Below are 142,377 nucleotides of genomic sequence, written 5' to 3'. Positions count from 1 at the left end.
TACTTTCTGTTTAAAAAGAGTGTTGAGAATGGGCACTCATATTGTTGGTAGAGGTGAGATTTGGTATGAACTTTTTGGAGGATAGTTGGGCAGTATCTATAAAACATTTTAACATTCACATTTTGACCCAACAATTCCGCATCTGGAAATTTATCCTAAAAATGCAAGATGTTATATGTTTAAAGGTTCATGCTGACCATATTTACATTTGTGTAAATGGCATAGCTGTATGTGAGTTTGTAATAAAATGTTTTCAATAACAAGGTAAGTATTTTTATCTAGGTATCTGTGAAATGTTGAGTAAACAATTTAGAGTGGAACTCAATTAAAATAGTACAATTTCATTTACATAAAGTTGTGTGTGAGGAGGGTTGAAGTTGTGTGTGTGTAAGAACACAAGGAGTTGTCTGGAAGACTGTTGCCAAAATCTTAACAGTGATTACCCTTGTATAATAGAATTCACTTACATTTTACTTTTACTTTTTTTTTTTTCTGCAACAGAGACAGAGAGAGGGACAGATAGGGACAGACAGGAAGGGAGAGAGAAGAGAAGCATCAAGTCTTTGTTGTGGCACCTTAGTTGTTCATTGATTGTGTTCTCATATGTGCCTTGACTGGGGGGCTGCAACAGAGCAAGTGAACCCTTGCTCAAGCCAGAGACTTTGGGCTCAGGCCAGCAACCATGGGGTCATGTCTATGATCCCACGCTCAAGCCAGCGACCCCGCACTCAAGCTGGATGAGCCCACACTCAAGCCGGCAACCTCGGGGTTTCAAACCTGGGTCCTCTGCGTCCCAGTCTGACTCTCTATTCACTGCACCACCACCTGGTCAGGCTTACTTTTTTTTTTTTTATACTTCTCTTATGGTTTAAATTTTTAGCAATGAACTCATAATATTTTTATATTTATTATAAAATAATTTCATTTGAAGAAAGAAAGCAATCAGAAGGTCTTGTTTCCCCAAGTGGTGGAGTTCAGTGATGGGAATGAGGTGGCTGATCCTACCAGGAGGTCCTGCTAGCAGGCTGGGACATTGGTGGGGACACAGACAGCTGGGGTTGGGTCTACTAGCCCATTGTGAAGTTGTCAGGAAGTGAGTCCCGGGCTGTCAGGGAGGCAAAGGCTGATTTAACGGGGCGCACTGAGCGTGCCCTGGGCCCCGACCTCTGAAGAGCCCTGCAAAACCCCAACTTTACACTTTTTTCTAGTGTAGGGGGCCCAATATTTTCTTTTGCTCCCGGGGCCTCAAACAGCAGGGAGGGAAGGTCTTGCTCGGCTGATGCCCTCAATTTGAAGCCGATGAGATGGCTGCTCAGAGAGGGAAAGAAACACAGTGAACCAGTGCTTGAATCCAGCACGGAACGAAGGCCTTCAGACCCAAGGCCAGGGCTCTTTCCTCACTGTTCTCTTTTTATAAGGAGGAGGATCTGAAGGTCAGAAGACCGCTTTAAATAGCGCGTTTCCACAGATACGGTGCTGCCACCAATCTGCTGAGAACAATCCTGCCCAACTCAGTTTCCTCATCTCTGAGCCAGGTAGTCATGGCTCCCTGAGAAATCTTTGTACTGGCTGGCCTGTCACTGATGCTGACCAGGAACCTGAGGGGTACAGGAATGGGTGGTGTCCGTCTCTCTGTCCCGATGGCCTCCCGTCAACCCTCCTCACCACTCTCTCTGCTGCCAGGACTGCCTCAGTAATCCATTCTGTACACCCCCCTCACCAGGTGCTTTTAGACAGCTCTCCAACTGTGCCATCTCTGCTTGGAAAAGCTTTCTGTGGTTTCCCATTGCCCTCATCAAGGCCTTCAGTGATGTGGCTCCAACTTTCATTTTGCAGCCTCCTGCCCACCCCGTTGCTGCCACCACTGAGGTCACATCCTAGGTGCTGATCCTACCATGTCTTTTTACCTCCCTGGGCAATTTGCTCATGCAACCCCTTCTATTTGTTATACTACTCCTGGCTTCTCTAGATGGGCACTCATTCTTTAAAGCCACCTTAAATAAATAAATGCCCCCTCCTCCAGGAAGCCTTCCTTGACTCCCATAGGAATTTTTAAGGGGATGCATTAAACTATTTCTACCTGCTTTACAGTGGCTTCAATTGCTATATGCTTTTTTTCTTTTGCTTTATTTTTCTTATTTCAGATCGGGGTTTTTTTGTTGTTTTGTTTTGTTTTTAAGTGAGAGGAGGGAGATAGTGAGACAGACTCCCGAATGCGCCCGGACCAGGATCCACCCTGCAACCCCAGTCTGGGGCCCACGCTCGAGTACCAAGCTATCCTCGGCATCCAGGACGGACACTCGGACCAATTGAGTCACTCACTATGGGAAGGGAAGATAGAGAAAAGGGGGAGAGAGAGGGGAAGAGAAGCAGATGGTCGCTTCTCATGTGTGCTCTGACCAGGGATTGAACCTAGGATGTCCACACACTTGGCCAATGCTCTATTCACTGAGTCAGTTGGCCAGGGCTACATCTTTTTTTAAATTGATTTTTTAAAAATTGTTTTCTGGCCAGCCCTGGCCAGTTGGCTCAGTGGTAGAACGTCGGCCTGGCGTGCAGAAGTCCCAGGTTCGATTCCCGGCCAGGGCACACAGGAGAAGCGCCCATCTGCTTCTCCACCCCTCCCCCTCTCCTTCCTCTCTGTCTCTCTCTTCCCCTCCCACAGCCAAGGCTCCATTGGAGCAAAGATGGCCCGGGCGCTGGGGATGGCTCCATGGCCTCTGCCTCAGGCGCTAGAATGGCTCTGGTTGCAACAGAGCAATGCCCCAGATGGGCAGATCATCGCCCCCTGGTGGGCATGCCAGGTGGATCCTGGTCAGGCGCATGCGGGAGTCTGTCTGACTGCCTCCCCGTTTCCAGCTTCAGAAAAATACCAAAAAAAAAAATTGTTTTCTGGCCCTGGCCAGTTGGCTCAGCGGTAGAGCATCGGCCCAATGTGTGGAAGTCCCGGGTTCGATTCCTGGCCAGGGCACACAGGAGAAGCGCCCATCTGCTTCTCCACCCCTCCCCCTCTCCTTCCTCTCTATCTCTCTCTTCCCCTCCCTCAACCAAGGCTCCATTGAAGTAAAGTTAGCCCGGATGCTGAGGACAGCTGCATGGCCTCTGCCTCAGGTGCTAGATAATGGCTCCAATTGCAGCAGAGCAACGCCCCAGATGGACAGAGCATCGCCCCCTGATGGGCATGCTGGGTGGATCCCAGTTGGGCGCACGCCGGGGTCTGTCTCTCTGCCTTCTCGCTTCTCACTTCAGAAAAATACAAAAAAAAGAAAGAAAGAATAGTTTTCCTTTGTTCCTTCAGCTAGTGAGAAAGTTAAGTGTATATAACACACACTTAAAATCTAGAGTTGAGTAAAACCCTCACCTTCTTTCTGCCAATCAGTACAAAATCAGATGTTTTCAATCCATCTTGTAATTATTATCATTATCACTGCGAGTAACCACCACTTATTTAGATTCACCAACACATTTGCCGGTTTCTTTGTTCACCATTACCTCTTGCTTCTCACTCCTTCTGGGAGTTTTTATTAAGAGCTTTACTAAGGTGTAATTGGCATACAGAAACTGCACATATTGAAAGTGAACAATTTTGATAAGTTTTGACACATGAATACACCTATGAAATCATCACCACAATCAAGATAATGAACCTCACCCCCAGGAGTTTTCCTGTGATTCTGTAATTTCTTCCCCCTTCCCTCCCTCCCTCCACTCCTCTCCCCACCCCACCCCCTGGCAACCATCAATCGGCTGTCACTATAAATTAGTTTTCATTTTCTTGAATGTTATATGAATGAAATTGTGTGATATGTGCTCTTTTTTAGTCTGTCTTCATTTACTCACTGAGCAAAGTTATTTTGAGATTCAGCTATGTTGTTTCACATATAAATAATTTATTCATTCCTTTATTGCTGAGTGGTAATCCATTGTTGGATATGGCACATTAGATTTATCCATTTACCTGTTGATTTGGGGCATTTGGGTTATATCCAGTTCGGGCTATTGTGAATAGAGCAGCAATGAACATTTGAGTACGAATCTTGGTCTGACAAATGCTTTCATTTCTGTTGGGTACCTAGGAGTGGAATAGCCAGGTTACATGGTAAGTGTAGGTTTAACTTTTGAAGAAACTGCTGAACTGTTTTCCAACATGATACATTTGACATTTCCACCAGCAATGTAAGAAGCTTTAGTTGTACTACATCCTCACCAGCACTCGACAAGGTCTTAGACGCTGTGACAGGCACATAGTCATATCTTATTGTAGTTTTGGGGTTTTTTTCCCATTGAGTTGAGAGAGAGAGGGAGGAATGATGGGGAGAAGGAAGAGAGAGAAAGAGAGAGAGAGAGAGAGAGAGAGAGAGAGAGAGAAGGATCAACTCATTCCACTTAGTTCCATTTAGTTGTGCATTCATTGGTTGCTTCTTTTATGTTCCTTGACCAGGAATCGAACCTGCAATCTTGGTGCGCTAGGATGACTCTCTATCCACTGAACAACCTGGCCAGGGCCTCACTGTAGTTTTAATTTGCATTTTAGTGATGACTAATGATATCGAACATCTTTTTTGTATGTTTAGTTGCCGTTTGCGTATAGTCTTCAGTGAAGTGGCCATGCAGATAGATCTTTTGCCCATTTGGGAGAAAGTTATATCTTATTATCACATTCAGAGTTCCTTTTATTCTGGATACAAGTCTTTTATCAGATATGTAATTTGAAAATATTCTCTCCCAGTCTGTGGCTTTTCTTTTCATTTTTGTAATAGTACCTTTCAAATAATAGGTTTTTCTTAATTTTGATAAAATTCAGTTTACTGATTTTTTTGTGTGTGTTGTGTCCAATTTTTTAATTTCACTGTTGCATCCAAGAAATCTTTGCCTGACCGAGGCCCACAAAGAATTTCTTCTATGTTCTCTTCTAGAAGTTTATAGTTTTAGATGGTACATTCAAGCCTGTGATTCATTTTGAGTCTTATATTTGTTTGTTTTGCCCTACAGGTATCGAGTTGTTCCCATACTATTTCTTGTAAAGATTACGCTGTCTCAACTGAATTGCCTTCACATTTTTGTCAAAAATCAATTGACTATATAAGTGTGGGTGTCTATTCTACTCCATTGACCTATTTTTCTATCTTGAAATCAATACTATCCTGTCTTTTTATAAAATTTATTCTTCAATTATAGTTGGCATGCAATGTTCTATTAATTTCAGGTATACAACATAAGGATTAGACATTTGTACCTTACTCGATTAGTCTAGTACCCATCTGGCATCATACATAGTTAATACAATATTATTGACTATATTCCCTGTGCTGTACTTTACATTCCCATGACTATTTTTATAACAGGCAATTTGTATTTTTTACTTCCTTTCTCCTTTTTCACCCCTCCCCCAACTCCCTTCCATCTGGCAACCATCAATTTGTTCTCTGCATGAGTTTGTTTCTGTTTTGTTTTGTCTGTTCCTTTATTTTGTTTTTTAGATTCTACATATAAGTGAAATTATACGGATGTGAGGGTGATCTGGCTGCGACATCTGTCACCCCATTGGTCACCAGGGTTGATTCGGCTGATCTGGCTGGCTAGGCGGGTGTCCCTTTCCTCCCTCACCGCTCTATGTGCGTCCCTCCCGAAGCTGCGCGCTTGGTAGAAGAGGACGACCTTCCCCGCTAGAGGAGAGGACCGTTCTTTGGTCAAGGGTGTACGAGTAGTTGCGCTCCCCTGCTAGAACCTCCAAACAAGTCTCAAGCACCCCTTTATGATTATGAAATAATTCACTTTATTCCAAGTAATATGCCTTGCTCTGAAATTTACTTTCTTTTGATTGGCTGTAACATGGTACAGGCATATCTCAGGGCTATTGTGGGTTCAGTCTCAGACTACTTCAATAAACTGAATATTGCAATAAAGTGAGTCACGTGAAGTTTTTAGTTCCCCAGTTCATGTGAAAGTATGTTTATACTCTACGGTAGTCTATTAAGTGTGTAACACCATTATGTATTTTAAAATGTATATACTTTTATCTAAAATATTTTATTGCTAAAAAAATACTAACCATCATCTGAGCCTTCAGTGAGTCATAATCTTTTTCCTGGAGGAGGGTCTTGCCTCAGTGTTGACGGCAGCTGACCAATCAGGGTGGTGGTTGCTGAAGGTCGAGATAGCTATGGCAATTTCTTAAAATAAGACAATAAAAATGGCTGTATGAACGTGACTCTTTCTTTTGTGAACAATTTCTCTGTTGCATGCAATGCTGTCTGATAGCATTTTACCCACAGTAGAACTTTGTTCCAAATTGGAAATCTCAAATTCTCTCCAACAAAGCCTACTGCTGCTTTGTCAACTCAGTTTATGTAATATTCTAAATTCTCTGCTGTCATTTCATCAATTTTCATAGCATCTTCACCAAGAGTAGACACAGGAGACTTCGAAGTGAGCAAATGGCAGTGCTTGACTTGCTCAACGCAGGTGGCCACAAACTTTCAATTTGTCAAAACAAATGCAATATCTGTGAAGCACAATAAAATGAGGTGTGCCTGTATATCCTTTTCCATTCTTTTGCTTTCAATCTATATGTGTCTTAACATTTAAAGTGAGTTTCTTATAGGTAACATGTAGCTGTGCTTCGCTTTTTTATTCAATGTGGAGATCTCTGCTTTTTTATTGAGTTAGGCCTTTTTATATTTATTGTGACTATTAATATGACTGGGTTTAAATTTGGCTATTTGGTTTATATTTATCCCACTTTCTATAACAATTTATTGTGTTCTTTTAGTAGTTGCTGTAGCATTCATAGTCCATATCTTTAACTTACTACCCTCCATCTTCAAGTGATAGTACACCATTTCACACAGAGTATGATTTCACTTAGCGTCCTCTGGCCCTTGTGCTATTGTTGTCATACATTTTGCTTTTATTTATGTTATAATCTCATATAGATAATGCATGTTTTCAAACTTTTTTTTTTCAAATTTTCTTCTGTCCCTCTCTCTCTCTCCTTCAGGGACTTCAAACACACATATATTAGGCTGCTTGAGATTATCCCATGGCTCACTGATGCTCTTATTTGTTTCATTCACTTTTCTTTCTTTGTTTTATTTTGGATGGTTTCTATTGCTATGTCTTCAAGTTCACCAACCTTTTCTCCTGAAATGTCAAAACTGCCATTAATCCCATCCAGTATATTTTTCACCTCAAACATTGTAACTTTCATCTATAGAAGGTTTTGTTTTTCGCAGAAATAGAGGAACAAATAGGGACAGACAGACAGGGAGGGAGAGAGATAAGAAGCATCAGTTCTTCATTGCGGCACCTTAGTTGTTCATTGACTGCTTTCTCATATGTGCCTTGATGGGGGTTGGGGGTGGGGGTGGGGTGGGGGGGGCACTACAGCAGAGGGAGTGACCCCTTGCTCAAGCCAGTGAACTTGGGCTCAAGCCAGTGACCTCTGGGCTGGGCCAAGCCAGCAACCATGGGGTCATTCTATGATCTCACACTCAAGCCAGTGACCCCTCGTTCAAGCTGGCAACCTTCAGCTTTCGAACCTGTGTTCTCCACATCACAGTCTGATGTTCTATCCACTGCGCCACCACCTGGTCAGGCTCATCTATGGAAGTTTGATTTGGGTCTTTGTAAATGTCTTCCATGATTCAACATGTTTAATCTTTCTTTCAGCTTCTTGAATGTATGAAATTTAGTTATAATAGGTATTTTAATATCTTTTTCTCATAATTCCATTATGTATCATTTACAGATAAGTTTTGATTGCTTAATTTTTCTCTTCCTTATAAGTAGTATTTGCCTGCTTCTTTACATGCCTGGTAATTTTTAATTGGATAGGCATTGTGAACTTTACCTTGTTGGTTGCTGGATGATTTTTGTATCCCTATAAATATTCTTTAGCTTGGCTCTGGATATAGTTAAGTTACTTGAAAATTATTTGATGCTTTTAGGTCTTGCTTTCAAACTTTTTTGGCAGGATCAGAATAGAATTTAGTCTAAAGATAATTTTCCCTATTACAGAGACACAACCCTTTTGAATACTCACTGCCCCAAGAAGTATGATATTTTCTATTTTAGCTGGTGGGAATGGCACTATTCCTGGCTCTGAGAATTTTTCCCCTTAATCATTTTGGGAGTTTCTTTGCCCAGCCTTGGATCATGACCTCACGTGCACACATTGATTAGCACTCAGTACTGTGTAGCTCTCCCTCGCTGGTACTCTGTCCTGCTAACTCCAGCTTCTCTGGTCTTCTTGGACTCCTATCTGTTTCCTTATCTCAGGAAGACCTCTAGTGTCTTCCTGGGTTGTCCTTGCCTTCCCTGTGGCCTGGAAACTTTCTCTAGGAGGTAAGCTGGGGTTCACCTTGTTTGTTTTCCATCACTCAGAGTTCACTGCCCTTTGTTGCTTGATGTCCAGTGCCTTAGGAACCACTGTTTTATATATTTTGTCCCATTTTTAGTTGTCCCAGGTGGAAAGATAAATCTTGTTCTTGTTGTTTCATCTTGTTTGGGCCTTTCTTTCTAAGTTTAGTTTTTTCCTTACTGAAGTTCATCCTTCATAAATTCTTTGAGCAAAAATCTGAGATAAGATTGCCTTATCCTATGTTTACCCTTAAATGCTGGTTAGCTCAGTGTAGGATTCTAATTGTTTTTCCTCATCACTCTGAAGCTATTATTCCATGGGCATCTGTTGTTGCAGCTGAGAAATTGGCTCCAGGCAAAATGTCATTCACTGTGGATAATCTGTTTCCTCTCTGGTAGCTTTTCAAAATTTTTTATTTATCTTTATTGTTTTTAAATTTCTCTACAACATGTGTAGGAATGGAAAATTTTTATCCTACTCAGAACTGAGTGTGCTTTTTCATTTTAGGGGCTTACTTTTCTTCATGTATAGAAAATTCTCCACCATTATTTCTTTAAATGCTACTTCTTCCCTATTTTCTCCTTCTGGAACCAGTATTAGATAACTGTTAGAACTTCTCATTTTCTTCTCTTAATTTTAAATTTATATTTCATATTTTCCATTCCTGTATAATAATGCCTAGTATTTACACAGCTCTTACTATATGTTGTAAAAACTATAATTCATTGATAAGAACTATTAACTCATTTGATCCTAACAGCAACATCACAAGGTAGGTACTAGTATATCTGTTTTATAGATGGGAAAACTGAGGCACAAGGAAGTTTAAAAACATGTTCAAGGTCCTATAACTAACAAGAAACAGAGCTGAAATTTTATCCAGGGGTTTGGCTGCAGAGCCTGTGCATTCCAGTGATATTCTGTACTTCCGTCATAATTTCATCATTTTGTGCTCCTTCATGCATTGCATTCTGGGTGGTCTCTTTAGATCAATTTGACTTTACTAATTCTCTCTCCTGCCTGGGTCTAGTCTACTTTTCAAAACATCTACTGAGTTTTTAATAGATTATTTCTACTCGTTCTATTTGGCTCTTTCTTCCTAAGTGCTTCTCCTTGCCCCTTACGCCTTTTATTCCTAATTTTAACTCCTTTAAAATAGTTACAGTAAAATCTTTGATATTGTTCTGTTATCCTAATTTTTGGCGTATGTGCCATTCAGATCTCCCTTTAATAATGATAATGATGATGATAATAATAATAAGTTGCCATTCAGCCACCAGAAGTGCAGTTAGCTGCCGACCCCTGGCTGTGAGTGCCTTTGGGATCTGCTTCAGCTTTGAATTGAGGCCGTGCTCTTCCTGGTCAGTCCCTAAGCAATGACAGATCACAAATGGGTCTAGAGTCTTGCAATTTCTGCTCAACATGGGACTCCTCTAACGCACAGTATTTGCTGTAATTCCCCTCTGGGTTAGTCAAGACTTTGTCCCATCTGCATCACACCCAAGGCTCCCCACCATCTCACTTCCTCTGCTTTATCTTTCCCGGGCATCGCCCTCAGTCACCCCCTGTACTCCTACCCCATCCCCCACGTACCTTCTGGAGGACCCAACTAACCCAGCATTTGAAGTAACCAAGTTGTTTCTGACTCTATCTCTTAGAAGCCTTTCTTTTCCCATACTTTGTAATGTTTTTATTAGAGGGAGTTATTTTCTACAGAAGTCCTATGTGCCCTAGAGTCTAGACTGTGGAGGAGTGCCACAGGCAGTTTCACAAAAAGCTCTATGACTTTAATCAGTTCCATGACAAATTTTATTTCAATCTCTTGGCTAAGGTTTCCCCCAACCACACCATTAACACTGTACTGTTCATGCAAACTTAATCCTCACAGCCACACCAATGCAGGCTTTGATCACTGTTACTCCTGGAGGACTCTTTTCTACCTACAGCTTCTGAGCTCAGCTATGTATTAAAAATACATTTGCGCCTGACCTCTGGTGGCGCAGTGGATAAAGCATCGACCTGGAACACTCAGGTTGCCAGTTTGATACCCTGGGCTTGCCTGGTCAAGGCACATATGGGAGTTGATGCTTCCTGCTCCTCTCCCTTCTTTCTCTTTCTCTCTCTCTCCCTCGCTCTCCCCTCTTTAAAATGAGTAAATAAGATCTTTTAAAAAAATACATCTGTTATATTTTACCCATCATTTCTATTTGTTTGGAGTAGGGGAGGAAGGGTGTGCCTGCCCTCACTGTAGTGCCCCATACTTACTGAAAGAAAACCCAGGAATCTACATTAAATATATATATATATATATATATATTGTCAACTGCATCTTTATACATTTGGTTTCCTTGGTCGTTCTATTATTTTGAACTTTTCCTTTAAAAATAATTCTAGAGTTTCAGGAAGTTGCAATTTCCCCCAGTGAGAAATCTGCATTTTAAGCAGGAAATCAGGTGACTCCCGATACAGACGAGGTTTGTTACCGATGCTGTCAGTTCCCCACCCGTGTCCCTTGGACCTCTTCTGCCAACTGCTAGCCCCCGCCCCTCACCAGTGAGTCTCAGTTATATAAACACCCAGCTTCCTCACCCTTCACGTGCATTATTTCTGAGACACGTGTTGTGTACCCATTCTTAGAGTTTCCCTTCTGGAGTAAGCTGTGTTGGCTTAGTAGTGTGCTCTTCTTGGCTGCCTTTCTTTCCTTCCTTCCACTTCTCTGCCAGTATAGCTGACACTTCCCAAATAAGCTAATTCAACACAAGCCCTTGTCTCAGAGTCTACTTCTAGTCTCCTAAACTAAAGAAGCTTGTACCAGAAATGGTGTCAGAAGAACAGACCATTAGGACAGAATTCTAGGATTGGATCACTTGCTAGTCAATGACATCAAGATCCCATTGCTGGTAGCCCTTGATATAGACCTCTGGATTTTACATCCTGGCAAGAGCCATTGGAGTTTAGATGGTTCTTTGAAACTTGAAGAAAAACTGATTGTCAGGGTTCAATCAGGAGACAGAAACCATAGCATGAATTTAAATAGAATCTGATATAATGTATTCTTAATTGATATAACATTATTAACTAAGTCATTGAAAAGGTATAAAAAGAGCCCTAAGTTTTCACACAGGTAGCAGTTACAGGAGTAGATGCTATGTCCACGGCTGGTGAAATAAGGCAAGAATGTGGAATGACTAAAATCAAGAAGCTGAGAGGAGGGATTCTGAGAAACTGACTCAGACTTCTGAGGAAGGGCACCAAAGTGTTAGAAACTGGTGCTATGGAGTGTTGGAAAACTGCAAACCAGGTTCAGCTGCTGCTACGGGTAAAGAAGCTTTGCTAGCGTCATACTGGCAAGAACAGGAAGCCCGCCGGAACAGGAAGCTGACAGGAAGTCAATAGGAAGAAGCAAGTCCTTTCTGCCTGCTTCAGCCTGTCAGCTCCCTCCTGCACTTCTTATTGGTGGGGCAAAACAGGGAACAACTGGCAATGATAAAAGGTGAGTTTTCTGAGTCCTGGCTCTAGCATTAAACAGCAGGATATAGGCCCTGGTCGGTTGGCTCAGCGGTAGAGCATCGGCCTGGCGTGCGGGGGACCCAGGTTCGATTCCCGGCCAGGGCACATAGGAGAGGCACCCATTTGCTTCTCCACCCCCACCCCCTCCTTCCTCTCTGTCTCTCTCTTCCCCTCCCGCAGCCGAGGCTCCATTGGAGCAAAGATGGCCCGGGCGCTGGGGATGGCTCCTTGGCCTCTGCCCCAGGCGCTAGAGTGGCTCTGGTCGCGGCAGAGCGACGCCCCGGAGGGGCAGAGCATTGCCCCCTGGTGGGCAGAGCATCGCCCCTGGTGGGCGTGCCGGGTGGATCCCAGTCGGGCGCATGCGGGAGTCTGACTGTCTCGCCCCGTTTCCAGCTTCAGAAAAATACAAAAAAAATAAAAAATAAAAAAAATAAATAAACAGCAGGATATAGATCGGTGGCTTTGGCACTAAGTGGCAATAACCTAACAATGAATAGAAAGAACAGCCACAATGAACATGTAGAAATGCAAAAATGGCCAGCACTGCAGGAAGCAACCAAAAGGTGCAGAGAGGTGGGCCCCATAGAAGAAATTATTACCCCAAACCAGAGAACCCTTCAGCTGTGCATGTTCCCAGGATGCTCCCTTCACTGAGCAATGAGAAATGAGCTTGTGGAGGGACCCTGGCATCATGGAGCAGCTCAGTAGTAGCTGTCCTCCCTTTCCTCCTCCTCCTCCTCCTCCCCTCCCCTCCTCCTCCTCCTCCTCCTCCTTCTTTTTCTTCTCCTTCTCCTCCTCCTCCTCCTCCTCCTCCTCCTCCTCCTCCTCCTTCTTCTTCTTCTTCTTCTTCTTCTTCTTCTTCTTCTTCTTCTTCCTCTTCTTCTTCCTTCTTCTTCTTTCTCCCTCCTCCTCCTCCTCTTCTTCCTCCTCCTCCTCCTCCTTCTACTCCTCCTTCTTCCTTCTCCTTCTTCTTCCTCCTTCCTTCTCCTCCTCCTTCTCCTCTTCCTTCTCCTCCTCCTCCTCTTCCCCCTCTCCTCCTCCTCCTCCTCCTTCTTCTTCTTCTCCTTCTTCTTCTTCTTCTCTTCTTCTTCTTCTCTTCTTCTTCTTCTTCTTCTTCTTCTTCTTCCTCCTCCTCCTCCTCCTCCTCTTCTTCTTCCTTCTCCTTCTTCTTTCTCCCTCCTCCTCCTCCTCCTCTTCTTCCTCCTCCTCCTCCTTCTACTCCTTCTTCTTCTTCCTTTTCCTTCTTCTTCCTCCTTCCTTCTCCTCCTCCTCCTCCTCTTCCTTCTCCTCCTCCTCCTCTTCTTCTTCCTTTTCTTCTTCTTTTTCTTCTTCTCCTCCTCCTCCTCCTCCTCCTCTTCCTCCTATAGCAAGAGAAAAAACTAAGGGGCAGGGTTTATTTAACCATTTATAAAATTTTAAAGATCTATTTGGCTTTATCAAGCTAGTCATTGAGTCAGGCTGCATTCCGTCTAGCAACTAGAAGGGAGCTCCCCTTTTTAAACCACTTTTATTAATTGTTCTGACTATAAATTTTAGTGAAACTATTCCTTAAACCTTTATCTTTTCATGGAGATGTAATGGATATCTTAGGGTTTCCTTCTCCATTGTCCTAGGCCATTCCCAACTCCGACCCTTCACCTCTCTTCCTTAGCCCCAAGACAAACACCAGCACTCACCACTCTAATGGCGAGTGACTATTATGAGTGACCATGAATAACAAGAATGCAATAAATAAATTCTCATCCTAGATTCCTATTATGATACCAGGACTCTCCCTGCTTAGAGGAGTCAGGCTTATAGTTGAGCATACACTTTATAGAGGACCCTACAGGATAGTCTTTATTGTCAAAGTGAAGCATAAATCAGAAAAAAAAAATCTTTGAGTGAGTTATGAGATACTTGCCTCCATATTATTTATTTACTTTTTTGGGTTTTATCCCCAATTTTATTGAGCTATAATTGACATACAGCGCTGTATATGTTTCAGGTGTACAGCATAGTGACTTGACCTATATATATGGGGAAATGACTGCCTCAGTAGGTTCAGTGGCTGTCCTTTCTAAGTTAAGTAGATGCTTGGGGAGGTTACTATGGGACCGGACTCCCTAGTGTTTGTTAATAGTGACAATAGACTTCCAGAACAGCAGAGGCCAGGTGGCAGCACTTCACCATCAGAGGAAGGTGGATGGAAAGTCAACCAAAAGGCCCTTACCCCACAGGGACCTGAGAGATAGCTAATAGACCTGGGAGTTCCTAAAGGAAAAATCGATGGGCAACCAACAAGGGTATTACTGACCAATACAATCAAAACAAATGAAGAGTATGTGATCTGAAGGCTGGTATAAGCGGTCACAATGGAAAAAATCACTCTCCCTCACCTATATTTTTATGCTTAAGCTAGTCCTTAGACCCAGAGCCCCTTGTTTAAAGGAAAAACTGGGTTCCTTTGAGAAAGGACTGTGCAACGCCAGCCAGTAGATTTCCCTACTCTTTCCCCAAAGTAACCGTACACAGGGAGTGAAGAATATCCACATGTCTCCATGGTTTTTGGATTCAGGATCTGGGCTGACAGTAACATTAAGGGATCCAAAATGCCACTGTGATCCCTCCTGTGTAAGTAGGGACATATTGAGGCAAGATGGCAGAGTCTTGACCAAAGCCTATCTCACAGGGGATCCATTGGGTCTCCAGACCCTCCTGTGGTCATTTCCCTATCCCTAAGTACTTAATTGGGATAAATATACTTAGCAGCCTCACATTGGTTTCTTACTCTATACAGAAAGATCATAATGGTAGGAAGGCCACATGGAAGCATCTGAAGTTGTGCACGCACATACCCTAAGATAGTAAACTCAGAATAATACTGTACTCTGTGGTAAAAGGCAGAGGTTATCACTGCCCTTAAAGACTCAAGGAATGCAGGAATGGTAGTTCCTATCGTATTCTCATTTAATTCACCAGACTGGCCACTGCAAAACAAAACAAAAAAATCTCTGTAGGTGATGAGGTAGCACCATAAACTTCACCAAGCAGTAGTCTCAGTTGCAGTTTCTGTGCCAGATGTGTGTCTTTACTAAAACAGACTGAGGAGCCTGTGCAACTTGGTATGTAGCAATTGTTCTGGCAAATGCATTTCCCATACCCGCACACCCCCAGTCATGTTCAGAAAGAAGATCAGAAGCAATTTGCATTCACCTGGAACAAATAATATTTGTTCATGGTCGTGCCCCAGGGCTATGTTAACTTTCTTACTCTGTCACAATACAGTACCTGCCATAGAACCCCAAACTGGTTTTGAAGAATGCTCTCTTGATGAGATCATGCCAACCAGACCTGGGGAAGAGGAAGTGGCAAGTACACTGGATTCCCATTAAGACATATGTACAAGATGGTGGGAGATAAAAAGATTCAGGAATTTGACACAACTGTAAAAGAGTTAAATACGTGACCTAAGACATACAGAGACATCCCCTCCAAAGTAATGAGCCTTGTGCCTTGTGTCTCTTACGCTAACAAAGAGGCACTCAAAAAACCTCTGGATTTTGGAGACAGCATACATCTCATGTGCAGTTACTACACAATGCAATTATCAGATGCCCTGGTAACAGAACTATGGACACCCGTGGAACCTTTGGCAAGCCCTAGCAGGAGTGTTTCGGTGCAGACCTCTAGGATTCTGTAGCCAGGGCATGCTTTCTCCAGCAGGAGAGCATTCAGTAGTTGAAAACCAACAGCTGATGAATTACTGGGTTCTAACAGAGACTGAGCAATTAACCGCAGGAAATCAACTAACCATGTGACCAGAGTTTCCCATTGTAAGTTGTGTACTATCAGTTCCACCAACTCATGAAGTCAGACAGGTGCAACCGCAAGCCATCGGGGGATGAAAATGAAACATTTAAGATCAGACCTGAGCAGAACCAGAGGTCACAAGTAAATTACACAAGCAGGCGTAGCCCCATGTTATCACCGCTATTTGCACTGGTGCCTCTCCCTCAGCTCACACCTATGAACTCATGGGGGATTCCTTATGAACAGGTGCCAAAGAGGAAAGGCTTGAACCTGATTTGTGGACAGTTTGGCACAAGATGAGGGTCCTTCATGATAGTGGAATGGGGAAATTCTCCCAGGAGGCAGAACTTTAAGCAGTGCATTGAGTCCTAAACTTGGTTCAAAAGTGGAAGTGGCTAAGGAAAGGTGCCTGGACAGTGGTGAATGGTTGGGCTGGTTAATCAGGAACTTGCTAAGAGCAAGACTGAAAAATCAGAGTTAAGGAAGTCTGGAGAAAAAGCTTGTAGATCGACTTATGAGAAAAGATATAAAATGTATGCATCTCTGCCTCATCTCAATGTCTACCATTGCAAAGGTCCCCATTGGAAAGGAGGCACTGAACAACCAGGTAGATGGGATGATTCATTCATTTGAAATGAGCCATCCTCTCACCTCAGCCACCTCAGAGCATGCACAATGGGCCAGTGAAACGAGCAGCCTTGGTAGCACGCATGAAAGACATGCTTGACCTAACAGCAGGGCTCCCTCTCACCCAAGATGATCCAGGTATCATGACTACTAAGAGTTCAGTCTGTCAGAGCAGAACTGATGCTGAGCCCTTGATATGGTACCATCCCTCAAGGAGAGCACCCAGCCACATGGTGACAGGCCAATTTCAATGAACTCAACCATCATAGAGGATCCATGATTCCTCCACGACTTCATGGGATTGATACAGGATTGTCTTCTCAGCTACAGTGTCTCAGCTAGCATTGGTCTCTGAGGGCTTCCAGAGTATCTAATTCATCATCATGGGATTCTCCCATAGCATGACCATGGTGGAAGTTGGTACATAACCATATTATTCATTGGTCCCACTATACACCATATCAACCAAAAGCTGAGAAAATGTTGTAATAATCACTTGGTGGTATAACTAAGGCATCAGCTTAAAGATAAGGTTGGGGTGTTGTCCTTAAGATATATTTATATACCTTAAGCAAATAGTCATTACATATGAACTGTACCCATAATCAGTAAAATACACAGGTCTGGGAACCAGGGAAATGCTTCCTCTCGCTTTTATTCCCAAAGACTCACTGGTAAATTTGCTCTTTATCCCTAAAGCCTTAGGCTCTGCTGGACTAGAGATTCTCATTCCCAGAGGGTAGGGGGGAAAATTTCTACCAAAGGACACACTAATAATTTTACTAAAATTGAAATTATATCTTCCCCCTGGCAATTTTGAGCTCTTTGTGCCAGTAGACCAGGAGGCAAGGAAAGGAGTTACTGAACCGGCAAGGGTGAGTGACAGCCATTGGCCCAGGTGAGGGGATTTAGAATGGGTGGTAGAGAAGAAAGAGGATGAGCATCAGTCTCAGGACCAGCAGTGGCATGTGAAGCTTGCTCCACTTCCCCTCTTCTTCCTCTTCCTTTTAAAATAAACTATGACTGGCCACTACCTTGAGGAAGCAGTGGCAAGATACGGAACTTAACGGTGGTGTGCAAGTTGATCTGAGCGGTTGTAAGGGGTGGACTGTAACAGACACTGTCATTGCCCTGCCCTTATTCTTTAAACCTGTCAGTGTGATCTCAATACTTCCAAATGTCAGCATCTGCATTGTGGTTGAGGGAGCTTCCCCAGAACTGCAGAAACATGACTGCACACATCACAGGGTCGCCAGTGCTGGGGAACAGCCTCAGCACTCAGAGATGGGTACGGATACCCAGCTCCCTTGCCCCTTGGGTAGGATCATTCTCAGGCATGTGTTTTTGCACTATTTCCTAGAGTTTCCTTGCAGGAGAAATTTTCAGGTGCCCTCCATGCTAGCCCCCTTAATAGTGCAGGCTTATGGGTCTGCCTCCTCTTCCCTGTGCTGTTTCCCACCTTCCCTAGTAGAGTTTCTTACATTTCCCAAATAAACTGTTTTCACTCCAGTCCTTCTCTCAAGGTCAGCCCTTGGAAGAACCTACGCTAAGACACATGTGGTTCAAGGACGATGCTTTGAGAAGCAATGATTTAGAGAATGAACTCATCTCTATTTTTAGAAAATCTTTCCCTCTCCCCCTTCCTCTCTCTCTCCCTTTTTCTTCCTTCCCCTCCTCCTCTTTTGTGTGTGTGTGTGTGTGCGCGCGCATGTGAGCATGTATAATATGTAAGAAAAGGTGGATAAGGATATAAACCAAGTATTAACAATAGTTCTCGCTAGGTGGTGGAATCATGAATATTTCAAATTTCCTTTTAATGTTTCTCTGTATTTTGTTTTTGTTCAGCAGCAACTGTGTATTAGCAGCTATCTTTAATTGGCAATTAGGAGATTATTAGCGAGTGCAGTGGGGTGGTGGGGAGCAGAGCCAGCAGGCGGTGGGTGATGAAAGGCAGGGGAGGGTGTGCGGAGGACTCTTTCAAGAGGCCAGGCTAGACAGACGCCCGAGAAATCAGGTGGTGGCTCAAGGTGGGGGAACTGGTGGGAGTGCTGTCTTCAGAGAAACCTGAGCATGTTTATAGGCCCAGGGAGAGTAAGCAGTGCTGAGAACGGGGACACAAATACAGAGCCGAGAGAGAGGTAATTGAAGGAGTCGGTCTGGAGGAGGCCTGAGGGGATTAGACCAGGGCCCAGGTGGGGGTTTTGAACAGAAGGCACACTTCATCTTCAGCTGAGAGGAGACGGGGTGAGAATGAATGAATAAAGTTATAAATGCGTTGACTTCATCCATTTGTTTATTTTACACTGCCTCGTTCCACAGAGGACTTGAGGCGGGTCTGTGGATAAGTTGATAGGTTGAAGGGGACTGGAACTTGAGAAGTCCCCCCAGAGGGGCTCTGCTTTCTCCAGGAGCAGGAGGCAAAGTCCTCCCTCCACTGAGAAAGGAGAAGGGTGTGTCTATGGTGTGTGAGGACACAGGCAAAGGTCTGCAATGGTGGGGAAGGGACTGAGAGAGGGGCCCAGCTGGACTGTTGATAAAGAGCATCGGATGGAGCTGGGGGCCCAGGCATGGCCCTCACACAACTGTGGAATCTACTCCAGCAGCTCGGGGTGGAAAAGCTTGCTCTGGCTTGCAAGTCACATTCCCCCGCTGAGCTACAGTGTCCTCACCTGCAGACTGGAAGAAAAACGTCAACTCTGGAGGGCTGTTGTGAAGATAAAATAAAAGAATGGAAGGAAGCACCTAGCACAGTGCCTGGCCCACAGGAGTGGCTCAATATTCATTTTCTTGCCCTCAGCCAGCTTCACCTGGATGGAAAGGGGTATAGGTGTTGATGCCTTGTATTGGTGAATGCTGTTAGACACAACGGTTTTAAATGCAGTCGACCCTCATTATTCACAGTAACTCTGGTCTATAAAGTTGTCCCAAAGACTGAAATAGCAAATACTGAATCATTGCCCCTTCAGGAAATACTGGGTCAGGTTCCTTTGAGCCTCTAGCATGTTTTTACCGATCGATCAATACACAACATTGTTTTATGTGTGTCTCTGTTTAAAAACATTTAATATATACTGTTGATTCATTAACGTAGAATTCATGGCCAACAGCACTATAATTCATGCCTGAATGAAGCTTATCTAACATACATATCTTCTCCCTGAAGCACATCACAGCCTTCTTGCACTTAGAAACACTAGACAGCTCTTCAGCACTACAGTTGGGGCCATTTTTCGTAGCAAAATCGCCAAGAAAAAAAGCACAAAAATGAGAAAACATAACACTGAATAGACCACAAAAAGGATACTTGTTCACAGCCTAAGAGCTAAGACAAGTTTGACCTCGGCTGGGGAATTTTTTCTTTTTAGAGAGAAAGACAGAGAGACAGAAACATTGATCTGTTCCTGTATGTGCCACAACCTCTGCACTTCAAGACGATGCTCCAACCAACTGAGCAATCCGGCTAGGGCTTGTATTGGTACTTTGTATTAGTACCAATAATGTTTTATTTATTGGTCAATTTTTAGAGAGAGAGGAGTGGGAAGGGAAGCATTCATTTGTTGTTCCACTTAGTTGTGCATTCATTGGTTGCCTCCCATGTGTACCATGTTGGGGAGCAAACCCACAACCTTGTCATTTTGGTACAACGCTCTAACCCAGTGGTCCCCAACCCCCGGGCCGCAGACCAGTATCGGTCCGTGGGCCATTTGGTACCAGTCCACAGAGAAAGAATAAATAACTTATATTATTTCCGTTTTATTTATATTTAAGTCTGAACGATGTTTTATTTTTAAAAAATGACCAGATTCTGGCCCTGGCCGGTTGGCTCAGTGGTAGAGCATCGGCCTGGCATGCAGGAGTCCTGGGTTCGATTCCTGGCCAGGGCACACAGGAGAAGCGCCCATCTGCTTCTCCACCCCTTCCCCTCTCCTTCCTCTCTGTCTCTCTCTTCCCCTCCCGCAGCCAAGGCTCCATTGGAGCAAAGTTTGCCCAGGCGCTGAGGATGGCTCTGTGGCCTCTGCCTCAGGCGCTAGAATGGCTCTGCCCCAGATGGGCAGAGCATCGCCCCTTGGTGGACATGCCGGGTGGATCCCGGTCGGGCGCATGCGGGAGTCTGTCTGACTGCCTCCCCGTTTCCAACTTAAGAAAAATACAAAAAATAAATAAATAAAATAAAAATGACCAGATTCCCTCTGTTACATCCGTCTAAGACTCACTCTTGACGCTTGTCTCGGTCACATGATACATTTATCCATCCCACCCTAAAGGCTGATCCATGAAAATATTTTCTGACATTAAACCAGTCCGTGGCCCCAAAAAGGTTGGGGACCACTGCTCTAACCGACTAAGCTAATTGGCCAGGGCAAGTAAAATTTAAAATAGGGGAATTTGCACAGGACCAGGCAGTGCTGCAGTGGATAGAACGTCGGACAGGGATGTAGAGGACCCAGGTTTGAGACCCTGAGGTCGCCAGCTTGAGCGCAGGCTCATCTGGTTTGAGCAAGGCTCACCAGCTTGAGCCCAAGGTCACTGGCTCATGCAAGGGGTCACTCAGTCTGCTATAGCCCCCCGGTCAAGCCTTTAGCCTTTTCAATTGATTGATGAGAAATCAATCAATAAACAACTAGGGAACCACAATGAAGAATTGATATTTCTCATCTCTCTCCTTTCTTGTCTGTCTGTCCCTCTCTCTGACTCTCTGTCCCTGCCACAAAAAAAAAAAAAAAAAGTTTAAAAAAAAAACGTAGGGGAATTTGCAAGTATGAAACCCATGAATAATAAGAATCCACTGTGTATGTTTTTCTGATTATAAAATGACATAATAAACATATATACAATATAAATATTGAAGTCCCCCTCATAATCCTAGCCTATAGATAAACGCATTTAAAATGGCTAGAGTTGGCCCTGGCTGGTTTGCTCAGTACTAGAGCGTCGGCCTGGCATGCAGGAGTCCTGGGTTCGATTCCTGGCCAGGGCACACAGGAGAAGCTCCCATCTGCTTCTCCACCCCTCCCCCTCTCCTTCCTCTCTGTCTCTCTCTTCCCCTCCCCCAGCCGAGGCTCCATTGAAGCAAAGTTGGCCCAGTTGCTGAGGATGGCTCTGTGGCCTCTGCCTCAGGCGCTAGAATGGCTCTGGTCGCAACAGAGCAATGCCCCAGATGGGCAGAACATCGCCCCCTGGTGGGCATGCCGGGTGGATCCCGGTCGGGCGCATGCGGGAGTCTGTCTGACTGCCTCCCCGTTTCCAACTTCAGAAAGATACAAATAATAATAATAATAATAAATAAAATAAAATTGCTAGAGTTCTACAGATTTTTGCTACATACATAGTACACATGTGTATGACTGTGTATTCATGTCTGTGTGTTTGTGTGTGTTTAGGTCTTATTTTTTTCACTCAACAGTATCTCTTGGATATTTTTAATTCATTTTTTTAGATAAGGGAAAGAGAGAGAGAGAGAGAGATAGAGAAAGGGGAAGGAAGAAGAAGCATCAATTCGCATATATGCTTTTTGACTGGGCAAGCCCAGGGTTTTGAACCAGTGACTTCAGCATTCCAGGTTGACACTTTATCCGCTAGGCTACCACAGGTCAGGCTTGGATTGTTTTTCAAAAAAAATTCCTGATGTTATTTTGTTCCTAGTGTGAATGGAAGTAAGTAGGTAGCATCTACTACAGTCAGGATCTCTAAGTTTTAGATCCCTCAACCGCACCAGGTTGGGGAAACGGAGATCCAGAAAGAGCAATGACTTGACAAACTTAAATATAACCAACAGTTTGAGGGTTGTGCTATGCATCTTAACTATGTTGAAAACAAAATACAACTAAGTTTATTTGAACATCTAATTGGTTTTATTAAATGATTCATAAATTGGGCAGCATTCTATCTAGCAATTAGAAAGGGACTTCGAGGAATTGTACAAAATGGAAGAATTTTATAGGAAGAAGGAACGGAAAATGGGAATTTCTTTCTATTAGTGAAAGAAAAAAAATTATTTGGGGTCTGGATATTGTTTCTTTGAGGGAAGAGAAGAGAAACAGTTTTTATTATATCGATTGTTATTATATTGATTGCCTCTTCTTCCTATGGGGGTCCAGAGGGCGATGTGACAGATTACCTTACTGGTGCTTGACCAGCACACAGCTATTTAACTTGCTGAACCAATGAGATGGGTCATCTCACTTTACCCAAAAGTCTAGGCTCTGCATCAGATCACCAGACTGATTAATTCTGTTTCTGGGAGAGGTTGAAACTACAGTTAGATCAGGTGTTAAATCAGGTGTTTGGTATGGGATTTTAGCACGAGTGACGACACTTTGGGCGTGTGTGTGTGTGTGTATGTGTGTGTGTGTGTGTGTTTCTTTAACAATTGAGATGGCATAAGGTCAGCAGAAGAACAGCTCAAAGGGTGAAAAGGCTAAATGCTGGAAAGGTATTGTAAGAAGTAAAAAAGGCTATGACTTTCAGCCAGAGGAAACCATATTCATACACCTTGGAAGAGATTGAAGCTAGATATTAAGAGGAATTTAGCTACTGAAAGACTTTAGACAACAGCATTAGATAGTACCAGAGTCTCTTCTCAAAACAGATATAGACTAGCACAGGGATTGCTAAACTGCTGCAACCAAGACCCCAAATACAATGGTTTATAGAAAATGGAAGTTTATTTCTCACACTCAAATCCACATTGGTGGGTGGCTCCACTCCATACAGTCATTCAGGAATCCAGGTTTCTTCCATATCTTTGCTCTGTCAGCCCCCAGGAAGCATTATTGAAACTGGGCCTTTAGCATATCTGTGTTTCAACTTAAGAGAAGAGGAAATTGAACATGGAAGAGCAAAACCCCAATGCCTTAAGGACTATTTATTCACATCCCATTGTAAAGGACTTAGGAAACCACACTCACCTGCAACAGCAGCTGAAAAGTGGGGTCTCTAGCTGACCAGCCATTTTTCCAGCTACTGTCTTGCTATAGAAGAGGAGGATGGTTTACACATTGAATAAATAAAGCCTTTTCTATTTCACTTCAAGTAATTAAATAATTTAGACCCTGCACTCCTTATAAAAACTGGGGTTACATATCAGTGTATCACTTGGGATTCTGTTGGTTGCCAAGTGACAGCACACAGCTATTTAACTTGCTGAACCAACGAGATGGGTCATCTCACTTTACCCAAAAGTCTAGGCTCTGCATCAGATCACCAGCTCCTCTTCCCAAGGACTCTCTTGGACTCAGTCACGTGTTGGCTGCATCCTCAGACTGGGAACAAGATGGCTGCTGCAATTCCAAGCCTCACCTTCAACTACATCCATACCCAGTGAAGGGAATAGACTTTTTTTTTTTTTTTCCTGAAGCTGGAAACGGGGAGAGACAGTCCGACAGACCCCGGCATGCGCCCGACGGGGATCCACCCGGCATGCCCACCAGGGGGCGATGCTCTGCCCCTCCGGGGCGTCGCAACCAGAGCCACTCCAGCACCTGGGGCAGAGGCCAGGGAGCCATCCCCAGCGCCCGGGCCATCTTTGCTCCAATGGAGCCTCGGCTGCGGGAGGGGAAGAGAGAGACAGAGAGGAAGGAGGGGGGGAGGGGTGGAGAAGCAGATGGGCGCTTCTCCTGTGTGCCCTGGCCAGGAATCGAACCCCAGACTTCTGCACGCCAGGCCGACGCTCTACCACTGAGCCAACCAGCCAGGGCCGGGAATAGACTAATTTTTTAAAACGAAGAGACCCTTTTCAGAAGCTCCCTCCTCACCATAGGCTTCCCCTCTGGTTTTTTAGCCCAGACCTTCCCCATGTGTCCAAGCCCAAATCATCACCAGCAGGAAGCACATAAGCACCACAGTGGACTTGGACCAAATGGGACTCATTCCCGGAATGGGCTGGGGTCAGCCTTCCCTTGGTCACAGGGGAAGGGAACCACCTGAACAAAGTCAGACCTCTGACCGCAAGGAAAAGTTGAAGAATCGCTGCTGCATCGGCCACCACTTGTTTCCGGCAATGATGGAGACAAGGGGCCAGGTGATGGTGTGATGGAGGCCACACAAAGAGCAGAGGAGTAAACTTCAGGCTGTTTCTTAAACTGTATTACAATAATGTTTAATTTCGGCCCTGGCCGGTTGGCTCAGTGGTGGAGCGTCGGCCTGGCATGCAGAAGTCCCGAGTTCAATTCCCGGCCAGGGCACACAGGAGAAGCGCCCATTTGCTTCTCCACCCCTCCCCCTCTCCTTCCTCTCTGTCTCTCTCTTTCCCTCCTGCAGCCAAGGCTCCGTTGGAGCAAAGATGGCCCGGGCGCTGGGGGTGGCTCCTTGGCCTCTGCCCCAGGCGCTAGAGTGGCTCTGGTCACAACAGAGCGACGCCCCGGAGGGGCAGAGCATCGCCCCCTGGTGGGCAGAGCGTCGCCCCCTGGTGGGCGTGCCGGGTGGATCCCGGTCGGGCGCATGCAAGAGTCTGTCTGTCTCTCCCCGTTTCCAGCTTCAGAAAAATACAAAAAAAAAAAAAAAGTTTAATTTCAGCGAAGACATCGCTGGAGGAGTCAGAAGCTGGGGAACCACCCTCAATGCCTCCTTCTCTCTCACCCCCATATCCAATCTATTACAGTGTCTATATTTTCAGTACCCTAGCTTTCCCTCCTCACCCACTGCTATGGCCCCACTTCAGGTCTCATGTCCTGCAGGCACAATGACGACAGTGCCTAGGCTCTGGTGCCTAGGCTCTCTTCCTGCCGTTGAAGTCTTTGCTGCTGTTATTCAGCTACACATCTTTACTGTGTATGGAGCACTGCATACATGCAGACACATCAGACAGGGTGCCTGCCTTCACCTAGCTGATGGTATAATAAGCATCTCCTTAACTTCCTGAAACCCACATAAGATCAGGTCATTCCCCTGCATGAAAGCTACATGTTATCAGGAAATCCTTGACCATGACCCTCAACACCCTCCACCTCACCCAAGCCACTTGCCCACCCCACGCCCAATAGTACAGAACTACTTGCACTTCCCCAAATGTGCTCTCCCCTTTCACGCCTCTACGCTTTTGCACGTGCTATCCCTTCTGCCTAGAATCCTCTCTCCATCTGGCACACAAGACAAGGTCTCCTATTACTTTCTCCCGCTCCCCTGCTCCACCCCCACCCCTGACACACTTATACAAATATGGCACTCCAGAAATGTTTGCTGAATGGAGGCAACTCCTTGGGTCACATATTAGCCAGGACCTGGGCTTTCCAAACCTCTCCCCCAAGCACTTCTTAAGAAAGGGAAAAGGAAATGGGACCTCAGGGCTTAGGAATGTAAGGGTCTTGAACTTGCTCTAAGCAAGCAGGGTATTTCTCCAGTTTTATCCTTATATGTAATGCAAAAGTTGTATTCTTTGCAGATTACACACATATCCTTTTTTGTTTTAATACAAAATTTTATTTTCCCCAAATCTTCAAATTGATGATCCAAGAAGATACTCCTCCTTTACTCGTTAGGCTCTCAAATTAACTGCCTCCCGCCGCAGGGTCCCTAAGCAAGAACTGGACGTTGTTCCAAGTGCAAACCTAGAAGGAACAGCTGGGTTTCGCTCCCCTGGGAGCTGGAGAATGGTGGGGGCGCGGAGGGGGTCCTCCGGCTGGAAGCTGGGCCCCGCCCCTTCTCTCCACCGCCCGCCGCGAGGGCGGAGTCTCTTGGATCCCGCCCGCGGAGGCGGGGAGGGAGCCTAAGCTGCCGGCTGCTCGGGTCGGCTGGTTCCGGGTTGAGAAGCTGCGCTGGGACCAAAGCAGTGGCCGCTGAACCCGCGGGGGTAAGGATACGCGCCGACCGGGTCTTGGCGCCGGGATCCGGCAGCTAAGTGTGCTCGCCCCCTCCTTTCCTCTGCCAGACACAGCCGCGGTGCAGCTCCGCTTGGCTTCTCCCTCCCCCAGAATTCCCTATCCCCAGTTTCTTCCCCTCCCCCCATTGCACCCATCCTAGGATTGCAACGCCCCCCGCCCCCAGGCTTCCGTTCCCCTCCTGGGTCCCTTCTTCCAGCACCCTTTCCTTCGGACTGTCCCTTCCCCTAAGACCTTTTTGTCAGCAGTCCCTTCCCTCGGACACCCACGGCCCCCTCCCTCCAGCACCCATCGCTCCAGGTCACGCATTGCCTGGGGACCACCTTCCTAAGCTCGCATCTTGGATAGTCTCCACTCCGCACCGCTTCCTCGCGTTACCCGCCTCCCAGACAGCCCTTTTTCCTTCTCCTGTAGCGCCTTCTCCTTCCTCTCCCGGCCTGCTCCCCGCACCCACCCCCTCTGTGCTGCCCCCGACATCGCCGCGCTCTCTCAGCCACCCCCCCCCCTGCATCTCAGGCCCCCGTCTCCGCCGCCCCCAGCGCCATGGCGTGCAGCCTCAAGGACGAGCTGCTCTGCTCCATCTGTCTGAGCATCTACCAGGACCCGGTGAGCCTGGGCTGCGAGCACTACTTCTGCCGCCGCTGCATCACCGAGCACTGGGTGCGGCAGGAAGCGCAGGGCGCCCGCGACTGCCCCGAGTGCCGGAGAACGTTCGCCGAGCCCGCGTTCGCACCCAGTCTCAAGCTGGCCAACATCGTGGAGCGCTACAGCGCCTTCCCGCTGGACGCCATCCTCAATGCTCGCCGTGCCGCGCGACCCTGCCAGGCGCACGACAAGGTCAAGCTCTTCTGCCTCACCGACCGCGCACTGCTCTGCTTCTTCTGCGACGAACCCGCGCTGCACGAGCAGCACCAAGTTACCGGCATCGACGATGCCTTCGAGGAGTTGCAGGTGAGCAACCCCGCGGACCTGGGTTGGGGGGCGGGGCCGCAGGGGGCGGGGTCAGGGCTGGACCGCGGGCGGGGCTCAGGCAGAATTGTCACGGGGCGGGATCGCTGGCAGGGTCATGGCCCTATCAGAATTAGTACGGGGCGGGGCCGGGGCAGGGCTGCGCTGAGGGGCGGGGTGTTGGGGCGGGGGCTTGGGCAGGATCTGAGATTGACTTGAAGTTGGGCTAGGTTTATGGTTGGGGAAGAGGTCACTAACGAAGTGGGGCGGAGAGGGAAGACAAATTAGATCAGAACTGGACCAGGTGCATGCTGGCACAGGGTTGGGGATGGGCTGAATAAGAGCTGGGCAAGGGTAAAGCCATTGTCAAATGTCATAGGGGCTGGACCTGGAGACCCTGCCCACGTAATAATGGTTCAGGACGGAATTGGCGACCAACACAGATTGGGATGGGAAGATAGAACCGCCTCCCAGAATGGGTCAGGACTATATGGAGTAGCTGAGCAGCAGGTGTGGGGACCCGATGGGGCAGGGCTCAGGCAGGTGTGCATCAGAACCAGGGGGGCAGTACCCGAACTGGGCAGGTCAGGGTTAAATCTGACAGAGAGTCTAAGTTAGGGCCAGCAAATTGCTGAGAGGGTGGGTTTAGGTGCCAAGGTCTAGGCCGAAGTTTGTTAGGGGTTACAGCTGAGATCCAGTCCAGATACTATAAAAACCATTTGGGGTTTAAACCACAGTAGAACCCTGGTTGGGGAGGAGGGGTGGACTTGAGGACTCAAGAGTTGGAGACTGAAGCCCTGAAGTGAGGTGATTTTAGAAGGCAGGGTGTGGACCTGTAGAAGTCTCCAGGGGCTTTTGATGACCTCCTTGGCTCTGTCACCCACATTAGAACCTTTGAGTACTACATAAATGAAACAGTACGTGCATGGTAACTTGAGCATAGTCAGCCTAGGACTGTAAATGGTCACCCTTAAGCCTTCCCATCTTCACTAATCAATTCCTACTGAATTCTCAAAACCCTGCTCTAACCTTCTCTGTGTAAGCCTTACCCAAGCCCCACTGGCCAAAAAGAAAAAAAAAATAGCATTAGAGCTGTATTTCCCCTACTGTTCTCTGTTAATAAGTATGATACTTTTTAAAAAAATAGTGTCCCAGATCAGATACCTGGAAAATATAGTATATTCTCTATGCACAGCTCTTGGACGATTCTCAGTGTATATTTGCATATTAAAGGCTCGGAGAAATCTTATAGCAAAGAAACTCATTTTATTGTATTTAATAAAATGATACCCAAGCTTATTGGAGCCTGGAATCCTTTTCTCAAGCTAAACCATTTAAATCCAGCAGCCCCACGTCTCTGCCCTTGGCATACCACTCTAGCACACAGTTCCCCGTGGGCAGGGACGGACAGTCTCTTATTCATCATATGTATAATCGCAAAGCCTGGCACAAAACCTGGCCAACAGTGCATATCAGTAAAACCTGAATGAACGAATGACCAACCTTGACCAGAGGTAGCCCAGACTCCGGAGCCTTCGGAAGCAGAAGGTTTTTGACTCAAATGTTTGGACTAACTTGGGAGACAGTAAGCTCCATTAGCCCTCAAGATGCTTATGCAGGAGATAAATAACTCCTCTGTCCCATGTTGTAGAGGGTTTCTCCCCCTGATACGTGAGTCCCTGCGAGTCGGCCTGCTCCTAGCAGATGCACATGGAAATGAGTGTTGGCCCCAGGAGAAACAGCCCCATGTTCACCATTATCCCCTCCTATGGCTGACTCCCTTTCAGTCTGGTTCTTTGAGAATGGAGAGCAAGGGCTGGGGGCTCTGGATGCTTGTTCAAGGCTAGTATTGGCCCTCCACCTCCAGAGTCCTTTGTCCCAGGCACTGGTGTCCCCATCTCCCCATCTGTGAAGTCACTTAAACTGGGAAGAGGAAAATAACTTTGACAGGATTGGGCAAAGTTTGTAAGAGTTTGAAGGGACTCTGTCTAAAATTATCTGTCCAACCTTTTCATTATATACATGTGGAGGCTGAGGCCCAGACAGGTGATGTGACTTACTCAAAGCCACACTGCCAGACAATGAGCAATGGGCTAGAAAGCACAGCCTGACTGGGCCCGATCCCCCCACCACTCGCCCTCCTCTCCCTGTCTGGCCTGCTAGCTGAAGAGGCCTCTGCCCTCCAGACCTTGCTTTCCCTTTCAGTAAATCAGAAAATCAAAGTTTTTTGTAGTCCATTCTGTGCCCTGGGGAATACAGGAGAAATTGAACATATATTTTCTCCAAACATTACTGAAACACTTTTCATTTTTGGGGTCAGACACACTTGTGTTCCAAACCTTTCTTCAGCACTATCTGGGTCACTCACCCAAGTGACCTCATGTAAGCCTTGATGCTCCCATCTGTAAACTGGGGTCAGAATGATTCTTTCCTACCAGGGTTTTTATGAGGCTGACTGGAGATGAACCTGCTATTAGAGATGCCTGGCATATGGTAGGGGCTAGGTCAGCACGTACTCCCATATTCTTTCTCTATCGACCTGTGAGAACTTGTATGCCCAGCTGGGGAAATGCCCAGACTTGCCTCTCTTGCCTGAGGAGGACTGGCTGTGGCACCTCCTTGGGCTTGGCAAGAAGGTGGCAGAGAAACATGCCTCCCCACTGGAGAGGGAAGATCCAGGGTGAGGTTCAGGCCACTCCCAAAGCCTACCTGTATCTCTTTCCTGATGGGGAAGCAAGGCTCATTAGCTACTTATGCACTGGAAATTGAGACTGAGCCTGTCCCTCACACCCCCTTCTCTCTCAGCTGCGGGCTCCGGGAGCCTGAGATTGGGCCCCTCTCCTGAAGAGAACAGCCTCAGAGCTGGCAGGGCCTTGGGAGATTGTCTGCTGCAACCTTCACTTGACAGGTGAATGGTGGAAGGGAGGGGGACCTTGCTCAAGGCCTGAGGGCCTGCGGAGGCTGGGCCTGGGCTCAGCAGAAGACCCCCTACACCCCTCCTCGCAGTTGGTATGGGGCTTTTACATTTATTATAAATCCTGAAGGCAGCAGAGCAGAAAGGTTAAGAGTTCTGGCTTTGTTTTCAGGCAGCTCCAACCCTGGCGGTACCTTTTTCTCGCTGTGTGACCATAGGAAAGTTACTTATCATCTCTGAGCCTCACATTCCTCATTGACAGCATGGAGTAATGGGGTTGAATTAAATTAGATGACATTTGCAAGAACTTAATACTGCCCTTGGCACATAATAAGCACTCAATAAATAGTAACGGCTCCAGGATATTACATCATACTCTGCACTATTGACATTTCGGACCAGATCAATCTTTGTTGGGCAAGGCACTCCATCCATTGAATGCTTTGCAACATCCCCGGCCTCTCTCTACCCTCTAGATCAGGGGTCCCCAAACTACAGCCCACGGGCCGCATGCGGCCCCGTGAGGCCATTTATCTGGCCCCGCCGCACTTCCAGAAGGGGTACCTCTTTCATTGGTGGTCAGTGAGAGAAGCACATTGACCATCTCATTAGCCAAAAGCAGGCCCATAGTTCCCATTGAAATACTGGTCAGTTTGTTGATTTAAATTTACTTGTTCTTTATTTTAAATATTATATTTGTTCCCATTTTGTTTTTTTACTTTAAAATAAGATATGTGCAGTGTGCATAGGGATTTGTTCATAGTTGTTGTTTTTTTATAGTCCGGCCCTCCAATGGTCTGAGGGACAGTGAACTGGCCCCCTGTGTAAAAAGTTTGGGGACCCCTGCTCTAGATGCCAGTAGCGCGTGCACACACACACACACACACACACACACACACACACAAGCTATGACAACCAAAACTGGCTCCAGACTTTATCACATGCCCCCTGGGCTCAAAATCACCCCTGGTTGAAAACCCAGGCCTGAAGAGGTCCAGCTCAGCTTTCCAGGATCAGCTCAGATATCACCTACTCCATGGACTTTCCCTGACCTGCCGAGGAGAATTGCTTTGTAGTCGTCAGATTCCAGCACTGGGGTCAGATCCTGGCATCCTCACTGAGAAGCTGTGTGTCCTTGGTCAGGTCACGTCCCTTCTCTAGGCTCCCACCTGCTGATCTATAACATGGGTGAGCGATGGTGCAAAGGTGAGGGAGGCCGCCCCAGCAGTGCCTGACGCTGTGCCCAGCACAGAGCAGCGCGTGACAATTTTCAAATATCTGATTTTTTTTTCTGATTCTAGAATTAGCATAATTAACAGAGCTGTATAATGTCAAAGTTAAAGTCTTGCAAGAGTTCTATCCTGTAGAAAAACCTGGTTAGAAGTGCTTTCTAGTCCTACAGAATTTTTGTTATGTAAAATAGCATGTGAGTGTGTATGCTTGCACATGCGCATGCACACGCCTTCCCTTTTCTTCACCGCTGAGCACTAGACCACAGAGCAAAGGGGAGGGAGGGAGCCCCATCTCAGCAGGGTTCAGGACTTCCCCGCCAATACTCATTGAGCCCTAGCCTAATGCCTGGGGCTATACTAAGTGCTTTTTTCTGGTATTATCTCATTTAATCTTCATAACACCCTGTTCAGTGGGTCCTGTAATTTGCTCGTTTCACAGATAAGGAAGGAAATAGAGGCTCAGGAATGCAGTGACTTGTTCCATTACCCAGCTAGTAAAAAAAGGCGGGAGCAGGATTTGAAGCCAGTCTGACTGGGCCACTCACAGCCTCCAAGCTGCCTCTGACACCTCCCCACCCCCATTCTGCCTGTCTTTGTATTTCAAGTATTCAGCACAGGGTCAGGCTAAGGACACTGCCTGTCCCAGCTGATGCAGCGAGGGCAGGTGTCTGGATGTCATCTTGGTCAGGCATGGTATCCGGCTCTCGGACCATCTCAGCTTCCTAACCTCCAGATCACGGATCGGATTCAGTCCCCTCCACCCCCTCCAGGCCTCATGTGACCATGGGAGCCTTTCCCAAGGCGTCCCTCATGCACTGAGAGACAGTGTATCAGCCTTGGATGGGAGCCTTGAAAAACTGGGTGTGGTGACCCAGACATACAAGGCTGCCACACAGGGAAAGAGCAGGGTGAGGGGACTGGGTTCGAATCCTGCCTCCACCTGAATGGAAGGTTCTGCCTCCTCTGCACCCTTTCCCAACCTGGGAAATGGAAGTGGGAACAAGACTTACACTTCATGTGAAAGAGGGAGAGACAGTTGCTGCCTATCCAAAGAAATAACAGATACAAAAGACGGGGAGGCAGCCCCTGCTGCTACCTTTCCCAGGCAGGATTTATGTGCAAACAGCAGCCTCCGTGGGGGCGAGGCTGGCAGTAAGGCAATGCCAGGGCTAGCTCTTGGCATCTCCACTTCTTTCTTCACAGGTGTCTTTAGGCAGACAGGAAGGTCCTGTTCATCCAGGACACCTTGGCTAAGCACCGGCTACAGTATAGAAACTTAGAGCTGAAGCTTATTTTATAGAGAGAAAAAGATCTGGTAGGGAGTAACACCAACAGAAATAATAACTCTAAAAAAAAAAAATTACTGGCCAACATTTATTGAGCACTTGCTGTGTGCCAGGTGCTGTTATGGGCATTGAATTCTCACAATAGCCCTTTTGCCTTTCCCTGTTCCCGGAATGGGACTAGGATCAGCACTGTTGCACAGACGAAGACACTGAAGCTGAGAGGTCCATAACTTGCCCAAGATCAGCCTGCAAGTGGGAGGCAGAGCTGGGATTCAGACTAGGGTCTGTCTGGCTCAGAATTCAGCCTCCTCACAATGTTCTAACTCCCTCGGGGAACATCCAAATGGGGAAAGAGCTCAGAAGCCATCCAGTTCCACCCTCTCCCCACTTCTCAGATGGGGAAGTGGACCTGAGCTTAGAGCAAACTTTGGCTCTCTGGACTCTCATCCAGTGGTGGTTTCGTAGCCTCATTTACCTTTGGGACCCTGCGTGGACACTGTGACTGTGGGTGGGTATGGAGGATTTGGAGGTGGGTTCCATGTTAGATTCAGAGATTCGTTCAGTAATTTCTTCAGTTGACACTCCTGCTGTAGATACTGAGGCCAAGGCCTGTGTGGGGCCCAGGAGATAATGAATAAGCCCTGGCCTTGCCATGGTTCTCTGTCCTCTCTCTCAATGAATTTTCACAGTAACCCCACGAATTGGGCCTCATCACTCCATTTTTTGAAGGAGGATACTGAGGCTCAGAAACTATGCCTAAGCACAACCACTGAGTGTCACTGAAACTGGAACCTGGACTCAGGTTGTTGAGTCTGACCAGGAACGGGCATGGAGATGAGCATATGACCAGGTGGTTTGTTGTGGCTGGAGGGGAGGGTACATGGGGGGAGGCAAGAATGGGAAAGTGAGGCTTGACCAGCTCAAGAAGGATCTTGAATACACCATCCCCCAGCCCAAGGAGCTTGCACTTGACCCTGGAGATGCTGGGGAGCCAGGGATGGGTGTGAGAGATGAGTGTGGCCTGGTCCGATCTGCTCAGGATGGACTGTTGGGAGAGCCTGGAGGCTGGGGGAGCAGCCAGGACGTGCGGCCAGAGACGGCAAAGCTGAGCGGACAGGGAGGCGTGGGCTCAACGCCAGAGAAGATGTACAAGAGTTCAGGTCTGTCGGGAGGAGCAGGAGCACCAGGAATTTTGGGCGTCAATGAGGGATTGGGAGGAAAGGAAAAAGAAGCAAGTTCAGTTTGCCTTGTTAAGATTTCCAGCACCCTTGGGTCAGAGGAGGGAAGAGAGAACAGTACCAGGGCACGGAGAAAGAGAGAGAGAGCCTTGGATGTGAGGGCTATCTGGCTGCGACATCTGTCACCCCCATTGATCGCCAGGGTTGAGAGAGAGAGCCTTGAGCACCTACCATGTGCCAGCACCACACTGGGCCCTTTCATGGGTACCATCTCATTCAATCCTTATCACAACCCCTTGAGTGACTCTTACGCCTCTTTGACAGAAATGGGCCCTGGGGAAGGGAAGAAGTGCAGCTGAGATTTGAACCCAGACTTTTTGGACGCCAGAGTTTATGTTATCTCCACTGGGCTGCACTGATCAGCAAGGGGCTGAGAAGGGCCCCTGCAGTTAAAATGGCTTCCTGTGACAGCTTTGTCCTCTGGTCTGGGAGAGGGGTGGCCTCTCAGGAGGGATGGTCGACCTTGAGGACATGTGCGCCCTGGCTCTGAGCCCTCCCCACAGCTGCTGGCCCAGTCCTGGCCTCTCCAAACCTGTGGGAGCTCCAGAGCCCCTCAGCTAGCTACGTATCTGCATAATCGAGTGCTCCAGTCTGTACCAGCCTGACTCTGCCCCCTCTCCAGAGGCTCTGCCTGCTGGGAGTTATCCTCCTGTCCCCTCCTACCCTGCCCCAGCTCTTGGTGGGCCCCTGCAGAGTTCAGTTCCCCAGGCTGACCTTCAGGGCCTTCTCCACCTCCCACCCTCACTCAAGCTTGTAGCTCCTCCCCCTACCACATGCTTGACTCCCACCATCCCCTACTGCCCCCACTTCCTGCACACATCAGGTGTGCCCCTGCCTGACTAGTTCTGACTGCTGGAAATGCTCGGACCCGCCCTGGAGACTTGAAGGAACCCTGCCCATCTGTCTTCTGTCTGATCCTTCTGTCAGAAATAAACTCTCTCCTGGAAGCTCCCCAGGTCTGAGTTCCTATTTCAGATATAATTGTGATTATTATGACGATAATGACAGCAGCTAAGAGTGACAGAGCATATCCTGGGCATCATGTCAGCTCATGAATTAAGTCATCTAATTCTCACAATACCACGGAGCCTGCGCTGTTATTAGCTGCACTTTACAGATTGGGAAACTGAGGTGGAGGAAGGGTGTCACAAACACAGTCGGGTGGTGGGAGCCGGCTGGATCGGTTCCTAGGCAGTCCCTCCATGTTCTCTTCTCCCCTGTAGTCTTCAATTAGCAATAATTGCACCTTGGATAAACCTCATTGGCTATGATACTGCTACTGCACAAAGCTCCCCTGTAGTCTTCATATTCACGTTTCTGCCTCCCCAACTAAATGCAGACTCATCAAGGGCAAGGACTGTGTCTGTAGCCCCCAGAGTGGCTGGCCCAAGGCCTGACTGTGGCTGACCAGACATGAGATAGCTGTATTGAACGGACTGGGAGACAGAACAGCCGAGGGTTTCCAGCATGGATTTGAAGTCACTCGGAGCCCCTTACTAGCTGTGTAACCTTAGGCCAGCTGCCTGACCTCTCTGAGCCTCCATTTCCCCCTGTGAGATGGAGGCGATAAGGCACTAGCCTCGTGAGCTTGTTGTGAGAATTAGGTGACATGATGCCTGTGAAATTCAAGCCCAAATCACGCCACCTCCCGCCTTTCTGGCCCGGAGCTCTGGCATTGCCAATGCCCTTCCTCCCAGTTAGCTCTGTCACTTAGGATTTTATCAATAGCTTCATGTTTCCTGTCTGACCTCTGCCAGGAGTAAACTATCTGGTTGGTTGGTTCTCCTATGTCAATCCGTGTGGCTGTGGGCCCCTCAGTTCCTTCTCTTGGACCTTAATATCCTGTTCTCAAAACCCAGGGGGTTGGACCAAATGGTCTCTGGGTCCCTTTCCTGCTCTGGCTGCCTACGGAGGCGGGGGGTGGGGGACCTGGACCCAGCAAGGGGTGAGGATGTGAAGTGACTCAGAAGCCTCATGTGGGACATGGTGACGACTCCATCTCCTGAGCACTCAGTATATGCCGAGCTCTGCCCTATGAGGCTTCTTACTATTATCTCATTTCACCTTCCCAACCCTAGAAGGTATAATTATCCCCATTTCACAGATGAAAAACTGGGTCACAGAGAAGTTAGGGTACATTCCCAAGGTCACACAGCTAGTGTGTGGCAGAGCCAGCCCAGCCTCCTAACCAGGTCGATCCAAGGCCTGGAAGGAGATGTGAGAAGGTAGGGGATGGGGGCAGAGCTCAGGCTGCCTCCTAGCCCTGCCCTGTGAGTTCCAGTGTTTGGTTTTTCTAAGTTAGCTGTTTCCTCAGGCTCTGTAGGCCTGTGGGGATGCTGCCTGCTTGGGGCCCTCTCCCCCCACTACACTCTTTCAGAGGGGAGCTTGGACCTGCCCAGCGCCTTCCCTGAACAGATTTATACCAAGTCACTCTGTGCCTGGCCCTGTCCTAGGTACTGAGAGTGTGAAAATCTATCAGACACAGCCCCTACCCTCAAGAGCCCACAGCCTTAGGGAGGAGATGGACAGGTAATTTTGCAGTTAATATGCTGTGTGTGCCATAATGTGCACCTGAAGGGCACTGCTCATACAGGAGTGTCTGAAAGCAGTATGGACAGTCGAGACGGATTCTCAGTGGAGGTGGCATTTAATCTTAAGAGATGAGTATGAGTTTAACAAGTGGAGAAAAATGTGGATGGGCATTCCAGGCAGAGGAAATAGCAGGTGCAAAGGCCGGCAGGACAGCATGCAAGGTGTTTAGTGCAGCTAGAGCAGCACGGTGCAATAACACTTTCTAGAATAATGGAAGTTTTGTGCATCTGTGCTGTCTGATACAATAGCCACTAGTCACATGTGGCTATTAAGCACTTGAAATGTGTACCCCAGTGCAACTGGGTAACAGAATTTTCTATTTTATTTCATTTTTATTTTATTTTAATTTAAATAACCATATGTGGCTAGTGACTTCCATATTGCACAGTGCACATCTAGACCAAGAAAGAAGGCTGAAAAAGACATTTTGGGCTGTTACTGATGGACCTTGAATGCTTTGTTCAGATATTTTGTGCCATTCTTCCCAGACAACGCTGGAATATTGCAGAGGATGTGGGGGGAGAAACCTGGACACATCCATCCTTTGCAACAATCACTCCAGCTGCTCTGTGGGGCACTTGGAGGGGGCAGGGAGGAGCCTAGGGCTACAGAAAAGAAGTGAAAAAACAAATGGTGGGGGGCTGGGCGAGGGGGTGATGGCAGCAGGTATAGAGAGGAGAGAACAAATTCCAAGGCAAACTTGACTGGATTGGTGGGTGAACAGTATCAAGGATGACGCCCAGATTTCTGGCTTCACTGGCTGTAGAGGGTGGGGTGCCCTTCACTGAGATGGGTACATGGGAGGAGGAGCAGGTTGGGGGTCCCCTAATACTTCCAGCATTCACTGCGATGGTAATGTCGGTGTTCCTGTCTTCCCCTCAACTCATCTGCGCCCCTCCCTTGGCATCATGTGTTGAAGCTTGTCTCTCATCCCTCTCCCTATTGCTGACGCAGCACCATGTGGGCCCAAGAAGGTCTCTCAGCATGTGTTTGTGGAATAGACAAATGAGCGTTCCATTGCTCCCAGAAAGGGACGGGCCTGCTGTCCTTGTTCCCAGCACTGAGAGCAGGAAGGAATTTGTCCAAGTCCTTTGGCATCCTGAGTAACGTTGGGAACACAGCCTCCAGGGCAGTTTTCTCAGAGAGTGAAGAGCAGTCTGGGTGGTTGGGTTATTTGTGGACCCATGAGGACCACCATGGGGAAGGATTGTAGCGCCCGGCCCACCTCCTCAGACATCTGTGTCTCTGCCAGACTGAGTCCTCCGCCGGACAGGCCCAGGGTGGTTAGGGAAGGCCTGAGGAGCGGTTACTCTGCACTCAGGTGAACGAGCTCCATCTGCTTCAACGACTCCGATGCACAGGAATCCATTAGGAATGACCCTCATCTGTTAGTAACACAGACCTGACTAAAGGAGCTGAAATTAGAGGAAGGTCTATTTCTCTTCCATGTGAAAAACGAATCTATAGGAAAGGACCCGAGTAGTGTTGTGCCCGAGTTAGCTTGCTCCGGGTGCTGAGAGCTAGCTGACTGTGTAAACCTCTTCACAGCTCTGTGTCCTGTGACCTTACATTGATAGCTTGAAACCAACTTTGGTGGAAGGGTTTACATCACAGAAATGGGCAAGCTCTGTAAATTGGGGTATTTTTTTTTTTCCAGAGGGAGCTGAAGGAGCAACTTCAGACCCTTCAGGACAGCGAGAGGGAGCACACGGAGGCGCTGCAGCTGCTCAAGCGACAGCTGGCGGAGACCAAGGTGAGCCTGGCCTGAGCACGGAGTGGGCGGGGCCATCAGGGAAGGATCAGGACAGATATTCGGACCTGCCTTGGGGGCGGGGCTTCGAGGGACCACACTCCACGTGGAGGGGCGGGGCTATGGCGGTGGAGCCGAGGATGAGGCTTCCGCTAAGGTATATCGGATGGAACTCACTCAAGGCTTTGGTTAGTGCCTACGTTACGGATGGGTGCCATTCTCTTCTTCCCTTCTTGCTGTGGGTGGAAGTTGAGGTAGGACCAGGGACCCTCGGGGAAAACCCTGGCTCCCTGCACGGTCTCTTTTCCTTTGGCATTACACATGTCCCTTGCCTAAGGAGCCTGCCTTGAGCATCTTCCCTGGAAGCTCTCCTGTTGATTTGTGGGCCACCCCTGGTATCATCTCCCCTCTTAAGTTAAGACCTTGGGATTATGGACTCTGAAAAATAGAGTCAAACCCTGCAGTCTCAGGCTACAGTGGTTTAAAGAGAAACGCCTTTTTTTCTGACCTGAGAGGAGGGCTATGAATTCTGAGGGAGCCACCAACTCACTGTATCTTTTTGGGTCCCGGAGTTGCTATTGTGCTGTGGGGACTATCAGGCTCCTTCCAGCCCTGAAGTTCTGGATCCTAGCACACCTCTAAGGAGCTCCCTCTAATTTCCCCTCACAGATGGCTCATTAACTGGGCAAGGCTTGCTTTGATTTCTGCCTAGTCTTTCTGGGACCAAGAACTGGGGACCCAGCTGCTAAGCTGTCGGGTGAGATCAGTCTGGCTCGACTCTGTTAGCAGGGTTGCCGCTGCCCCAGCAGCTGGAGCAGAGCCTTAGGAATGCTGGGAGGTCACACTGGAGGCCCAGAGAGGCCATTGGAGATGGAGATGTGTGCCCCAGTTTGACACCCTGCTGTGGGGTCTCAAACATTTCTTCAGAGAACATTCCAGAGGGCCTCTGGATAGGAACCTCTACGGCAACAGTTGAGAAACAGTTACAGAACTCTAGCTTGTTTGCTTCTCAGAGCCTCAGTTTCCCCATCTGCCTGGTGATTCAACAGGAATCACCATTATCTTGAATCTCATTATCTCTCAGATAATGAGAAGCAAATGAAGCCTCTGGGGGGGGGGGTATTCTGGTGTGTTTCTTCTCCCCAGCATTCTCTTCTTTTCTCCACTCCCCCCCCCATTGTTTTTCTCCACTGACCTCTTCCTCCCCTTGATTTCCTGTCCATCTGTCTACCTCTGGGGGGTCCTGTGGGGCCACCTTCCCCTCCAGTTCCCCAGCCCTGCTTCCTGTCTGGACTGGGGTGTTTATACAAGAAATGCCTATGGATGCTTTAGAGGTCATATTTCACCTGGTGCCTGACTAGGCTTTCCTGTGGCGCCTGCTCCTCCAATGGCCCAGCCTGAGGGCCTGTCTGACCTCTCTCCCCAGGCCCAGTGTTTTCCTTGGTTGGCCCTGACCGAGTGATGCATTCTTGGCAGGGTCTTTCTCTGAAATGGCCCCAGTTCCCAGTGTGTTCCCAGGGATGTGGCGGGCTGGGGTGGGGGCTGCTTCCCAGCCACAGCGCCAAAGGGACGGGGTGAGGCAGGGGTGGCTTTGCTGTAGAAAGAACAAAAAGTAACCGGGACATACCCATTAAGCTAAACCTTTCTCTGCTAGAAATTGGTTCCCATTCATTGCCTTGCTGAGCCCCACAGAATGTCAGTCACCTCTGTGACAGCAGGACTCCCCTGACCTAGCACAGGGCCTCCCATACAGTAAATAGTTGTAGAACAAAGGAGTGGGGAGGGGAGGACACCTTTTGAAGTAGGAACTGTTGTTATCTTAATTTTATCAGCAAGGAAACTGAGACACAGAGAGGTTGACCACTGACCTAAAGCCCCAGAGGTAGTAAGTGGACAACTGGGAGCTTAATGATCAATTCTGTGTAAGCTTAGTGCATATTCCAGCCTCATGCTGGGATGTCCTCAGCAAGGTCTCTGGCTTTGTGGTCAGCAAGCCAGGTAGCTCAGGAAACACACTTGGGTCTCCTGGGGTGGCTGGCACTCAAAAGTTCCACTTCTGAGTGGCCCTCTCCTCGCCTCTCCCACTTTTCCTCCTTATCCTCTTGTCCTGGGGACACTGGGTTCCCATCCTAGAAATAACGTGGCATCTGCACCCTCCTTCGCAGAGCAGTCTTGAGCAAGACCCTTCCCTCCTTTACCTCTCAGGCCGGTCCTGACTGCCGCCAGCCTTATGCCAGGCCTCGGCTTGTGGGGGCACAGCTAAAGCAGACATCATTCCCATGGATGGAAGGGGTTGATTTACTAGGTGGGAGCCACATAAAATGTGGGGCAGGTTATTAAAAAGTATTTACAAAATGTTCTGTGAACATTTAACTAACTGCCTGAAAATGTTAGGGAAGGTGTCACAAAGGAGATAGCGTTTGACTGAGTATTGTAGGATAAGCCGGAGTTTGTCAGTCGTATAAATGATTTGTTGGCGTGTCTGTTCTAGGCAGGTAGAATCGCAATGCGATGGCACTAGAGAGGTAAGTAAGCTGGGACGAATTGAGAACTCTGAATGCCAAGCTAAGGGATTTAGCATTTCACTAGTCATCAAGGAGCCAAGAAAGGTTCCTAAATGCAGGATTGGCTGTGACCCAGTGTACGCATTAGAAGGGTCACTCTGGCAGTGAGTGTGTTGGCCAAGACACAGAATTGACTTTGGACCGATGAGTAGGAGGGCATATGGGTCCCAGGGGTGTGTGTGGAGGAGGCAGGTGGAAAGATGAATCGTGGTATCAGGAGATCTGCAAGGCCATCGACAAGGATGTGGGAGCCATCTTCAAAGCGCGGAGAGCCCGAGACGAGGGAGGACGTGTAGGATGAGGATGGGAGGAACTGGCGTGCCAAGCCCTGAGGAACATGAGTGGCAGAGATGGAGAAGCCACAGAGGTGGGAGGCAAATCAGAACTTTCAATTAATAAGGGGTGGCCAGTGGGCCAAACACTGCGGAAGAATGGTCGAGGAGGAGCTAGAACAGGTGGCTATGAGATTTGGGGACCTTTGGAGGACAGCGGCAGATGGTGCAAGAAGGGCAGGCCCCATCTTCTCCATCTGCGGCCTGCCACTGCAGAAGCCTCTGCCCTCCCTGGGTGAGGGAGGCCACAGGCAGCCTGGCTGTTCGTCCCCATACTCCCCTCTACCCCTTTGTCTGCCTGGCGCTCTGGGTGGGCATGCGCAGGGAGGCTGGCCCTCTGCCAGCAGTTCTTCCTGCCGGCGGTCGCAGCTGAGACGGGGTTGGGGGGGGGGACGACTGGCCCTAATTGAGCCTTTGTCGAGCCTCCCACAGAGCCGTGGGCACTGCACACAGCAGGGTCCCTGACTCTGTGAACTCCCAGCCAGATCCCACGAAGTAAAATTGCAGAGGCAGGCCCCACACACTGCTGCAGCCTGGCCGCACTCTGTGCCCTGTGTGTGTCATCCTGACTCGTGCTGTTCCCTCTTCCTGTCCCCCTCACCCACAGCTGACCTTCTGCTCATCTTTCAGGCTACAGCTCAGACGCCGTCTCTCAGTGAAGACTTCTAAGATATGTCTGTTAGAACCGATGCCTTTTTAATAACCGGCCCTTTGTCTGCACCTTGAACAATGCCATGCATTTTGTGAACATTCCCTCATTTAATCTTCTACCATAACCCTGCAGTGCAGTTCTGTTACCTTTTTCACAGATAAGACAACTAAGAGTCACAGATACTAGGTAACTGAGGTTGCCATACTAAACACTGAAAGCGGGATCCTTCCTCAGATTGCCAGGCACAAAATCCTTGCCCTTCACCACTCAGCCGCCTCCTGGGCCTGGCATGCCCGTAGGGGCAGAGAGGACCAGAAAAGTTTGTATTTGCCTCCTGGTAATGGCCTTAAGCTCCAGCTCTCGTTCCTTGGCCACAGGGTCTTAGGGGTGGCAGGACAGGGTGAGTGACCACCAAGGTTTGCCCAGCACGTAGTTTACCAAGTTTCTGATATCTGCCATCTCCTTGTCCTTTAGCTTGAGCCCATGAGTGATTTTTTTCAAAAACAAAGACTTCATTGTATCCCAGATTGAACTCAACATCTCCCTGCCCCCCACCCTACCCCCAGCTTCCTTCCTGCCCTGTCCCTCAGCTTCCCATCCCCCTGACCCCTAAGCCAGGCCATCATCCTCACACCTTTCTCACCTGCAGCCAGCGAGTCAATCGCCAAGGCCGAAGATGTCTCTGATACCCTAAATGTCTTTCAAGCCATGTCCCTTTGCTGATCCTTTAGTTCATGCCTCATTGTCTCACCTGGCCCGTCTCATCAGTTTCCTGACAGGGCACACAGAACCATTTGCTGTGCTGGCCATGCCAGTGATTTCATACCACCATGCTTTTGCATTTGCCACACCCCCCACCAAGCATGCCCTTTTGCGTCCTGTCCTCTCTCCGTGCCAAGGCTCCCAGTTTCCTCCTATCACCCAGAGATGCCCCATCTGCTCTCCCTAACGTAACTGTCCCCACAGTCTTCCACCAAAAGCCTACGCACCACCATCGGCGAGGCCTTTGAGCGGCTGCACCGGCTGCTGCGTGAGCGGCAGAAGGCCATGCTGGAGGAACTGGAGGCCGACACGGCGCGCACACTGACCGACATCGAGCAGAAGGTCCAGCGCTACAGCCAGCAGCTGCGCAAGGTGCAGGAGGGGGCCCAGATCCTGCAGGAGCGGCTGGCCGAAACCGACCGCCACACCTTCCTGGCTGGGGTGGCCTCACTGTCAGAGAGGTGAGTGCCAGGGGACCTGGTAAGTAAAGGTCCCCCTGTCAGGGACCTTCCCCAGATGGGCAACCCTTCTCTCTAGCCCATGCAGAGTAGTGGGAATAGAGGCAAACTGGGTGGTTAGGAGAGAATTCATTCATTTGCATCTTTATTCATTCATTCTATCAAATGTATAGGATATTTGTTGTGTGCCAGAGCCTGTGCTAAAGGCTTTATGTATTTATATGTACATAATATAGTATATATTACTTGTGTTATAATATGTATGTTATATAATCCAGATTTATATATTGTTTATAATAATATGGATATTATTTATAACAAGTAGCCCCTTTGAAGGTAGTTACCACTGTCATCCCCATTTCACGCATGTAGAAACTGAGGCACAGAGGAGCTAGATCAGTGGGCTAGGGCTCCTCATCATATATGGGGAGCCCGATTCAACCCTAGGTCTCTCTGATCCCATAGCTATTTTACTAATAGTAACACATAATTATCGGTTTGTTGATGATCAATACCGATAGCTAACATCACGTATTTGGTGTTGGCCATGAGCCAAGCACTGCTCTAAGCATTTTATATATGTTATGCCATATAATCCTTACAACCTAGAAAGTGGAGGTATTATAGTACCCATTTTAAAGATGAGTAAACTGAGGCTGATGGCTAGAGAGGTCGAAAGTGGTACAAGCAGGCACCTGAATCTGGGTCCAGAGACTTCACACACATGATTTCACCCTGTGTCAGTTACCCTGAAGGTGGCTGAAGGGCCCCAGTGTTGGGATAGGAATCCAACCCCCAATGCAACCTATTCTCATGCTCTTCTTCCAGGCTCAAAGGGAAAATCCATGAGACCAATCTGACATATGAAGACTTTCCGACCTCCAAATACACAGGCCCTCTGCAGTACACCATCTGGAAGTCCCTGTTCCAGGACATCCACCCAGGTAAGGCCCTGCCTGCCTCTCAATAAGGGAGCCCGGGAAGAGGCAAGGATTGTCATGGGCTGACACTAGCTAGGGCACATCCCAGCCCCACCCCCTTCGTTAAACACACAAGGGGGCAGGGCAGAGGGATGAAAAGGGTGTATATATACTGTACTCACAGAATGAATGAGTGCACGGCCCAGGGCCTCAGTCTCTTTATCTGGAGAATGGGTACACTAACAGAACCTACCTCCTGGGGTTATGCGAGGATTCACTGAGCTAAGTGGTTGTGTAGGTGCCTAGCACGGGCTCTGGAGAACAGGAGGTGTTTGGCAAGATAGGGGACCCAGTTAGAAGACCACACTTAGGGAGTAAAGACCTGAAGGAAAGTGAGCTATGTACTCATCCAAGGAAAGAGTGTTCCTGGCAATAGGAATAACAAGTGCAAAGGCCCTGAGGCAGAAGCAGGCATGGCATGTTCAAAGAACGGTAAAGAGGCTAGTCTAGCTGAAATGGAATACATGAGAGAGGAAGTTGATGTGAGGAGGTCAGGGATGGATCAGTGGCCAGTGGCCTGACCATGAGGGCCTGCAGGGCAGTGGGAGCCATTAGAGGGTTTAGGGTGGGGAAGTGATATGGCCTGGCTAGTTTTTAAAGGATCCCTCTGTCTGCAAGGTGGAGAATAGACTGAAGGGGGTAAGGGGTGGAGAATGGAAGGTGGTTTGGAGACTGCTACAGTGAACCAGATGAGAGCTGTTGGCAGCTTGGACAGGGTGGTGACAGTGGTGATAGTGAGGAGTGATCAGATTTAGGATACACTTTGAAGGGAGAGCCAACCGGATTTGCTAATGGATTGGATCCCACATGTGAGAGAAAGAAGACAAAGAAGCCTGCGACGATGTTGGCAGAGGTGACTGAAAGGCTGGAGTTGTGAGCATGAGGTTTGTGATGCCAGTTTGATGCGTCAGCACTGATGTGGAGAAGGCAGTTGGAATGACAAGTCTGTGGTACAGGAGAAAGGTCAGGCTGGCATCATCAGCATGTGGACAGTATTGAATGAGCCTGGAGGAGATCACCTAGGAAGCGAGAGTAGATAGAAGAGAGAGAGAGGCCATTCTGTCACATTTGGAGCTCTGGGGCACTCAGGGACAGGTAGGGGACCCAGCTAAGGAGACCAAGAAGGAGCCACCAGAGAGGTGGGAGGGAACCATGGTGTGCCCTGGAGGCCAAGCAGAGAAAGTTATTCCAGGAGGAGTGGCCAGTGGTGGCAAAGGCTGCGACGCCACGTCTTGGAGAACCTTAAACTGACTGTTCTCCAAGTCTAATAACATGGAGGTCCTTGGTGACTTTAAGAAGAGCTATTTTGGCCCTGGCCAGTTGGCTCAGCAGTAGAGCGTCAGCCTGGCGTGCGGAGGACCTGGGTTCGATTCCCGGCCAGGGCGCGAGGGAGAGGCGCCCATTTGCTTCTCCACCCCTTCGCCACACCTTCCTGTCTCTCTCTTCCCCTCCCGCAGCCGGGGCTCCATTGGAGCGGGGATGGCCCGGGCGCTGGGGATGGCTCTGTGGCCTCTGCCTCGGGCGCTGGAGTGGCTCTGGTCGCAACATGGCGACGCCCAGGATGGGCAGAGCGTTGCCCCCTGGTGGGCAGAGCGTCGCCCCCTGGTGGGCAGAGCGTCGCCCCCTGGTGGGCGTGCCGGGTGGATCCCGGTCGGGCGCATGTGGGAGTCTGTCTGGCTGTCTCTCCCTGTTTCCAGCATCAGAAAAATGCAAAGAAAAAAAAAAAAAAAAAAAGAAGAGCTATTTTGGTGGAGCAGGAGGGGCAAAGTCCTGACTGGAGATTGTCCAAGAGAGAATAGGGGTAGAGGACGTACAGACAGTGTGTAAAGACAATGCTTTCAAGGAGTTTTATTTAAGGGGAGGAGAGAGAGTGTGGCAGCAGCTGTTTAAGACAGAAGAAATAACAGCATATGTGTGGGATGGTGGGCAGGACCCAGGAGAAGGCAGAATTGAAGATGAAGGAGAGAGGGAGTTGCTGAGAGAGAGTGACAGTCAAGGAGCGGATCTGCTGGGAGCCCGGGGAAGGTAGAATAGCGGGCAGCAAGCAGACGGGCAGTGGGGGCTCATGGGAATTCTCTGCCGATGACTTCACCTTCCCAGCAGGGTAGAAAGCAAGGTCATCATTGGAGATGAGGATGGGAAAGAGGAGGTAATGGGAGGTTTGCCAAGAGAGGAAAAGGTCTGAAAAGTTTTCTAGCAGAGTTAGTAGATCCTGGGGCTGGGAGATCAATGCCTTCCCAAAATCACACAACCACAAGGGCAGCAGATTCCAGCCTTTTGACAGCATGGAATCTTGTGTGTTTTTGAGTCAGGCAGAATATCCTTTAGAGGCAAGGCATGGATTTAGAGGGGAATTCTCCCCAAGAAGAAGGCATTACTATCCTCATTTTTCAAATGAGGCACAGAGCTATTAAGTTCTTGTCCGTGGTCACAACCTATAAATGGTACAGTCAGAATTTAAATCCAGATCTGTCAAACCCCAGAGCCTATGTTCTTACCCACCAAGCTAATCAGCCATTCTCTGGCCTCATAACAACCAAGGAAGGCTGCTGGGGAGACTGAGGCTCAGAGAGGCTCACTGATTTCCTAAGGTCACACAGCAGTCAGAGCTCTGTCCACCTGTCTAGATTTATTCTTTTGATCTATAAACACTGAAAGTCCTTTGAGGCACTTTCAAGGGTCAGGGGAGACAAATGGGCAAATAGACTAATAGTCCAGCAAGACAAGGACTGTGTATGACAAGAAACTTACACAGTGCTGCGGGAGCCCAGAGGCGGCAACAGGATGGTCTGGATGGAGCAGGGGAGCAGCCAGGGGATGTTGAATGTCACTAAACAGATAATGATCACTGAACGCTGAGGGCTTTCCCACTAAAGGAAGGGTGGGGCCTGGAGGTGTCTCCAGACAACCCCTGGTGTCGAACTGCGTAGGCCAGGGGTCCCCAAACTTTTTACACAGGGGGCCAGTTCACTGTCCCTCAGACCATTGGAGGGCCGGACTATAAAAAAAACTATGAACAAATCCCTATGCACACTGCACATATCTTATTTTAAAGTAAAAAAAACAAAACGGGAACAAATACAATATTTAAAATAAAGAACAAGTAAATTTAAATCAACAAACTTACCAGTATTTCAATGGGAACTATGCTCCTCTCACTGACCACCAATGAAAGAGGTGCCCCTTCCAGAAGTGCGGCAGGGGCCGGATAAATGGCCTCAGGGGGCCGCATGTGGCCCGCGGGCCGTAGTTTGGGGACCCCTGGCGTAGGCGAAGGTGGACGCGTAGGCGAAGGTGGATCACGTAAGCGAAGGTGGACTGCATAGGCGAATGCAAGGGAAGTGCAAGGCATGAATGATTCCAGGATGTTCACAATTGCGCCTTCCGGTTAGGGATGGAGAGGAACTGAGACCAATCACTGAGCACACAAACGCCAGACAGAGATGGGGCTCCCTGTAGTTGATGAAGGTCTCACTGGATACATCATTACTGATTTCACAGAAGTGAGGGGACACCTCCTGGTGCTCTGTGCCCTCGTTCACAAAGGGGTCAGTCTTGGGGGGATTCTGGGTTGTCTGCCTGGAGCTGGGGTCTCTGTGTGCTCCTACCCTCGGAGGGCCCTCCACAGTGGGACCCAGCAGAGAGAGGGCCACTCGTGGGTGAAGCAGCATAACGCAAGGAGAGAAGAAACACGTCCCAGGGTCCTGTTCCCTCCCCAGCCACTGCCCCGGGGAAGCCCCTCAGGCGGATGGCCTCAGAGCTCTATTTGTCTCAGCTGCCACCTGTTGCATCCCTGTCACGGCTCACAGATGCAGTCTGGGCATCTCAGCCTGACCAGCAAGGCTCTATGAGCCATATTCTCCCTCCTCGATACTTTTACACATACCGTTCCCTTTGTATGGAACCCTCTACACACATCTGCCTTTGATGGCCAGCTCCTCCCTCCTTCACATCTTAGTTTATAAGCACCTCCTCTGTGAGGCCTTTCTGAATTTTTTCAGGTAGCCCTGGGCTTTCCTGGTCTCACTATTTCATCAACATCTGTGTGGCTGTCCCTTTCACTAGACTGTGAGCTCGAAGGGGTCAGGATCTAATTCATCACTACATATTTCCAGCAGCAAGCACAGTAAATGCCTATTGATGAATGAATTAAAAAAAAAATGAATCCTAGTCTTAGTTCTGCAATTAGAGTAGAACCTAGCATAAATATTTGTTGACTAAAGGAACTTGCCACACATTCTTGTCCAAGCTACTTCCTTTGAGCCTGCTTCTTCCTCTGTGAAATAGGGATGCTAGTCTTCCCTCTCGCCTTCCTCACGAGAGAGCACATACATACGGGATCTCGCTGCTTGCACCCCGAACAGGATTTCTCAACCTCAGCACTATTGACGTTTCGGGCAGGATAGTTCCTTGTTTCAAGGGGCTTTCCTGTGCATGGTAGGATGTTCAGCAGCATTCCTGGTCTATATCCAACTATGTAGATGCCATACCATCCCCTGCCCCAGTTGTGGCAACCACAGATGTCTCCAGATTGCCCAAGGTCCCCTGCGAGACAGATCGCCCCAGTTGAGAACCACCGCCCCAGGGACAGCTGCCCGAGGAAGGGGGGCTGAGGGAGCAGAGTAATGTGTGCCCGCGCATCCTGCCAAGGACAGAGGCCCCTGGGGAGTCAGAGAACAGTGACCTGGTTAGCCAGACCCCTTCCTTTGTCTGTAGGACCTGTGAAGTCATTCTGGATGCCCTGCCAGCACCAAGGCCCTTTATATCCAGATGGGAGGGGCAGGCGCCCCTAGGGACCTGGCCGTAGATTCTACCAGGTTTCTGCTCCCCCCTCCCCCCCCCCCTACAGCTCAGGTTTCCTATTGGCTCACCTGAGAGCTCCATCTAGCACCTGTCACTCCCCCCCCCACCCCTTACCCCCTGCTCTGGAACCTCCACTCTCTACTACCACACACCACCGTGTGCCACCCCTCAGCGGACATAGAAACCCTCCTCCCACAGCCTGGCCTGACTGTCCCAGCTCCCAGGCATCAACTTCTTCCCCAGCCATTGTCCCAAGGACACCAGACACCACTCCCCTTTTTCCTACCCCTCCCTCTCCTGGCCTGTGCTCTGCTCCACCTGCTTCTCTGAATCCAGCCATTTTGGAGTCCAGCATGGTCACTGTGTCCCTAGCTGGGCGCCATCCCAGCCTGTTTCATCTGTAAATCAGAGATTGGGAAAGTGTGACTTATCACCCAGGGTGGGTGTGAGAGTTAAATAAAATCAATTCTTTCTTTTTTTTAATTTAAAAAAAAATTTTTTTTTTTAAGATTTTATTTATTCATTATAGAGAGGAGAGAGAGAGAGAGAGAGAAGGGGGAGGAGCAGGAAGCATCAACTCCCATATGTGCCTTGACCAGGCAAGCCCAGGGTTTTGAACCGGCAACCTCAGCATTTCCAGGTTGACGCTTTATCTACTGCGCCACCACAGGTCAGGCCTAAAATCAATTCTTTGTGATTAATAACCTGGAACTTAGTAAGCACTTGATCCCTGCTTACCATTATTTCCATGACTGTCCACTGGTTCCTCGTTCTTGCTGCGCAAGCTTTCCAGGGTCATAAGGGCAAGAACCTTGACCCATGTTCCAATGCTGCTTCCACCCCGGGGCCAACCTGAGCAAGTCACTGAGCTTAGAGATGTCTCCTTGGAGCTTCAGGCTCCTTTTTTGAAAAATGGGTACAGAATTTATGTTCCTGGGGATGCTGTGGTATTCCCATCAGCTAGTGAATGTGAAACTGGTTTTCGAATGGCAGCCCTGTGCAGCTGAGGGCCTGAGCGGTGGGCGGCCTGAGGGGCCGGATTCTTTAAAGGCCTGGCCGTGGGAAGGAGCGGACAGTGCCTCCTGCCCTGTCAGGCCTGCGCGGGCTCAAGCACACTGGCCTTGAGCACCGGAGGCCCCAGCCACTCACCACCGAGTGCAGGGTCTCTCTGCTGCTCGGACTGCTGGAGTGTGGGGTTAATGCCAGCCCAGAGGAGTTTCCTGGGCCTCCACAGTCCATGCTCCTTCCCGAATGCCTTTTGACCTCAAGGTCTCAGAGAAGCTTAGATGGACCAAGAACCCACCTGGAGGTCAGGCGAGTTGCCTGCTTTTTGTTTTTATAAAACAGTGTCTTGGGACCTAGGAAGGAGCTCTGACCCCAGGGACTGGACTTTTTTAGAGAAAGGAGAGCGAGAGAAAGAAGGGGAAGAGCGGGAAGCATCAATTCATGGTATAGTTGCTTCTCATATGTGCCTTGAACAGGCAAGCCCGGGGTTTCAAACCGGTACCTCAGCATTCCAAGTCGACACTTACCTACTGTGCCACCACAGGTCAGGCACCGGGGACTGGATTTGTTTTCCTGGGTCTGCCACCTCTTCTGAGCATAGAGGATGGGTGAAAGAATTGCCTGACTTACAAAAGGGAGAAAAAGTATTGCCATATCCTCTTCTGCATCTCTCTAATCTTTTTTTATTCAGTGAAAGAAGGGGAGGCAGATACAGACTCCCAATGCACTCCGATCGGGATCCACCAGAAAGCCCACTGGGGGGCGATGCTCTGCCCATCTGGGGCCCTTGCTCCGTTGTTCACCATCCGAGCTCTTCTTGCCTGAGGTGGAGGCCATGGAGCCATCCTCAGCACCTGGGGCCAACTCACTCCAACCAAACCATGGCTGTAGCAGGGGAAGAGACAGAGAGGAGGCGGGAGGGGTGTAGAAGCAGATGGGCACTTCTCCTGTGTGCCCTGGCCAGGAATCAAACCCAGGACATCCACACACTGGGCCAGCGCTCTACCACTGAGCCAACAGGCCAGAGCTATGTCTCTCTAATCTAAAGGCTGTTAACTCCTGCCACCCCTATTCTCAGGGACGGTGAGAGGGAGACCCAGAAGACAGGACTCTCTGCTTATGATGAGGTGGGAGGCCCTAGAGGTGGCCCTCAGCCTACCGTTTGGGATGTAAAAGTCTGTTAAGAGTCAGGCCAACCCTCTACCTAAGAAGAACCTGTCTTAGCCCCGCCCCTGAGATGGTGGGTCCTACCCTACCCCTAGTCCCACCTCCACTGCCTATGAGTGGTGGGTGGTGGGCCCTGCCCTCATCCGATCCATGGGCTTTTATGCCCTGGACCTGGCACCCAGTGCAGGATTTTCTCCTTCCCGTAGGCTCACCTCTGTTGGACCAATCTCAGAACCAGTGACAGCCCATTTGGCTGCCTCCTTGAGCAGCCTCCTCATTCGGGGACTGAGCCCTCCTGCCTGTGTCCTAGTCTCTCCACTGGTCCTTCTATCCTGAGCCACAATTTCTGCCTGTTGCTGGTCTCCTCAAATCATCTCGGGCACCTCAGATTTAAGGTCCAGTGTCCTGAGGGGCACTCAGAACCACCCTGCCCACACCTCGGCATTGTGCCTGCTCTGACTGTATGCTGTAGACACACCTGAGTATGGCCCATATTCACAGCCTGTAGGAGTGGCCCCATCTGTGTTCGGTGTGATTCTTCTCTCCCTGCCCGTCCCACACACCCCTCTCCACCTCTTCTTACCTGCTGACCCCACTGGGCATTCCTACCTTCCATGTGGCAGGAGCCTCTGGTTCTGACCAGCTGCACTGTGACCAGTCAGATGACAGGGTAGCACGTTTGGACTCCACTTCAGTGTCTTCCTTCTCGTGGCTTCCCCCCATCACTGTCCCCGGACAGAGAATTGTTCCCATCGACCTCCCCCACCCCCCCAAGACACAGGGCTAATTGCTTCCGGCAGCCCTCTGAGTGCTAAGACTGGGAAAGAAAAGCATAAAATGCAAAAACTAAATTTCCTCCTGACAGCTCATGGAAGGAGCCTGGTGTGTCCAGAGGTCAGGGGATGTGTGGGCAGAAGCACAGTTCAGGGGCTGTCTGTTGCTCCCTGTCAGGGACAGTCCCCATCATGGAGACTTTTTACTTCTGTGTGTGTACACAGCCAACAGAGGTGATCTAGGGGTAGTGCTCCCGCCAAGTGTAACCATGTCCCTGCTTCACTGATAAGGAAAGTGCCAGAAAACCGAATGAAGTCCTTCCTTTGCTCCAAGGAAGTGGTGACAGGATTCCCGCTTCCCAGCTTTCCTCCTCTTTGTCTTGCTCTGTCCTGGGAATGGTCAACCACGCTACGGAAGGTTGCTTCCAGGACCCCTCTTCTTTCAATGGGGCCTCAGCCCCCTCAGGGGAGAAAGTAAACAGACAAGAGTTCATGAGACTTCGAGAGCCTGGCCTGCTAAGCCAGCGTGGCCGGCCCAGAGCAGGCGACCCGGCCTGTGCTGCCTGCCTGCGAGTAACACAAGCCGGTCAGTGTCACTCGGCGAGCCTCTCCAGAACTCTCCCCGCATGCACTGGGCACGCAAAGGTGAGGATAGCAGGCAGTACACAGTCTTTGCCCTCCTGGGGAGATGTGGGCACAGAAGGTGGTGCCCTCTATGGGAGAGGGCACGAACAAAGGTAAAGAATCTCAGAGGAGAGAGTGAGCATACGTGCTGGGTAACCAGGAAGGCGTCCCACAGGCTTGGCCTTGGAACTGAGCCTCTGGGAGTGACTACAACAAGCAGAGGGGAGGTGGCAGAGGGAACAGTCTGAGCGCAGGCCTGGGGCCTGAGTGGGGCGGGGAACAGGAACTGAGGGGGAGATGGAAGAGAGGGCTGTGGCTGGAGCGCTCATGGCCGGATTCGCCCTGGCACCGCCAGTGTTTGCCGAGTCGCCTGGGACGAGTCATGGCTCCTCTCTGGATTTCAGTTTCCCCGTCTGCTAAATGGGAGCAATAGCCTAGAATCAGTGGTTTTCAGCTTTTTCAGACTCATCCACTTATCATAACAAATAATTTGTAATGTCTCAAAGATAGAATGACCTTTTAATGTCAAATATTTATATAATATATATGTATACACATAGATATATATTCTGACTAGAAGATAAAGGAAAAGCAGAAGGAAATTATTTATAATAAAATACTGTGTGTGTCACTGTGTAGACGCTCAGTCACACCCACACGGGAAACAAACTGAGGTGGGGGGGGGGGTAGAACACCATTCTGCCTCAGAGGAGCCCGGAGCAGCGAGCTTATATCAGTCAGCGGCATTGTTCTTTTTTTTTACAGAGACAGAGAGGGATAGATAGGGACAGACAGGAACAGAGAAAGATGAGAAGCATCAATCATCAGTTTTTCGCTGCAACACCTTAATTGTTCATTGATTGCTTTCTCATATGTGCCTTGACCATGGGGCTACAGCTGACCGAGTAACCCCTTGCTCGAGCCAGCGACCTTGGGTCCAAGCTGGTGAGCTTTTTTGCTCAAACCAGATAAGCCCGCGCTCAAGCTGGTGACCTTGGGGTCTTGAACCTGGGACCTCCGCATCCCAGTCTGATGCTCTATCCACTGCGCCACCACTTGGTCAGGCAACGGCATTGTTCTTAGAAGTGAAGTTTCCAAAAATGGGAACAATGCTCAGTGAAGTTCCAAACAAAGCAAATTTAGTCTTTCCTCAGTTTACATGAAAGTTGCATTTCAAAATACCCAGTGTTTGTTAAAACAGTATGCAAGGTGTTATCTGGTGGAACATTTGAAAATTATTGGTGGGGTGGCCTGGGACTGCCCTGTGCCTCTGATTCAGGACATTTTTTTTTATTTTTTATTATTGATATGTAGTTGTTTATTGCCATTTTATTCTTTTTTTTAATAAATAAATTTTTATTAATTTTAATGGGGTGACATTAATAAATCAGGGTACATATATTCAAAGAAAACATGTCCAGGTTATCTTGTCATTCAATTATGTTGCATACCCATCACCCAAAGTCAGATTGTCCTCTGTCACCTTCTATCTAGTTTTCTTTTTTTTTTTTTTTTTTTTTTTTTTTTTTTTTTTTTTGTATTTTTCTGAAGCTGGAAACGGGGAGAGACAGTCAGACAGACTCCCACATGCGCCCGACCAGGATCCACCTGGCACGCCCACCAGGGACAACGCTCTGCCCACCAGGGGGCAATGTTCTGCCCCTCTGGGGCGTCGCTCTGCCGCGACCAGAGCCACTCTAGCGCCTGGGGCAGAGGCCAAGGAGCCATCCCCAGCGCCCGGGCCATCCTTGCTCCAATGGAGCCTCGGCTGCGGGAGGGGAAGAGAGAGACAGAGAGGAAGGAGGGGGTGGAGAAGCAAATGGGCGCTTCTCCTATGTGCCCTGGCCGGGAATCGAACCCGGGTCCCCCACACGCCAGGCCGACGCTCTACCGCTGAGCCAACTGGCCAGGGCATATCTAGTTTTCTTTGTGCCCCTCTCCCTCTCCCTCCTTCCCTCCCCCTGCCCCCTGTTTTTATGTCCCACCAATGTGTGGAATCCTGCAGTTCTTGTTTTTTTCTGATTTACTTATTTCACTCTGTATAATGTTATCAAGATCCCACCATTTTGTTGTAAGTGATCCGATGTCATTATTTCTTATGGCTGAATAGTATACCATGGTGTATATGTACCACATCTTCTTTTTCCAGTCTTCTATTTTTAAAGCCTTTAAGCAAACTCTTGGCCAATACAGCAAGAATCCATAAAAGAGTAGTGTCCTTAACAAGTTCACCAAGTCCAAGTTGGCCCCAACACCATCCAAGTCCCTGATAAATGCAACCCAACCCCAGTTCAGTCCGTTAGGAGCTGTCCCAAGGAGCAGGAGTCCAGGAAAAGTCCACATCCAGGAAAGATCCTCATGGCACTGGAATTGTCACAGTTCTATACTTTGCGGCTCACGTCTGGGTCCCAGTGACCGCTGCTTCTAGCTGGTAATGATTCAGGTAGACTGGAAAAGCCATCTGCAGCATGTGTGGAGATGGAGCTTCTGTTCTCCTCTGCCTGGAGAGATAAGACCAGGTTGCTTTTGCCTGGAGCTCTGCGACTATGGCTAGGTAAAGAGAACCTTGGGATACACTAACCTGGGTGGCAAAGGTAGATTCATAATAGAAGTTGGCAAAAGGGGGAAAGAGAGCTCTGAATTAGGAGTAGGTCCCAACCTGAAATATGAGTGGGACATTGAGGTAGGAGGAATAAAGGAAACACTATATATTAAACAAAGCAGCAGAAAATAGGACTATCAACACCCACAACAGAGATCTTCGAGGGAAGAATAAAAAACCTGACTATTCAGGCAAGACATAGTTAAGTGGCCCTTGTGCAAATGAGATCAGTTTACCTGCTTCTTGGAAGAAATACCCTAGGCTCATCCACAGTGTCATAGATGGGGCCGACGGCCCTGGGCACCTTCAGCCTTCAGTGGCAAACCCCAGCATTCTGGGCAAGGTTAGGTCATAGGTGGCTGGAGCAGAGCTGGGAGAGACTGAACCCTCCCTTAGAGGAGCGAGGGGGAAGCCTACCTTCCAGTGTTCCTATTTCCTCACAGCAGAGGCATGTAAGTCTGAAAGGCTTTAGCTCAATGACCTTCCTTTCTACTATTGAAGCAGGACCCAGATGGCATCCTATGAGACCCCTTTGGGGCGTTGGAGCCTTTAAGGGCGTATCCTAAAAGCTGGTAGTTCCCCTGATCTCTGTTGGGCTTTTTCAGCCTCTTGGTATCTTAAAAGCTATGCTCAGAAGATCTCGCTGAGGGGTTTGAGGATCCCCATCCGCCTATATAAATCTTTTCCATATATCTGGAGCTATTTGGAAAAAGACAAAACAGTGTTATTAGCTGGATCAAATAAAGAAGGTAGTAGTTTTCAGGAGAAAAAGATTTGTTCATCAGCATTCAAAAGAAATTTAAATTTTTTTAAAGTAAAAAGCATGATATGGTAGACCCGTAGGAGTTCCAGAATATGACTCCCCCCTTTTAAATTTTTTTAATTGACCTTAAAATATTTGCTGGGTACACTTTAATAATACCTTGACTTTAAAGATTGTAAGAAATACACATAATTTGAAAGGTTTGACAAAATACAGTAAATGCTTTTGCTCCATATGCAGGAGCATTGTCAGTTTAACCAGTTTAGGAAATCCAGTAATAGAACAATGCATACAGACAATGAGCTATAACATGCTTAGCAGCCTCTCCTGTTCTGACAGAGGTTACTATAAATCCAGAATATGTATCCACTGTAACGTGGACATAGGACTGTTTGCCAAATGAAGGTATATGAGTAACATCCATTTGCCAAAGTTGTCCTGGTAGGGGTCCTTGAGGGTTAACTCCAAATGAAGGGGCAGATTGTAGTATAGGACCCCTTGGACAGGATTTCCCAATCTGTCTTGCTGCTTCCCGAGAAAGTTGAAACTGTTTACACAGGGCTGCAGCGTTCTGGTGATGAATAGTATGAGACTGAATTGCTCTATCTGTCATGGTTGCTCCAAATAATTTTCTTTTGGGTAGCTTGATCAACAAGGGCATTCCTAGGCCCTGGCCAATTGGCTCAGTGGTAGAGCGTTGGCCTGGCGTGCAGGAGTCCCGGGTTTGATTCCCGGCCAGGGCACACAGGAGAAGCGCCCATCTGCTTCTCCACCCCTCCCCTTCTCCTTCCTCTTTGTCTCTCTCTTCCCCTCCCGCAGCCAAGGCTCCATTGGAGCAAAGTTGGCCCGGGCGCTGAGGATGGCTCTGTGGCCTCTGCCTCAGGCACTAGAATGGCTCTGGTTGCAACAGAGCAACACCCCAGATGGGCAGAGCATCCCACTCTGGTAGGCATGCCTGGTGGATCCCAGTCAGGCGTATGCGGGAGTCTGTCTGACTGCCTCCCCATTTCCAACTTCAGAAAAATACAAAAAAAAAGAGAGAGAGAGAGAAAGAAAAAAGGGGCATTCCCTTGTGCTAAAGCTCCAGGGAGCATGGAGTGAGCTCGAGTATGTCCTATAAAACATGGAGCTCTATGTTGACATACAAGTCTTTGAAGAAGGAGGAACTGCTGAAATAGTTCATCAGCATTTGTCCTTAAGACAGCAGTCTTTATAGTGGAAACACCATAAGTAAATATTTGCTGTCTGTATATAGATTAAAGGGGGAATATGGCAAATGCTGAAAAGCCATGATAATGGCATATAATTCTAGACTTTGAGCTGATTTTAAGTTGACAGTTTCAGTATAAAGTTGTCCATTGATTTGCAAGAGCGATTTGCCATTTAGTGGAAGTTTCCCAGAGCCATTGTTGTTGATCCTTTGAAAAAAGGAACAACAATAATTTTGAGGCTCAAAACCTATAAGCTGTAAGGGTCGCCTATGCCCCTTGATAATCCAGGAGGCAACAAGATCAAAATATGGAAGTGTATTCCATGGGCTATTAGATGGTTCAGTGTGCCCAAGCTGTAGCTGCTCTTGTACCAATTGAGCAGCTGCCCTAAGTTTCTCCTGAGAAAGAGGCTATTGGTCTACCCATAGAGGATTATCTGATTTCCAAGTAATTGGGTCTGCACAATGCATTATTGAGGTACCAGGAGCTACCAAGGCCCCTATGCTAAATTTTGATATCCTAATCCACACCTTTTGGTATTGGGTGCCACTTCTATGGGGGTGAGAATTCCTCGCTGTTCTTTCCCTAGTCCCTTGGTGGGCAAAAATCCCCGATCAAGCATCTGAGTACTGACTAAACCATTAGGACTGACAAGCAATGCTCCCATATTTTTCAAAACATCTCTACCTCACAAATTAACTGGCCATCCAGGGAGCACATAAGACTTAAAAAATCCAGAATAACCTTCTTAATCTTCCCAATGTAGAAAACTAGAACTTTGTTGAGGGGATTTACTCTGCCCTATACCTTGTAATTCTGTGGCTGCTGCATGAGTGGGCCAGGAAGGAGGCCAATGTAGCTTAGCAATAACAGGTACATCAGCTCCAGTATCTAAAAGTTCTTTAAATTTATGCCCATGTATTGTTAGTTCCATTTCAGGGCGTTCCTGACCTATTTTTTTAAAATCCAATTGGCAAAATCAGAGGAGCCAAATCACCAATTTGCTTGGGGCCCCTTTTGCAGGATGTGGCCTGAGAAGCAGAATTAGCATCCTTATACTATTCTTCTAACTGCCTGAATTAGCCGTGAGTCTCGTTCAGGACATTTAACATCCCTGTATCCCATCGCTGAAATAATCCAAACACGCCCCACAAATTTCCAAATTATCCATTAGGGGAATTATCCAGCCTTTGGATAAACTGGAAGCTCCCTCCCAGCTCTGAACTTCTCTAATCCTGGGCCTCCTTCTGGTTTATTCAGCCAGTTTTGTGGAGTGCCCACCATATGCCCTGCCCCAGGGGTCAGCAGTACACAAGCAGCCATAGCTCCTGCTCCCTGAGCCAAGTAGAAATGTGAAAGGACCTAGCCTTCACCCTTCCTTTTTTTAGAAAAGGAAGCTGAGGCCCAGAAAGGCTTGTATTCAGTATCACACAGCCTCCTGGGGACCACCCAGAACCCGACCCTCAGGTGGACCCACAGAGTGGGTCCACAGTCTTCTCTCTTGTCTCCCTCCTCTATCCCCTGCAGTGCCAGCTGCCCTGACCCTAGACCCGGGCACTGCCCACCAGCGCCTGATTCTGTCCGACGACTGCACCATCGTGGCCTATGGTAACCTGCACCCACAGCCGCTGCAGGACTCGCCGAAGCGCTTCGACGTGGAGGTGTCGGTGCTGGGCTCCGAGGCCTTCAGCAGCGGCGTCCACTACTGGGAAGTGGTGGTGGCGGAGAAGACCCAGTGGGTGATCGGGCTGGCACACGAGGCCGCGAGCCGCAAGGGCAGCATCCAGATCCAGCCCAGCCGTGGCTTCTATTGCATCGTCATGCACGATGGCAACCAGTACAGTGCCTGCACAGAGCCCTGGACGCGGCTCAACGTCCGAGACAAGCTTGACAAGGTGGGCGTCTTCCTGGACTACGACCAAGGCCTGCTCATCTTCTATAACGCTGACGACATGTCCTGGCTCTACACCTTCCGCGAGAAGTTTCCTGGCAAGCTCTGCTCCTACTTCAGCCCCGGGCAGAGCCATGCCAACGGCAAGAATGTGCAGCCCTTGCGGATTAACACCGTCCGTATCTAATGCAGCAGTAGAAAGCCACAGGCACCGGGGGCTGTGACCTCCAGCAAGAGCCTGCCCAGGAGCCGGGGGTTAGGCCCGGCCCAGCTCGGCCAGCCTGCTCTCGGGCCAGTTGTTTACCCTTTGGCCTCCTTTCCTTGTCTGTAAATGGAGGTTGTGCTCCGTGATTCCTAAACCCTCTTTCAGCATTGATGTTCTGTAGCTCTGACCTTGATGGGGATGCATCTTTGGTCCAAGAATGTGACACGGCTTCTCCTCAGGGCAGCCCCTGCCCAGCCCTCACCCCATCCTCTCAGGGGCAGGGGACTGTCTTCCTGCGGCGCCCTCCTGCCCATGTGCCCTAACCTCAGGATATGTCAGAGTGTTGTTGCCAGCAGTTGGCAGCTCGAAAGATACCCAGAATCCTCTTAGGCTCCCAGGCCTACAACTATCCCTGACCAAGCCTGTGACGGACAGTTTTACCCTGGGCCCCAGCCCATAGTGGACACAGGCAGTAGCTGGACATAGTGTGGCTGGAGAACCACCTCCCCTTCCACCTCCAGACCAAGAGCCTTATGGCTCCTGCTTTTTCCACTTCTCTGCAGGTAGAGACAGTGCTGTGGCCTGTGGGAGGCACCCAGTGGTTGAGCCCATTCCTGGGCTCATGTTAAAGTCACTGTGCCACCACCTTCCTGCCTGCATGTCTAAAGGCAAGATGATGGCACCCCGAGGCTGATGCAGAACAATGAGTGATGAGGATCTGGCCAGACCTCTGTGAGAGGCTAGACTGTGGGGGAGGCTGCGGGGAGCAGTTGTTTTCATCAAGACCTGAGTACCGGAATGGGCTGTTGGCTGGGACCTCTCATCAGGCTTGGCATCCATCTCCGTGAAGATCCCGTTGTGGGAAACAAGAGCTGCTTTAGCTAGTCTAATTAGACAGGATTTATTACTGGGTCCCTGATGGCTTTGCAGAATCATTGGAAGGCCGGGAGGAGCAGACTCTTTGCTGAATTTCCAGGAACAGCTCCCAGCTGCCAGATTCATCACGTCTCCCCTGACTGGGAATACTGCTCCCCTGTGCAGGAAGCCACTGCTTCAGGAAGCTGCTGACTGCAGAATTGTGCCCCCTCTGCTACTCTTTGTGCCAGCAAATAGGTGTCCTGAGGACTCTCTCACTCAATTCAGTTCCCAAACCCAGGTTTCCATGAGGGATTCTGTTTGGGAACTGTGAATCATATCTAGAACCCTGGCTGCAAGGGAGTCTGGGAAATGTAGTTTTCTTCTTTCCAGCCCCAGCCACACAAAAAGGCCCACTAGAAGGAAGTTAAAATGGATGTTGAACAAGCCCATCCTTGGTTTTTGTCAGTGGAGTCTACCCCCAGACCTTGGCTTGGAAGCAGCAGAGCCTCTAGGTTTCCTGCTCCGTGACTCTGTCCCTGCCCAGGGGCAGGAGCCCAGAGGGTGGGCCTGAGGGCTGACAGATCTCTCCAGTCTTGGCTTTTCCTTCTAGTCCTGGGGCCCAGATTCTGAACTCGGAGCCTCTGACCACACTCATCCCAAAGGAGCCAGACTTGGGGGGCTCTCACCTCACAACTGCTGCCCACAGGGGCCTCCCTGGGCAGGAGGAATCCTCAGTCTCACCCCACCCTTCATCTACCAGAATCTGGGCCACTCCCAGCGGTATTTTTATTTTAATTGTTGCCCATTTTGTGAGTTATGAATTTGTATTAAATTAAAGTTACAGGATATCAGCCGTCAGTTTCATTCATTCTGACAAGTCAAAAGGCCTACCTATTGTCTCAGGCAGGCTGCATACATTAGCATGGCTAATCCCTAAAGCACCCTCCAAGGGTCCCCAAACTTTTTACACAGGGGGCCAGTTCACTGTCCCTCAGACCATTGGAGGGCCGCCACATACAGTGCTCCTCTCACTGACCACCAATGAAAGAGGTGCCCCTTCCAGAAGTGTGGTGGGGGCCTGATAAATGGCGTCGGGGCCACATGCCACCCGTAGGCCATAGTTTGGGGACGCCTGGTAAATAGTATTATGCCCATTTTACAGAAGTGGAAAAATGAGATTGAGAAAGAGGACATGATTGGCCTACAGTTCCATGTCCCACACGGGTAAGAAAGTGACGGAACATGGATGAGAACTGAGTTCTGAAGCCACTGCTCACATCTCACTGGCCAGGGAAGTCTGCAGTCTTTGCCTGGGAAAAGGTTGATGGTAGCCTTAGGAGCAGAGTGGAGCTCAAGAGACAGTGGAAAGAACCTGGTCTCCGGAACCCCACAGACCTAGGCTTGAATCCAGGCTCTATCACTGTGACTTTAGAGAAACGATTTAACCTCTCTGGGCCTCAGTTTTCCCATGTGGAAAATCAGGATAATAACCCAATCTCACATGATTTATAAGAAAAGCTGCAAAGTACAATGCACTTAGGGAGGGCCTGTCTCTCATTCCAGCTGCCTCCCAGTGCCAGTGCCTGGAGCTGTGAGTTTTCTGAACCTGACCCTAAGGAGTCTAGTTTCCTGTTTGTGCCTTACATAGGGTGTGGGACCACCTAGGCCAGGAAGGTCCCCAGGTCTGCTGTGTAGAAGTAGATCCACTCTACCTCTGACAGATGGGGCAGCAGCCCGGCCAGGAGTCTGGCAGAGCCCCGCATGTGGACACAGGCTGTGCACACTGTCAGTGGGAGGGCCGCTGGGCCCTGCACTTGTGCAGTGCAAGCCTGGGAAATGGGAGTCCTGGGCCTGTTCTTTGTTGTGGGCCTGAAGATCCTTTTCTCTGTCATCTCACCAGCACCAGCAGAGTGAGGGAGATTAGACTGGATGCCCAGCGAGGCACCAGGTAGCTCTTCACTGGTACCAGGAGGTGGAGAGGGAAGAAGGGGAACCACCATAGTCATTGACTTGTTTGGGATTCTAGAAAGAGCTGCATGAACAAGGATTTGGAGGGGCTGTTGGCAGGGCACAAAGATTGAGGGGCTGATTCTGAGATTAGTTTCCCCAACCTCCCCCCACCCCGCCGCCCCACCACAGGATCTCAGATCCCTGTGACTCACCCAAAGCCACACCCCTCCATCCTTGCTCAGTGTATCTGTTCAGTGGGGGAGAAGCATCCCCTCCATGGTCCTTCCTCCCACTCAGCCTCTGCACCAGGTCCAAGAAATGCTAGTCAGTTCCCAGTCTTTGCTCCCAGTTTCCCAGTGTCTGGGAGGAACTAGAGGGGCTGTATGTGCACACCCAACGAGGGGCTTCTGGAAATCAGGGCACCTCCAAGAGGTCTGAAGTAATCAGAGAATTCTTGAATGAAGGCATCTGGGGTTGTCAAGCTGAACCCCACGTTTAACACAGGTAAGCGAAGAGAAGACGCAAAGGTAGCCCAGCCTTGGGGAGGAAGGAGCCAGCAAAGATCTTACCCAGTGCAATGAATAGAACGACAGTAACCCCATTCAGATCCCTGTCTGTGGTCAGCAGGCAGAGTGCTGGTACTTTTTAAGACGAGCCCATGAAGTTAGTATCATCATCTCAGTGTCTGAGTGGAGAAACATTACTTCCCAGGGGACCCACAGCACAGCTGGAAGTCAGACGCAAGCTCCCTCAAAGCTAAAGCCAAACTCTTCACTGGACCTCCCTGGACATGCGCCTCAACTTCAGGAACAACATCAGTGACAGACAGCAGCCCCCATACTGTGATCACCCTAGGATTCAAAGCGGGAGCTTAACCCAGGCTCCACACCACTGTGGAATTGTGAAATTGTGAGTCAAGTTTCAACTGTGAGCCAAGCCTCATGTGTCTCCTGGGGTTGGGAGTGGAATCGTGAAGTCACTTTGTGAATCTGGGTCTCTCTCCCTGGGCCTCAGTTTCCCCATCTCTATTGGAGAATAGCTAGGGATCTAGCTAATGGATAGCCAGGGTCCTGGCTCTGATGGCTTGAGATTCTGTAAGTCTAATGTTAATCTCAGGGCTTGGCCTGCTCGGCACTTAAAAGGCCATTAACTCTGGATCCTTCTCTCTGGGGTGACGCAGGAAAAGAAAACAACAGAGATAAGGTCTCTTGGCAGCACAGGGTTTGGCTCAGGGGCTCTGGGGACCAGCCTTCCCTCCTGCCAGAGAGGCCATGCCGGGAGGCGGACTGCTCACACCTGGGCAGCGTTCCCAGCTTCCTTCCCTCCTGTCTGGGTCCAGGTTCTCTTCACTATCCCCGAACTACCAAGAGATAGTTGCAAAGGACCACGTCCCAAGTTTAAATGCAGGGGTCTGGGGGAGAAAGTGGGGGGGACGCAGAGTGGGGTGGGTGCTGGCCAAGGTGCTGAATCCTCCTTGGCCACCAGGGCGTGGTTATGCTCCTTACTCTGGGACACCCATGATTTTCCCCAGCTACCGGGGAATTCTAAACCACATAAGGGAAGAGAAAGTGATAGGAAGCAGAGCAGAAACAGTGGGGGTGGGGGAGGGGGTGTAGTCAGGAGGCTCAACCTCCAACATAATAGCAGGAGAGGGGGAAATACTTTTATTTTGATATGTGTTCATTTTCCTTTGTTTTTCCTTTTACCTGGATGAAATTTTGTGAGTTTTTTACCCTAGATACAGAACAGTCTTTTATCTTCTTTTGAAATGTTGGCAGCTCTTATATTTCTTGCTATTACAAAATGCTCCCCACTCACCCTAGGAATTAGACGAAGTAGAGGAAGAGTTGACACAGGGGCTTCCTACTCTGGTGACAAGGGAGGACCTTTCACAAAGCCCAGGTCCTGATGAACTCCCCCAAACTGTGGGCCTGGATGTGATCAATTCCAGATGCTTGAGGAGCCTGGTGGACCTTCCAGCCCAATGCTGAGACCCAGAGAGGAATGGTTCCTAGCTCAAGCGCAAGGCAAAACCAAAGCTCAAACCCAGCTTTCCTGGTTCCCAGTTAGCACCCAGCTGAGAGAGCCCCACCCAGGCAAGGAAACGGAGCACAGGGGCTCAGCTGGCAGTGGGCAGGGGCAGGGCTGAGGAGGCAGGTGCTCAGAGAAGGATACCCCATGTCTAAGAAGGTCAGCAGGGCATGAGAGGTACCCTCAGAATCAGGGCCTGCAGCTCGAAGGTCACAGAGTGGGAAGTTCTCTCCAGAATGGAGACAGCCCAGCTGAGCATGCCAGCCAGTGTCACAGACTCCAGGATGGCTGCTGAGAGACCACTAATCTCACCTCTGTCATTTTACAGGTAAGAAAACTGAGACCCAAATGGGAAGACACCAGCCTGTGGGGCCCAGCCCAGGTCTCTTGACTCCCAGCAATCTAATCCACTCTTTTCAGGTCACCTTTCATCTTCCTCCTGGGGATTCCAGGGCCTCCTCCCACCCCCTGGGAACTAGAAGCCTGAGCAGGGGAGAAAGGGCATGGCCAGGGCCCCCATAGCCCCAGGCACCTAGAGCTGGGGACCTTCTTCCATCCTCCTCCCTGACGGCAGAGTTGGCATCCCCTCCTCCCGGACAGAGCCAGTTGGGGCCTGCCCACACCTGGTTCCTCCCTTACAGGCAACAGAGTCCAGAGCCACACCAGTTGCAGCAGGGACAAAGCCACCAGGGCAGCAGCTGGTAGATGAGGGCATCAAGGGGGCCCCCTGATTCCAGGGCCCTAGAGTCAACCCTGGGGCTTTGAGTGGTCTGGGGCTTTTGTAATCTTTTTTTTTTTTTTTCTTCAAAGAAGGGGCTTTTTTTGCCCCTCGCTCCCTGGGCCTCCTTCCTCTGCACCGTGCAAACCTCAGACTGAAGCCCCTCTCTGACCAAATGGCCAGGTTACAAACAGGAACAGGGATGTGGGCCCAGTGGCTCTGTCTGCCCTGGGAGGACTGGAGGAGCCCCAGGAGGCCCCAGAAAACCAGAGACTGGCTGAAGGTGTGTGTGTCTCACAGGACAGGGCTGTGGGGTCTAGGCCTGGGTGAACCTTGCTAAACCTGGGTGGGTGGGGGTGGGTTCCAGCTCCACCCCTGACTCTCCAGTGACCCTGGATGGCTCCCTATGGGTATCCAGTCCACATTGGTTCACCAAAAGGGATGGGTGATCCTGGGCCACGGGGCCACCGCCATTTCTAAGGTTCTAGCTTGAGGCAGCCTTGTAGAAAAGTTTGCCCAACAGTGCCCATCCCCATCCCCATCCCCCTCTGTCACACTCCTGAGATGCCCTCCTCCGTCTGCTCTCTTCCTCCCCCAAACTTACCCTCCTGTGTTCCTCAGGGCTCAGCTTATGTTTAAGATGCTGCCCCGACCTATGAACACTTACAATAGAAACCATTCCAAAAGGGCAGCATGTGGTGGGAATTCAGGCACCGCACAGCAGGTAGGGGAAGATTACAGGGGTTTAGGAAGGGAGAGGGGACTTCTCGTGACTCCTCACTGGCAGTACTACCGCAGCTGTTACAGTGCGGCACAGATCCAACTAGAAATGAGGGTGGCTCCCTGTCCGTTGCCTAGCCAGGTCCCACTCTGGGCCCAGCCTCAGCGCTCACTCCCCTCACCAGCACCCCAGCGCAGGCCAGTGGCCGCTCACACAGCCTTTCTGTTTCCAGGGGCTTCCTGCGGAGGCAGAAAAGACTGCATATCAGGCTAGGATCAGAGCACTCAAGAATATTAGGATCCCAAACGGAGAGAGTTGAGCATATTCTGGTTCTTAATGCGCCTCCTTTTGTAATACTCGCCGCCCCCTGCCTAGAATGCCCTTGCCTTCTTTTTCTTCCTGTCAAAACCGTACTCCTCGTTCACATTTCACTCAAGGCCACGCTGTCCCAGTCCTTTCAGACCAGCAGAGCTCAACGCTCTGGGTCCCTGCGGGGCACGGGAGCTCCCACTACACCAGACTAGGAGCGTCTTGAGGCGGGGATCATGCCACTGGCTCTGCCTGCTGGGTGCAGAAAGGGCCTCAGAAAAGTATTTACCAGCTAGCTGGTGTCAAATCTGGAATCATGAAACCACCCCATCACCAAGTTGGGCAGGATCTCAGAGACCAGAGACAACCCCTCCCTGGAGACACTGGGATGCATGCAGAGCCCCCAGTTGGGCCCACTGACCACCCAGCCGCATTCTGCACAGCAAGAACCAGGGAGTTGGCAAAGACTAGGACAGTCATTTGACTGTTTGCCTTTCTAAATTATAAAATAACATACGCTCATTATTTTTAATTTTATTTTATTTATTCATTTTAGAAAGGAGAGAGAGAGAGAAGAGAGAGAGAGACAGAGAGAGAGAAGGGGGGAGGAGCAGGAAGCATCAACTCCCATATGTGCCTTGACCAGGCAAGCCCAGGGTTTCGAACCGGCGACCTCAGCATTTCCAGGTCGATGTTTTATCCACTGCGCCACCACAGGTCAGGCATATTTTTAAAATACAAATAAATGTGAGACGATCAAGCTGAGAGCCCCCTCATCTGGCTCCCAGAAGTCAACAGCTGTTAACAGTTTGGTCCTTCCGGGCATGTTTGCTTATGCACAAACATAAACAAAATTTTCTTTTCCAAAACAGAAAACAAAAATGTGATCATTTTCTGTCTTTCTATGCGTTCTGTGGGATAAATGCCTACATATGGAATTGTTGGTCAAAAGTCTTGTTCACTTAAAATGTGTTGCTTTCCTAAGTAAATTTCTTTTTCCATAACATGCTCTTTGGAGAAAATTTGGAAAATCCAGTCAAGACACACAAAGTATAAATTATCCATCAGCTGCTGTTCAGAGATAACTGCTGCTAGCAATTTGGTGGGAAGGTTTATAGCCTTTTTCTCCGTGTATGTTTATTTACAAAAACCAAAACAGGCTCTGCTCTTGTTCCATAGCCTGCTTTTAGTTACCACTGTTGTTTGGCCACTTAATAACACATTGTGGCCTGACCTGTGGTGGCACAGTGGATAAAGCGTCGACCTGGAAATGCTGAGGTCGCTGGTTCGAAACCCTGGGCTTGCCTGGTCAAGGTACATATGGGAGTTGATGCTTCCAGCTCCTCCCCCCTGTCTCTCTCTCCTCTCTAAAATGAATAAATAAAAATAAAAATTAAATTAAAAAAAATAACACATCGTAAGCACTTTTCCCTGTTGTTAAATGTCTTCTACAGCATCAGGTTAGTAGGAGGGATGTTTGACCTCAGGTCCCCCCCCACCAGAAGCCTGCTTGTCCTGACCCCCATTCGGAGTAGAGAGCCTAATGCAGCTGTTGGTTGGAGTCCGTTGCTCCAGGATGTGACCTCACTCTGCCCCTCCCTTTCAGAAAGGAACGCCCAGGAAGAACTTGAGCTGAGGTCTCCCACCCCCCACTGATGGGCATGCAGCCCCCCTGCAACTTCTCCACTGCTGCCCACCCGTGCAGTAAGTAGATGCCCGGCCCTTTCTTCTGCTACTTTCCTGACCCCGGGGCTCCTCTGACCCTGCTGCCATCCCCTGACCCCGAATGGGAAAGGTGTGGGCAGCCCAGGTGGCCTGGACTGTGGGCAGGGGAGGGCTTAATGACTCAAGTCGGGGGGGCACGGAGAGTGCCACTGCTCTGGTACCTCAGCCAGCTTTCCCTCCTACTGGTGGCTCTGAGGAAGGCCCTGGGGCAGGCAGGAACCAGGGGTGCAGGAGGGGCTGAGCAACTTGAAAGTTTTTTGGCTCCCAAAGCAAATACTCAACTCTAAGCCAGTGCTCTGCCCCAGGAATTTACTAGTCAAATAGTGTAGAATAGTGTAATCTTAGACATGACCCTTCTCCACTCTGCGGGGAGAGGGTCTCAGTACCACGTGGTTCCGAATGCACCTTCCCGGCTCTGGAGTTCTAGAGCCCAACTTGAACCCGTGTTTTCAAATGCTCTCTTTTCTCTCAAAGTCCCTGTGCACTTTATGATTTGTTGAAATCAATTGTGCACCAGGCCTTGTTTGAGCCATTATTATCATAATAATTTTTTTTTCTTTACAGGGACAGAGAGTCAGAGAGAAGGATAGATAGGGACAGACAGACAGGAACGGAGAGAGATGAGAAGCATCAATCATCAGTTTTTCGTTGTGACACCTTAGTTGTTCATTGACTGCTTTCTCATATGTGCCTTGACCGCAGGCCTTCAGCAGACCGAGTAACTCCTTGCTTGAGCCAGCGACCTTTGAGTCTAAGCTGGTGAGCATTTTTTATTTTGCTCAAGCCAGATGAGCCCGCGCTCAAGCTGGTGACCTCGGGGTCTCGAACCTGGGTCCTTGGAATCCCAGTCCAATGCTCTATCCACTGCACCACCGCCTGGTCAGGCCATAATTATTATTTTTTTTTTTTCATTTTTTTTTTCTGAAGCTGGAAACGGGGAGAGACAGTCAGACAGACTCCCGCATGCGCCCGACCGGGATCCACCCGGCACGCCCACCAAGGGCTACGCTCTGCCCACCAGGGGGCGATAATCTGCCCATCCTGGGGGTCGCCATGTTGCGACCAGAGCCACTCTAGCGCCTGAGGCAGAGGCCACAGAGCCATCCCCAGCGCCCGGGCCATCTTTGCTCCAATGGAGCCTTGGCTGCGGGAGGGGAAGAGAGAGACAGAGAGGAAAGCGCGGCGGAGGGGTGGAGAAGCAAATGGGCGCTTCTCCTGTGTGCCCTGGCCAGGAATCGAACCCGGGTCCTCCGCACGCTAGGCCGACGCTCTACCGCTGAGCCAACCGGCCAGGGCCAGGCCATAATTATTATTATTAGCTATCACCTCATTTAATCCTCACACCAAGTCTGAGAGGAGGTACCACTTTTATCCCCGTTTTCCAAACGAGAACACTAAGTCTGGAGAGTTAAGATGATTTTTCCCATTAAGTGGCAGAGCTCAGATCTGAATGCAGGGCTGTGTTTTCCAAACCCATGCTCCTTATCTGCCCACCCATTCCACTCTGTGATGTGTGCAGGGGACATTCTTCCCTGGCTACAGGTGAAGAAACTGAGGTCAGAGAAGGGAGACGAATTCTTCAAGATCACAAAGCACATTCATGGCAGAGCGGCTCTGGCTGGTTTTCAAAGACGGAAGCTGGTGAACCAGAAACAGCCCTTGAGCTGCGTTCATGAGCCAGAACTGAACAGGGGTGGGCCGGCCAAGTGGCGAAGGCCGTCTTTGTTCAACGCAGCTTGGGTCTACCCTCCCCCAGCTCAGTCCAGAGAAGTGTTGACTTTGGGCAAGTCCCAAAAGAAGAAAAGGTGACATTACCTATAAGGTGAGGGAGGGCTAAGCCAAAGGAACCTCCCTCCTTCTCCACTCTCCTCTAAGACAGCCCCACTGTGCTCTCCACTCCCTCCCTCTCTCTTTTAATACTTACCCAATAAATCACTTACTCAGATAAGCAAAGACAGATGCACCCCAGCTCTCCATCAAGGAGCTGACAGTACCCTGGCAGTCACAGCACACGTGCTGCGGGCTAGGCTGGGACAAGACGTAGCTCACAGGGACTCAGAAAAGAGGGGCAAGCTGGAAGAGGTACTGGTGAAGATGAGACCTGCACGGTAAGAGTTGGGCAAAGTGTTTCAGGAAGAGGGAACAGCATGTGCAAGAGAGTGAGGTCTGGGGGTGGGGGAGACTGTGGTGAAGCAGGAGAGGAGGGCAGGACCAGGTCATGCCACGCTGTGGGCCCTCTGAGGTCAATGGGGAGCCACAGCAGGTTTTAAGCAGGGAATGGGGTATGGTCATGTGTGTATGGGGGCAGGGCAAAGCTGGAGGCAAGGAGTCCAGAGAAAAGGCTGGAGGCTGGGAGGGCTGAGGCATGGGTGGAGTCAAAGATGGAAATGGTGAGGGAAGGCAGAGCAAGGAGCCAGTGAGTCCTCCCAGGAGCACTGGGAACTGTTTCAGAGCTGATGACTCGGCCTCACTGGCCTTCTTCAGAGAGGACAGGCAAGATGAAAGATCTGTGGAACAAACCCAGAGCCCTACACTGTTCCCAGCAGCAGCGGAACCCTTAGAGTGCAATTTCTGCAGTCTCCCACGGCAGCCCTGGGCAAACGTGTCTGGTGTCAGGGAGCCCAGCCTGGCCCTCTACTGAACGATAATGACTAGGAGTTCTTCCTTTACGTGGGGCCCCTTCTGTCCCCACTGGTCCTAGCCCTGTCCTTGGGGCTCCCATACAAGACTGGCCTCCTTTCCATTGGACACTCCCTTACAGGTCCTTCTGTTTATTCCTTTACCAAGGACACCTTCCCATTCTTCAGCTGAATAAACCGAGGCAGTAGTATGGGATTCCATGCTACCTCAACTCTTTGGACGTGGGAAAAGCAGAGTTAGCTTAGGTCTAGATCTTGGCCTTGCCATTACCAGCCAGATAATCTTAAGCAAGACACTTTACCTCACTAGCCCCAGCTTTCCCACCTGGAAAACAGGAATAATAACATTTAACCTGGCAGAGTTGCTGTATGGACCAAATGTGTCAAACTAATTGTAATACCTAATGACAGCTAGAACTTACTGAGGGGCTGTCATGTGCCAGGTGCTGTCTTACTGGGCTGGGCCACAGTGTTCAGGACATGCTTGCTGGGAAGCACGTGAATAGCATGAAGCCTGGAAGCATGCAGAACTGTGTTCAAATCCTGTCTATGCCCCTTACATTTTTTGTGTGACAGACAGAGTCAGTCGGAGGGACAGATAGAGACAGACAGCCAGGAAGGGAGAGAGATGAGAAGCATCAATTCTTTGTGGTGGCATCTTAGTTGTTCATTGATTGCTTTCTCATATGTGCCTTGACTGTAGGGCTACAGCAGACTGAGTAACCCCTTGCTTGAGCCAGCGACCTTGGGTCCAAGCTGGTGAGCTTTGCTCAAACCAGATGAGCCTGCGCTCAAGCTGGCGACCTCAGGGTCTTGAACCTGAGTCTTCTGCATCCCAGTCCGACACTCTATCCACTGCGCTACCGCCTGGTCAGGCTATGCCCCTTACCTTTTAACCTCAGACAAACCCGCCTCTGTACCTCAGCTTCTCCATCTGATGAATGATAATAGCAGAGACAGCTTGCCAGGTCAGATAAGACAAGGCCAGGAAAGCACCTGGCGTTACTCATATCACTTCTCCCCCATGGACCAAGCACCTTCTAAGTGCCAAACACCAGAAGGAAAGAACTGTTGGCCACTGGCCCAGGATCACTCAGTCTTTACCTCCAAGCATATTCTTGCCTTGCAGCACGCCCCCTCCAGACCTGGGAGCTCAGTGTCCTGTGAGCCATGGCTGCTGCAGACAAGGACGTAGCCTGCCCCAGGGGAGTACTGTAGTCCTCAGTCCCTTCCCTGATGCCTCCATCCTTTTGCCAGACATGGGTGGCTCACAAACTCCGGGGATTATCATCCCAGCCCTGCTCTCCTCATCCGCTCTGCTGCTTGTCTGCTGCATCTATGGAAGACATGCCACCACTGGTCTCGGGTCACCAGCCCCAGCCCACCAGCCCAGTGAGGGGTCCAGGTAAGCCACTCAAGGACCACAGGACAGAGAGTTCCATTTCTGTTTCACTCTTCGTGTCCTTGTGCACCACACTTGGGAAAAGCCCTATTGCATCTGTACTGCCCAAAGGTGGGATATGTAACCCCTAAGTCAAGAGGAGAAACTCTCCTTACTATCTTGAGGCAACAAAGGATGATGTGCTGAGCTGGCAGAGCCTCACAGAGGCCACCACCACATGTGTGACCCCAGAACCCCTGTACCCTTGTCCAGGTTCTGCTGGATCTCAATTTACCAACCCTTTGGGTCGAGGAAACCCATTCTGCAACCCTGTCACCGTGGCCCTGAGTGACTGTGGACTAAGGCTGTCCTTGGCCCCACACAGCCCCCCCGCCTTCCTGGGGCCACCACATGCAGCCTGGTGGGGTCTCCACAGGGAACCTTACTGAGGAGGAAGACATCCTCCTGCAGGAACTGGATGAGAGCAGTCCTGGTCTCACTGTAGTTGAGACGTAGCTGATCACATTACCCAGAACTTGCAGCCCTTAGAAGTTTCCACTTCTCATATCTTAAAACACTCACATTACCTATGTATTCCTGAGGGCACAGAGTTTCAGCTTAGTATAAGTTCTTGTGGGAACATAACCCTTAATCGCCTGACAGGCAAAGCCTGGCTGGCGGGGAAACTGCTGAGGCCCTGGACCCTGCCCAGCCTGCAGCTTCCCTTCTCCCTACCTGCTGCCCAAGCTCTAGGATTCAGAAGGGCACCTAAGTGAGACAGGGTGTGTCACACAGCTATTATAAAAGTCCAGGATTCTCACCACTGCCCTAAGCTCTCAGGTCACCCATTCTGTCTGCCAGTCACAGGTTCACAGCTTCTTCTGCTCATCCGATGACACCCAAGTGTGTATCATGTGCCAGGCATGCCAAGTGCAGGGTTTATAACAAATGAGATCCAGACTAGTAATCTAGTGGTTGGAACAGAACCACAAGAGCATGAGAAGTACTTAGATGGAGTAGAGAGTCTGTGAAGCACAGAGAAGAGACCATTAAACAGCCAGGAAAGAAGGGTTAAAGAAAGCTTCCAAGGAGTGGGATCTAAACTGAGACCTGAAGGATCACTACGAGCTTGCTGGAAGGAAGGTGAGAGAAATAGTCCGTCCAGTCAGAGAGAACAGAAAATACAGTTTAGGGGCTGGCAAGCTCAGGTCCACTTCCTGGTTTTATAAATAAAGTTTTATTGAAACATAAGTGTGTCAATACCTAAACCAGAACATTCACTTATATATTGTCTCTGGCAGCTTTTTCTCTACACAGCAGAGTGAAATAGTTTTGACAGAAATGCGACGGTTTACAAAGCATAAAGTATTTCCTGTCTTGCCCTTGATAGAAAAAGTTAGAGGTTAGAGAGCCTGTGCTGCCTTTTAGGATCACTGTGGCTGGAGAAACAGCGGGAAATGTACAGTAGGCAGCTCACAATGAGCTCTTCTGCCCATAGCCATAGTGGACTGATCCAGGAGTAGACACACCTCATTTAAACTGACCTGATCAGATTCTCTCTTCCTAGAAATTTGAAATATGGAACATAAGACCCAGAAATGGAGCTGAGTCACCTTAGCATCTGTGAACCTCTGTTGTTGAGGCCCCACACTGGTTAATCAACAATTCCTTTGATTCAGAAGGCCCCTGCAATCAATCCCCCAAACTTTTTTTTTTTTTTTTGTATTTTTCTGAAGTTAGAAATGGGGAGGCAGTCAGACAGACTCCCACATGCGCCCGACCGGGATCCACCCGGCACGCCCACCAGGGGGCGATGCTCTGCCCATCTGGGGTGTTGCTCTGTTGCAACCAGAGTCATTCTAGCGCCTGAGGCAGAGGCCACAGAGCCATCCTCAGCGCCCGGGCCAACTTTGCTCCAATGGAGCCTTGGCTGCGGGAGGGGAAGAGAGAGACAAAGAGGATGGAGAGGGGGAGGGTGGAGAGTCAGATGGGCACTTCTCCTGTGTGCCCTGGCCGGGAATCAAACCCGGGACCACTGCATGCTAGGCCGACGCTCTACCACTGAGCCAACCGGCTGGGACCAATCCCCCAAACTTTTAATTCTCATTTTCCTTCAAAGCCAGTTTCTGTTACTTTTAATGGGGGGGGGGGGCTTTAAGGGAATGGAGATGAAGCTGGCAGAGTAAACAGGTTTAGTCAGCATGGTCTAACTTAAGTATAATATGAGCCAGCTATAACTTTATATTTTATAGTAGCCAAGTGCCACATTTTATTTATTTATTTTTTTCAGTGAGAAGAGGGAAGATAGAGAGACAGACTCCCACAGGCACCTGACTGGGATCTACCTGGCAACCCCCATCTGGAGCCAATGCTTGAATCAATCAAGCTATTCTCAGTACCCAGGGTTATGATCAAACCAATCGAGCCACTGGCTGCGAGAGGGGAAGAGAGAGAGAAAAAAAGAGGGAGGGGAAGAGAAGTAGATGGTCACTTCCCATGTGAACCCTGACTGGGGACTGTGCTATCCATTGAGTAAACCAGCCAGGGCATAGCCACATTTTAAACAGTAAAAATAAATGAGTGAAATCCACTTTAATAATATATTTTATGTCACCCAACATATATGCTATATTACCATTTCAGTAACCAATATTAAAAAATTGTTAATGTGATATTTTACACTCTTCTCTTTGGACTATATATTTGAAATCTGGGGTGTAGTTTATACTCATAGCACATCTCAAATCGGACTAATCCTATTTCAAGTGCTCCACAGCCACATGAGCTTGAGGCAAATGTAATGGACAGCAGAGATTTAGACAGTCAGTGCTGTGGATGCCCTGGCTAAAAAGTCATGGCTTTATTCTGAAAAAATGGGCATTCCCTGAACAGACTCACTCCAGGAAGTAACATGATAAAAATTTCATTTAAGAAAATCACTCTGAATTCCACTTAAAGAATGGACTGGACAAGAGTTGAGACTAGAGTTGGGGAGATCGATTAGGAGGAGTTGAAGTAATCCACATGGAATGAGAGATGATGATGATGATGATGATGGAGTTTACCAGTGGCAGCAGGGATATAGATAAGCACTTGAAGTCAAGAGATGCTTAGGAGGCAGGCCCTGGCCAGTTGACTCAGTGATAGAACATTGGCCTGGAGTATGAAAGTCCCAGGTTCGATTTCCAGCCAGAGCACACAGGCAAGGTGCCCATCTGCCTCTCCACCTTCCTCCTCTCCTTTCTCTCTATCTCTCTTCCCCTCCTGCAGCAAAGGCTCCATTGGAGCAAATTTGGCCCGGGTGCTGAGGATGGCTCCATGGCCTCCACCTCAGGTGCTAGAATGGCTCTGGTTGCAATGGAACAACGCCCCAGATGGGCAGAGCATCACCCCCTAGTGGGCTTGCCAGGTGGATCCTAGTTGGGTGCATGAGGGAGTCTGTCTCTCTGCCTCCCTGCTTCTCACTTCAGAAAAATAAAAAAATTTAAAAGAAGATGCTTAGGAGGCAGAAGCAACAAACCTAATCATCATTGTTGCCACCTTCCTGTCCCTACTAAAGCCATTTACCATCTACATCTCCTTCCCATCACCCCATTCCAAATATCTTCCCCTTCCTCCCTGGCAACCAAAACAGTAAGCTGCCTCCACTAGTCACTATCTGTTCTAGATAAGTTACTTCACACTTAAGCCTGTTTCCTAATTTGTAAATAGAAATAATTTAAGTGATTAGTATGGGTAGCATGTGTCAGGTGCTGTTCTAACCTCTCTAAATGTTAACTTATTTGTTCCTTAGAATAAGAGGAGATAGCCTGACTAGGTGGTGTTGAAATAAATAGAGTGTCGACCTGAGATGCTGAGGACCCAGATTCAAAACCCCTGAGGTCGCTGGCTTGAGTGCAGGCTCGGCATGGGGTCACCAGCTTAAGTGTCACTGGTTTGAGCCCAAAGGTCGCTGGCTTGAACCAAGGTCGCTGGTTTGAGCAGTGGGTCACTGGCTCAGTTGAAACCCCCAGGTCAAGGCACGTATGAGAAAGCAATCGATGAACAACTAAAGTGCAGCAACTACAAGTTGATGCTTCTCATCTCTCCCTTCCTTTCTATCTGCCTCCCTCTCTCTCTCTCTCTCTCTCTCTCTCTCTCTCTCTCTCTCTCGTGCACGCTAAATAAATAAAATAAGAAAGAATAGTATGAAGTATGTATTCCATTTTACAAATGCAGAAACTGTGGCACAGAGTCTTGAAGCAGGAAACACAGGATTCCACCACAGGCAGGGAGAGGTCGGAATCTGTGTCATAATATCCCCTTCACAGACTTGTGTGAATTAAGTGAAATAATTCGAGTGAAGGTCAAGGGTGGGCATGATACATAGCAAGTACTCTATTTTAAAATGTGAAACACCTTGACCTCCAGGTCACGATTTCTTTCAAAGCCCCTGACTTCCTGCCTGAACTCATTAGGTGTCTCCACTGGAGTATAACTTGGATGGGTGAGAGGGACACCTCACAAGCACCCTTTTACTCCAGGATCCTCCTGCTCTGTTAAATGGAAGCGGAAGTAGTTGGTGGGCGAGGAACCAACTTCCGGTGTTACTTTGGGCCCTTCTAGCCTGGCGGAGTCCAGGTCTCCCCGTTCCGACGCCATTCGCGTTGTGGTCTGACCCCTTTCCCGTGAGAGTCCTGCGAATCTTCAGTTTTCCACTGGTGAAGCTGCGTCTCTGTTTTTCAACCCAATGGATTCGGCTGTCTTTTCTCGCTGTTCAGTAAAGTCAGGCCCTCCTCCGGGCCGGCAGAGGGCGCGAGACCTTGTGGCTCGAAACCTAGGAGCTACTCGGACACGGAAGTGACGTCGAAGATCCGGAAGTCCTCTACCGCAGGGTCCGAGGAAGGTTCCGGCGGTTGGAAGCCTAGTAATCTAGGTTCCGGGAAGTCGTTGTTGAGGTTATCATTTCCACCCGTGATATTCTCGAGTGCTTTAGTGAGAAAACTGAGCTAGAGGAAGGGGCTTGCTCATATTCACTCAGCAGGCCCAGCGCACCTTGCATAGGACCCCTCGGGGCGAAGACATGGCGGGGGGAGGGGGGGTTGCTCTGCCTGAAGAGTCCCTGAGGCAAGTGTCAGAAATATTCCTAGTGCAGGAATGGGGAAAACGAAACCCGGAAAGAGAGAGCGACTTGCAAATTAGTAGGGTTGACAGATTTAGTAAATAAAATGCAGGACGTCCAGTTAAAGTTGAATTTCAGGTAAACACCATGGTTTATATCCCATATATTGTGGGAGACATATGTTTACTAAAAAATTAGCCGTCGTTTATCTGAATTCATATTTAACTATGCGTCCTGTGTTTTACATGCCATTCCTAGGCCAGGGTCATCCAGCTGAGTGGAAGAGCAGAAACAGCTGTTGAGACATCCTCAATGCCTCCCCACCTAAGGCTCACTAGTATGTGGACCTGCGCTCTAACTAGGTGTAACCCTCGGTGGCCTGCAGGGACCACAGCCCCTTCCAATCAATGGTCTGCCCTTCCCAGGATCTAGGCTGTCGTTTAGGAGCTTAAGAGAAGGGGCCAGATACCCACTGCTTGGATTCAGGGGTCCCCCCCACACACACACCCCCTCCAAGACTAGTTTATTCAAGACACTGAGGGAAGTATATTTAGCAGCTACACTTTACAAATGTGTAAACAGATGGACATGTTAGGTGCTGTGTTTCTTCGTTTGTCCATTTGGCATACACTTTTTGAGCACCTACTTTGTTCAGGGTAATGAGAACATAGCAGTGAAAAAAATAAATAACGTATCTGCAACCAAAGAGCTCCCCCATTCTAGAGGGGCTGCCAGACGGTATACAAACATGGAGTATGGTGATAAGTGCGTGAAGACAAATAAAACCAGTTAAGAGAAAAGAGAGAGACTGGAAAGTGCTGTTTTCCAAAGCAGTGTTTTCAAACACGAGTCCACAACCAGTACCCCAGAAATTTTGTGCAGGTCCGTGAAAGAGTTAACCACCCTGATGTTGTATGAAGATTACAGACCCAGTGATGTTAGTCAAATTTGTTTATGCTCAGGGTGATTTCTGCATTAGCAGTCCCCCAAATAATTCTATTTTCACAGGTCCGCATGTGTAAAAAGATTGAAAGCCACTGTTCTAAAGGGTGATCAGAGAAGACCTCGCCTAAAGAAAACATTTGAGTCGAATCTGAATGAAGTGAGCGAGCCCCACAGGCACCCTGGGAAGATCATGCCAGAGAGCTGGAACAGTACATGCAGGCCCAGCAGGGGTGCATGTATGGAGTGTTTGAGGCATAGAGAGACCCTGCCTTGAGGTTGCCGACTTGAGTGCGGACTCACCAGCTTGAGCACGGGGTCGCTGGCTTGAGCGTGGGATCATAGATAGGACCCCATGGTCACTGGCTTGAGCGCCAAGGTTGCTGGCTTGAGCAAGGGGTCACTTGGTCTGTTGTAGCCCCCTCACCCCCAGTCAAAGCACATATGAGAAAGCAATCAATGAACAACTAAGGAGCTGCAGTGAAGAATTGATGCTTCTCATCTCTCTCCCTATCTGTCCCTCTCTCTAACTCTCTCTCTGTCTCTATCAAAAAATAAAAATAACAAATAGCCAGTCGGTCAGAAGCACAGGTGACAATGTGGACTTGGTGACTGACCTCTGGGCCTCTGAAGTGGATGGAGGGGGGTGGTCTGGTAGGAGCTGACACTATTTCTAGGTAGGTAGTGTTGGAATTGAGTGAAATTATAGCAGCTGGTGTTGCAGACTTGCTTGGTAGTGTGGGGGAAAAACAAACAAACAAACAGCATTGCACCAGGCTTATCCAAAGAGAAGTTCAAGTGACTGTGTAAAACATCACAGTGAAATGTCCAGAACAGGCAAGTCCATAGAGACGGGAAGCAGCTTAGCGGTTGCCAGGGGCTGGGGAAAGGGAGAGCGGGGAATGACGGTCGGTGGGTTTCTTTCTGAGGTGATGGACATGTTCTAGAATTAAATAGTGGTAATGATTGTACAAGCTCTATGAATACACTAAAAACCACCAAATTTTACACTTCAAAGGGGTGAATTATAAGGTATGTGAGTTATATCTCAATTTTTTTTAAAGAGAGAGGCAAGGAGAGAGATAGACAGGAACATTGAGCTGTTCTTGTATGTGCCCTGACTGGAGATCAATCAATTTTATTTTTTTTTGTTCTTAATGCAGAAGAAAAATCTTTTGGGTCATCTGTTGTAGCTGGGGGAATGCTAAAATCTGAACTCCTTTGCTAAGTAGGTGCACAGCCTGGGACGCTCGCAGTGTGAAGGAGCCTTTGTCTTAACAAAAACTCTGGTGTAAGAAGACATCAATATCAGGGCCCCTGTACTGAACGTGGAAATATCTATGGACAGCCCTGTTCTCACAACTACTGCCTCAATTAGCAAACCCAGCCACCATGATGGCCTCACCCCACCGCCTTGCAGACCTGCAGGGAGAGTGAGGGCGCAGGGTCTCCTCAGAGCCCATCTCTTTGCTCTTTATCTTGGGTATGAATGTCCAAAGCTGTGTCAAATACGAGGTTGCCCCACTTTGGGTCAGGCCTTCAGCTGGGTGTTAGGGTCACAAGTGAGGCCCCTCTCAGTCATGAGCTGTGCTCCAGGGCTGAAGGGAAGCAACTCTTACCCGACCTCAGCCCCTGACAGCTCTCCCTTCCTCATGATGCTGGGCACGGGGGCCTGTGGAGAGGAGAGGGGCGAGTCAGAGCAGCAGGCCCAGCAGGAGATGCCCCGCTGCAACTGGTCAGGACTGAGGCAGAGGTCACAGGGCCCTCGGTTCAGGCTGGGGACTCGCTGCTTTGTGAATTGAACTGCTGGATACCACTGGAATATTAAAAAACCTAAATATTTATTTGCTTCATATTTACAAAGGTAGGAAGGCGACCAAGGGAGACCCCACGAACACCCGCCACCTGGCTGACCAGGCCCTTTGCGCTGCAGAGGAGGCCGACACAGCTGGAAGGGACAGGATTTATGTTGCATACTTGAACTACAGTGAGTGTAAGACTGGTCCTATTTACAGGGCAGAGACACTCCAGGTGCAGTGGGGGGCGTCAAGCAGAGCGAGCACCAGAGTCCTGGCCGGAGGGTGCCCTGCTTGCCGCCCTCCCCACCTCTGCCAGAGGCATCTCTGTGGCCCGCTGAGGTTCTCCGGGGCACAGGGCCCGCTCACATGATGCTCGCCGGGGTGAAGACAGGGCCCATGCACAAGGTGTCTGTGATCTCCCAGCCGCAGGACAGAGGCTTGCACACGCCCTCAGCATCCTCACCCCGCTCTGCAGGCGGCAGCGCCTCTTGCAGGGCTTCCCTGTGGGTGAGAGGGGGGGCACTGGAGGCCACCAGCATGGACTCCTGATGGCTCAGTACCAGAAGGCCTGGCCACATCGGGGACAGGGGTCTCACCTGAGCCTCAGAGCCCAACCTAGGGCAGGGGAATGCCTGCTGCTGACACCTCTTCCCCCACCCTTGTAGTCCAATGCCCCCCCTACAAGGAAAGGAACCCACATTTATCGAGCACTTACTATGTGCCAGACGTTGTGCCAGGCACTTTACTTACGTTATCTCATTGTATCCTCCCCCAAACCCTGTAAGGGCAGCATTATCACCTCCATTCTACTGATGAGGAGATTGAGACAGAGAAATGTGACCTGCCTGGGTCACATCTCTAGAAGGTGGTAGAACTACTATTCCACCCAACTTTCTCACTCCCACATTCTTCATACTCTAGGCATGGGACTAAAAAAATCATCTCCTGCTCCATTAAAAAAAATCCCACTGTTTCTCCTCCTACCGACCCATGCTGATACGCAGCGCCACCACCTGGTCAGCCAGGAGGTGGGAATCGTGTCCCCACAGCTAGTCCATCTCTGTGGAGTTCAGCTCCCGAACACCCTCAGGCACATGCCTTTCTCCATCCCCACTGTTGCCATCTCTAGGCAGGAACACACAGTCTCCCTGATCAGCTCCTGCCTCCTCCAGACATCTCTGACCCAGGGCCAATGCTCCAAACAGTAAATCCACGTGTCCCATCCCGGGCCTGGGCATGGACTTGTGCCTCCGCCTGCATCACCCACCCTTACTAATGCCTCCTCAGTCTTCAGGTCTCAGCCTCAGTGAATCTCGGGGAAGACTTCACTGAACCCACAGCACAATGTACTTCGCCTTGATAACAAGAAGGGTTCGATATCTGTTTCGGTGACACTCCTTCAGCTACAGCAACACAGGGGGTTAGTGCCCGGTGCCCCCAGCAGCGCTGGCACTCAGTAAGCACTTACTCAATGGGGAGGACGGATGCGCCCACCATCTGCAGCTATCTCCCCAGCCCCAAGAGGGGGGCTCTTCACTGATGACCAGCTGTGTGACCTCAAGCAAGCAACCCATCTGTGATAACACTGAACCCAGAGTTTTGTGTGGTCGAAAGGAAATAATCATAAGGCCTGACAGAAGGGCTCAACAAACTCAACTCTCCTCCCATCTTGCTCACCTTCCTGCCTCGCTGGGTCCCCACGCTGGCCTGGTGAGGCAAGTGGGGCCAGTGTGGGGCTCGTTTTCCAGTAGGGAAGACGGAGGCTGAGCAAGTGCAAATCCTTCCTGGGTCACAGAGCAGCCACTCGACTGGTCAGCTCTGTCCACATTTGCCCGTGTCCTCCCTTAATCCACACAGTAGCTAGAATGGTTTTCTTTTTTTTTTTTTTTTTTCATTTTAGAGAGGGGGGAGAGAGTGGGTGGGAGAGGAACAGGAAGCATCATATGTGCCTTGACCAGGCAAGCCCAGGGTTTCGAACCGGCAACCTCAGTGTTCCAGGTCAACGCTTTATCCACTGCACTACCACAGGTCAGGCCGTAGAGTGGTCTTTCTAAAGTCCACGTCAGGCCGTGTTGCTCCCCAGCATCACACCAGCCCGTGCTTCCCCTTGCTGCCCAAAGCCCCTTGCTCAGCCTTAAGGCCCTTCCTGGGCCAGCCCTGCTCCCCCAGACACAACCAACCTTGCACAGTTTCATGACCGCTAGCTGCTCGCTCCCTGTCCCCTCTTCCTGGAACCCCCTTCAGCCCCTCCTGTCCCTCCTGCCTCCCACTGGCCAACTCCTACTCCTCTCCCAGGCTTTCCTTCATCCTTCCTTCCTCAGGGAGATGGGTCTGGGCCCCAGGGAGGAGGCTAAGCTTCTGCAGCCTGCCCTCTCCACCCAGCACGGAATCCGTGTCTCACAGGCTCTGAGCTCCTCAAGGGTAGCTCAGTCTCCATCATGGCCTCAGCCACGTGCCAGGCATGGGCCTTACTTGGAATCCGCAGCCCAGAGCTGGTTTTCAAGTTGGATTTCACAGAAACAGGGTCTCAAATCCGCCCCACCTGCTTCTTCTCTCCCCACTCCGTTTCCCAGCAGGGCCTCCTTACCAGGCCACGCGGGACATGGCATAGGTGATGCGGCAGGTCTGGGTCCCTCCAAAGGGGGAACCCATGCCCACGGTGTAGGCGCCCATGTTCTCAAAGACCAGCCAGTCCCCGACATGTAGTTGCGGCAGCCACAGGCTCTCAGCTACGCAGTCACAGCCCTCAACCGCTGGGCCCCACAGGCTGCTGCTGTGCAGGGGCTGCTCTGTGGATGGCTTCTGCAGGAAAGGGATGACCAGTCAGATGGTTCTGGGCATACTGTGCCCAATCTTGTCACTTCCTCCCTCAGAAGCCTCCCATGGCTCCCATGGTCCATAGGATAACAACTGGATGGACTTCCTAGGCTGGCATTGAAGGCCCTCCCACTTTTCTGCATGCATTGCCTCTGAGACTGGGAAGCCACAATGCCTGGTCTTAAATCCAGGCTCCAGCGCTTGCTAGGTGTGTGAACTTGGGCAACCTTTTTTTTTTTTTTTTTTTTTTTTAATTTTAGTGAGAGGAGGGGAGGCAGAGACAGATTCCTTCATGAACCTGGACCTGGATCCACCCCACAAGCCCACTACGGGGCAAGGCTTTGCCCATCTGGGACCGTTGCTCTGTTGTTCAGCAACCAAGCCATTTTTTTCAACGCCTGAGGTGGAGGCCATGGAGCCATCCTCAGTTCCTGAGGCCAACTCTCTCAAGCGAATAGAACCATGGCCACAGGAGGGGCAGAGAGAGAGGGAGAAAAAGAGAGAAAGGAGAGGGGGAAGGGTGGAAAAGCAGGTGTTCACTTCTCCTGTGTGCCCTGAACTGGAATCAAACCCGGGACATCCACACACCGAGCAGATGCTCTACCACTGAGCCAACCAGCCAGGGCTGGGCAAGATTCTTAATGCCTCTGTGCCTCAGTTTGCTCATTTGTAAAATGGGAATGATAACGGTACTCATCTCATAGGTTAATGAAGGGATAAATCAGTATATAGAGAATAAAGCATTTAGAACAGTGTCTGAACAGGTAAGGGCCTGGTGAGATGGTGCTATCGTTATTATTGTTATTGCCACCACCTCTCTGCTTCAATCTTCACTGACAAACCTGCCGCTCTCCAGACCCTGAGTGTGTCTGCACTCTGCAGCCTTTCCCCTGTCCTCAAACCCAGCTTGTCCCCTGGGCCCACCCCTGTGGCACACTCTTCCATGAAGGCCTTCCAGAACCCCTCATTCCTTGCCAGACCTGGTCACAAGAGGCAGAAGGACACAGGTGAGTTAGACTCAGCCTCCCTTGGGCCCTCAGTCTGGTGACAAAGGCCTCTAACAATGACAGGGTGATCTGGCAGAGGTCACAGAGGCCCCCATGGGGTAAACATACTTATTCTTATTTTGGGGAAACCGAGGGTCTGAGAAGTTGTGACTGGCCCAAAGAGACAACAACTATGTACGGTATTTTTTTTTTTTTTTTTTTTTGGTATTTTTCTGAAGCTGGAAACGGAGAGAGACAGTCAGACAGACTCCCGCGTGCGCCCAACCGGGATCCACCTGGCACGCCCACCAGGGGCGACTCTCTGCCCACCAGGGGGCGATGCTCTGCCCCTCCGGGGCGTTGCTCTGCTGCGACCAGAGCCACTCTAGCGCCTGGGGCAGAGGCCAAGGAGCCATCCCCAGCGCCTGGGCCATCTTTGCTCCAATGGAGCCTTGGCTGGGGGAGGGGAAGAGAGAGACAGAGAGGAAGGAGGGGGGGCGGGGGTGGAGAAGCAAATGGGTGCTTCTCCTATGTGCCCTGGCCGGGAATCGAACCCGGATCCCCCGTACGCCAGGCCGACGCTCTACCGCTGAGCCAACCGGCCAGGGCCTGTACGGTATTTTTCACTCCATAAGACGCACTTTTTTCCCCAAAAGCGGAGGAGAAAATGCCCGTGTGTCTTATGGAGAGAATTTCATATATTTTAGCTGCTGCGAGTTCCCAGACAACTAGAAGAGTATTTGAACATTAAAGTCTCTTCTCATTTGTTAATAACAGTGCTAATGGTTGTTGATACTGCTGTTGAGTTTACATTGTTGAAATATTGTGGTCTATTTTATTAAATATTTTAACACACCATTTGGTTCAGAATTTTTTTTTCCTATTTTCCTCCTTAAAATCCTACGTGCATCTTATGGTCAGGTGTATCTTATGGAGTGAAAAATACAGTACATTACATTAAAATTTTTTTTCTTAAATGACTTCTAAATCCAGAAAAGACATCTGTAACACAGGCCATCTGCAGACAAGGTATCACTGCAATCTGTCACAGTGTAGGAGACCTGGCCAGGCAGGTCCTAGAGAAGAAGTTGTGACTAAAATACAGAGGAAATGCTGAATCCGGCCCGTGCCCTCCAGGGGCCCTCACTCCACCTCCCGCTGCACTAGCTGCTCAGCTATTCTAGCTGCTCCTGACTCCCCACGTGAACCCTGCTCCCTCCTCCCACCCCAGCCTTTCCCATGCTATTCTCTGAGGCCTCTAACCTGCCAACTCCCAGTTTTCCTTTAGATCTCAGTTAAAACTCAGAGGCCTTTCCTAAAACGCCATGCACCCCCAATCTATGCCTTCATAGCATTAACCTTAATTTATAATTAGGTGTTTGTGAAATGTGTCTGCTCAGGCCTGTATCCTATACATTCCATGAGCCCAGAGATCATGACAATCTTGCTCACCCCCATCTCCTCCATGCCTCACAGTCTGGCATATGGCAACTGCTTTTCAAATAATATTGATATATTTTAAATGAATGAACAGAACCCATCCAAGCTAGAAGGAGACAGTGGAGACCAAGAGAGGAAGAAGGAAAGGCATTCCAATACCTTAGCCAATAGCAGGAATCAAAAAAATTGAAAAAGAAAAGCCACAGGTTCAATAAGCAAAAATAATAGTCATATATTTGACAAAAAGCTAATTAATCAAATGTATACACATTATTAAAATCAAGAATGAGAATTACCTTATATTCATTCATTCATTCAACAAATATTTATTGAGCAACTACCATGTGCCAGACTCTGATATAGAAGCTGGGGATGCAGCAGTAAACACACACACACACACACACACAAATTCCTGTGCTCAGAAAGCTCCCATGCTGGGAAGGGAACACAAATATATATCCTTGTTCATGTAACTTAACATTTGCATTTATAAGCCTTTTTTTAATGAGTAAAATTAATCTCAATTGCTCTATATTATTTCCCTTAGCACCAATCATTAAAAAATATTAACTTTTGCCTGACCGGATGGTGGCACAATGGATAGAGCATCAACCTGGGATGCTGAGGGCTCAGGTTCAACACCCTGAGGTCACCAGCTTGAGCACAGGCTCACCAGCTTGAGTGTGGGGCTGCCAGCTTCAGCGTGGGATCATAGACATGACTCTGTGGTCACTGACTGGAAGCCACCGGCTTGAGCAAGGGGTCCCTGGCTCGGCTGGAGTCCCCCTGGGCAAGGCTCATATGAGAAACAATCAATAAGAACTAAGAGAGCTGTAACTACGAGTTGATGCTTCTCATCTCTCTCCCTGCCTGTCTGTCTCTGTCTCTTGCTAAATTAATTAATTAATTAATTAATTAATTAACTTTTAAAGATGGAATACCATCTTTATATAAATGTATCAACAAGGATCCTTGAAGAATAGATTTCAAAGATCTTCTATAATAAAGTAAAAAAATAAGAAAATAAAAAAACCACCCACCCCTGAATTATAAGTTAGAGTTTTCTCACTTCTTTTTTTTTTTTTTTTTTTTTTTTTTTTTTGGTATTTTTCTGAAGCTGGAAACAGGGAGAGACAGACAGACTCCCGCATGCGCCAGACCGGGATCCACCAGGCACGCCCACCAGGGGCGAGGCTCTGCCCACCAGGGAGCGATGCTCTGCCCCTCCAGGGCGTCGCTCTGCCGCGACCAGAGCCACTCTAGCGCCCTGGGGCAGAGGCCAAGGAGCCATCCCCAGCGCCCAGGCCATCTTTGCTGCAATGGAGCCTTGGCTGCGGGAGGGGAAGAGAGAGACAGAGAGGAAGGACGGGGTGGGGGGTAGGGGTGGAGAAGCAAATGGGCGCTTCTCCTATGTGCCCTGGCCGGGAATCGAACCCGGGTGCCCCGCACGCCAGGCCGACGCTCTACCGCTGAGCCAACCGGCCAGGGCCTCTCACTTCTTATAAGTGGTTTAAATGTTAAAAATAAGTGGAAAACAGCATAGTCTGTGGCGGTGCAGTGGAAGAGTGTCAACGGCACATACGACAAGCAACAAGCAAGCAATGAATAACTAAAGTGAAGCAACTATGAGTTGACACTTCCTGCCCCCCTCCTCCTCTCTCTGTAAAATCAATAAACACAATTAAGAAAAAATAAGTAGAAAAATATTTTAAAACTTCACAGGAAATAATGCAAAGCTACCCTTTTGCTATTTAAAGCATTTGTTTTAAAAGAAACAAAAAAGTAATCTGCAAAATACATATATATTCCAAGTACCATATATATGTTGCAAAAGCCCTGGCCGGCTGGTTCAGCGGTAGAGCGTCGGCCTGGCGTGCAGGGGACCGGGGTTCGATTCCCGGCCAGAGCACACAGGAGAAGCGCCCATCTGCTTCTCCACCACCCCCTCCCCTCCTTCCTCTCTGTCTCTCCTTCCTCTCTGTCTCTCTCTTCCCCTCCCGCAGCCAAGGCTCCATTGGAGCAAAGATGGCCCGGGCGCTGGGGATGGCTCCTTGGCCTCTGCCCCAGGCGCTAGAGTGGCTCTGGTCGGGGCAGAGCGACGCCCTGGAGGGGCAGAGCATCGCCCCCTGGTGGGCAGAGCCTCGCCCCTGGTGGGCGTGCCTGGTGGATCCCGGTCCAGCGCATGCGGGAGTTTGTCTGACTGTCTCTCCCCGTTTCCGGCTTCAGAAAAATACAAAAAAAAAAAAAAAAAAGGAAAGAAACATATATATGTTGAAAGTCTCAGCTCCACTTATCAGTCTGAAAACTGAATGGAAATGGACAAACACCTGTAAAAATAAAAGATGCCCAGTCTGCTACTGGGCACCCTCTGATAGAGAGGGCAAGGGGTTCCTAGTTCACAAAGGATGCCCACCACTACTGCACACTTCATCTGGAAGTGTGTTGCAGTTCCCATTTTACAAGTGGGAACACTCACAGAGAGGAAGTGACCTGCTCCAAGTTCTAGAGGGAGATAGCAGCAGAACTCTGAGTAGTCCCAGACAGGGGACCTCCTAGCTGCCTTTCTCAGAGGCCCAATATCTGAGCAGATCTACAGAAGAAACAAGGTCAAACATTTAAAATGGCCCATAGCCCTGATGCAATTCCCGAACTTTTTTTTTTTTTAAGTGAGAGGAGAGGAGATAGTGAGGCAGACTCCCATGTGTGTCCCAATCAGGATTCACCCAGCAAACCCATTTGGGGCCACCGATGCTCAAGTACCAAGCTATTTTTAGTGCCTGAGGCTAGTGCACTCCAACAGAGCTATCCTCAGCACCCAGGGCCATGCTTGAACCAATTGAGCCACTGGCTGTGGGAGGTAATTCCCCAACTTTAAAAAAATAAATAAATAATTCCTATACCATATCAAATGTACAAGTATATTTAAAAGGGAAAATGGGGGAAAAAAGGGAAAATAGAATGAACAAAGGCAGCACACAAAAAGAAGAAAAAGTCTAACAAGTCGGTGGCACAGTGGATAGTGTCGGACTGGGATGCGGAAGGACCCAGGTTCAAGACCCCAAGGTCACCAGCTTGAGCACGGGCTCATCTGGCTTGACCAAAAAAAGGCTCACCAGCTTGGACCCAAGGTCATTGGCTCGAGCAAGGGGTTACTCGGTCTGCTGAAGGCCCGCGGTCAAGGCACATATGAGAAAGCAATCAATGAACAACTAAGGAGTCCCATCGAAAAACGGATGATTGATGCTTCTCATCTCTCTCCATTCCTGTCTGTCTGTCTCTATCTATCCCTCTCTCTGATTCTCTCTCTATCCCTGTAAAAAAAAAAAAAAAAAAAAAAAAAGGAGAAAAAGAAAGAAAACAGCAAGCAACTAGTAAGTCTGCATTTTTTCTTTTCTCCAGAGCACCCTGTACTGGGGCAGGCAGCCTTGGGCACGTTAGTAAGCTTATTTCTTTCGTGGTAGGGCTGATATGTGTAATACCTCCAGGAACTTCACACTAACACAAGTGAAATGCCCTATGACCCTCTATTAGCTGAAATTCTTTGGCTGCAAAATAAATTCTAGTAGTTAGATACTTAGTTTAAAGGGGATTTCATTGCTTGTTCTGAAACAGTACAAGAGAATTAGATGGACTTTGAAAATTCTCCTATTTTATATGACTCAGGACTGGTGAGATGACTCAGATTATTTTTATGATCTCAGGGCACTTCTGTCTCCAGCTGCTGTTCCTTTATATAACATTCCCTCAATAGAGTTCTCTATAGAGGCTTTTCCGTTTTTTACAATTAAAGCACTCCGATCGGCGCTTGCCATTCCATTGAAACCGCCTGGCAAGGTAAGCAATGATGACTAGGGTGAGAGGTTCAATCCTCTTCCTATTTGACCTTCAGGACTGTTTGACAGGGTTGACTGTTTTCCTTCCTGAATCGCCTTCCTAGCTTTTGCAGCAATGTAAACCAGTCTCTCGCTGGTCCTTTCTCCTCTTTTCCAAGGGAGTTGTTCATGGGCTTGTCCACACTAACTTCTTCACCGAGACCATCTGCCTCAAAATACCGCCTATATTGAGGACAGGAATTTGTATCTTCGACTTAACCTCTCCTGAACTCTAGAGTTCAGATTGCTTATTTTGTATTTTTATTTGGATATCTAGTAAACATTTCCATCTCAAAAACAAAAACCTATGGTCAAAATCTCACTTGTAAACATCCAGGCAAAAATTCAAAATGAAACCTTGGCTAACCAAATCCATACTCAAATTCAAAGAACAATCTCCAATGATCAGATAACTTAATCTCTGAACTGGAAGGCAGGGACAATATGAACAAGTCAATCACTGGCTTCATCATAGCATGGAAAGTAAACATCTAGAATTCAAATTTAATTTCCTCAATACCTCTCAAAATGGCATTCATTAGCCTGTAGCATCTATTCTTGATTAAAGCTACAGATAAAACAAAACAACACCTCACAATGAAGAGTATTTAAAATAAGGGTACAACTCTAACTTAATGGAGACACATTAAAATGGCCTCATTTCAGAACCAGAAGCAACATTAGTAATTAAAAGTTCAACCTCCTAATCTTCCAGATGAAGAACCAAGAGAAACAAGGCTCAGAGAAGTTAAGTAACATGCCTAATGTTATTCAGCCAATATGTGGCAGAGCCAGGACTTGAACCCATGTCTTTGAACTCCAAGTCTGAGGCTTTCTGTCATCATTCCTATTTTATATATCATAAGAAATTCTGGTAATAGCTATTAAGGGGGAAATAAAAACAAAACAGTATACTATACAGAAATGAAGAATTAGCCCTGACTGGTGGCACAGTGGATAAAGCATTGCCCCAGAGTGCCGAGGTCACCAGTTTGATCCCAGGGTCACCAACTCAATCACAAGGGCGCTGGCTCAACCCCTAATGTCCCTGGTTTGAACCCCAGTCGGGGCACATATGAGAAGCAGTCAATGGCACAATCAAGTGGAACAAGTTGATGCTTCTCTCTCTCCCTTCCTCTCTCTTTCAAAAAAAAAAAAAAAAAAAAAAAAAAAGAAGAAGAAATAGAATATCACATTGCAGAAAACTTGTTTGCCCATCTGGAGAGGCCAAAGGGGAGAGGTGTGGTTATTAGAGGAAATCAGTGAGTGTAAGCATGCAAGCCAGTGCCTCAGTTCAAAACCACAGGGAACATTTCCATCACAACAGTAATGAAAGCATTAAGTTATTAAACTCCTGGATGTACTTGAGCCACTATCATACTGAATCAAAGGAAGTAATAAAACTTTAATGGGAAAAATAAAATATAAGACCTCTACCCTCTCCCAGCTGGAAAAACTTAATAAAATAAAAAGGACAATTCTCCCCAACTTAATGAATAGATTAAATAAACTACTCCTAATTAAAATCCCCAAGATATTTTTTTTTTTTTTTCATTTTTCTGAAGCTGGAAACAGGGAGAGACAGTCAGATAGACTCCCGCATGCGCCCGACCGGGATCCACCCAGCACGCCCACCAGGGGCGACGCTCTGCCCACCAGGGGGCGATGCTCTGCCCATCCTGGGCGTCGCCATGTTGCGACCAGAGCCACTCTAGCGCCTGAGGCAGAGGCCACAGAGCCATCCCCAGCGCCCGGGCCATCTTTGCTCCAATGGAGCCTTGGCTGCGGGAGGGGAAGAGAGAGACAGAGAGGAAAGCGCGGCGGAGGGGTGGAGAAGCAAATGGGCACTTCTCCTGTGTGCCCTGGCCGGGAATCGAACCCGGGTCCTCCGCGCGCTAGACCGACGCTCTACCGCTGAGCCAACCAGCCAGGGCTAGATATTTTTTTTAATGTTAGAAACAGTGCGATAAAAGAACAAATGGAAACCTATCAAAGAATATGAACAGGAAATGACAGATTCAAATTTTTGTTAAACACTTAATTCATACAAAAGAATATCTATATCATGTGTAAGATATAAGGAATAATAATTAAATATTGATGTACTCACCACCAAGATAAAGAAATAGAAAATTCCCAGTATCTTTGAAACCCCTGTGTGGCCCACTCAAATGACATGCCCCTTCCCCAGCCCCTCCTGAGGTAGCCATTATCCCGAATTTTGTTTTCATCATTCTCTGGTCTTACTTTGTTTCCCAAGAGCATACCTAACCTTAAACAATATAGCATTCGGTTTGCACACTTTTGAAATGTATGTAAATGAAATTCTAGAGTATTTAATCCCTACAACTTGCTTTTTTGTTGTTGTTGAAATTTACCTGCCCAAGATTTCAACTGATGCATATAGCCTAATTTGCAATAAGCTGCACAGAAAATTCATTATATGGAATACACTATAATTTATTTGTGTTTTTTTCCTGCCAACAAAAATAAAGTTGTTTCCAATGTTTTATATTATAAAAATCACTCCTGTGAACATTCTTGTAAATTTCTTCAAACACATATGCCAAGAGTTTCTTTACAATGTATACTTAAGAACTTGCTGGAAGTTAGGGTATATACATGTTTATCTGAATAATGCCAGCCAACTCCCACCTAGCCAGCTACTGCGTATTGTCACCAACAGCTGTTATTGCCATGCTTTAAACTTGTTTCTAATATAGTCAGTATAAAATATTATCTTATTTTCATTTCAATTTGCATGTCCTTGATTACCAAAGAGGTTGAGCACCTTTTCATTTTGTATTTAGTTTTTTCTGAGAACTACCTGTTAAGTCTTCTGCCCATAGTTCTGTTGCTTTCTATGTCACACTGTTTCTTCCTTAAGATTCTTATTTGTCTTTATTTCTTATTTAAGAAGCCTTCATATATTCTGTCTACTAATCCCTTATTAATTATCTATATATATGTGGGCCCTGGCCAGTTGGCTCAGTGGTAGAGCATTGGCCCAGCATGTGAATGTCCCAGGCTCAATTCCCCCCTGAGCTCATCAGGGCAACTTACTCAGATCAACATAGCCACATTTAACAACACAACTGTGCAATGAGAGACCATCAAGTCACCAGTACCTGGAGGAGAGAAGGGAGGCTCCCTATACCTGCCGCAGATAAGGGACAGAAAGACTACAGAGAGGAGCTGACATTTGAATGGGCCTCAAAAAAACAAGACAGAATGGAGAGGAAAGGAAAAAACACACACATATTGCAAGGTCATGATCATCTAGGTGCTGGTTAGGCATCTCAGTTTTCTTCCAGAAGCCAGATGCACAAAGGCCTGGAGATGTGAAAAATACAAGGGCGTGTCTGACTTTATTTCCCTTAAAGACGCCCACTGAGACTGTGGGAAGCTGTGGGCTGGATCTGCAGTCCAGGAGGAATGTTTTGCCAATTCCTGTTTCCTTGTTAACATGGAAAAAGTATTAAAGAGGAGCTGTTTCTTTTTATTTCTAAGAATTTACCCCAGAGCAGTGACCAGAGATGGATGTCAAGATACACTCACAGCACTCAAAAACAGAAAACCAATGGCCAACCACTAGAGTTAGCTCAGTTAAAACACTCTGCAGTCATCAAAAAGCATGCTGTCAGAGATCAGGTGATGGCATGGAAGAGCTACACTGCGTAGTAAGTGGAAAAAAAAAAAACAGGTTACAAAACAATATGATCCCAACTTTATGGGGAAAAAATACAACATTTTTTTTGAAGATCAAAAAGAAAATGTTAAAAGAATCTCTATGCAGTGGGATTATGGGTGATAACCTTCTTTATCTTTGTTGTCTATTTTCTATAATGAATATGCTCTACTTTTTAAACATTAGATAACAACTCACAAAGAACTGTTATTTAAACACACCCACACAATTGGAAACAGGTCTGAGTGGCTCACCTTCTGCAGGACGGGGGTAGGACAGGTGTTGTCAAACAGGACTGAGTTGAAGATTCCATAGATGCCCTCATGGAGGTGGTACACCATGGCTGTGGGGGTGGAACCGGTCTGCTCTGCAGAGAGGGCAGAGGTCAGGGGCAGGGCAAGCAGCAAGATGAGGGGGTGGGAAGGGGGAGCTGGCAGAATGGGGGTTCCACAAGGATGATGGGTCACTGGAGTGAAAGGGCTACTACCCCTGCCTCAACTATGGGCTGGCTCCTGCCTCCTCCTGCCTTGTTGGAAGCACCCACCCTTGTAGCTAAGCAACCCTGCCCAAGACATAGGCTTAGCCTATGACTGAGCCCCTCAATGCCCCAGTAAGGGCAGAGGAACAGCCCACCCAAGTTCAAAACCCTAAGAGGTTGAGCCATTTGCTTAGAGGCACATGACTGAGGCAGTGCAGGGGCTGGAATGAGAAGCCAGGTCTCCTGGTGGGACTATATAAGATAATACCCCAGATCTATAAAAGAGGCCGGAGGAATGCCACACACACACACACACACACACACACACACACACACACACACAGAAGACATTCCATCACCCCTCCATATGGATTCTCTTGTGGGGCTGCCAAGAGGACTGATCTGTCTGGAAAGGCAGGGAAGAGTGCTGACGTTGGCAGAATGGGCAGAGATGCCTTGAGTCAGCCCAGCCTGAACTTGAATCCCAGCACTGCCCCTTATCAGCTACCTGACCTGGAGCTGATGACTCAACCTCTCCTGCCTATGTCTGTCATCTGTGAAGGGCTTAGATGAACATAAGTTGTCATTATTTTCATTATGTTATGAGACACAGTAGGGTGGATAAGAGCCTGTACTTAGGGACAGGAGACAAAAACATGGGATCAAATGCAGGCTTTACCTCTTACTATCTGTTAAGCAATTTACTTGTATTTTCTTCGGTTCTCAATGTCCTCTTCTATACAACTAATAAATTATCTCTACTACCTGAGTGTTTTGATCTTAATCTTCATAAAATATGAAGATGCACAGGAAAAAAGATGCTAAATATATGTCTTCGGAGTGAGAGGACTTGTAAGTTTCCCTAAAGTAAAGACCCAATCTTAAGATCCCCCCACTCCCTAAAACTAGACCCTGCTCAGCCAACCAGTCCCTACCTTCAGGAAAGAACAGAGCTCTGCTGCCCACCTGGCACCTACCCTCCCTGCCAGGCTGGTCCAGAAGAACCTCCTTCTTGGAGATGATGCTGACTGCCAAGGTAAAGGCCGAGGTCACGTAATAACGCCCCAGCTTGGCAAGGATGTCCACGCCACAGCCCTCTGGGAAGTACAGGTCCAAGGCTGAGTTGATTACCGAAGCAATCTGGTGGTAGGTGGATGCCGGGGTGAACAATTACTTGTTTGAAATGTGGGGTTTAGACGGAAGACCTGCTACCACTTCAAGTCTATTTCTTTTTTTTTTTTTTTTTTGTATTTTTCTGAAGCTGGAAACGGGGAGGCAGTCAGACAGACTCCCGCATGCGCCTGACCGGGATCCACCCCACATGCCCACCAGGGGGCGATGCTCTGCCCATCCGGGGCGTCGCTCTATTGCAACCAGAGCCACTCTAGCGCCTGAAGCAGAGGCCATGGAGCCGTCCTCAGTGCCCGGGGCCAACTTTGCTCCAATGGAGCCTTGGTTGCGGGAGGGGAAGAGAGAGACAGAGAGGAAGGAGAGGGGGAAGAGTGGAGAAGCAGATGGGCGCTTCTCCTGTGTGCCCTGGCTGGGAATCAAACCCCAGACTTCTGCATGCCAGGCTGACGCTCTACCACTGAGCCAACTGGTCAGGGCCTCAAGTCTATTTCTTGAAAGCTTCTTTGATTTACGAAAGAACCTGGCAGCTGCTAAGGCCCCAGCTGATAACCGCGGATGGCTGACTGAGAAAGTAGGTGGAAGGCAGGGCTGGGTCCAGCTCCCCATGCTTATGTAAGTCATCCTTCTCAATGTCCCCATGGTGAGAAGAGGCACTCTTAAAGTGACACTTGTACTCAGATTCTAGAAGCCCTGATGTGGATTTTTTTTTCCCCCATAAATAACCAATCTGTTAAATCAGTGGTCCCCAAACTTTTTTGGGCCATGGACCAGTTTAATGTCAGAAAATATTTTCACGGACCGGCCTTTAGGGTGGGATGGATAAATGTATCATGTGACCGAGACAAGCATCAAGAGTGAGTCTTAGACAGATGTAACAGAGGGAATCTGGTCATTTTTAAAAAATAAAACATCGTTCAGACTTAAATATAAATAAAATGGAAATAATGTAAGTTATTTATTCTTTCTCTGCGGACCAGTACCAAATGGCTCACGGATTGGTACCGGTCGGTGGCCCAGGGGTTGGGGACCACTGTGTTAAATGACACATATTTTCTAGAAAATACAAACAAGCAAAAACTGAGATCAAAATCAGCCCTAATTTCAGCATGAATGGATTTAGAGGGTATTAAGCTAAGTGAAGTAAGTCAGTCAGAGGATAACAAATGCCATATGATTTCACTTATATGTGGAATCTGAAGAAAAATAAACAAAATTTAAACGGATTCATAGACACAAAGAGCCGACTGATGGTTGCCAGATTTGGGGGTGGGGTGGGGGAATAGGTAAAAAAGGTGAAGGGATTAAGGAGTTACAAAATAATTACAAGGATGTAAAGTCCAGCATAGGGAATATAGTCAATATTATTGTAATAAGTTCGTATGGTGCCAGGGGGGTACTGGAAATATCGGGGGAACACTTTGTAAAGTATACGATTGTCTAACCACTGTGCTGTACCCCTGAAACTAATACAAAATAATATTGAATGTAAACAGTAATTGAAAAATAACATTTAAAGTTCATTTCAAAAAAATATCACTCCTAATTCTATTATCCAGATTAACTAATCATTGTTAACTTTTTGGAGAAAGTCTTTTCATTCTTTTTTTTATACAAACATTATTGTTTATGCTAAACAAGATAGGACTATACACATATGGTTTTTATAACCTTGTTTTACTCAATAGACTGTGAATGACCTGTCCATATGAGTAAATGTTCTCACCATAAGAATGTTTCATAATTTAACCAATTCCCAGGTGTTAGATGGACCAGGGAGGTACAAAGAATTCTATGGTGGGCCTGACCTGTGGTGGCGCAGGGCATAAAGCGTCAACCTGGAAACACTGAGGTTGCCGGTTCAAAACCCTGGCTTGCCTGGTCAAGGCACATATGGGAATTGATGCTTCCTGCTCCTCCCCCTTCTCTCTCTCTCTCTCTCTCTCTCTCTCTCTCTCTCCCCCTCCTCTCAAAAAAAAAAAAAAAGAATAAAAAAATGTAATATAGAAAGAATTCTATGGTGTACAGCGCTGCAATGTTCATTTGTTAGGCTAATTCTTTGTGTCTATTGCGTATTATTTTCTTAGGGTCAGGTTTTCGATGTGGATATTCCGGAATGAAGCTCTTGCTGCTAAGGAGAAGCGCCACCTAGTGGTTGGAGTAGTGACTGAGATGACATATTTTTCTTGATTCCATCTCATAGATGGGAAAGTGGACAGTTTTGCTTTCCACAAACTGTATATGGACAGTTTACCATATACATGGTAGATTTGCGTATTTATTAAAGCTTCAGGCAGTAAAGCTTTCCTGTTTCCCGTTTGATTTCTCATCAGCCCAGACCTTTAGAGAGCTTCATGATTTATGCAAATAATGCTTGGTTGAGCCTCAAATGTGTGCATGGGCAGGAGTCAGGCAGAGCTGGGTATGCAACTAGCTCTACCATGGACTCAGGAAGTGATGTAATTTCTTTGAGCCTCATTAGCTCAGCAGTAATACAAGGTTAATAATCAGGTACCAGTAAAGCACCTACCACAGCACTTAGCACACAGGACCTGCTTATAATGGACTCCCTCTTGTCATTATAACCCTCCTGCCTCATACCCACCCTAGCCTCAACCCCCACAGAGCCCAGTGTGACACTTCTGGTCCAGGGTTACCTCTTCAAATCGCACTTTGGCCCCCTCCACTCCAGGGAAGCCACCACCAAGGTCCAGGATGTGCATCCGGTGGCCCAGCTCAGCACCCATTTCAAACACAAGCCGGGCATCTGAGATGGACCGAGCATAGGCCTGAGGGTCAGCACAGCCACTGCCAATGTGAAAACTGTGAAAGAAGGAAAAGCTTTGGCTTACATGCAGGACCCCAGCTGCCACCATCTCAGCCCCAGCCAGAAAAGCACGTGGACATGGTACCCATTTGACAAATGTAATGACGGAGGGTCTGAGAGCTTTAGTGGACGACTGAAGGCCAGTGTGGCAGGTGAGGAGTGGGCAGGAGACTGGGCCCTTGGTGCCCCTGCTATCCCTCTGTTCTGCCCCTAGGGCTGGGCCTTCAGGGATGAGGGCCAGGACCCCAGAGTCAGCCAGAACAGGATGTACCCTCAGTCAGCAGTGTGGACTGACTAGGCTTCAGTTTGCCCATCTGTAAATGGGGATAAGACCCCAGAGGGCTGTGGGATAACACACATGAAATGGTTAGCACAGGACCTGGAATGTTCTAAGTAAGAATAAGTGAAAACTATGTTGTTAGGTCATTGCTACTCTTTCCACTCCCTGCAAGGAGACAGGCAGAGCACAGGTGGGGCCTCCAGGCTGGTAAATCTCCTGCAAAGCTAGGCAGGTCCCTCCTGGGACCTCCTGGGACAAGACCTGGAGATTATGGGGTTGGGGCAGCAGGACACCAGACCTTCGTTCTGAAGAGCTGAAAATCTCAAATGGTAGAATTCCAGGTCCAGGGACAGGCCCTCCTCGGATCTGGGGGAGTTCTCCTACCCAATCGGTTCATTCACAGGAAGGAGGCCTTGGGCTGGGTGTAGGTAGAGATGGTGGGGCTTCCAGACACTCACCTCACACCTACCACCTCTACGTGGCTCTTCTTGGCGTTCTGAAGCAGTTGTCTGCAAGACTTCAGCAATGCTCCAAACCTGAGGCTGAGGTGGCTCAGGGAGTGGGAGTGGTCAGCGGCGATGCACAGGACCATCCTGCGGGGACACGCAGGGCCTCTGCCTCTGCCGGCAGGCCGCCTCCCCGCCCCGCTCCGGCCTCTTCTCTGAGTGCAGGGCTGGGCACCCTTGCGGCTCAGAGCCACCCAACCCCACAGGCTTCCCGACCCCTTCCTCCTCCTGCACAGCCTCCGAGTCCTGTCCCAATCCATTCCCTAACGACCGCGGGCCCTGCCCCGCCCCGCCCCGGTGGCGAACTCGCCAGATCTCCCCACAGCTCCACTTCTTTTTCTTGTATAAGGGAAACCATTCAATTTTTCAAACACCGTCTTATTGAGGACCCCAATATCATGTACAACAGACAAAAATGCAAGCTGCTTTCGGTGAATGAGTGTGGCTCGCTGTCTGGCCTCCCCTCCACCCAGAAGCCCCTCCCTGGAATCCCCAGGGTGTCAGGTGACCAGGATAGAGCTTCAGCCTGAGCAAAACCTCCCGCCCTGACCTCTCACAAGCCCATTTGCATCAGGTCCCTGCCCTGCGACCAGCTTCACTCACTATCTCCCTCACGCCTGGAATGAGGTCTGTTCCAGTGACACCAAATTTCTGCCTATCCCGCAAACACCCCATGATATTTCTGACCTCCATGCATTTCATGTATCAGTTCACTCTGATACATTGTTGGTGTCCTCCCCAAATTCAATTCATCACTCAAGGCCCACCTCAAATGCTGCCTCCTCCATGAAGTTTTCCCGACCACCCACCCCCCTCTAGCTCTCAGCCGTGACTTTGACCTCCATAACACAATAGGCTCTAATTAGTTATTTCTGGCCCTGGCCGGTTGGCTCAGCGATAGAGCGTTGGCCTGGCGTGCAGGGGACCCGGGTTCGATTCCCGGCCAGGGCACATAGGAGAAGCGCCCATTTGCTTCTCCACCCCCCCCCTTCCTCTCTGTCTCTCTCTTCCCCTCCCGCAGCCAAGGCTCCATTGGAGCAAAGATGGCCCGGGCGCTGGGGATGGCTCCTTGGCCTCTGCCCCAGGCGCTAGAGTGGCTCTGGTCGTGGCAGAGCGACGCCCCGGAGGGGCAGAGCATCACCCCCTGGTGGGCAGAGCGTCGCCCCTGGTGGGCGTGCTGGGTGGATCCCGGTTGGGCGCATGCGGGAGTCTGACTGACTCTCCCCGTTTCCAGCTTCAGAAAAATACAAAACAAAAACAAAAACAAAAAAAAACCTAGTTATTTCTGCCTTTGTCAGAGATAGGCCCTGGGATCCTGGGTCCAGTCCAGGAGTGCCTGCCCCAACCTCCCGTGACTGTGGCTGGGCCAGGGCAGTCCTCGGCTCCAACGCCACTCCTCCCTCCCCTCCCCACCCCCACACAAATGGCTCTCCGCTTACTTGGCACTGGAGTGGCTCTTCACCACCTTTGCCAGCTCCATCTCGTTGTCAAAGCTCAGCAGCTGGACCCCATGCTCGGCAGCATACTTGATCTGTGCAATTTGCTTACAGGGGTTGGCGTAGATGATCTTACTGGCAGGGATGCCAATACGCTGAACCAACTCCATCTCTGCCTGTGGAGTCCCAAAGGGAGTGGTGAGGAGGCACCAGGGCCTGCTGGGCCCACAGAAGCCCAAGAGACACAGATGAAGGGCAAAGCCACAGCTACGCATGCAGAGGTCCATAGGAAGCGGGCCTTGTGGTTAAACAACAGACATACAAAAATCAGGACTCATGCTGGTTCACTGTTCTGACAGGCAGGGCTGCCCTGCACAGTCCTACGGGGGGCCCCATTCACAGAGGATACATGGTAGATTTGCATATTTGCTAAAGCTTCCTAGCAGAGAAGCTTTCTTACAAAATCAGTATATTTATTATAACAATTGAGTGTCTTAAGGAAGGCATACATTTTCTAATTCACACTAAGGCATTATATGGACTCATAGTGGCCCTGACAACAGACCTCTGACACGTTTTCCCAGCAAATTTAAATGCAGTCGATGTATTAGAAAGTTCACAACACCAGGAGTCTTTCTGACACAGGCCTGCTGTGTGCATGGCACTGGGCTGGGCGACTCCGGCAAGCCCCTCTCCCCACGGGGCCTCCTCTTCCTCACCTTTCCAGAACACTGCTCCACCTGATGGCTGCATTGATGATACAGTGATGATGACAATGACAGCAACCATGGTCATTGCGCACCTAACCACAAGCAGGTACACAATGAGATGCTCATTATATCAGGTGTTGGCAAACTTTTTCTATAGAGAGCCAGAGGGTAATTGGTTTAGGTTTTGCAGGCCAGACAGTTTTGGTGACAAGTACTCTACTGCCACTGTAGCACCAAAGTAGCCACAGACAATGTATACGAATGAGCTAGGCTGGGATCCAATAAAACTTCAAAAAATCGGCCCTGGCCGGTTGGGTCAGCGGTGGAGCGTCGGCCTGGCGTGCGGGGGACCCGGGTTCGATTCCCGGCCAGGGCACATGGGAGAGGCGCCCATTTGCTTCTCCACCCCCCCCTCCTTCCTCTCTGTCTCTCTCTTCCCCTCCAGCAGCCGGGGCTCCATTGGAGCGGGGATGGCCCAGGCGCTGGGGATGGCTCCTTGGCCTCTGCCCCGGGCGCTGGAGTGACTCTGGTCGCGACAGAGCGACGCCCCGGAGGGGCAGAGCGTCGCTCCCTGGTGGGCGTGCCCGGTGGATCCCAGTCGGGCGCATGCGGGAGTCTGTCTGACTGTCTCTCCCCGTTTCCAGCTTCAGAAAATACAAAAAAATAAATAAATAAATAAAAAACTTCAAAAAATCCAGGTGGGCTGGATCTGGCCCACCGTTCATAGCCTGCCACCCTTACTGTAGATTAACCGCTTTATTTACTCCTTACGATAATCCCAACAGACAGGTAGATATTAGCTTAGCTCCATTCTACAGAGAAGGACACTGATGCTCAGCGAAGCCATATAGCAAGTAGGTGGCAGAACCAGCTTTCTTTTTTTTTTTTTTTTTTTCATTTTTCTGAAGCTGGAAACAGGGAGAGACAGTCAGACAGACTCCCGCATGCGCCAGACCGGGATCCACCCGGCACGCCCACCAGGGGCGATGCTCTGCCCACCAGGGGGCGATGCTCTGCCCATCCTGGGTGTCGCCATGTTGCGACCAGAGCCACTCTAGCGCCTGGGGCAGAGGCCACAGAGCCATCCCCAGCGCCAGGGCCATGTTTGCTCCAATGGAGCCTTGGCTGCGGGAGGGGAAGAGAGAGACAGAGAGGAAAGCGCCTCGGAGGGGTGGAGAAGCAAATGGGCGCTTCTCCTGTGTGCCCTGGCTGGGAAACGAACCCGGGTCCTCCGCACGCTAGGCTGACGCTCTACCGCTGAGCCAACCAGCCAGGGCAGAACCAGCTTTCAAATCCAGGCCTGACTCTCTATGATTAAAGGAAGGAAGTCAGTTGAGAAATACAGAGCTATTTTTAGCCTTCCTGAGTTTGTAATGAGACTCTGATTTTAATTTAGCAACTTTCCAGCACAAGGTATTTATGTGCATTAGCTCAAGCAACGCCTATTTCTATCCTATTGGCTACATTTTACAGAAAACAGAGAGGCCCACCAGCCTGCAGGGACACAGCCAGTAAGGAGCACAGTAGGACACAAAGTACAATTCCAGAGCTGGAATTGCCACTGTTACAGCTTGTTTCCAAAGACCCCAAGTCTGGGTGCACATGAGCTGTGTTGCTCCCTGCTTCACCACAGGAGAGGAGAGGAAGAAGCAGTGTTAGCACTCTGGGGACATGAGGTTTAGCTTTGACTGAAAATATTTAAATAATAGCCACTGCAGTAATCATCAAGAAATGCAAATCAAAACCACAATGAGATATCACCTCACTCTGGTCAGAATGGCTGTCGTCAAAAAGACAAGAAATAACAAACATTGGGGAGGATGTGGAGAAAAAAAGACCCTCATGCAGTGTTGGTGGGAATGTAAATTGGTGCAGCCACTGTGGGAAACAGTGTGGGAATTTCTCAAAAAATTATAACTAGAACTACCATATGACCCAGCAATCCCACTTCTGGATATTTATCTGAAGAAATAAAAAAAACACTAATTCAAAAAGATATATTCATCCTTATGTTCACTGCAGCATTATTTACAATAGCCAAGATATGGAAGCAACCTAGTGGTCCATCAATAGATAAATGGATAAAAAAACCCATGTGGTATACATATACAATGGAATATTACTCAGCCATAAAAATGAAATCTTGCCATTTGCGACACAATGAATAGACCTAGAGGATATTGCACTAAGTAAAATAAGTCTGTCAGAGAACAATAAATATCGTATAATTTCACATATATGTGGAATCTAAAATACAAAATAAACAGAAAAACTAAGCAAAAAAAAAAAGACTCATAGAGAACAAACTGATGGTTAGAAGAGGAAATGAGAGTTGGGGGGGGAAGGGAAAAAATGGTGAAGGGGAATAAGAGGTACAAATTTTCAATTATAGAATACATAAGTCATGGGAATATAATGTACAGCATGGATAATACAGTCAATAATATCGTAATAACTATGTGACAGACAGTTACTAGACTTGTGATCACTGCATAAGGTATATAAATGTCACATGTGCCCTAACCAGGATTCACCTGGCAAGCCCCTATGGGGCGATGCTCTGCCCATCTGGGGCAATTGCTCTGTTGCTCAGCAACCAAGCTATTTTAGCACCTGAGGAGAGGTCATGGAGCCATCCTCAGGGCCCGGGGCCAACTGGCTCCAACAGAGCCATGGCTGTGGAAGGGGAAGAAAGAGATAAAGAAAAGGGAGAGGGGGAGGGGCGGAGAAGCTGATGGTCAATTCTCCTGTGTGCCCTGACCAGGAATTGAACCTGGGACATTCACATGCCAGGGTAGTGCTCTACTGATAAACCAACCAACCAGGGTCAAAATAAATTTTTTTAAAGAAAAAAAATACCATGGCCAGCCACTGCAACAAATATTTTATTTATATTCTTATTTATCTTTATAATAATCTTATAAAATAGGAAATAGAGGCTTAGTGAGGTTAAGGGACCTGTCCAAAGTAACACAGTATAAAAGCAACACAACTGAAATTCTAACCCAGAACTGTCAGACTTAAGCATACCAGCCAGCTCTTAACCATAGTACAATGGAGAACTCAGCCTTGATCCTCAGTTGACAGGTATTTCTGGAGCTCTAATGAGTTGCCAGGCTCTGTGCTAGGTGCTAATGAAAACAAGTGGTGAGTAAAGCAGACAGGGTCTCTGACCCTGTGCTACCTTCAGGCTGGTGGGAAAGACAGGAAGGAATGAGCACTGAGTAATGATGGAATTACAAATGGATAAAAGCCATGAAGAAAAAGGGCAGAATACTAAAGAGAATGCAGATGGGAAGACGTGGGTGTAGGGCCAAAGGACAGCCTTTCTGATGGTCAGAAATTTAAGCTGAGACCCACAGGAGGCTGAGCCAGGCCAAGATGGAAGGAAGGAAAGGTTTCTGGGAAAGGAAGCATCTGTGCAGAGGTTCTAAGGCCAAAAGGTGCTCAGCCTGATACAGAGGATGGTGGAGTAGTCTGGGCTGAGTGCACACAGTGGGGAAGATGAGGTTGGAGGGAGGTGGCAGAGCCAACAGGAAAACCAAGGGGGCTGATGTGGATTCATATTTTATCCTGCGAGTGACAGGAAGCAGAGTGAAGGGTTGCAAAAAGGGAAATGACATGCTCGGATTTGCATTTGAAATGCAAGGTCTTGAATGCCTATCACTCTGGCTGCCCTAAAGGGCCAGAGAGGATTGTGGGGAGACTGATCACAATCACCCTGGCAGAGACGAGTCTGCACTAAAAAGCATGTGTTCTGGAAGCCAGGCTGGCAAGCTCAGTGGTGGATCACACATGGAGATGCTGGGTGAGGATGTCTGAGGGGACTCCGTGCCCAACAGACCAGGGGACCTTTCTCGGAGGGAAGATCGTGAGTGCATTTGAACACTCTGGGTTCCAAGCATCGAGTTTCCTTATCAAGCCAGTAGCTGGTTACATAGCTCTAGGTAAGAGCTCAAAATATGGGAAGTGGTGGCATACTGATGACATTTAAAGCCATGGGAGATGAAACTCCCTAAGCAGAGGGAGAGTTTACAAGAGAGGGAGGCTGAGACGGAACCCAGATGCGCTCCCGTTGGGAGAGTAGTTGAAGACGGCAGAGAGCTGGCACCCAGGACCTGCAGAGGCGAGCAGAGAGAGCGGCTCCAGAGAGGCAGAACACAGAGACTATAATGCCATTCTTGTCAAAGCAAAGCCTGTCCTACAATGTATGTCTTTGTGGAAGGCCATGTCTCAACTGTCAGAGGCAGCCAGCGAAGGTGGGGCAGGGGCCGAGCAGCCTTCACTGTCATCTGATAGACTTCTGAAGTCTTTACAAGTAGGAGCATCTGCTATTGTTGAATTTTTTTAAAAGACTCTGTCATTGCCTGACCAGGCAGTGGCGCAGTGGATAGAGCATCGGACTGGGATGTGGAAGACCCAGGTTCGAGACCCCGAGGTCGCCAGCTTGAGCGCGGGCTCATCTGGTTTGAGCAAAAGCCTACCAGCTTGAACCAAAGGTTGCTGGCTCCAGCAAGGGGTTACTCAGTCTGCTGAAGGCCCGCGGTCAAGGCACATATGAGAAAGCAATCAATGAACAACTAAGGTGTTGCAACGCGCAACGAAAAACTAATGGTTGATGCTTCTCATTTCTCTCCGTTCCTGTCTGTCTGTCCCTGTCTATCTCTCTCTCTGTCCTTGTAAAAATAAATAAATAAATAAAATTTGGAAAAAAAAAAAAAAAGACTCTGTCATTAAATGGGGAGTTGCTACTAAATGGACATCAGATATCAATTCTGCAAGATGAGTAAGTTCTAGAGATCAGCTGTACAACATTGTACCTAATGTTAACCATGCTGTACTTAAAAATTCATTAAGGGCACAGGTCTCACGTTAAGTGTTCTTACTGCCAAAAAAAATAATAAAAGTCCCTGTATTGAATATTGTTGAAAGGCCAAATAATAAGAGGATCAAGGAGTGTCCCCAACAAAGTCTAAATGCATCAACACGGACAGATCTTGAAAACCTGCTGAGTTGAAAGCTATTGCCAAACAGTACATGCCAAGTGCCTATTATTTTAAATTTTATTACAAAATCATGAGATATTTTGTATATTTTCTGTAGGTCATATTTGTAAGTTTGTTTCATTTTGTTTTAAGTGAGAGAGAGGAGGGGAGATAGTGAGACAGAGTCCTGCATGTGCCCAGACCAGGATCCACTTGGCAACCCACCTGGGGTCAATGCTTGAATCAACCAAGCTATCCTCAGTGCCCGGGGCCAACACTCAAACCAATCGAGCCACTGGCTATGAGAGGGAAAGAGAGAGAGAAGGGGGAGAGGGAGGGGTAGAGAAGCAGATGGTCACTCTCATGTGTGCCCTGGCCAGGGATCAATCCCTAGATGTTCACACACTGGGCTAACACTCTATCCACTGAGCCAACCAGCCTTGTATTCTTTAAATACTATATACTGGCCCTGGCCGGTTTGCTCAGTAGTAGAGCGTCGGCCTGGCGTGCAGGAGTCCCAGGTTCGATTCCCAGCCAGGGCACACAGGAGAAGCGCCCATCTGCTTCTGCACCCCTCCCCTTCTCCTTCCTCTCTGTCTTTCTCTTACCCTTCCGCAGCCAAGGCTCCATTGGAGCAAAATTTGCCCGGGCACTGAGGATGGCTCTGTGGCCTCTGCCTCAGGTGCTAGAATGGCTCTGGTTGCAACAGAGCAATGCCCCAGATGGGCAGAGCATCGCCCCCTGGTGGGCATGCTGGGTGGATCCCAGTTGGGGGCATGCGGGAGTCTGTCTGACTGCCTCCCCGTTTCCAACTTCAGAAAAATACAAAAAATAAATAAATAAATAAATAAATACTATATACCCACCAAACTCAAATTCATAAAAGCAATGATCTCTGGGCCCTGGCCGGTTGGCTCAGCGGTAGAGTGTCGGCCTGGCGTGCGGGGGACCCGGGTTTGATTCCCGGCCAGGGCACACAGGAGAAGTGCTCATTTGCTTCTCCACCCCCACCCCCTCCTTCCTCTCTGTCTCTCTCTTCCCCTCCCGCAGCCAAGGGTCCATTGGAGCAAAGATGGCCCGGGCGCTGGGGATGGCTCCTTGGCTAGCCCCAGGCACTGGAGTGGCTCTGGTCGGGCAGAGCCACGCCCTAGAGGGGCAGAGCATCACCCCCTGGTGGGCAGAGAGTCACCCCTGGTGGGCGTGCTGGGTGGATCCCAGTCGGGCACATGCGGGAGTCTGTCTGACTGTCTCTCCCTGTTTCCAGCTTCAGAAAAGTACAGAAAAAAAAAAAAAAAAGCAATGATCTCTGGAGACATAAAGCTGATGTGCTACTTTTGTGTGTGTGTGTGTGAATGAATACATATATTATTTGAATAATAATGAAGGTAAATAATTTAAAATAAAGTGCTCTCTGGATATCAGTGGGGACACTGGTAAAAGGAGGTTCCTCGGGGTAGGGAGTGGAGATCGGGAAGCAATGGTGCAGGGAGTGGGTGCTAAGGGAAAGTGACCAATGAGTGCAAACATGCAAGTGTAGACAACTCACTCATTTTGGCCATGAGAGTGTAAAGGATCAGAGTGGGGGATGATGCAGTATCTAGGAAAGGCTTTCTAAGATGGAAGCATGCTAAAAGAGAGAGAAAGAGAGGGCAAGAAATGGGGTCAGGAGAGATGACGTAAGATCTTTGGGAAGGCGTGGTCTGTGCCCTTGACCCTGGAGCCCTCTGATGAAAATTTGTACACCCAGCCCCAGCTCACTGCCAAGTCCTCAGTCAATGTCAGCCAACGCATGTGCTAAGCATGACCACCAGCGATGGCTGACCAGAAGAGGGCAGCCTTGAACTTCCAAGGAAAGCTGGGCGTCTCACAGTCCTGTCTCAGTAAATGCACCCAAAGATCTGCTCAATCCCACCCAGCAGGAGTACTTGGCCTCTCCCAGTCCTCAGCGTTAGCATGTCACCAGTCTTGTGCCAACGCAGCCATCCTCTCCCTCAGATTTTGGAAAAGACAGCAGCTATAGAATCAGAGACCTCACTGCTGAACACACGCAGCCACTTCCCAGTGAATCTCCCAACCTCTGTACCTCCTTTCCTTATGCCTCAAATGCTTCCTCACAGGACTGTCGTCAGAATCATGGCAATAATAATTACCTCACAGGGTTGTTGCGAGAATAAAATGAGATCATGTACAGAAAACGCTTGGCAAAGCGCCTGGCACAACAGAAGCACTCAGTCAATGGTAGTAAGTATGCTTTCAAAGTCGCCACTGACTTCAATGTCCCCGAACACCCTTTGGAGGACAGTCCCTGAGGTTACAGTCTAAGGTCTCCACATCTGGGTTTCCAGAAGCAAAGTCAGAAGGGTTCAGTCCTGCTCTTCACCCCTATACCAAAAGGCCGGAAAAGGGTCCCTTCCTCCTCGCCCACAGCAAAGGCCGAGCGTGTGCAGGGGAAAGTCCTATGAGCAAGTTGTAGTTGGTCCCCAGTTACAACTGTGAAATGGCAATCTCTCTCCTGTGCCCCTCACAGGCAGGGTCTTATGTGACACATGCACCAAACCAGGTGCACAAAGCGAGAGCTAATGCACAGGGGCTTTGTGGGTGACAAGAGGGAGAGACTCATCTATCAACAGCAGCATTAACATTAGTCTCTAATAAAGGTTAACCTGCTCTGACTGTCCCACCCTGGTGCACGCACACCCATCTCCCACTGCAATACCACCAGCCTGTCCATCGGCTCCCTTCTCCCCGGGGAGCCCCTTCTAAAACTCTCCTCACAACACCCAGTCATGTTGCTGCCTTTAAGAGGCTTAAAGGGATTTTTTAAAGGGTTTAAAAGGGGTTCCTCTCAAAACAATTAATACTAACCATTACAAAAAATAACAGTAGTGACAATAGCACAAACCAATGCCCGCCAGGCACCTCAGGGCCCTTGCACTTGCTGTTTCCTCTGCCTAGAATGCTTATCCCCTAGTTATCCACCTGGCTTGATCCTTTGCTTCCTTCAAATCTGTATTCACATTTCAGCAAAACCTTCCATGGTCAAACAGTCTAAAAGTGTATCCTCTCTCCCAATACCCTTTACTTCCCTCTCCCACTTTAATTTTCTCCATAGTATTTACCATCTAAAATACTATCGATTTTCACTGTTTATTTAACTTATTTTAGAAACCAAACTCCATGAAGAAAGAGTTTTTGTTGTTGTTGTTTTACTTGCTAAATCCCCACCTAGAAGAGTACTTGGCACCACAGGAGGTGCTCAGTAAAATGTCTGCTGAATAAATAAATATATCCAAAGCTGTACTCTGAAGAAACTTCATAGCCTAAAGGCTTTTCTCAAGAACAGAATGAAAATAGATAAGCTAAGCATCCAACTCAAGGACAGCAGTCTTACTCAACACTCTATTGCCAGCCCTACCTAGCACAGTAACTAGCACATTATAAGAGCTCAATGAATAAAGAATAATAGTAAATATGCAAAATGAATCTAAATTGAGCAGGAGAGAATTAAGGCAACAGCATTAATAAAATTAGAAAGGCAACAGAATTGGCAACAATAACAAAACTAAAATGATCAGTTAAGAAAATGTAGCCACACATTAAGATTATAAATGAAAAAAAAATAAATAAAACCAACAAGAGGGTGTTTTTGTTTTGTTTTAATTAAAATAATACCATGTATAGCTCTGTGCCAAGAAATTTGAGTCAAAAGGTGACCCATCTATCCCAGGGCCACAAAAGGTTCTAATTTGGAACTTCAAGGCCGGCAAATTCCATGCTTGTTTCTCCCTCCCTCATCCCTTAAAGCCCTTCCATGTAAGTGGCCCTTTCCAGAGGGAAGGGGCCAGCTGCAGGTCACTCCTGCCTCCCCAGGCCCACCCACAGCAGCCCCGCCATGTGTGTGCTCAGCCGGCAGCAAGGGTCAGTGCGCTGGCGGGGGCGGAGGCTCACCTTGTTGGCACAGCTGAAGCCCAGCCCCAGCTCAGCCAGGACCTTCAGCACGCCCAGGCTGCTGTTGCACTTGACAGCGTAAAAGGGCCGGACTCGAGGCAGGCACTTCAGAAAGCAGAAGTGCTTCCTCACTACCGCACCCAGGTCAGCCACGAAGAAGGCAGTGACCTCACCCTGCACAACAAGATGGGTGAATGTGAGACCCCACCAAGCTCCCTCTGTGCATGCCATCCCTGGTCCTCCTGGGTATCTGCCCAAGCTCAGCTGTGGCCACAATGCTACCCTGCTCTAGATTCTCTGGTGCTCCCCAAGAGTACAGGGCAGGAGGCAAACTCCTCAGCTTGGCGTTCCAGGGTCTGTGATCCAGCCCTGGTCCCCTACCCCTCCTACCGTACTGGATTATTTATTTTCCCACCTCCAAGGCTCTGTTCCCATCATGCCCTCCACATACAATGCCCTTTCCCCACTTGTGCCTGCGCAAATTCCTAACCTACCTTCAAGTTTCATCTCGAACACCACCTCCCCTAAACCAAGAGGGCAACTCTGCCTCTCATGCTCCTACTGTATTTTGCACAAGCGTCAGAACTGTTTGTGCATCTGCCTTCTCCAAGAAAAGACAAATTTCTTGAAGGCCAAAGCTATGGCCTGCAGTGCACTGCTTTTCACATACTGGCCCTCAGTGAAGCCTGCCTCCCCAGGCCCACCCACAGCAGCCCCGCCATGTGTGTGCTCAGTAGGCAGCAAGGGTCAGTGCGCTGGCGGGGCCGGGGGCTCACCTTGTTGGCACAGCTGAAGCCCAGCCCCAGCTCAGCCAAGACCTTCAGCATACCCAGGCTGAGGTCCAGTGCACTACTTTTTACATACTGGCCCTCAGTGGCCCCACTGCCACTGTAGTCCATACCTGTGGACAAGTGGCCAGCACAGATTTGCTAAGGGCTGAACACATATGAGGCTATGGGTGAGGCCACATTACTGAAACCTTCCCTGGGACTCAGTTTCTTTTTATGCAACTTTTTTTTTTTTTTACTGATGCCCACTTGGTGTCAGATATTATGCTAAGGGACAGAAATGACCAGACAGGGCTCTAGCCCTGAAGGGAGTTAGGTCTGGAAGAGAACAAACCCCTTATGTAATTATAAGTGCATTCAATAAATGCCAGATAGGAGTTTATTTATACACAATGCAGCGGGGGCCAGGGAGAAAAAAAATACAAAATCTGCCTGGCCAATCAGGAAAAGGTGACACTGATGAATAATAAGCAGAAATAGGTAAGAGGGAGAGAGGCTGGGAGAAGGGTGCTCTCTAGACAAAGGAATAATTTTAGAGCATATGGCATCATTGGGACCTATGAGCAGAGTAAGTAGTCAGCTCTGATGGAGCATGATTAGCATAGGAGAAGCTGGGAATGGGGCTATGAAAGCAGAGGGCTTCTGACATGGTCCTGTGTAGACAACTGGAAACTGCCAAAGAATTCTGATTTTTGAGCAGGGCTGTGATAAAGTTGGGGAGGGTCAGGCAGGAGGAGGTTAGGGGGACTTTAGAGAGATGAGGCCATGTTTGGGAAGAGCACATTGAAGGGTGCTCTTCCCAAGGAGGCTGAACTCATAGAGCTTGTTGATGCCTAGATGGGGGGGGGGGGAGCTCCCAGGTTTCTGACCTACATCTAGGGCTAGGTAGGGGATAATGGTGCTGTCCTCAAAGCAGAAAATAGGAGGGACAGATATGGGGGCAAGGACCAAGAATTGGGGATAAAATGAGCATGTCTCTTGCAAATACATAGGAAAGATTGAATAGCAAATAAATGAATGAATAAGATGAGGGCCCCAGGGGCCGTTTGAGAGGAGGCAGCTGGCCCTGCCCATGAAACAGGGGACCCACTCCCACTCTCAGTCCCTCACCGTGGTGGCCTGTGAGGCCCCCAGAGTGAGTTCCTCCAGCAGGTCTCGAGTGCTGAAGCCCTCCTCCACCATCACAAAGTCCGTTTCACTCAGGTAGCCGGCCATGCCGAGGAGGAGGATCCGATGGTCTGGATGGAGCTGCCGCCGCCGCCTTAGAAAGTATGCAACACACTGCGGGGGAAGAGTGAGGGGGCTGCTGGCCTGGGTGTCCATGCGGGGTGGGACTGGCTTCCGCTGACCCCCTCACTTCCCCAAGCCAGGGTGCCCAAGACCTGTCACACCCACCACGTCCCTAACGCAAGCCTGGGGAACATAGGTTCACTGGTAAAGGTCAGAGACCAACGGGAATCCGGGACTGAGACAACGCATTATCTGCCTATATGGCATTGCCTCTTTGAGCCTGTTTCCCCATCTGTAAAATGTAAGAATTGGTTTGGAGATCCTTTCCAGTTGTGAAATTCGAGTTTTAGTGAAAAAGCAAAGAAAGACCAAGAAATCAGGAAAGCAGAGAATCTCCAATAGCCAAGTTTCCAGCGAGCCCCCAGTCCCGATCACGCCCACCGAAAGAGGCTGCGGGTGGCTCCGCCAGGGAGTCTCAGCCCAGAGCTGGAGCTGAAGTTCGAGTCAGCTCTGCTGAGTGACCTTGGGTACAGCCCCCTCCCCTCAGAGCCTCAGTTTAATCGTTTGTAAATGAGGGCCGCTGGTCCTGGAGTGCTAGGATTCTAAGCGTGTATGGGGCGCCATACTGGCTCCAGGGCGAGCACCAAAGGCTGAGTTTCTGCCTGGGGAGCCCTCCCGAGTGCAGACCCCCACCCCACCCCCAAAGACAAACATGCCCTTACCAAGCCCCGTCCTCCTTCGCGGGAGCCAGAGCCAGGCGCTGCTAGGGGGGGTCGCCGGTGACCTCAAAACTTGTGCAACACCCCAAAGAGGAGTGGCAGTTGCGGAGCCGAAGCCCCTGCTGAAAGGAGGCAAGAGGGGCCAGGGACACATCAGCACTGGAACCGAGGGCGCCCGCTTCCCGAGGCTCCCAGAGCTATTCCCCGCACTCGCCTTAAAACACATTTACACGGCTTCGGCCCATAGATCTCCCCAGCGAGTGAATCGGGTCCTCCGCGCTTCCGCTCGCTTGCTCCCCCCCGACTCCGGCCCCGCGGCCTGCGCCCGCCCGCTTAGCAGCCACCGACCCCACGCCTCGCCTTCCTCCCGCCGCCTGCTTATATAAGCCCCGCCCAGGGCCCGCCCCTGTTGCTCAGGCTCCGCCCCCGCTCAGCCTCCTCCGTAGCCCTGGCAACCGGGTGCCACCATCCCATTGGTCAATTCTGACATAAAGCATTCAGCTCCTCCAGCCTGGTCCGCAAACCTGAGTGGCTGTACTGCCGGCTGATCCCCGGTCCACCGCTACCCCACGCCTGGAAATCGGAACTGCAGACTCGCCACCGCAGAATCTCTGGCATTTACGCGGTGGAACGCTTAGATCATGGATCTTGGATCTTAGAGAATGGACAGGAAGCCAGAGGATTTCCTATTTGCTCCGGAGCTTTTTCTGTGACTACCTCCTCTCCTCAGTCTTGCTCCTCCCTCGAAGTCCAGGTCAAAAGTCATCTTGATTTACATTTCTAATAAGATTCTTTTTACTTAATTTCCTCTTCCTGTATCCTCTCTGATTCCTCCAACTCAAAACCAACCAAAAGGTCTTCAAAGAGCTTTCTTGTGATTTTCCTAGCTCAGGGCAATCCCTCCCTTCATCCCATCCTCTGAAATTGGACAAATGCCTTTCACCTCTCAAATGAAATGTGTCTCCTTCAGAGAAGGTAAGCGTTCTCTGACTTCCCCACTCAAAGCATTTCTTCTATACCTGAAAAACTCCTATTCATTCATCCAACTCCAGTATCTCACCTCCCTTGTTAAGCTTCCCAGGATTTTCCTAGCCTGGAGGAGCAAGGCACTAGCAGCACTTATATATATCTATGTGGACTTCTCACCCCTTTGGCTCTAGTTACCCACATGGTAAGATTCCTGATGTTGTTTTATGCTTCTTGTTTGGTAACATTTCTCAGAGAGTTTGTGAGTTCCCAAGGGCAGGAACTGAGTGCCAGGCTCCTCACAATGCCCAGTGCCTATCATAAACAAGAGTGCTGATGAGGATTTAATATATATGTTATTCAAAAGCTAACTTAAAAGTTCATCTGAAACAGTAATCATATGAGAACAGCAAAGACATTCTTAGAAAAGAAGAAAGAGGACTTCCTCTGCCAGATTGCAAAGTATTTTGTAAAGCTATAGTCTTTGAAATTGCATAATGGTGGTGCAGGAAAAGATAGCAACAGAATAGAGTCTGCACACTGGAAAATGTGGTACACAATGAAGACAGCATTTCAAATCAATGGAGCCAAAGGCCTTTTGGTCTAACATGTTTTTGTGTCCTCATCAGGCTGTAGGCTTCTTGAACGGCAGAGGCACTTCTAGTTCTGTCTCAGTGTCTGCCTAGGACACCCTGCACAACCTAATCAGAACATGCTCAGCACGCAGATGGTATAGAGCAGTGACCGAGGAGTCTGGAAGAGCCATTTTCTGTTCTTCACCCCGCCTGGCCACATGACTGCTGGGTGTCCTTGGTTGGGTCATCCTACTTAGAGTCATTCCTGCCTGGCTTGAGTTCAAACTGAATGATTTCTCTGGGTCCTTCTACCTGGAACCTTCTTGCTTTTTATGCATAGGAACAGCTTTCAGAAGGCAGTCAGCTTTACAGGAGGGATCATCTGCAGGTCCATGCTTTGAGAGATTTGTAGTCGTTTGTACCATAGCATGAATTAGTGACTGAGGTCTTCTGAGAACAAGCATCTACTGACTGGGAAGAGGTAGACCAGGACAGCCATGAATGAAAGAAAGCTCAAAGGGACTCACCAAGAAAAGATGACAGTACGAGGAGGGGAGCAGCACCCAAACAAACTTTGGCTCTACTTTTATTTTTAACCATTTTTGATACCATAATCCAAGTCTATCTCTCTAGCTCTTTTCATCCCCTGGTACAGAGGAGGCACGTAGTAGGCACATTCAGTATGCTTACTGAATAAATCAACAGAAGTAAGAAGGAATGAACCAGAATCCGGTCTGTCCATTTGTTATCTGTCAAGGATTAGTCGACTGGATACAGACAAACTGGATTTATCTTTTTCCCTACTGGGTATATCACTAAATCTCCATGACAACCCTATGTCACAGGGGCTATAATTGTTCCCATTTTACAAATGAAAAATCTGAAACTCAGAGAAGTTCAGTAACTTGTCACCCACTAAGTAAGAGTGGAGCCTGGATTTAAACTATCTGTCCTGACTCTCAACCTTTATGATTAACTGCCAATCAGTGGCTAAGCATTCTGGCCTGAGCTTAACAAAAATCACCCAGTCATTCTGCTGGCATCTAGCCCAAAGGTTGACAGCTCTTCTCCTGCCAGTCTCTCACAGCACTGTTATCCATGGATGTTGTGCAGAGCCCTCAAGAATATGTTGCTGAAGCAGGACAAAGAGCTTCTGATCTCTGGCCAGGATCGTGTCAGTCAATTTCAACTTATTTTTTCTAAACCAATCATAATTGTAGTCACAAACACTGCAATAAGAAAATTGTCTTAATTGTGCCTGGAGCTGGAGAGCTTGGAAATTACATTTCATTCAGGACTCCTAATACTTCATGGGATTGGATATCAGTTTAATTTAGGTTTGGCCGAGAAAAATAAAAAAGCCAAAAATAACAGAGCCACAAACAAACATAAGTTTATTCTATCAAGTATGTAATATATAACATTGGAGGTAAGCAGTCCAAGTCTGTTGTGCCAGCTCCATAAAGTCATCGGGAACCAAGGCACCTCCTCGCAACACTGCCATCTTAAGCTCCTAACTTCTCGCCTCATGGTCCAAAGTGGCTGCTGGAGTGCCAGCCACATTCCCAGGGTTAATATTTAACCAGTATACACAAGTGTGACTGAAAAAAATTGTTCATGGTTTGTGTCCTTTTTGATTGATCAATGCTCATCTCCATACAGATTGTAACATATTTTAAACACCAATCCTGTACATTCTAAACATCAGGAAGCCTCCATTTAAGCAATAAAATAAAAAGTACCAAAAACTGGCCCTGGCCGGTTGGCTCAGCAGTAGAGCGTCGGCCTGGCATGCGGGGGACACGGGTTCGATTCCCGGCCAGGGCACATAGGAGAAGCGCCCATTTGCTTCTCCACTCCCACCCCCTCCTTCCTCTCTGTCTCTCTCTTCCCCTCCCGCAGCCAAGGCTCCATTGGAGCAAAGATGGCCCGGGCGCTGGGGATGGCTCCTTGGCCTCTGCCCCAGGGAAGGGGCAGAGCATCACCCCCTGGTGGGCAGAGCTTCGCCCCTGGTGGGCGTGCCGGGTGGATCCCGGTCGGGCGCATGCGGGAGTCTGTCTCTCCCCATTTCCAGCTTCAGAAAAATACAAAAAAAAAAAGTACCAAAAACTGAGTGGCTTAAAACAGATGTATGTTTGTTTATTTATTTTTTCCCCAAGTGAGAAGAGAGGAGATAGAGAGACAGACTCCTGCATGCACCCTGATCAAGAACTACCTGGTCCAGTGCTCTGCCCATCTGGGACCATGCTTGCAACAGAGCTACTTTTAGCACCTGAAGCAGAGGCTCTACTGAGCCATCCTCAGTGCCTGGGGCTTATGCGCTTGAACCAACTGAGCCATGGCTGTGGGAGGTGAAGGGGTGGAGAAGCAGATAGTCGCTTCTCCTGTGTGCCCTGATCAGAAATCAAACCCAGGACATCCACAGGCTGGGCTAACACTCTACCACTGAGCCAACCAGCCAGGGCCTAAAATAGATACTTATTATCTCACTGTTCCAGAGGCCAGAGGTCCAAAATCAAAGTGTCAGTCGTGCCATGTTCTCTGATGCTTCTAGGGAAGAGTGCTTGCCTCTTCTAGCTTCTGGTGTTTGCTGGCAATTCTTGTCGATTGTTGGCATTCCTAGGCTTTTAAGTGCATTACTTCAGTCACATAGCTATCTTCTCCCTTTCTGTCTTCAAATAATCTTTCCTGTGCATATGTCTATCTCTGTGCCTAAATTTCTTCTTTTAATAAGTACTCCAGTCATTCTGAATTAAGACTCACCTGAATGACCTTATTTTAACTTAATTGTGTGAAGATGCTCTTTTCCAATAAAGTTGCATGCTGTGGTATTGGGATTTATTCATTTTTATTTTTTATTGATTTTAATTTACTGTGTTTTCATAGATTCTAGTGTCATCCGAATGCATCCCCCCTCCCCTGTACTCCCCTCAACATCCCCTTTGCCCCCCTCCCCATAGTGCCCTCCCCCCTTCCCTTCAGGTATATCCCATCCTATCATCCCCTTTCCCTCTGTCCTCTTTCCCTCTGGTCCCTTTGATCCCTCCTCTGTCTCAGTTTGGTTCCTCAGTTCACATTGTTCATTGGATTCTTCAAATGAGTGAGGTCATATGATATTTTTCTTTTTCTGCCTGGCTTATTTCACTTAACATAGTAGTTTCTAGGTCCATCCATGTTGTCTCAAAAGGCAAGATTTCCTTCTTTTTCATGGCCCCATAGTATTCCATAGTATATATGTACCACTGCTTTTTAATCCACTCGTCCACTGATGGACTCTTGGGCTGTTTCCAGATCTTCGCTATTGTGAACAATGCTGCCATAAACATGGGGGTGCATTTCTCCTTTTGAATCAGTGATATGGTGTTCTTGGGATATATTCCTAAAAGTAGGATGGCTGAGTCAAAAGGCAGTTCTATTTTTAATTTTTTGAGGAATCTCCATACTGTTTTCCACAGTGGCTGCACCAGTCTGCATTCCCACCAGCAGTGCAGGAGGGTTCCCTTTTCTCCACATCCTCGTCAGCACTTATTATGTGTTGTTTTGTTAATGTGCACCATTCTGACTGGTGTGAGGTGGTATCTCATTGTGATTTTAATTTGCATTTCTCTAATGATTAGTGATGTTGAACATCTTTTCATCTGTCTATTGGCCATCTGTATGTCCTCTTTGGAGAAGTGTCTATTCATTTCTTTTGCCCATTTTTTTATTGGATTGTTTATCTTCCTGGTGTTTTTACAAGTTCTTTATAAATTTTGGTAATTAACCCCTTATCAGACGTATTGTCGAATATGTTCTCCCATTGTGTTGTTTGTCTTTTTATTCTGTTCATATTGTCTTTAGCTGTTAAAAGCTTTTTAGTTTGATATAGTCCCCTTTGTTTATCCTGTCTTTTATTTCACTTGCCTGTGGGGATAAATCGGCAAATATATTGCTGCAAGAGATGTCGGAGAGCTTACTGCCTATGTTTTCTTCTAAGATGCTTATGGTTTCATGCTTACATTTAAATCTTTTATCCATTTTGAGTTTATTTTTGTGACTGGTGTAAGTTGGTGGTCTAGTTTCATTTTTTTGCAAGTAGCTGTCCAACTTTCCCAACACCATTTGTTGAAGAGACTGTCTTTACTCTATTGTATGCTCTTACTTCCTTTGTCAAATATCAGTTGTCCATAAAAGTGTGGGTTTATTTCTGGGTTCTCTGTTCTGTTCCATTGATCTATATGCCTTTCTTATGCCAGTACCAAGCTGTTTTGAGTACATTTGCCCTGTAGTATAAGTTGATATCAGTGATACCTCCCACTTTATTCTTCCTTTTCAAGATTGCTGAGGCTATTCACGTTCTTTTTTGGTTCCATATAAATTTTTGGAATATGTGTTCTATATCTTTGAAGTATGTCATTGGTATTTCAATTGGTATTGCATTGAATTTATAAATTGCTTTGGATAATATAGACATTTTAATGATGTTTATTCTTCCTATCCATGAACACAGTATATGCTTCCACTTGTTTGTATCTTCCTTGATTTCTTTTATCAATGTTGGATAATTTTCTGAGTATAAGTCTTTAATCTCCTTGGTAAAATTTACTCCTAGGTACTTTATTTTTTGGTTGCAATAGTGAAGGGGATTGTTTCCTTAATTTCTCTTTCTGACAGATCATTGTTGGTGTATAAAAATACCTCTGATTTCTGAGTATTAATTTTATATCCTGCCACCTTGCTGAATTAATTTATCAGGTCCAGAAGTTTTTTTGACTGAGACTTTAGGTTTTTCTATATACAATATCATATCATCTGCAAATAATGATAGTTTTACTTCTTCTTTTCCAATTTGGATGCCTTTTATTTCTTCTTCTTGTCTGATTGCTGTGGCTAGGACTTCTAGAACTATGTTGAATAAGAGTGGTGAAAAGGGGCACCCCTGCCTTGTTCCTGATCTTAAGGGGATTGCTTTTAATTTTTTTCCATTGAGTATGATGTTGGCTGTGGGCCTGTCATAGATGGCCTTTATCACGTTGAGGTATGGTCCCTGTATTCCCACTTTGCTCAGAGTTTTGATCATGAATGGGTGCTGGATTTTATCAAATGCTTTTTCTGCATTTATTAAAATTTTCATATGTTTTTTCTCCTTCCTTTAGTTTATGTGATGAATCACATTGATTGATTTGCAAATATTGTACCAGCCTTGCCTCCCCAGAATAAATCCCACTTGATCATGGTGTATGATTTTTTTCATATATTGCTGGATGCTGTTTGCTAATATTTTATTGAGGATTTTAGCATCTAAATTCATCAGGGATATTGGCCTATAATTTTCTTTCTTTGTGTTGTCTTTGCCGGGTTTTGGAATCAGAATTATGCTCACCTCATAAAAGGAGCTTGGAAGTCTTCCTTCCTCTTGAATTTTTTGAAATAGCTTGAGAAGGATAGGAGTTAGTTCTTCTTTGAATACTTGGTAGAATTCACCAGTGAAGCCATCTGGCCCAGGGCTTTTGTTTGTTGGAAGTTTTTTGATAACTGTTTCTATCTCATTTGTTGTAATCGGTCTGTTTAGGTTTTCTGATTCTCCCAGATTGATTTTTAAAAGATTAAATGTTTCAAGGAATTTGTCCATTTCATCTAGGTTGTCTAATTTTTTGCATACAGTTCTTCATAGTATGATATTTTCTTACAATCCTTTGTATTTCTGTTGTGTCAGTTGTTATTCCTCCACTCTCATTTCTAATTTTATTTATTTGAGTCCTCTCTCTTTTTTTCTTAGTGAGTCTGGTTAAAGGTTTATCAATCTTGTTTACCTTTTCAAAGAACCAGCTCCTGGTTTCATTGGTCCTCTGTATTGTTTCTTTAGCCTCTATTTAATTTATTTCCGCTCTGATCTTTATTATTTCCTTCCTTCTTCTACCTCTGGGCTTTACTTGCTGTTCTTTTTCTAGTTCTTTTAGATGCAGGGTTAAGTTGTTTATTTGAGCTTTTTCTAGTTTCTTAAGGTATGCCTTTAGTGCTTTGAACTTCTCTCTCAGGACTGCTTTTGCTGTGTCCCATAAATTTTGAGTTGTTGTATGCTCATTATCATTTGTTTTTAGGAATTTCTTTATTTCTTCTTTGATCTCATTGTTAACCCATTCATTATTTAATAACATGCTATTTAGTTTCCAAGTGTTTGAGTATTTTTCAGTTTTTCTGTTGTGGTTGATTTCTAGTTTCATGCCATTGTGATCAGAGAAAATGTTTGATATGATTTCAATCTTCTTAAATTTGTTGAGACCACTTTTGTACCCTAACATGTGGTCTATCCTAGAGAATGTACCATGAGCACTTGAAAAGAATGTATATTCTGCTGCTTTAGGGTAAAAGGTTCTGAAGATATCTATTAACTCCAGTTGATCTAGTGTGTCCTTTAAGTCTGCTGTTTTTTTGTTAATTTTCTTTCTTGAGGATCTATCTAGTGATGTTAGTGGGGTATTGAAATCCCCTACTATTATAGTATTGCTGTTGATCTCACCCTTCATATCCATCAAAATCTCCTTTATATATCATATTTACGTGCATAGATATTTATAATGGTTATATCTTCCTGTTGGATTGCTCCCTTTATCATTATGTAGTGACCTTCTTTATCTCTTATTATAGCCTTTGTTTTAAAGTCCATTTTGTCTGATAAAAGTATTGCTACCCTAGCTTTTTTTTTCATTTCCATTTGCATGAAATATTTTTTCCATCCTTTTACCTTCAGTCTATGTGTGTCTTTTGTTTTGACGTGTGTCTCTTGTAGACGGCATATGTATGGGTCCTATTTTCTTATCCACGCAGCTACCCTGTGTCTTTTGATTGGATCTTTTAATCCATTTACATTTAAGGTTATTATTGATATGTAGTTGTTTATTGCCATTTTATTCTTTAAAGCTATATTCCTCTTTTACTATATTCTTTTTCCCCTTTGATCTGTTTACAACAGGCCCCTTAACATTTCTTGCAGCATTGGTTTGGTTGTAATGAATTCCTTGAGTTGTTTTGGGGGGTTTGAGGGGTTTTGTTTTTTGGTTTTTGGGGTTTTGTTTTTTGTTTTGTCTGGGAAGCTTTTAATTTCTCCTTCAATTTTAAATGATAGCCTTGCTGGACACAGTAGTCTTGGTTGTACTCTTGTTCTTCATTACTTTGAATATTTATTGCCATTCCCTTCTGGCCTCAAGTGTTTCTGTTGAGAAGTCAGATGTCATCCTTATGGGGGCTCCTTTGTAGGTGATAGCCTTTTTTTTTTTTTTTTTTACAGAGACAGAGACAGAGTCAGAGAGAGGGATAGACAGGGACAGACAGACAGGAATGGAGAGATGAGAAGCATCAATCATTAGTTTTTCATTGCACATTCCAACACCTTAGTTGTTCATTGATTGCTTTCTCATATGTGCCTTGACCGCGGGCCTTCAGCAGACTGAGTAACTCCTTGCTCGAGCCAGTGACCTTGGGTCCAAGCTGCTGAGCTTTTGCTCAAACCAGATGAGCCCACGCTCAAGCTGGCCACCTTGGGGTCTTGAACCTGGTCCTCTGCATCCCAGTCCAACACTCTATCCACTGCGCCACCGCCTGGTCAGGCAGTGATAGCCTTTTTTTCTCTAGCAGCTTTTGATATTTTCTCTCTATCTCTTAGCTTCGGTATTTTAATTACAATGTGTCTTGGTGTAGATTTCTTTGGGTTTCTCTTTAATGGAATTCTCTGTGCTTCTTGAACTTGTGTGACTTTTTCCTGCATCAATTTAGGGAAGTTTTCAGCTATGATTTGTTTGAACAAAGTCTCTATCCCTTGTTCTTTCTCTTCTTCTTCAGGAACCCCTATGATGTGGATGTTATTTCTCTTCATGTTATCACAAAGCTCTCTTAGAGTTTCCTCAAACTTTCTTTTTAATTTTTGTTTTTATTTTTTATTTTATTTATTAATTTTAGAAAGGAGAGAGAGAGAGAGAGAGAGAGAGAGAGAGAAGGGGAGAGGAGCTGGAAGCATCAACTCCATATGTGCCTTGACCAGGCAAGCCTAGGGTTTTGAACCGGCAACCTCAGCATTTCCAGGTTGACGCTTTATCCACTGCGTCACCACAGGTCAGGCTCCTCGGACTTTTTGAGTCTCTTTTCTTTTTGCTACTCTGCTTCTGTGCCTTTGTTTAGCTTGTCCTCTAACTCAGTGGTTTCCAGCCCCCAGGCCGCAGACCGGTACTGGCCCGTGGGCCATTTGGTACCGGTCCACAGAGAAAGTTTAAATAACTTACATTATTTCTGTTTTATTTATATTTAAGTCTGAACGATGTTTTATTTTTTAAAAATGACCAGATTCCCTCTGTTACATCCATCTAAGACTCACTCTTTTTTTTTTTTTTTCTGAAGCTGGAAATGGGGAAAGACAGTCAGACAGACTCCCGCATGTGCCCGACTGGGATCCACCCGGCACGCCCACCAGGGGCGATGCTCTGCCCACCAGGGGGCGATGCTCTGCCCCTCCGGGGCATCGCTCCGCCACGACCAGAGCCACTCCAGCGCCTGGGGCAGAGGCCAAGGAGCCATCCCCAGCGCCCGGGCCATCCCTGCTCCAATGGAGCCCTGGCTGCGGGAGGGGAAGAGAGAGACAGAGAGGAAGGAGGGGGTGGGGTTGGAGAAGCAAATGGGCGCCTCTCCCATGTGCCCCGGCCAGGAATCGAACCCGGGTCCCCCGCACGCCAGGCCGACGCTCCACCGCTGAGCCAACCGGCCAGGGCCAAGACTCACTCTTGATGCTTGTCTTGGTCACATGATACGTTTATCCGTCTCACCCTAAAGGCCGGTCCGTGAAAATATTTTCTGACTTTAAACCGGTCTGTGGCCCAAAAAAGGTTGGAGACCACTGCTCTAACTCACTGATTTGATCTTCAACTTCATCCATCCTGCTTTTAATTCCTTCCATTGTGGTCTTCATTTCTGATATTGTATTTGTAATTTTTGACTGATTCTTTTTTATTATATCAATGTCCTTTTTTATATTTGCTATCACTTTATTTAGGTGTTCATTATGTCCATCTATTGTTATTCTAAGATCTTTGAGCATTCTAACAATCTTTATTTTAAAATCTGCATCCGGTAATTTGGTTATATCTGACTCGTTCAAGTACTTTTCTGGGGCTTTCTCTTGGTTCATTTGGGTTGCATTTCTCTGCCTTCCCATTTTGTCTGTGTATAAGAAGGGTGTGGCCACTGGAGTCCAATGGGTGTGGCCTCTGTGTTCCCTAGGTGTGGTCTGTCTGTAGGCCCACCACCCCCTTTGCCACTGCCTAGGGAGTTTGGGTATGGGCATTGCTGTTGCCGGCCCACTGTGGCAGTCACTGAAGTTTCCACCTCTCCTCCCTGGGAGGGGCTATGTCCATGAGCAGGGTCTACAAACCTCAGCCAGCCTCGGCCTTTGCCCTGCCCCCACGGGTGGGGCTGCGCATTACGCCAGGGCCACAAGCCTTGGCACCGGGGGCAGGGTTGTGCACTTATACTCAGCGTGGGTCTCTGCCTTTTCCCTGGCTTTTGCACCACCCCCACTGGCAGAGCTGCGCATGCACGCCAGCCACAAGCTCCAGCTTTGCAAGCCGGGCAGGACTGCGTGCTGGCACGCAGCCACGGGTCTCTGCAGTTCCCTGGCTTTTTGCCTTTCCCCTGTGGGCAGGATTGCAGGCAGAACCGCTCTTGCTCACCCAGCCCACAGCTGGGTTGGGCCACTTTCATGCACCCCTTCCGCTCCTGCTAGGCAATACTGAGCTCATGCCAGGTCTCAGTCGTGGCTGGCCGGCTTAAGCCCCCTCCGACAGAACCACAGTTCTGCATCCTGCTGCCACCTGCCCTCCAGCAAGCACTCAGCAGTGGGGGAGGGGGCAATGCAGCTCAGATCTTAGCACTCAATACTGTATTCCTGAAGGCTCCCTCCATCTAAGGGACTCTGCTCTGAGTGCCGCAGGAGAGCTTGTTTGGCTGGTGTCCTGCTTCCCTTTGCTGGTATTGCTGGTTCCAGGGGAAATATTCACTTTAGATTTGGGGGGTGACTCAGCTCAGGGTTTATGATGGCTCTCCCTCAAAGTGTTTCTCCCTGTGCCTCCTAGATTACACTCTCTTCCTGCTACTCCAGTCCTCTCAATTCTCTCAGTCTCCCAGAGTCCCGGGTTAGTGGTTGTGAAAGAGGTTTTCTGCGCGGTCTCTTTAAGAACAATCCTGAGTCTGAAAAATCTGTCTCTTTCTCACAAACAGTATCCTGACTTGTTTTGCAGCTAAATACTGTCCATATGCTTCTTCTAGGCTCTGGGACTGCAGGCTGGGGCTTTGTTCCTGGGGGCCAGGACCCTCCCCTCTCCGCTAAACTCACTTCCCACCACATGAGTCCCTCCAGGTTGCTGTTCACTCCTGGGAGCTGGGCAGCTCTCTCCACATTTCTGCTTTTCCTACCAGTCTCAGTGTGGCTTCTTCAGTGTTCCTTGGTTAAAGAGTCCTCTTAGTTTAGTCCATAGTTGGTTTTTCCAGATGATGGTTCTTAAAATTAAGTTGTAATCCACTTTGGTTATGGGAGGTAGAAGTTGGTACGGCCACCTACTCCATCGCCATCTTGCCTCCTCTGGTACTGGGATTTAAATTTTAACGTATCTTTTTCAGAAGCCACAATTCAATCCATAACAACATCCAATACTTACTTTTATATAACTAGCCAAAACACAGATACATGTGCCACCTAGCTGCAAGGGAGGCAGTAATTGAATACTTTCCTACTTCTTCCCAAACCCAATAAAGTCAAACTACTAAAGAAGAAAGAAGAGTGGATATTGCATGAAGAATAGCAGTCTCTGCCCCAATTAGGAAAGGTTATTTCCCCCTTTTACAGATCAGCTTACCAATTAGAATGATTATGGGATTTACTCCATAGGGAGAAGTGGACAGAGAATAAACATTTATTAAGCACCTGTTGAGCATGGGATCATAGATATGACCCCATGGTTGTTGGCTTGAGCCCAAAGGCTCTAGCTTGAATCCCAATGTCGCTGGCTTGAGCCCAAGGTCACTGACTTAAGCAAGTGGTCACTAGCTTTGTTGTAGCCTCCCAGTCAAGGCACATATAAGAAAGCAATCACTCAGCGGTAGAGCGTCGGCCTAGTGTGCGGAGGACTCGGGTTCGATTCCCGGCCAGGGCACACAGGAGAAGCGCCCATTTGCTTCTCCACCCCTCCGCCGCGCTTTCCTCTCTGTCTCTCTCTTCCCCTCCCACAGCCAAGGCTCCATTGGAGCAAAGATGGCCCGGACGCTGGGGATGGCTCTGTGGCCTCTGCCTCAGGTGCTAGAGTGGCTCTGGTTGCAACATGGCGACGCCCAGGATGGGCAGAGCATCGCCCCCTGGTGGGCAGAGCGTCACCCCTGGTGGGCGTGCCGGGTGGATCCCGGTCGGGCGCATGCGGGAGTCTGTCTGACTGTCTCTCCCTGTTTCCAGCTTCAGAAAAGAAAAAAAAAAAAAAAAAAAAAGAAAGCAATCAAGAGCCCTGGCCATATAGCTCAGTGGTAGAGTGTCAGCCCAGTGTGTGGAAGTCCAGGTTCGATTCCTGGCCAGGGCACACAGGAGAAGCACACATCTGTTTCTCCACCCTTCCCCCTCTTCTTCCTCTCTATCTCTCTCTTCCCCTCCTGCAGCCAAGGTTCCACTGGAGCAAAGTTGTCCCAGGCACTGAGGATGGCTTCATGGCCTCCACCTCAGGAGCTAGAATGTCTCTGGCTGAAACAGAGCAACAGCCCAGATGGGCAGAGCATTGCCCCCTGGTGGGCATGCTGGGTAGATCCCGGTCGGGCGCATGTGGGAGTCTGTCTCTCTCTGCCTCCCCACTTCTCCATAGATGGACCTCCAGGTGCCTCATTTCCCCTAACCATTGTGGGTTCGCCCAAATGATGAGATCTCAATTTTGTTGTTACCTTTGTCTTCTCTTTTTCTCTCCTTCCCCTTCTCCAAAGCTGCCCTGCGGAAGCAGGGCACTTGAAAGTCTCTGGGAAAGCTATCTTGTCCAGGAGCACTTAAAAGATGTTTTCCATACGTGTTTAGTTTATTGAAATACTATATTCGTCGTTCAGAGCTTCAAAAGAAATAACTCCCTTCACCCCCCAAAAATCAATAAAGTGTTTGTATAAATAAAAAAAAAAATAATTCCCAGAAGTTAATGGCTTAAAACAAACATATTCTCTCACACAGTGTCTGAGGATCAGGAATCAGGAAATAGCTAAGCTGGGTGGCCTAGCTCAAGGTCTCTCATGAGTTTGTGGTCAAGCAGTCAGCCTAGGCTGCAGCCCTCTGAAGGCGTTGGTTGGGACAGAAGGATCGACTTACTGTAAGCTCACTCACATAGCTGTTGGCAGAAAGCTTTCAGTTCCTCGCCATGTGTATTTCTCCATAGGGATGCTCAACACATAGCCTCTCCCACAAATGATTGGAGAGAGAGAACCCAAGACGGAACAGTATCTTTTCTAACCTAATCTCAGCAGTGACATACCATCACTTCTGCCATATTCTATTAGCCTCACAGACCAACCAGATACAGCAGGGGTCGGGAACCTATGGCTCTTGAGCCAGATGTGGCTCTTTTGATGGCTGCATCTGGCTCACAGACGAATCTTTAATAAAAAAATAATAACGTTAAAAATATAAAACATTCTCATGTATTACAATCCATTCATTTCCTACCGCTCATGTTCATGGTTGTGGGTGGCTAGAGCCAATCACAGCTGTCCCCCGGGACAACACCAAATTTTTATTGGATAATGCGTAAAGTACATGGGTCATTGTATGGCTCTCAGGAATTACATTTTAAAATATGTGGCGTTCATGGCTCTCTCAGCCAAAAAGTTTCCCAACCCCTGTGATACAGTGTGTGGGGCACGGGAGGGCCATTGCACAAGGGTGAGCACACCAGGAGGCAGGGGTTGCTGAGGACTATTTTCAATGCTGCCCATCACAGTTGTAATTTACATATGATGAAATTCACAGATCTTAGGTGTATAGTTTGATCAGTTTTAATTACGGAATATTCTCGTGTAACACTCTTATCCAGACTTAGAACATTTTTATCACCACAGATTATCCCTCATCCCCGAAATATTCCTCAGAACATCCATCACCTCATGTTCCTTCCCACTTTATCCCCCTCTTCTCCACAGTTGTCCTCAGTCTAGAACTTCATAAAAATGGAATCGCACAGTCTGCACTCGGTTGTCCTGACATCTTTGAGATTCATCCACATGTTGCGTCTATTGACAATACCTTCCTTTTCATGGCTGAGTTAGGCCCTCCCACCTCTGCATCATTTTGACCCTCTTTCCATGTGCCTTTAACCCGACACCTGGCAGTTCATTCTTCATGTTTCTCCCTCTACTGGACTGTGACCTGCTTCCGGACAGAGGCTGTATCTCATTTCTTTCTGGGTCCCCAACATGAGTTCAGTGCCTGGCAGGCAGCAGGTGCTGGGAGCTGTCACATCTGGAACTTGGAAGCGCAGCATGATGGGAAGGAGCAGTTGGCAGGAAGACAGGAAGCAGGGCAGGCTGGACACTGGTCAGATCTGCCAACTGGTGCTAGAAATCACTCCAAGACCCAGCGTCCACGGACCTCAAGAGCTCAGAGGGCTCTTAGATCAGAGGTTCCAGGACAGACAGGGCTTCATTCTGACAACACAGAGTGGCAGTGAGTCCAGGGCTGTTAGCCTGGAGGTCACCCCCTGGCCACTGAAACGCTCATTGACTGGGGACAGGCCTGAAAAGTAAAAACAGACTCTCCCTCACTTGTTTCTCCTTCCTTTTCGTCAAAATACCTGACAACTGGCCCCAACCTTCAGGCAAGGGATTGAAGCCTGATCTCCTGTGAGTACCTCCTCCAAGCTCTTCCCACTCACACTGCCCACACCAACCTCCCCGTCGGCAGGACATGAGGAGAGCAGGGCAAAGGCTCCAACACCAAGTAGGCTTTCTGGAGTCCCAGGTCCTCTAGCAGTGGTCGGCAAACCGCGGCTCGCGATCCACATGTGGCTCTTTGGCCCCTTGAGTGTGGCTCTTCCACAAAATACCACGTGCAGGCGCTACCTCGATAAGGAATGTACCTACCTATATAGTTTAAGTTTAAAAATTTTGGCTCTCAAAAGAAATTTCAATTGTTGTACTGTTGATATTTGGCTCTGTTGACTAATGAGTTTGCCGACCACTGCTAGACTTAGGGGGCAAGGTGCGGAGTCTCTGCTCTGCCCCCTCTGCCTGTGACCTTGATCAGGTGACTTCCTCTTGTGTAACATGGAATCATCATTCCTAGTTCCTCAAGTGAGTGCAGGACTGACAGAAGTCAGTGGCTTGCAGAGAAAGGGTGGCATGCCTTGGTGGGACAAGGTGTCATTCAGACCTTCTCTTTTTACCCAGAAAGGTAGAATTGCAACCAGAATTGGTGCCGAGAACAAAAAGCATAAAGTGCTCCACATTCCAAGCTCAGAGAACAGCTGGCTCCCCTCCGGGCTTGATAGAATGTGACATTGCAGCAGAATGAGCACAACTCACAAGGCTGCAGGTACTGAAAGAAGCCACCTGTCCTCTCTCCCTGAGGGGCAGAGCAGGGAGCAAAGAATTGTTCCCTCCCCCTGAGGCAGGGCAGGGATATCCAACTGTATTTTGCAAAGATAGCCCCCTCCCACTTGCTCCTCTGCAGGTGACCTTATCACACACCTCCATCAAGAGGACCAGTCAAATCCCCTCCCCTTGAATCTGGGCTGGCCTTGGTGACTCACTTGTAACAACAGAATGCAGCAGAAATCACTGCACATGACTTCCTAGGCGAGGCCAAAGGGAAGCTTGCAACTCCTTCCTCGGTCTCTAGCACAGCTCACTTTATAGACTCTCTCTCTTGAGACACTCCCTCTCAGAGCCCAGCTGCTGTGCTGGGAGAAGCCAAGCCACATGGACAGGCCACGTGTAGGTGCTCCAGGTGACAGTGCCAACTGAACCTTCAAGTCGTTGCAGCTCAGGCACCAGCCACAGGAACAAAACAGTCTCTCAGGTGTTCAAGTCTTTTCAGCTAAGGGCCCAGGTGTCACGGAGGACTGTATTAGTTATCCATTGCTGCATAACAAATTACTCCCAAAGATAGCAGCTTAAAACAACAAACATTTGCCATTGCATACCATTTCTGACAGTCAGGAACCTAAGAGCAGCTTATCTGGTGGTTCTGACTCAAGGTCAGTCTCCCATGAAATTGCAGTCAAGCTGCCAGCCAGGGCTGCAGTCACCTAAAAGAGGACCCATTTCCAAGCTCATTCACGTGGCCATTGGAAGAAGGCCTCAGTTACTCTCCAGATGGGCTTCTCCATACATGTGTGTCCTCAGGTCGTGGCAGCCCACTTCCTCCAGAGTGAGTGCTCCAAAAGACAGAAAGGCAGAAACCACAATATCTTTTATAACGTAGACTCAAAAGTGACACCCTATCACTTCTGCCACATTCTGTGGGCCACCCAGACCAACCCTGATACAAAGTGGGAGGGGACGATACAAAGGCATGAATACCAGGAGGCTTGGGTCATTGCAAACTAGCTTGGAGGCTGCCTACTTCAAGCAGAGTCCAGCCTGCCCTGCTGTGCCCTGCCAAAGTCCTGACCCACAGGATCCATGAGCATGATATAAGGGTAATTGTTTTAGGCTGTGAAATTGGGGACGATCTGTTTCACAGCGGTAGACAAATGAAACAAAGCCAAGGGGATAACTCATTCAGTCTGCCACCAGAGGGTGTCTGACCTCTAATTCCCGGTGGAGATCAACTGAGCCACTGAACCTGCAGGCAGGGCCCACCCTGGTGCTATTGAAATAATGGAAAGGGAATTGGAAAGAGAAGATCAAGGATGTGAGCAGGTGGCCAGTGAGCGAGAAGAGGAAGAAAGATAGAGTCTGCCCGTGTCCACAGGCCCTGGGATGGGAGCTCCAGAGAGTAAAAATGATGGAGGCAGCAGGCCTGCTGGGTGCAGAGATGAGGGGTGAACCCACAGCCCTTGGTAGCAAGCCCTTCATCAGCATGGCCTGGGGGTTCCCACACCCCCACACACCATGTCTATAGAGAGTGAGCTAACCAGCTGCGATGACCGAGAGGACAGGAGTGCAGCCACATGACAAGCAGTGAAGAGGTGTTCAGCCAAGGGCCAGCAGGGGCTACCTAAAGAACTAAGTCCTTTTTTTTCTTCTTTTTTCCTCCCCACCAGAGGGCGGGAAGGCAGACGACATCATCTCCTTTCCTGCCACAAGTCAGCTTGCTGGGACTTTGAATCCAATAGTGATCCACCTTTGAAAATGAAAAGACCAAGTGAATGCTCAAAACAAGAAACTTTGTTAATAACTAAAAATTACTAAGTTTTGGAACCAAGGAGAGATGTCATCGAGGGGGCCAAATGCCAGTCAGGAAAGGGGGGAATGACAGATTACAGTTGGTAGAAATTATTATGTTTTTGAAGACTATTTGATATTTACCTTTGAATGTTGATATTTCTCAGTCAAACTAGTTCCAAGAGCCATTATTATTTTTAACATTATCATCATCCTCTTTCACCTCATTCATTTACTCACTCATTCACTCTTCTGTCGTATCATATCTTCATTTACTCCTGAGCAGTTACTATAGGCCAGGCACTTCGCTAAGCACGGTACTATGATAAGTACAGTAAATTAGAATGCAGTCAGTTGGTCATCATGTCCTGTCCATTCAACTTCCAAATACCTCCTAAGCCTTTGTCTACTTCCCCCGCCCCAAAAGTCTCTCTTGGTTCCGGCCTCAGCAGCTCTCATTTAGATTATTACCCTGGCTCTGATCTTCCTATCCCATCCATTCCCCACCCTCTTCAAGAAAGATCTTTCCAAAATGCAGACAGGCCCTAGCTGGATGTCTTGGTTGGTTAGAGCATCACCCCAAAGAACAAAGGTTGTCAGTTCGATCGCCGGTCTGGGCACATACAGGAATAATGTTCCTGCCTCTCTCTCCCTTACTCTGTTGCTAAAATCAATAAATAAAACTTTTTTTGTTTTTAAAATATGCAAACAGGATTGTCACTCCCTTTTGAAGATGACTAGCTGTCCCCCAGCATCCATCCTTCCTTTAGTAATAGAGTGCCTACACTTTAGCAGATGTCTGTCCAGCATAAAAATTACATTTCCCAGCTCCTTGGCTGCTAGCGATGGCCATGTGACTAAATTCTGGATAGTGCAATGTTATTGAAAGTAATGTGTGCAAGTTCTAGGTTATGCCTTTAAAGAGAAGAGGTATGTTTCCCATGACCCCTTTACTCCTCTCTGATGGCTGAAATGCACAAGTGACAATAGAAGCTGGGGTCACCCTCTTGGACCACAAGAAAGAAGCAATATGTTAAGGATGTCAGAGCAATGAGCCAGAAGGAGCCAGGGCTCCTGATGACTGGAGCCGCCATGCCTGCTCTGGCTTACCTACCTTGGTTCTTCCATAAGTAAGAAGTAAGCTTTTCCTGACCTGAAGTCCTGGGCTTACCCAGTCAAGGCACATACAAAAAGCAAATAAGTTGATGCTTCCTGCTCCTCCTCCCATCTCCATTTCTCTTTCTCTCTCTAAAATCAATAAATAAAATATTTCTTTGTGTGTCACAAAGACAGAGAGGGGAACAGATAGGGAAAGACAGACAGGAAGGGAGAGAGATGAGAAGCATCAATTCTTTGTTGTGGCACCTTAGTTGTTCATTGATTTCTTTTGCATATGTGCCCTGATGGGGTCAGGGGGAGCTTCAGCCAAGCAAGTGACCCCTTGCTCAAGCCAGTGACCTTGGGGTCATATCTATGATCCCACACTCAAGCCAGCAACTCTGCTCAAGCCGGCAACCTTGGGGTTTTGAACCTGGGTCCTCTGTGTCCCAGTCTGACACTCTATCCACTGTGTCACCACCTAGTCAGGCAATAAATAAAATCTTTTTAAAAAAGAAGAAGAAGTAAGCTTCTGTCTTGTTTAAACCATTGTTATTTTGAAGTCTTGTGAGAGTAGCTGAGCATCTTTTCTAACTAATAAACACTATAATTCCGAACTCTTCCAATAGATTCTGCTATCTTCAGTTAAGTCCAAGCACTTAAATGCAGTACCTAAGACCCTTTGAGATATAGCCCCTGTCCACCTAGTCTCTTGTCCCTCTTTAGTTTAAACTTCATGCTTTAGTCCTACCAAACTACTTCACTACCAAGTACACTGAGCTCACTCACAGTTCCAGGCCTTCGCTTAAGCTAGTCCCTCTGCCTGGAATATCCTCCCCCTTCTTCTCTGCTGTCTGCTTCCTGTTCACCCTCCAGGACTCAGTTCTGGACTCATGTCCTTTATAAAATTATCTCAAAACTCCATACCCATTCACCCCAGATTGAGTCATGTGTCCCTGCTAAATGCTTCCTTAGCACTTTGTGTCTATTTCACTCAAGCTTGTTAAACTACAAACTGCAGGAGGACAAGGATAGCCCATGTCTTGTTGACACTAAATGCCCAATCCCTAGCTCAACAAATATGCATCAGACGAATGAATGACTAAATTAACCAACCAACCTCATTTATCACACTGTATTATCACATTCTGCCAGAGGCGGATTGAACGGCAGGCGCACTGGGCACGCGTCCTGGGCCCCGACTTCTGAAGGGCTCTGCAAAACCCCAACATTATACTTTTTTCTAATGACACCAAGTTTGGTTTCATATGTGCAATTTTAACATTAATAGTACATAATATTTTTTATTTATTTTAACACATGGTTAACATGTATTTTTATTTTCCCTGTCTCTTTCTTTTAAGGGGCCAATGTTTTCTTCTGCGCCCCGGGCCTCAACCGACCTTAATCCGCCTCTGCCTTCTGCTCACTCAGTTGTCTGCCTCCACCATCACCTGAGTTCCTGACACAGGGACCACAGAGTTCTGACTGCCAGGTATAGTAGGTGCTCAATAAACGTTGTGCTAGAAGCACTTCCAACCCAGCGCCCTCTGCTCTGCATTATTATTTTCCAATAGAACTCTGGTTCATTCCACAAGGGTGTTCTCACAGTGTCCAGTGCATGGCATTTCCCAACAAAGTGTGTATTCGTTGCTGTTAACACCATAAGCCTTTTCCTAGAAGGCTGACAGCTTTTATGAAAATCAGCATTTGGCCACAGTGTCCTCAAACAGTAGCTGAAAGGCTCTGCTTGTTCAGATGGCTTGGGGTTAGTCAGTTCTTTTTTTTTTTTTTTTTTTTTAGAGACAGAGCAAGAGTCAGAGAGAGGGATAGATAGGGACAGACAGAAACGGAGAGAGATGAGAAGCATCAATCATCAGTTTTTTGTTGTGGCACTTAGTTGTTCATTGATTGCTTTCTCATATGTGCCTTGATTGTGGGGCTACAGCAGACCGAGTAACCCCTTGCTCAAACCAGTGACCTTGGGTCCTAGCTGGTGAGCTTTGCTCAAACCAGATGAGCCCGTGCTCAAGCTGGCGACCTCGAGGTCTCAAACCTGGGTCCTCCATATCCCGGTCTGACGCTCTATCCACTCTGCCATCGCCTGGTCAGGCGGGGGTTGTCAGTTCTTTAGAAAATCACATGTCAGTATTGTGGTTTGGGTGTCCAAGGGACAGGAAGCATGTTACAGAGATTGGGAAGTGGGTTCTAGGTCCGGTAGGAACAGAGAAGGGGTGTTGTCTGCAGGTGGGAAGGAGTTGGTCTGTGTAGGTACCTAAAATTCAAAGTCCATGATAAGTAGGTCTTGACCCACTTGGCAAGGATCTCTTGTTCAGCCTCTTTATTCTGACCCTACTGAAGGATAGATCAGTTAGGATGAGTTAGGTTTTTGCTACAATAAGAAACAATGTGGAAAATCTCAGTAGCTTAAAACAAACAAAAAAATTTTTATATTTTAATTTTTATTTTTTTACAGGGACAGAGAGAGTCAGAGAGAGGGATAGATAGGGACAGACAGACAGGAATGGAGAGAGATGAGAAGCATCAATCATTAGTTTTTCCTTGTGACACCTTTGTTGTTCATTGATTGCTTTCTCATATGTGCCTTGACCACAGGCCTTCAGCAGACTGAGTAACCCCTTGCTCGAGCCAGCGACCTTGGGTCCAAGCTGGTGAGCTTTTTTGCTCAAACCAGATGAGCCCGCGCTCAAGCTGGCGACCTCAGGGTCTCGAACCTGGGTCTTCAGCATCCCAGTCCGACGCTCTACCCACTGAGCCACCGCCTGGTCAGGCCAAAAAAAAATTCTTGCTCATACAATATCCTCATTTGAATCAACTAGGGATCTCTGGACAAGGGAGGTCTTAGAGCCCTGGGTCGATGAAGCTCCACCTACACACAGGCTTCCATGACTGCAGAAGCAGGAGAAAGAGAATATATGAATCCTGCACGGTCTGTCCAAAGTTTCTGGCCTGAAGTGGCCTGCATGTCACTTCTGCTTACATTTCATTTGCCAAAGCAAGTCACATGCTCTTGCCTAAGTTCCACAGGGCAGGGATATGTAATAAAAAGGAACATCAATTATCTGTGAAAAACAGTATAGTCAACCACAAAAGAAAATACTATGTGGTATTTTATCACTAACTCTGTGATTCCAGACAAGCCAATAAACCATGCTGGGCTCCCTTTGCGCACCCAGAACATAGGGGTAATAATAGTTCTGACATAGCGAGAGTAGTGTGATGACTCAGTGTGTAGAAAGCTGAACACAGGGCCGGGTATATCCCATATATTTTATCACAGAAATATTGTCTTTCATTACATAGGACTGTCCTGGGCCATACTAAACAGTGTTACGTTGCATGCAGGTGCCCTCTATCACCTTTGTCTAAAGTCCAAAAGAATTCCCAGTTCTGAATCATACCTGGTTTGAGATAAGGGACTGTGGGGCCTGGATCTATGGCAGCACTGGACGTGTGGCTGGTAACCACTGCACTAGGCTCCTCCCAAGAGGGCCTGTGGGGTGTCCTGGGTCCTGTTTACTTTCTAGTCATTGGTTCACAGGCAGCCCCTCAAGGCCTCTTCTAGTCCACTGGTGACCAGTGCCACCATCCCCTGACCCACAATGAGCAGCACACTGTGTCAGGAGGGGACCCGTGAAGGTGTCACAGGTCCCTGCCATGCATTATGGGGTGGGGGTGGGTCTCTGAGATCCTGGGCTTTCTAGGGTCCTCACACTGCCGCCCTGCCCCCAGAAAAGTGACAGATTCTCTTCTTTTCTAGGATGTCCCATACCTATCTGAGAATCCCCTCATTGCCACTCCACATGCCACCGGCCCTCAGGGCAGGGAGAGGCAAGCCCCAGGACCCCTTCTCAGTCACCATAATGGGTCAGCACTCTGCTTTCCCACGGACTCTTCTACCCTCTGAGCAAAGGTGCGCAGGTCCCGGCCATAGGAACCTGACTGTTCCTTCCATTTTTCTTTCCTGAGGTCAGGACCTCAGCCTTGGGAAGCCTCAGATAAGGATCTTTCTCTTTCGTTCTCTGCCTTCTCTAGTGTCATCCTGGTGGGCAGGTGGTAAAACAGTACTTGCAGAAAGAGATTAGTTAATACTAAAATTGACAATTAGGCCTCCCCATGAACAGGCTGCCCCATTCTAGAAGACACCTTGCCTTTCACATGGTCACCTCCTCAGGTTACCAGCTCACCTGTCCCTCTCCTTCTCCGGAATAGCCTCAAGAATGAGGGATCTTGATTCACAATCACCTACCTCAGTCCACCCCCCAGCCCAACCTTCAACTGAAACAGCTCCCTTGTTAAAAGCGTAGACAAACCTCTTGAGGCCAATTCCCAGGGACTTTTCTCAGTCCTCACCTTTTACCCCAGATTGCTTATTGTTCAGAAATACTCACTGCTCCTTCAGCTGGGCCCCTCCCGGTGGGAGAAGGATATTCCTGGTCCTCTTGGTTAGTTTGGCCATGAGACTTGCTTTGACAAGTACAGTAAACTGTAAGTGCATGTGACCTGTGGCATTTCTGTGACCTGTGCCTTTTCTGAGCAGAAGCTTTAAGAGCTAATATCATTGTCCTTTTCCAGTGCTGTGCTGGTAAATGTTTAACACTAGGTTCTCTACGGGCAAAAGTAGTCACTGATTTCCATAATATAAAAACTCCCAGCATGACTAGTTTCAAGCTACTAATATAACATCACTGAGCCCAGAGCTGAGGAGAGATGCACACCATAGGCACTCACTAGTACAAGCAGGCCCGATAGCCAGGTATCTTTTCCCTCTCCCTTGAGACAGCATTGGTTTAGCTAGGAGCTGCTCCTCCAGTCAGCATCCCTGGTGTATAGCAGAACCACCACTGGCCTGCTATCCACATGGAACCTTTCTCTACAAACTGCTATTTTGGGGTTATTTGTCAAAGCAGCATAACTTAGCTGAAGCTAACTAACATGCTACTTGAAACTCTTTCTTTGGCTTTGGTAACACTTCTTATCATTTCAATTGATCTGAAAGAGAGGAAGAGAGAGAGGGGGACAGGAACATCAATTTGTTCTTGTATGGGCCCAGACTGGGGATTGAACCAGCAACCTCAGTGCTTTGGGATGATGCTCTAACCAACCATGCTGTCCGGCCAGGGCCATACTTATCATTTCAATCAAGCAATGTTTATCCGTGCCCACTACATACAAGAGACCATGTATTGTAGTGGTTAATAGTACAGACTAGAGAGCCAGGCCACCTGAGTTTGTAGCCCAGCTCTGCCACTTACTAGCCATAACGTTGGGCAAGTTACCTAAGCTCTCAGTTCTTCCATTTCTTCATCGGTAAAATAAGACTAATAACAGCACCTATCTCATAAAGTTGTCATGAGGATTAAATTATTTACTATATGTAAAGCACTGTTGGTCAAATAAGTTTGTAAATATGATATGTGATATATATGTTTGCTCGCTTATAGTTTGCATTGGGTGTGGGGAACAGGCTGTAAGCAGGCTGGGTCATTATATCCTAAGGCTTAATTTTTTTTTTCTTTTTTCTTTTTTTCTTTTCTGAAGCTGGAAACGGGGAGAGACAGTCAGACAGACTCCCGCATGCGCCCTACCGGGATCCACCCGGCACGCCCACCAGGGGCGATGCTCTGCCCACCAGGGGGCGATGCTCTGCCCCTCCGGGGCGTCGCTCTGCCGCTACCAGAGCCACTCTAGCGCCTGGGGCAGAGGCCAAGGAGCCATCCCCAGCGCCCGGGCCATCTTTGCTCCAATGGAGCCTTGGCTGCGGGAGGGGAAGAGAGAGACAGAGAGGAAGGAGGGGGGAGTGGAGAAGCAAATGGGCGCTTCTCCTATGTGCCCTGGCCGGGAATCAAACCCGGGTCCCCCGCACGCCAGGCCGACGCTCTACCGCTGAGCCAACCGGCCAGGGTTCTAAGGCTTAATTTTAAGACTAAGCCTTTCCCACCCTAAGTGACTTTGTATCAGAGACTTCCTTGTTTGTATATTGGATTAAAGGTTTTGATTTCTACACTATAAAATGGGGCAGAGGAGCTCATGCTGGGGGAGAGCAGAGAAAGGCCACGTGGAGGAGAGGAAAGTAGCCAAGATGGTGGAGTGCTGAAGGAGAAGCCAGTTTATGTAGAGAGAAGGAGATGGGGAACAGAGGTGAATAAGGCTGGTAAGCTAGAAACCTTTGATTCTAGGAAACTCGGATAAATCAGTGGCTTTGGGAGCCCTGAATGGAAAGGAAGTGTTTTCCCACTGTGTGTATTTCTTGCCTGCTGGGTGCAAGCTAGGATTAAAGCTAATGGCCCACCAGTTTTTGGCTCCGTTGTTTCATTATCGTCTATCCAAATCAAATGCAAACCTGCACAGGCCAGGCGGCTGTGATGGTGACCGTGGCTACTGGCTTTACAAGCACTTACAGGTAATCTATCATAAAGTGTTAGCTTTTATTATTACCACGAGCTTCCTGGCCCCATGCTAGGAACAGAATTTCGAGTCAGGGCACCCCTGCTCGCGAGGGGGGGGGGGATCATTCACAGTCTGGGCCAGGAGACAGATATAAAAGCCAAAAACTCACAATAAATCATGACAAGTGCAAAAGAAGAAGGGTGTGCTGTGGGAGCCTGAGCATCAGAACAACTAACTTGGAGTGTGAGGCTGTGGGTCAAGTGCCCAGGAAGGTTCACAGAGAAGGGGATATTTAAACTGCATTTTAAATATCCAGTTTAGCCTGACCAGGCAGTGGCATAGTGGATAGAGCGTCGGACTGGGATGCTAGAGGACCCAGGTTTGAGACCCCGAGCTCGCCAGCTTGAGTGCAGGCTCATCTGGTTTGAGGAAAAGCTCACCAGCTTGAACCCAAGGTCGCTGGCTCCAGCAAGGGGTTACTCGGTCTGCTGAAGGCCCACGGTCAAGGCACATATGAGAAAGCAATCAATGAACAACTAAGGTGTTGCAACGCGCAATGAAAAACTAATGATTGATGCTTCTCATCTCTCTCTGTTCCTGTCTGTCTGTCCTTGTCTATCCCTCTCTCTGACTCACTCTCTGTCTCTGTAAAAAATAAATAAATAAAATTTTTTTAAAAAATTAAATATCCAGTTTAAATAGGAGTTTTCCAGGTGAAAAGGGGTATTGTAGATAGAATAAAATTTCAAGCTTTCATCTTAACTCTGTAATCATTCTCTGACTCCTTTGCTGACCACCTCTTTCCCCTCAAGTGTTAGCTCCCTAGATTTAGTCTTCATTCTTTCTCTCTTCTCTATACTCTCTCCTAGGACAAACTTATTTGCTCCACGATTTTGACACAGATAGCAAAAGTGAACAGTTACTGAGTGCTTGCCATAGTAAGGCATTGTGCTAAATACGTTACATCCATAACCTCATTCGATATTCACTATGATCCTGTGTGGCCGGTATCACCCTCCTCACTTTGCAAAGAGAAACTGAGGCCCAGAGGGGTTAGGCGACTTGCAGCGTCACATAAAGTGTTTTTAGCAGCAGGTACCAGGATACCCAAATCAATATGGCTTGAGCATTAGGTGTTATCTCCCATCACAAAAACTCTAGAGGAAGGTGATGCCCAGGTTAATTCAGCAGCTCAGTGATGCCACACTCTGGGTCAGCCTCTCTCTGGGTCTCTGGGCTCTCCCGTCATGGTACCAAATGGCTCTTACATGCAATGACTAAACATTGCATCCTCCTTCAATTTCCAAAGGCAGGCAGGAAGTGAGCTTGCCCCCCCCCCATGTCTCTCTTTCTTAGAGGGGAAAGCCTCCCCTAGAAGACCCCAGGAAAAATCCCCGTGATCCCTGCCTCCCAGCCTGTTTTTTCTTCCCTTACCCTCTTCAGGTGTAACCCCAGCCAGGCTGCCCTTCTCCCAGCTCTGTACCAATCAGGGTTCTTGGTGGCTGGCTAACCAAACAGTGAACAGATTCATTGAGTGCAAGTAGGTATTCTCCGCTTTTTGGAAGTTCATGTTCCGCCACTTTACTTTTATGAAAGTACCTGTTTTTCCAACTAAAAGAGATACAAAGGGGATTTTCACTTTTACAGTGAAAAGTAAACATATCATTGAGTGTTTGTTTTGCAGCAAGCTGTTAAAGAGGCCCCTGCACCCCGGACAAGGAGAGTGGACCCTCCAGTTCCTTTCCCAGGCATTTCGCTCAGCAGCCGGTGCCCAAGCTTTGAACTCTGTCTGTGAGCATCCATGAGACCCATTTTGGGGTCTGGGAATGCTCAAAATTGTTTCCATATAAATTAATGGTAATTGTTTTTTCACTTTATGCCATTTTGGCTCACAGAAGTTTTCATATGAATGTTTTATTTTTGGATAACTAGGAAAACCTGTGATGCGAGGTGCTCACCAAGTTCAGGCACGGATGTGACCCAGGAGCAATGAGGCTAAGAACCCAGGCAAAGACGTGGCACGGGAGCTTTGTTGGATAGCCACTACTGGCCACCGGCCACTCACTGCTGCTGGACTCTCTCCTCCCCTCCGAGAACAGGCCCTGCAGCTTCACCTCTCCCTAAAAGGGCGAAGTCCAGGCAGGCACGTTCCACAGGTCAGCCCTGGCCCTGCACTCACTCCTGGTTCCCAGGAAGGCAGGCAGGATTCTGTCCTTCCAGCCCCTGGAGAGTGAAATTTGACTGCTTCCCCACAGGCCCTTTGCAGTCTGAGGTTTTCACAGCATAAGAGAGGCATTCCTCTGCTGAGTACTGTGGTTGCTTCCAACTTGCCTGCAGGCCTCTACGCACACACAGTTCCCTTTGGGCTGAATAACCTCCCCTCCCTCTTCTCTAGGCAAATCCTCCTTATCTCTTTTAGATGTCACTTCCCCTTGAAAGTGCCCCTGCATTGAGTTCCCACTGCAGCGTGTTCTCCATCACTGGACTGTAATGGCCAGAGTTCTTGTCTTTTTCCCCCCACTCGGCTGCAAGATCTACAAGGAGGGGGAGACTCTGACCTTGTTCACCACTGGATCCTTAGCACCAAGCACAATGCTGGACACATATATAAGTTCACTTAATGTATGTTGAATGAATCAATTAAAGAATGAATGAAGGCCCTGGCCAGTTGACTCAGTGGTAGAGCATCGGCCTGGTGTGCAGGAATCCCGGGTTCGATTCCCGGCCAGGGCACACAGGAGAAGCACCCATCTGCTTCTCCACCCCTCTCCCTCTCCTTCCTCTCTGTCTCTCTCTTCCCCTCCCGCAGCCAAGGCTCCACTGGAGCAAAGTTGGCCCAGGTGCTGAGGATGGCTCTATGGCCTCTGCCTCAGGCACTAGAATGGCTCTGTTTGCAACAGAGCGACACCCCAGATGGGCAGAGCGTCGCCCCCTGGTGGGCATGCCCGGTGGATCCCGGTCGGGCGCATGCGGGAGTCTGCTGCCTCCCTGTTTCCAACTTCAGAAAAATACACACACACACACACACAAAAAAAAAAAGAATGAATGAGATGAATATTAATGGTACTACCATCCCCTTGTCACCTAGCCCCAAGACTCAGATATACTTATTCTCATCTGGTCTGTTGTCAAGTTTCTTTTTTTATGTTTTGTTTTATTTTTTTAAATGTTTACTTTACGCCTGGCGTGCAGAAGTCCCGGGTTCGATTCCCAGCCAGGGCACACAGGAGAGGCGCCCATCTGCTTCTCCATCCCTCCCCTTCTCCTTCCTCTCTGTCTCTCTCTTTCCTTCCCGAAGCCGAGGCTCCATTGGAGCAAAAGATGGCCCGGGCGCTGGGGATGGCTCCTTGGCCTCTGCCCCAGGCGCTAGAATGGCTCTGGTCGCGACAGAGCGATGCCCCGGATGGGCAGAGCATCGCCCCCTGGTGGGCGTGCCGGGTGGATCCCGGTTGGGCGTATGCGGGAGTTTGTCTGACTGCCTCCCTGTTTCCAGCTTCAGAAAAATACAAAAAATAAATTAAAAAAATAAAAATAAATGTTTACTTTATTGATTTTATAGAGGGAAAGGGAGAAAGAGACAGGAACATCAATCTGTTCTTGCATGTGCCCTGAGTGGGGATCAAACAGCAACCTCGCCTGACCTGTGGTGGCGCAGTGGATAAAGTGTCGACCTGGAAATGCTGAGGTCCTGGTTAGAAACCCTGGGCTTGCCTGGTCAAGGCACATATGGGAGTTGATGCTTCCAGCTCCTCCCCCCTGTCTCTCTCTTCTCTCTCTCTCTCTCTCTCTCTCCCTCTCTCTCTCTCTCTCTCTCTCTCTCCCTCTCTCTCTCTCCTCTCTAAAATGAATAAATAAAATAAAATAAAAAACAAAAACCAGCAACCTCTGTGCTTTGGGACAATGCTCTAACCAACTGAGCTATCCGGCCAGGGCTGGTGTCAAGTTTTCATTCTACCTTCATAGCCCAGGCTCTCATTACCATTATCCTGGACCTTTGTAATAGCTCCTTGCAGTGGACATCTGTCATTTCTTCCTGTCCACTAGCTCTTCCTTCTCATTTTGGAAACTCATTTGCTTTTGAGGAATTATTTCTCCCATTCCAAGCAGTCTTGGGGGAATTCCACCTGTGCGCAGGGGTGAACATGGGATCCAAGCCCAGCCAGTACTTCGAGTCTTGAGTAGAATGACACAGATATAGAAAATAGTTGAGCTGAGTCATTCCAATCAGAACATTCATAAGGAATTGTTTGTTGGGTTTTGGGATAGCCTTATCCAGATGAGAGATAGCCATAGAAGAAAGAAAAAATATCACCTTTTCTTTCTTTCTTTCTTTCTTTTTTTTTTTTTTTTTTGACAGAGACAGAGAGAGAGTCAGAGAAAGGGACAGATAGGGACAGACAGACAGGAAGGGAGATGAGAAGCATCAATTCTTCGTTGTGGCACCTTAGTTGTTCTTTGATTGCTTTCTCAAATGTGCCTTGACAGGGGGCTACAGCAGAGCAAGTGACCCCTTGTTCAAGCCAGTGACCTTGGGTTCAAGCCAGCAACCTCTAGCTCAAGCTAGTGACCCCACACTCAAACAGGATGAGCCCATGCTCAATCTGGTGACCTCAGGGTTTTAAACCTGGGTCCTCTGCATCCCAGTCTGACACTCTATCCACTGCACTACCACCTGTTCAGGCAATTTCTAACAAAGCTGTTAATCCTGTTCAGGCAATTTCTAACAAAGCTGTTAATGTACCTTTAGGTCTGATAGGCAGGTGAGCTTACTAATATTGAACCCCAAAGTTAATCTTCACGCAGTCCCAGGCAATGCTGGAAAATCACGGTCTTCCCTGTAAGGACCAGACCCTGGGAAATTAGGAGCATGGAAGAAGAGAGCAAACACCATGATTCTTGTGGACAGACAGATATGAAGGAGAAAGAGGGAAGAAGAGTTGAATTGAGGTCCATTCATTCTCCCCAAGCTCACCAATCAGATAAGCCATTCCTTCTCCTCTTCTGAGGATAGATGGATGAGGGAGTGAGGCAAGAGACTCAAGTGTTACTCTAAAAGAGGTCCCTCCATATGGAAAAAGCTGGAGGAGGAGACAAAAATTCCCCTCAGCACTATCCACTTGTTCTTGCTATCTAGATTATGAATGCAACACTGGCTGCTATGAGTCCTAAGGCCATTAGTTGTGCAACTGCGCCCTCCCAATGAATTTCTATCTTGCTAAATGCAGCCAGATTTCTGTTGCTTGCATCCAAAGAATATGTATTCATTTCCTTCGGCTGCTATAACAAATTACTACACATTTGGTGGCTTAGAACAACACAAATTTATCTTGCAATTTTGGAGGTCAGAAGTCCAAAATGGGGTTTATGGGACTAAAATCAAGGTGTCAACAGAAGGTGTGTTTCTTCTGGTGGCTTCAGTGGAGGATCTGTTTCCCTGCCTTTCCAGCTTCCGAGGCTGCCATTATTCCTTGATTGGTGGTCCCCAGACAGCAATCCCACCATTCTGATCTCTGCTTACATCACAACATCTCCTCTGGTCCTCCTGCCTCCCTCATATCCTTATAAGGAACTTTGTGATTACGTATATTGGACCCATCCAGATAATTCAGGATAATCTCTCCATCTCAAAATCCTTAACTTAATCACATCTGCAAAGTCCTTTTTGCCATGTAAGGGAACATAGCCACAAGTTCCGGGGATTGGCACATGGACATATTTATGGGGGTGGGAGGCAGCATTATTCTGCTTACCATAAAACATGAACAGAAATATTTCTTAGCTCATCTTGCATTCATCTCTTTCTCTCCTCTCCAGTCTGTCCTGTGTAGTGGAATAACCCATTGCATGGCCTTGGATGGGAACACAGCCAACAAGAAAAGAATCTTTTGCCAAGAAAATTGTTTTGTGACTTGAAGGCGGGTCACTGAAACAGGTCTATGTGACTGAAGGCAGTTTCTGGGTTTTTTCTCAGTAAAACATTCTCATAAGATTTCTCTGTACCTTCCAAGGTTATCCCTTCAGATAAGGAGAGGAATGTTGTGGGAACCATAGAAGCAATAGCAATTAATGCCTTCTGATATTATGTTGTTACTAAG

At 48.3% G+C, this 142,377-nt stretch overlaps 2 protein-coding genes, 1 non-coding gene and 1 pseudogene across 6 annotated transcripts; 2 read left to right on the top strand and 2 right to left on the bottom strand.

Moving 5' to 3' along the window:
- The first annotated feature begins 2,895 nt into the window (after window positions 1-2,895).
- On the top strand, window positions 2,896-2,971 carry TRNAI-AAU (transfer RNA isoleucine (anticodon AAU)). The gene has a single exon. It is a non-coding gene; the product is annotated as a tRNA-Ile (tRNA).
- A 22,868-nt stretch (window positions 2,972-25,839) lies between these two features.
- TRIM62 (tripartite motif containing 62) lies at window positions 25,840-60,553 on the top strand. 2 transcript variants are annotated; one of them, XM_066375775.1, is made up of 6 exons: window positions 25,840-26,078; window positions 26,646-27,057; window positions 37,974-38,069; window positions 42,581-42,837; window positions 43,663-43,778; window positions 58,290-60,553. In XM_066375775.1, exons 2-6 carry the CDS (start codon window positions 26,650-26,652, stop codon window positions 58,838-58,840), a joined length of 1,428 nt encoding a protein of 475 aa, XP_066231872.1. In that variant the 5' UTR covers window positions 25,840-26,078; window positions 26,646-26,649; the 3' UTR covers window positions 58,841-60,553. The 2 variants fall into 2 exon arrangements, with proteins under 2 accessions (XP_066231872.1, XP_066231871.1); XM_066375774.1 differs by having other exon boundaries at window positions 26,623-27,057.
- Window positions 34,942-35,015, bottom strand: LOC136401845 (U4 spliceosomal RNA; annotated as a pseudogene).
- An 18,577-nt stretch (window positions 60,554-79,130) lies between the features above and the next one.
- Window positions 79,131-111,795, bottom strand: AZIN2 (antizyme inhibitor 2). 3 transcript variants are annotated; one of them, XM_066375772.1, is made up of 11 exons: window positions 111,395-111,795; window positions 110,874-110,992; window positions 110,032-110,202; window positions 108,134-108,307; window positions 98,494-98,666; window positions 97,007-97,141; window positions 96,099-96,264; window positions 93,291-93,453; window positions 92,090-92,202; window positions 81,620-81,834; window positions 79,131-79,533 (listed from the first exon to the last, which is right to left on the bottom strand). In XM_066375772.1, the coding sequence occupies exons 3-11, from the start codon at window positions 110,134-110,136 to the stop codon at window positions 79,395-79,397; spliced, it is 1,383 nt and encodes a 460-aa protein (XP_066231869.1). In that variant the 5' UTR covers window positions 110,137-110,202; window positions 110,874-110,992; window positions 111,395-111,795; the 3' UTR covers window positions 79,131-79,394. The 3 variants fall into 3 exon arrangements, with proteins under 3 accessions (XP_066231869.1, XP_066231868.1, XP_066231870.1); XM_066375771.1 differs by lacking the exon at window positions 111,395-111,795 and adding an exon at window positions 111,085-111,230; XM_066375773.1 differs by lacking the exons at window positions 108,134-108,307; window positions 111,395-111,795 and adding an exon at window positions 111,085-111,230.
- Between the last annotated feature and the right edge of the window lie 30,582 nt (window positions 111,796-142,377).

The sequence above is a fragment of the Saccopteryx leptura genome, chromosome 3 (assembly GCF_036850995.1).
Source record: "Saccopteryx leptura isolate mSacLep1 chromosome 3, mSacLep1_pri_phased_curated, whole genome shotgun sequence".
Classification (NCBI taxonomy): Eukaryota; Metazoa; Chordata; class Mammalia; order Chiroptera; family Emballonuridae; genus Saccopteryx; species Saccopteryx leptura.
The sequence above is the reverse complement of the archived record's forward strand: the minus strand, read 5'-3'. Positions and strand labels throughout refer to the sequence as shown.

Bases quoted from the DNA above. Each gene is read 5' to 3' on its own strand.
- TRIM62 (XM_066375775.1), top strand. From the start codon at position 26,650: ATGGCGTGCAGCCTCAAGGACGAGCTGCTCTGCTCCATCTGTCTGAGC. The intron at 27,058-37,973 runs GTGAGCAACCCC...TTTTTTTTCCAG, and splicing joins ATGCCTTCGAGGAGTTGCAG to AGGGAGCTGAAGGAGCAACT. The intron at 38,070-42,580 runs GTGAGCCTGGCC...CTGTCCCCACAG, and splicing joins GACAGCTGGCGGAGACCAAG to TCTTCCACCAAAAGCCTACG.
- AZIN2 (XM_066375772.1), bottom strand. From the start codon at position 110,136: ATGGCCGGCTACCTGAGTGAAACGGACTTTGTGATGGTGGAGGAGGGC. The intron at 108,308-110,031 runs GTGAGGGACTGA...CTTGTTGTGCAG, and splicing joins GGGCCTCACAGGCCACCACG to GGTGAGGTCACTGCCTTCTT. The intron at 93,454-96,098 runs GTAACCCTGGAC...ACCTACCACCAG, and splicing joins CCAAAGTGCGATTTGAAGAG to ATTGCTTCGGTAATCAACTC.